General features: G+C 37.1%; 2 protein-coding genes across 9 annotated transcripts; one reads left to right on the forward strand and one right to left on the reverse strand.

The window, feature by feature from the left end:
* The first annotated feature begins 13,222 nt into the window (after positions 1 to 13,222).
* LOC128206838 (protocadherin gamma-C5-like) lies at positions 13,223 to 98,157 on the forward strand. 8 transcript variants are annotated; one of them, XM_052909523.1, is made up of 17 exons: positions 13,223 to 14,273; positions 71,413 to 71,611; positions 73,306 to 73,499; positions 74,286 to 74,429; positions 75,259 to 75,393; positions 75,992 to 76,177; positions 78,353 to 78,537; positions 79,385 to 79,525; positions 80,312 to 80,437; positions 81,268 to 81,352; positions 81,826 to 81,982; positions 82,554 to 82,744; positions 86,351 to 86,459; positions 88,503 to 88,532; positions 89,848 to 89,959; positions 93,942 to 94,028; positions 95,822 to 98,157. In XM_052909523.1, exons 3-17 carry the CDS (start codon positions 73,307 to 73,309, stop codon positions 95,894 to 95,896), a joined length of 1,956 nt encoding a protein of 651 aa, XP_052765483.1. In that variant the 5' UTR covers positions 13,223 to 14,273; positions 71,413 to 71,611; position 73,306; the 3' UTR covers positions 95,897 to 98,157. The 8 variants fall into 8 exon arrangements, with proteins under 8 accessions (XP_052765483.1, XP_052765481.1, XP_052765485.1 ...); XM_052909521.1 differs by lacking the exon at positions 13,223 to 14,273 and adding an exon at positions 32,565 to 33,646; XM_052909525.1 differs by lacking the exons at positions 13,223 to 14,273; positions 93,942 to 94,028 and adding exons at positions 32,566 to 33,646; positions 92,730 to 92,750.
* A 583-nt stretch (positions 98,158 to 98,740) lies between these two features.
* On the reverse strand, positions 98,741 to 108,734 carry LOC128206543 (protein disulfide-isomerase A6 homolog). Its single transcript, XM_052909092.1, has 10 exons — positions 108,618 to 108,734; positions 105,358 to 105,499; positions 104,866 to 105,050; positions 104,409 to 104,536; positions 103,847 to 104,065; positions 103,114 to 103,263; positions 102,538 to 102,695; positions 102,068 to 102,140; positions 101,185 to 101,367; positions 98,741 to 100,108 (listed from the first exon to the last, which is right to left on the reverse strand). Exons 1-10 carry the CDS (start codon positions 108,631 to 108,633, stop codon positions 100,031 to 100,033), a joined length of 1,332 nt encoding a protein of 443 aa, XP_052765052.1. The 5' UTR covers positions 108,634 to 108,734; the 3' UTR covers positions 98,741 to 100,030.
* Between the last annotated feature and the right edge of the window lie 35,136 nt (positions 108,735 to 143,870).

The following is a 143,870-nucleotide window of genomic DNA, read 5'->3' on the forward strand; positions in this document are numbered from 1 at the left end:
AATTTCTGATATCATATAAGTAAATCTCAAAAAAATATATACGCGTAGCTAAAACAAAATCTTCTTTGACGTAAATCAAAGTAAAATCCTGTGCATTTATAATGACCATGGTCATTTCTAACTTCTCTGTTGCTTGTTACAACAGTCTTTCATTTCATTTAAAACCGATATTAACTTATTGAGAGAAACATTAAGGTAGTTATATCAATAATAATCATTACACTTGTATAAAACAGGCGATGCTATTTCGAAATGTTTTATTTTGAAGTTAAGACATTATTTCTTTTTGCTAGGCGTAGCCTTATCGCTATCGGCGTGGTGTCAATTCCTCCCCCCTCCCCCCCCTCTCTCTCTCTCTCTCTCTCTCTCTCTCTCTCTCTCTCTCTCTCTCTCTCTAGTGGCTTTGATAAAATTTAATATGAAGACTACTCAACATACCTGTTCCAACATTTGTCAACAAAGTGTCTAAGTTCGCAAGAATATAAACGAATAATAACTCCCATGTTAATTCCTCCATCTATCCGCCGTCCATTCTGAAGCGCCATCCGTTCTCGCTCATAAAACACGGATTGGTTGTCCGGTTAGCGCAGTGGTTAGTGCACTCGCTTCTTACCTAGGCGACCCGGGTTCGATTCCCTGCCTGGGCGCATGTGAGTTTGGTGTTTGGTCACCAAGTCGGACAACTGGGCTTCCTCCGGGTACTCCGAGTTTACCCAACAGCACACGACCACACACTCTCGCATCATCTTGCCATCGAGAGTGATTTCAATAAGTTGCAAAAGCTTGTTTCACAATCCTTGTAAAATAAATAAGTTTATACTAAAAACATGGATTTAAAGAAATGAACATCAAAACAAGGTTGAGTTGGAGGGGGGGAGGGAGAGGTGGGAGGGGAAAACTAGTTTATGTGTCTCGATTATAATCTTATTTATAAAACTATTTCAATGGCTATTGGTACTTGATGACAAATTTACATTGACATAAAGGAAAACGGTTTGAAACGTTCTTTCAAATTACCTCAATTGAAAAGATCTACAGACCGCTATTTCAGTGTATTTAACCTGTTTATATAGACCCAGTATTAAACGTCAGTGGCTACATTGATACACAAGTTAGTATTCATCATATTCTATGCAATAGATTTGCTCCATTGTATGAGCATAAAAACTTACACTGTTCCATTATAATTGAAACTTTCACAATATCATTTCTTGCTTTAAACTCTGATTATAACATAATCATGATAAGAATAAACATTAAATAGAATTTTCAGCACGTGGAATGTATCGATGATTAACAAATTAATATGTAAATACTGGACCGGGGGCCGAATGAGAGAAGAGTATTAAGAAAATTTTAAAATGTTTTACCTTAAGTGTAGAGTTTTATTTTCGAAAAAAATCGTTTTTTCGTTGTCAAATCGCGTTCATAAGTTAATTGTAGATTAACATTAAGTATAACACGTTTTGCCAGAAGAGTTAACAATTAAAGGGACCCTCATATTTCAAATCAATACATACACATGTATAACAAACATGAATTTTGAGTGATAAACCTTTAACTTTTAACTAAATAATGCGGACCGGTGGGGGGGGGGGGGTGGTACCATTGACTAGTGCATAATGCTTACGATCATTTGCAACTTATCTCCAACCAGTCATTACTAATCGAGAAACAGGTGTCGATCGGTTGTCGATGACAGGACAATATTCGTACCCGACTTGGCATTCGTTGATACAATTTATCGACATTGAACTGGCTACTGAATAACTTGTGTTGGTTTGAAAGCCACCAATCGGACGAAAAGTTATCGACGCTTTGCGAAGAACTGAATTTGTCAAACGAAATACATCATCCCTTTTCAAATCAGCATTTCTGTAAACTCTGCCGTCGTTTATTTATTTTACTTTTTTTTATCCGCCCAGCTGATATACCTATAATTTGTTCCCTTTGATGTAATGTTTGTATATTTCTTTCAAACTCCAAAACAAATAATGTATGTAAGTTCATAATTCTATAGCCGCGTTGTAAACTACAATGCAACAGGATAACTTGACAAACAAAGTACGACATTTATGTCAAAGTCATGGGTACTTCTGATGCTTGTGTCCATTTAAAAAAACTCATTTTTAATAAGTACTTATACATACCAAACGTGTTTATTTAAAGTACCATGCCATCCAATGTTGTTCATAGGAAAAACCTTATTGCAAACGTAAGTGTGCTTTTCGTGTAAGTGTACTTGTCGTGTTAGTGTACTTGTCGTGTAAGTGTACTTGTCGTGTAAGTGTACTTGTCGTGTTAGTGTACTTGTCGTGTAAGTGTACTTGTCGTGTTAGTGTACTTGTCGTGTTAGTGTACTTGCCGTGTTTGTGTACTTGTCGTGTAAGTGTACTTGTCGTGTTAGTGTAATTGTCGTGTTAGTGTACTTGTCGTGTAAGTGTACTTTTCGTGTAAGTGTACTTGCCGTGTAAGTGTACTTGCCGTGTTAGTGTACTTGCCGTGTTAGTGTACTTGCCGTGTTAGTGTACTTGTCGTGTTAGTGTACTTGTCGTGTTAGTGTACTTGTCGTGTTAGTGTACTTGCCGTGTTAGTGTACTTGTCGTGTTAGTGTACTTGTCGTGTTAGTGTACTTGCCGTGTTAGTGTACTTGTCGTGTAAGTGTACTTGTCGTAATAGTGTAATTGTCGTGTTAGTGTGCTTGTCGTGTAAGTGTACTTTTCGTGTAAGTGTACTTGCCGTGTAAGTGTACTTGCCGTGTTAGTGTACTTGCCGTGTTTGTGCACTTGCCGTGTTAGTGTACTTGTCGTGTTAGTGTACTTGTCGTGTGAGTGTACTTGTCGTGTTAGTGTACTTGTCGTGTAAGTGTACTTGCCGTGCCTGTGTACTTGTTGTGTTAGTGTACTTGCCGTGTTAGTGTACTTGCCGTGTAAATGTACTTGTCGTGTTAGTGTACTTGTCGTGTTTGTGTACTTGTCGTGTAAGTGTACATGTCGTGTTAGTGTACTTGTCGTGTAAGTGTACTTGTCGTGTTAGTGTACTTGTCGTGTGAGTGTACTTGTCGTGTCAGTGTACTTGTCGTGTTTGTGTACTTGTCGTGTAAGTGTACTTGTCGTGTTAGTTTACTTGTCGTGTAAGTGTACTTGTCGTGTTAGTGTACTTGTCGTGTTAGTGTACTTGTCGTGTAAGTGTACTTGTCGTGTAAGTGTACTTGTCGTGTTAGTGTACTTGTCGTGTAAGTGTACTTGTCGTGTAAGTGTACTTGTCGTGGTAGTGTACTTGTCGTGTTAGTGTACTTGCCGTGTTTGTGTACTTGTCGTGTGAGTGTACTTGTCGTGTTAGTGTAATTGTTGTGTTAGTGTACTTGTCGTGTAAGTGTACTTGTCGTGTAAGTGTACTTGCCGTGTAAGTGTACTTGCCGTGTTAGTGTACTTGCCGTGTTAGTGTACTTGCCGTGTTAGTGTACTTGTCGTGTTAGTGTACTTGTCGTGTTAGTGTACTTGTCGTGTGAGTGTACTTGCCGTGTTAGTGTACTTGTTGTGTTAGTGTACTTGTCGTGTTAGTGTACTTGCCGTGTTTGTGTACTTGTCGTGTAAGTGTACTTGTCGTGTTAGTGTAATTGTCGTGTTAGTGTACTTGTCGTGTACGTGTACTTTTCGTGTAAGTGTACTTGCCGTGTAAGTGTACTTGCCGTGTTAGTGTACTTGCCGTGTTTGTGCACTTGCCGTGTTAGTGTACTTGTCGTGTTAGTGTACTTGTCGTGTAAGTGTACTTGCCGTGTTTGTGTACTTGTTGTGTTAGTGTACTTGCCGTGTTAGTGTACTTGCCGTGTAAGTGTACTTGTCGTGTTAGTGTACTTGTCGTGTTTGTGTACTTGTCGTGTAAGTGTACATGTCGTGTTAGTGTACTTGTCGTGTTAGTGTACTTGTCGTGTTAGTGTACTTGTCGTGTTAGTGTACTTGTCGTGTCAGTGTACTTGTCGTGTTTGTGTACTTGTCGTGTAAGTGTACTTGTCGTGTTAGTTTACTTGTCGTGTAAGTGTACTTGTCGTACTAGTGTACTTGTCGTGTAAGTGTACTTGTCGTGTAAGTGTATTTGTCGTGTAAGTGTACTTGTCGTGTTAGTGTACTTGTCGTGTAAGTGTACTTGTCGTGTAAGTGTGCTTGTCGTGTTAGTGTACTTGTCGTGTAAGTGTACTTTTCGTGTAAGTGTACTTGTCGTGTTAGTGTACTTGTCGTGTAAATGAACTTGCCGTGTTAGTTTACTTGCCGTGTAAGTGTACTTGTCGTGTAAGTGTACTTGTTATAAAAGTGTACTTGTCGTGTTAGTGTACTTTTCGTGTAAGTGTACTTGTCGTGAAGTGTGCTTGTCGTGTAAATGTACTTGCCGTGTTAGTGTACTTGCCGTGTTTGTGTACTTGCCGTGTAAATGTACTTGCAGTGTTAGTGTACTTGCCGTGTTAGTGTACTTGCCGTGTTAGTGTACTTGTCGTGTTAGTGTACTTGTCGTGTAAATGCACTTGCCGTGTTAGTGTACTTGTCGTGTAAGTGTACTTGTCGTGTAAATATACTTGCCGTGTTAGTGTACTTGTCGTGTAAGTGTACTTGTCGTGTTAGTGTACTTGTCGTGTAAATGTACTTGCCGTGTTAGTGTGCTTGTCGTGTTAGTGTACTTGCAGTGTTAGTGTACTTGCCGTGTTAGTGTACTTGCCGTGTTTGTGTACTTGCCGTGTTAGTGTACTTGTCGTGTTAGTGTACTTGTCGTGTTAGTGTACTTGTGGTGTAAATGTACTTGTCGTGTTAGTGTACTTGTTGTGTAAGTGTACTTGTCGTGTAAGTGTACTTGCCGTGTTTGTGTTCTTGCCGTGTAAGTGTACTTGCCGTGTTATTGTTCTTGTCGTGTAAGTGTACTTGTCGTGTTAGTGTACTTGTCGTGTTTGTGTACTTGTCGTGTAAGTGTACTTGTCGTGTTAGTGTACTTGTCGTGTTAGTGTACTTGTCGTGTTAGTGTACTTGCCGTGTTAGTGTACTTGTCGTGTAAGTGTGCTTGCCGTGTTAGTGTAATTGTCGTGTTAGTGTACTTGCCGTGTTAGTGTACTTGTCGTGTAAGTGTACTTGTCGTGTAAGTGTACTTGCCGTGTTAGTGTACTTGTCGTGTTAGTGTACTTGTCGTGTTAGTGTACTTGTCGTGTTAGTGTACTTGTCGTGTTAGTGTACTTGTCGTGTAAGTGTACTTGTCGTGTTAGTGTACTTGTCGTGTTAGTGTACTTGTCGTGTTAGTGTACTTGTCGTGTAAGTGTACTTGTCGTGTTAGTGTAATTGTCGTGTTAGTGTACTTGTCGTGTAAGTGTACTTGTCGTGTTAGTGTACTTGTCGTGTTAGTGTACTTGTCGTGTTAGTGTAATTGTCGTGTTAGTGTACTTGCCGTGTTAGTGTACTTGTCGTGTAAGTGTACTTGTCGTGTAAGTGTTCTTGCCGTGTTAGTGTACTTTTCGTGTTAGTGTACTTGCCTTGTTAGTGTACTTGTCGTGTAAGTGTACTTGTCGTGTTAGTGTACTTGTCGTGTAAATGTACTTGCCGTGTTAGTGTACTTGCCGTGTAAGTGTACTTGTCGTGTTAGTGTACTTGTCGTTTTATTGCTCTTGCCTTGTTAGTGTACTTGCCGTGTTAGTGTACTTGCCGTGTTAGTGTACTTGTCGTGTAAGTGTACTTGTCGTGTAAGTGTACTTGCCGTGTTTGTGTACTTGCCGTGTTAGTGTACTTGCCGTGTTTGTGTACTTGCCGTCTTAGTGTACTTGTCGTGTAAGTGTACTTGTCGTGTAAGTGTGTTAGTGTACTTGTCGTGTAAGTGTACTTGCCGTGTTAGTGTACTTGCCGTGTTTGTGTACTTGCCGTGTTAGTGTACTTGCCGTGTTTGTGTACTTGCCGTCTTAGTGTACTTGTCGTGTAAGTGTACTTGTCGTGTAAGTGTGTTAGTGTACTTGTCGTGTAAGTGTACTTGTCGTGTAAGTGTACTTGTCGTGTAAGTGTACTTGTCGTGTAAGTGTACTTGTCGTGTTAGTGTACTTGTCGTGTTAGTGTACTTGTTGTGTTTGTGTACTTGTCGTGATAGTGTACTTGTCGTGTTAGTGTACTTGTCGTGTAAGTGTACTTGTTGTGTTTGTGTACTTGTCGTGATAGTGTACTTGTCGTGTTAGTGTACTTGTCGTGTAAGTGTGCTTGCCGTGTTAGTGTACTTGTCGTGTTAGTGTACTTGTCGTGTTAGTGTACTTGTCGTGTTTGTGTACTTGTCGTGTTAGTGTACTTGTCGTGTAAATGTACTTGTCGTGTTAGTGTACTTGTCGTGTTAGTGTACTTGCTGTGTTAGTGTACTTGTCGTGTAAGTGTACTTGCCGTGTTTGTGTACGTGCCGTGTTAGTGTACTTGTCGTGTTAGTGTACTTGTCGTATTAGTGTACTTGTCGTGTTAGTGTACTTGTCATGTTAGTGTACTTGTCGTGTAATATGCTTGTCGTGCTAGTGCACTTGTCGTGTTAGTGTACTTGCCGAGTTAGTGTACTTGCCTAGTTTGTGTACTTGCTGTGTTTGTGTACTTGTCGTGTTAGTGTACTTGTCGTGTTAGTGTACTTGTCGTGTTAGTGTACGTGCCGTGTTAGTGTACTTGTCGTGTTAGTGTACTTGCAGTGTTAGTGTACTTGTCATGTTAGTGTACTTGTCGTGTAAGTATGCTTGTCGTGTAAGTATGCTTGTCGTGTTAGTGTACTTGTCGTGTAAGTGTACTTTTCGTGTGAGTGTACTTGTCGTGTTAGTGTACTTGTCGTGTAAATGAACTTGCCGTGTTAGTTTACTTGCCGTGTAAGTATACTTATCGTGTAAGTGTACTTGTTATGAAAGTGTACTTGTCGTGTTAGTGTACTTGTCGTGTAAGTGTACGTGTCGTGTTAGTGTACTTGTCGTGTAAGTGTACTTGTCGTGTCAGTGTCCTTGTCGTGTTTGTGTACTTGTCGTGTAAGTGTACTTGTCGTGTTAGTGTACTTGTTGTGTAAGTGTACTTGCCGTGTTAGTGTATTTGCCGTGTTAGTGTACTTGTCGTGTAAGTGTACTTGCCGTGTTTGTGTAATTGTCGTGTTAGTGTACTTGTGGTGTAAGTGTACTTGTCGTGTTAGTGTACTTGTCGTGTTAGTGTACTTGTCGTGTTAGTGTATTTGCCGTGTTAGTGTACTTGCCGTATTAGTGTACTTGTCGTGTAAGTGTACTTGCCGTGTTAGTGTAGTTGTCGTGTTAGTGTACTTGTCGTGTTAGTGTACTTGTTGTGTTAGTGTACTTGTCGTGTAAGTGTACTTTTCGTGTTAGTGTACTTGCCGTGTTAGTGTACTTGTCGTGTAAGTGTACTTGTCGTGTTAGTGTACTTGCCGTGTTAGTGTACTTGTTGTGTTAGTGTACTTGTCGTGTAAGTGTACTTGTCGTGTTAGTGTACTTGCCGTGTTAGTGTACTTGCAGTGTTAGTGTACTTGTCGTGTAAGTGTACTTGCCGTGTTAGTGTACTTGTCGTGATAGTGTACTTGTCGTGTAAGTGTACTTGTCGTGTTAGTGTACTTGTCGTGTTAGTGTACTTGCCATGTTAGTGTACTTGTCGTGTAAGTGTACTTGCCGTGTTAGTGTACTTGTCGTGTTAGTGTAGTTGTCGTGTTAGTGTACTTGTCGTGTTAGTGTACTTGTCGTGTTAGTGTACTTGTCGTGTTAGTGTACTTGCCGTGTTAGTGTACTTGTCGTGTAAGTGTACTTGCCGTGTTAGTGTACTTGTCGTGTTAGTGTACTTGCCGTGTAAGTGTACTTGCCGTGTTAGTGTACTTGCCGTGTTTGTGTACTTGCCGTGTTAGTGTACTTGTCGTGTAAGTGTACTTGTCGTGTTAGTGTACTTGTCGTGTTAGTGTACTTGTCGTGTTAGTGTACTTGTCGTGTAAGTGTGCTTGTCGTGTAAATGTACTTGCCGTGTTAGTGTACTTGTCGTGTAAGTGTGCTTGTCGTGTAAATGTACTTGCCGTGTTAGTGTACTTGCCGTGTTAGTGTACTTGCCGTGTTAGTGTAGTTGTCGTGTAAGTGTACTTGTCGTGTAAATGTACTTGTCGTGTTAGTGTACTTGTCGTGTTAGTGTACTTGCCGTGTTAGTGTAGTTGTCGTGTTAGTTTACTTGTCGTGTTAGTGTACTTGTTGTGTTAGTGTACTTGTCGTGTAAGTGTACTTGTCGTGTTAGTGTACTTGTTGTGTTAGTGTACTTGTCGTGTAAATGTACTTGTCGTGTTAGTGTACTTGTCGTGTTAGTGTACTTGCCGTGTTAGTGTACTTGCCGTATTAGTGTACTTGTCGTGTAAGTGTACTTGCCGTGTTAGTGTAGTTGCCGTGTTAGTGTACTTGTCGTGTTAGTGTACTTGTCGTGTTAGTGTACTTGTCGTGTAAGTGTACTTGTCGTGTTAGTGTACTTGCCGTGTTAGTGTACTTGTCGTGTAAGTGTACTTGTCGTGTTAGTCTACTTGCCGTGTTAGTGTGCTTGCCGTGTTAGTGTACTTGTCGTGTAAGTGTACTTGCCGTGTTAGTGTACTTGTCGTGATAGTGTACTTGATGTGTAAGTGTACTTGTCGTGTTAGTGTACTTGTCGTGTTAGTGTACTTGCCATGTTAGTGTACTTGTTGTGTAAGTGTACTTGCCGTGTTAGTGTATTTGCCGTGTTAGTGTACTTGTCGTGTAAGTGTACTTGCCGTGTTTGTGTAATTGTCGTGTTAGTGTACTTGTGGTGTAAGTGTACTTGTCGTGTTAGTGTACTTGTCGTGTTAGTGTACTTGTCGTGTTAGTGTATTTGCCGTGTTAGTGTACTTGCCGTATTAGTGTACTTGTCGTGTAAGTGTACTTGCCGTGTTAGTGTAGTTGTCGTGTTAGTGTACTTGTCGTGTTAGTGTACTTGTCGTGTTAGTGTACTTGTCGTGTAAGTGTACTTGTCGTGTTAGTGTACTTGCCGTGTTAGTGTACTTGTCGTGTAAATGTACTTGCCGTGTTAGTGTACTTGTCGTGATAGTGTACTTGTCGTGTAAGTGTACTTGTCGTGTTAGTGTACTTGTCGTGTTAGTGTACTTGCCATGTTAGTGTACTTGTCGTGTAAGTGTACTTGCCGTGTTAGTGTACTTGTCGTGTTAGTGTACTTGTCGTGTTAGTGTACTTGTCGTGTTAGTGTACTTGTCGTGTTAGTGTACTTGTCGTGTTAGTGTACTTGTCGTGTTAGTGTACTTGCCGTGTTAGTGTACTTGCCGTGTTAGTGTACTTGTCGTGTTAGTGTACTTGTCGTGTAAGTGTACTTGCCGTGTTTGTGTACTTGCCGTGTTAGTGTACTTGCCGTGTTAGTGTACTTGTCGTGTAAGTGTACTTGCCGTGTTTGTGTACTTGTCGTGTTAGTGTACTTGTGGTGTAAGTGTACTTGTCGTGTTAGTGTACTTGTCGTGTTAGTGTACCTGTCGTGTTAGTGTACTTGCCGTGTTAGTGTACTTGCCGTATTAGTGTACTTGTCGTGTAAGTGCACTTGCCGTGTTAGTGTAGTTGTCGTGTTAGTGTACTTGTCGTGTTAGTGTACTTGTTGTGTTAGTGTACTTGTCGTGTTAGTGTACTTGTCGTGTTAGTGTACTTGCCGTGTAAGTGTACTTGCCGTGTTAGTGTACTTGTCGTGTTAGTGTACTTGCCGTGTTTGTGTACTTGTCGTGTTAGTGTACTTGTCGTGTTAGTGTACTTGTCGTGTTAGTGTACTTGCCGTGTAAGTGAACTTGCCGTGTAAGTGTACTTGCCGTGTTAGTGTACTTGTCGTGTTAGTGTACTTGCTGTGTAAGTGTACTTGCCGTGTAAGTGTACTTGCCGTGTTAGTGTACTTGCCGTGTTAGTGTACTTGCCGTGTAAGTGTACTTGCCGTGTAAGTGTACTTGTCGTGTTAGTGTACTTGCCGTGTTAGTGTACTTGTCGTGTTAGTGTACTTGTCGTGTTAGTGTACTTGTCGTGTAAGTGTGCTTGTCGTGTAAATGTACTTGCCGTGTTAGTGTACTTGTCGTGTAAGTGTGCTTGTCGTGTAAATGTACTTGTCGTGTTAGTGTACTTGCCGTGTTAGTGTACTTGCCGTGTTAGTGTAGTTGTCGTGTAAGTGTACTTGTCGTGTAAATGTGCTTGTCGTGTTTGTGTACTTGCCGTGTAAGTGTTCTTGCAGTGTTTGTGTACTTGCCGTGTTAGTGTACTTGCCGTGTTAGTGTACTTGCCGTGTTAGTGTACTTGCCGTGTTAGTGTACGTGTCGTGTAAGTGTACTTGTCGTGTTAGTGTACTTGTCGTGTTAGTGTAGTTGTCGTGTTAGTGTACTTGTCGTGTGAGTGTACTTGCCGTGTTAGTGTACTTGCCGTGTTAGTGTACTTGTCGTGTTAGTGTACTTGCCATGTTAGTGTACTTGCCGTGTTAGTGTACTTGCCGTGTTAGTGTACTTGCCGTGTTAGTGTACGTGTCGTGTAAGTGTACTTGTCGTGTTTTTGTACTTGTCGTGTTAGTGTACTTGTCGTGTTAGTGTACTTGTCGTGTGAGTGTACTTGTCGTGTGAGTGTACTTGCCGTGTTAGTGTACTTGTCTTGTTAGTGTACTTGTCGTGTTAGTGTACTTGTCGTGTTAGTGTACTTGTCGTGTTAGTGTACTTGTCGTGTAAGTGTGCTTGTCGTGTAAATGTACTTGCCGTGTTAGTGTACTTGTCGTGTAAGTGTGCTTGTCGTGTAAATGTACTTGTCGTGTTAGTGTACTTGCCGTGTTAGTGTACTTGCCGTGTTAGTGTAGTTGTCGTGTAAGTGTACTTGTCGTGTAAATGTGCTTGTCGTGTTTGTGTACTTGCCGTGTAAGTGTTCTTGCAGTGTTTGTGTACTTGCCGTGTTAGTGTACTTGCCGTGTTTGTGTACTTGCCGTGTTTGTGTACTTGCCGTGTAAGTGTACTTGCCGTGTTAGTGTACTTGCCGTGTTAGTGTACTTGCCGTGTTAGTGTACGTGTCGTGTAAGTGTACTTGTCGTGTTAGTGTACTTGTCGTGTTAGTGTAGTTGTCGTGTTAGTGTACTTGTCGTGTGAGTGTACTTGCCGTGTTAGTGTACTTGCCGTGTTAGTGTACTTGTCGTGTTAGTGTACTTGCCATGTTAGTGTACTTGCCGTGTTAGTGTACTTGCCGTGTTAGTGTACTTGCCGTGTTAGTGTACGTGTCGTGTAAGTGTACTTGTCGTGTTTTTGTACTTGTCGTGTTAGTGTACTTGTCGTGTTAGTGTACTTGTCGTGTGAGTGTACTTGTCGTGTGAGTGTACTTGCCGTGTTAGTGTACTTGTCTTGTTAGTGTACTTGTCGTGTTAGTGTACTTGTCGTGTTAGTGTACTTGTCGTGTGAGTGTACTTGCCGTGTTTGTGTACTTCTCGTGTTAGTGTACTTGTCGTGTTAGTGTACTTGTCGTGTAAATGTACTTGTCGTGTTAGTGTACTTGTCGTGTAAGTGTACTTGTCGTGTTAGTGTACTTGTCGTGTTTGTGTACTTGTCGTGTTAGTGTACTTGTCGTGTAAATGTACTTGTCGTGTTAGTGTACTTGTCGTGTAAGTGTACTTGTCGTGTTAGTGTACTTGTCGTGTGAGTGTACTTGCCGTGTTAGTGTACTTGCCGTGTTTGTGTACTTGTTTTGTTAGTGTACGCGTCGTGTAAGTGTACTTGTCGTGTTAGTGTACTTTTCGTGTGAGTGTACTTGCCGTGTTAGTGTACTTGCCGTGTTAGTGTACTTGTCGTGTAAATGTACTTGTCGTGTTAGTGTACTTGCCGTGTAAGTGTACTTGCCGTGTTTGTGTACTTGTCGTGTAAGTATGCTTGTCGTGTAAGTGTACTTGTCGTGTTAGTGTACTTGCCGTGTTAGTGTACTTGTCGTGTTAGTGTACTTGCCGTGTTTGTGTACTTCTCGTGTTAGTGTACTTGTCGTGTTAGTGTACTTGTCGTGTAAATGTACTTGTCGTGTTAGTGTACTTGTCGTGTAAGTGTACTTGTCGTGTTAGTGTACTTGTCGTGTTTGTGTACTTGTCGTGTTAGTGTACTTGTCGTGTAAATGTACTTGTCGTGTTAGTGTACTTGTCGTGTAAGTGTACTTGTCGTGTTAGTGTACTTGTCGTGTGAGTGTACTTGCCGTGTTAGTGTACTTGCCGTGTTTGTGTACTTGTTTTGTTAGTGTACGCGTCGTGTAAGTGTACTTGTCGTGTTAGTGTACTTTTCGTGTGAGTGTACTTGCCGTGTTAGTGTACTTGCCGTGTTAGTGTACTTGTCGTGTAAGTGTACTTGTCGTGTAAATGTACTTGTCGTGTTAGTGTACTTGCCGTGTAAGTGTACTTGCCGTGTTTGTGTACTTGCCGTGTAAGTATGCTTGTCGTGTAAGTGTACTTGTCGTGTTAGTGTACTTGCCGTGTTAGTGTACTTGTCGTGTTAGTGTACTTGCCGTGTTAGTGTACTTGCCGTGTTAGTGTACTTGCCGTGTTTGTGTACTTGTCGTGTAAGTATGCTTGTCGTGTAAGTGTACTTGTCGTGTTAGTGTACTTGCCGTGTTAGTGTACTTGTCGTGTTAGTGTACTTGCCGTGTTAGTGTACTTGCCGTGTTAGTGTACTTGTCGTGTAAGTATGCTTGCCGTGTAAGTATGCTTGTCGTGTTAATGCACCTGTCGTATAAGTTTCCTTGTCGTATTTGTCGTGTACATGTCATGCCCGCACAACGTAGTGCACAGAACGTAGTACACTTCCGCTTATTCGTACAGCTTTCGCAACTTCTTTAATAATGTTAATTTTGATGTGGCGGAAATATAAGCTTATATCTTTAACTGAATGATAAAGCAATGTACCTTTAAAGTATCGCTATAGCCGCAGTTACGGATGATATTGGTATTAAATATTTGTATGCTGATTGACGAAAATATCGTCAATAATGATACTTCTAAAGTACAGCACCTTTATATGTACTTCAATGAGAGGATCAGGGCACTTTATCAACAGTCGTGATAAAATCTCAAAACAACCATTGAAAGCGGACATTATCTGTGAACACTAGATTAATTTTAATGAATTAAATTGAAAAGAAGATGAATACTCATCATAGAATTATTAATTCCCAAAAGTGAAGAGAACATTCATTAAAGAGAACGTCAGTCGCCGAAGATATAATCGATTACCGATAGATAATTTGAATAAAATTGAAATTAATTTATGATGATACGCAAAGCATTTTAACTTTATTAAGTCAACTTAAAAGAACTGATTTTGATAAAGAAGGATCTAAATAGTATCAGGAAGATACATTAAAAATTAAATTCTTTGATTAAAAATGTGATGTGAATTCTGTCTGTGTGTGTGTGTCAAGAAAAAAAGTTGATTTTGTCGTGAACTTGATTTTCGCATATGATTTTCGCTGGAATAACGCTGCGGCTCTTAGTAATGGACTTGAATATTGCTTGATTAAAACGTTGACGCGCTGAGTAGAAAACTTGTTGTTTTTTTCACTGGAATAACGTTGAAGCGCTGAGTATTGAACTGTTTTTTTTTTCACTGGAATAACGTTGACGCGCTACGTGGTAAGCTTTTTTTCACTGGAATAACGTTGACGCGCTACGTGGTAAACTTTTTTTCACTGGAATAACGTTGCGGCGCTAAGTAGTGAACTTGTGTTTTACTGGAATAACGTTGACGCGCCACGTTGTCTTGATTTTTACTGGAATAACGTTGCAGCGCTAAGTCGAGAACTTGATTTTCGCTGGAATTACGTTGACGCGCTAAGTATTGAACCTGTTTTCACTGGAACAGCGTTGTGGCGTTACGTGGTGAACTTGATTTCGTTGGAATAACGTTTCGGCGCTATGTGGTGAACTTTTTTTCCTACTGGAATAACGTTGACGCGCTTAGTAGTGAACTTGTTTTTCACTGGAATATCGTAGCTGATCGTTTGTGGTGAATTTGTGTTTTACTAGAATAACGTTGACGCGCTACGTGGTGAACTTGTTCTTTTTACTAGAATAACGCTGCAGTGTTACGTGGTGAACTTGTTTTTTTACTGAATATCTTGATTTTGCTGGAATATCGTTGCAGATTGTTTGCGGTGAATTTGTTTTTCGCTGATATATAACTTTGCGGCGTGAAGTCCTAAAATGGAATTGGCAATTTGTTGGTTTACAGCTATCGTACTGTCTAGTCAATTACGGGTCACTCAGGCAGCGGTAAGAATATATCATATCATTTAATTATTTATATATATAACAATTTATATTTTGTTTTTAGCATTTAAAAATGTTTATATAAGGAAGTTTCACTAATGAATTGATGATATCTTTAATTGCCAGTAGTTAGATCAATATATATAAATGCACTTTTATGCGTTATTTGAATCCTACCGAAATGCAAAGAAAGAAAAAATGGTATTTCACAGATATAATATTTTATTATTTGCTTTTAATTATGTTCGAAGCTGCATTCCAGTGTTACTATAGTTCTTATGTAAGTGCATCCAATAAATAGAATAAATCCTTTATATTTTCGGAAAAAAAAAAGATCCAATGATTTTTTGGGGAAATCTTAAGCTTTCAAAACGTTTATTTTGAGTACACTGCCCTTATGTTATTGTGTGGGGTTTTTTCCTTCAAAACTCGGTCTTCATTTTATGTTTGGATTTTTCTTAAGCACCTACAAAAAACTGTAGTGTTTGCACATATTAGTGGACCAACGATATTTAAATATCAATCCATTTTTCACCGTTTTTGCATTACATTGAAAGCTTGGTCGCTGATTATATTTTGTAGGAATGATTTGACGGACAAAGTTTTTCTAAGTAGAGGTAATAAAGGATTTGGTGCGATTCGAACGCGAACACCAAACGTTTTACAAACCATTTCAATATCGAACAAAGCCACCGTCTCTGGCTCGGCTAAGAGACTTCTTCTGCGGAATCCACTAAATCTCTCTTTCCGTTCTATTCCTTCGGCTCCTTTCTATTTCCCGCTCTACACAATGCCCCACTATTTTTAATGTTTAGAGAGAGAGAGAGACAAAGAGAGAGAGAGAGAGAGAGAGAGAGAGAGATTACTTCTGTATTACCGTCTGCTTCTGCGTATTTGTCGGAGGGCTCTTACTAATGAGTCTCGTGAAACTGTAGGCGTAGAAAAATACATCCCGAAAAAAAATCATCCTATGCAGAATATAGACACCAGAGCCCCCTGACCATTTTTAGACCATTCTCAATTTTATATATATATTTCCACTGCAAAATGAGTTCAAATAAAACTTGTATTTATGTGTTGATAAAGGGAATCACACAGAATACATCATTTTCTTATATCAAATGCCGACAATACTATTACACAGAATGAAGCATGTTGTTTACACTTGTGTTCTGAAGTCGGGATTGTGGTAAAAGCAAGTTTAAAATATTCGCTAAGAATGATGATCATATAAAAAATGTTTTTTTTGGTTGTTTTTTTACGATCGGGAAGCAAAAAACCTATCCGGAACGTAGAAACGATTTAAGGCCTTTTACTAAATCCGATTTTAGATTTTCCTTATTTAGGTCATAGTTGTGTTGAAAATTAATCACGTGACATCAAAATATTCGGAAAACACCAACGTGACCTACATTTGACTTCACAAATATAAAGTTTATTTTGCTGTAATTTTTTTTTCTAATTTGAATGATAAGAAATCTAACGGATAATTAATGTGGGATATTAATTTTTTTTTTAATTTATTACAATTAATTTCAACCTATCTACATTGTGTTTGAGCTAAATTAACAACGCATATGCTAAAATTAGAATCAATCGTCATGATTGCCGAGTCTCGTGCAGGTAGTAGAATGAAATGTTGACTTTAAGCTACTACCTTTTAAAAGAAAAATCACTTATTAATGCTAATGTGTTGATTGTGTTGTTATTCCTTTCTTTAAATGCCTCATTTTATTAAATCATCGTAGTCAGTTGACAGTGTATGATTTTGGTATGGGGGTTACTCAATAACTTTAATGAATTAATAAACATTAATAAAATAATTTTATCTCCATTAAAGTTATGGAAGCCATAACTTAACGTCTGTATTTGCTTTGTTGTTATACAGTCTAACCCCGTTGGTTCGAACTCGCTTGGCTCGAATACCTCGTTGGCTCGAGCTAAATGTAAAGAACCGATATCTTTCTTCTGAGAAGCATTCCCGCTTCCCGCTTCCCAACGGGGTTCGACTGTAACTTTATTTTAGTCCAATTTTGTTTTGATTTTTTTTCTTTCATGCCTTTATTTAGAACCTTAAGATGTTGTTTTTTGGTGAAATGTTTACAATTGATCGCATCAGACCTCTAAAGTAGATATGGTTTCTATAAAATCACATCATTTATCGTCTCCACTTTGTCCTTCAATGCGAATCGGTGACGCAGGACATTTCTTTTGAAGTGTTATGAAGTAAATAATAAATAAATGCTTTACAAATTCTAACGAACCAATGTGCATCTGTATACAAATAAATAAATACATAAATGTATTCATACTATAGCGAAATGTTTATTTGAAGTATATAAATCAACTTTTTACTTTTATTTTCAAGTGAATGGTCTTTCTAATAGATGTTAAACTACCAATTTAAACTGAACAATACACACTTTTACACCGACTTGAGCATTCCATTTTGATAATATGATCTTCTATTCATTCTGTTTTTGCAATTAAATATGTCGATTCGATTGAAACGTACTCTTGTAACAAGATAAAGCGCAATGATGCCATTGATGTCATCATTTTTTCATGACATTATCATTATATGAAAGGGGAAAAAAACATTAACTAAACTGAATTCGAAAAAATAATCACTTTTTTCAAATTTCAAAATATTTGAATGACACCATTTAATAATTATCTTCTTTTTCTTCGGTAGAAATCGTAGAATTTTTTGTCTGCATTTATTCAGTGATCAGAAAATGATGGGTTGCTTTCATGATGTGATGTATTGTGATATAGTATATACCAACGCTGATATTTTCTTGTTATGAGAAATGGACCCCTTAGTGCTTAGTTTGAAAATGGTATATCATTTTAACATACGTTGATAAGATTTAGAATACAACCTTCATGGAATTGTAGATAGGCATTCATTAAGTAGTAGGCTCAATCATTTTAATTTCAGCTTTCGCGGTCATTTTAAGGTCCGCCCACTGCCACTCATCCGCTACACACCCACTGCGCCAGATTTTGCGTTGTCAATGTATCAGCCAATGACATGTATTATAAGTCAATTAAGTGACCTGAAGTAATATCTCAATGATTTCGAAGGGTCCGTTCGCTATGCTTACTCTGTCCATTCTTAATCATTTAGAATTTACTTCATGTCATCTAACGTTATTATATTAAAGTGGTAACATTAGAAACAATGAGTTAATGAAACTTTGAAATCAAAGCACTGTAACCCACGTGACTAATGGAACCGCGTTACCAGGATTTTCACCAAAACAACACTTAAAACCAAATAAATTTCGGTTCTGAATGAGGGGCAAATATCAAAAGGATACGCCCCTAAGTTACGCCCCCTCTAACACCAAGTCCTTGAACCGCCCTTGATACCAGGAGCCGTAGCGTACAAAAAGAAATCCGTACGAACACGTACCCGTACAAGCAGCGTTTCCGACTTCTTTAATAATGCAGTGAATGAAATTTGACACTGGAGGTACACTCATTTTATATTTGCAAAGAACTTTATTAAAACACTTAAGTGGTCTCAGTCCGTCTTTATAATCACGACGTCCATTCATCGGTTACACCGTTAAACAGGTGTGATTATTTCTTCTTTACAATTTACACCATTGATTAATTCTAAACTAATTTAAACAGTTGCTTTGCAGTTAAAGATGAGAATATACTCAACCCACTTATTTACAATACCTTCTTTGGAAAGATCACAAATTGTTTTGGGTCCGCATACTTGGCCCAAACGCGTGTTATTGTTTAAACGGTATGTCAATATAATATACTCTCTATATAAATCTTTAACTGTGTTGATTTAATTATACACTTATTACATTACATGAATACATAATATTCGGGTTGACGGAGCTCTAGATTCCGCAGATACAGTAATGAAATAGAAACTTGTTAGTACAAAAGGCCTCTCAATCTCTCTCTCTCTCTCTCTCTCTCTCTCTCTCTCTCTCTCTCTCTCTCTATTTCCTCAGCAATTTGTCACTAGTATTAACAGGTTCTGAGATTCATTTTGTAGAATGTCTTACAAGAAATTTGAAAACGCTCAAAGTAACATTTGTTTTCACTATGTGAGATCATTTTCATTTCCGAAATGACATAGAAAGATAGAAAATAGTCCATTAAACCCAGCCTTTAATTTAACGGATAAACAGTTAATTGATAGCAATGTAAACACTGTGTGTGTTTCAAGTGTTTTGTCTTTTATACGTTGAACATTCCGCAATTGCCAATAAATTATATAGTGAAAAACCACATATACCATATAATAAAAATCGTTTCAGTGTACGATCGCAAAATATTTCACCTCGTGAATACCAAAAGTAAATATTTCACGCGTGAAATATAGCTTTAAATGCTCACTCGGTAAAATATATTACGATCTTACGCTGAACCATTAAGTATCATCTATATCGATACCCAAGTATGTAGAAATAGATAGAGCTGTTGTCATCCATACACTTACAACATGTACTGGAGTAGGCAATAAAAATTGACATTGACGTTAATGCAATATGAAAATAAATGCCTCAAGACAATCATTTGACAAAGAAAAGTCTCCATTCAAGAAGCAAGATTTCATGATTTAAATCTGAATGATATGAAATGTGATTGCTGCTTTTTACGAAACTGAAACGTAAGAAAGAGGATGATTAAGTAAATGTATTTAACCAGTTTAACCTGTTTACAAAACCATGCTCAAGTTGATAATGTAAAGAATATAAAAGTGAATGAACGACAAAGGCTATATACTAATCGATCGACATATATGGGAAATCATATTTCTAATCAATACAAAAACTCTTAAAATTCTTAATCAAATTTTGACAGTTATTATACTGTTCATTGTTAACTATCATTAACAGAAGAATATGTTTTTGAAACTGATATATGAATTAAGTTCTAAATTACGATTAGTCTTATCATGTTCGTTGTTTATATGTAGTTTGTTACTGGCTTCAACAATTCATGTCAGGGGACGTTAAAACTGTTTTGATGACTTTATATGGTATAGAGGATAGCTTTAAAGCTGCACTTTCACAGATATACCATTTTTACAACTTTTTTTTATTTTTTGTTTTGGAAAGAGCAATTTTTTGGGTAAACATCTTCAAACTAATAATAAAAGATTGCTGACAAAAAATCAGATCGTTGTTTTTCATTTTTCCGTTCGAAAATTAATGTTTTATGGCTTAAATCGTTATTAACGGTTTAAGAATAATGCATAAAACATCAATTTTTGAGCTTAAATATAAAAATCTGCGATCTATTTTTTGTCAGCAGTCTTATATAACTGGTTTTCATGGATTTTCGCAAAAATTGGCTCGTTCCAAGACAAAAAAAAGTCAAAATGTTCCATCTGTGTGAGTGCAGCTTTATAAAGTAACTCGCCCTGGTTTGTAAAATGCACTTTTTTAATTACAAAATAAAGTGTGGTAAATCATAAGAAGTGTTAAAACAAAAAAGCCAGAAGCTGGAACCCTTCAGCAAATATTGATATTTGCTTAAATATCGTCTTTGACGACCACAATTTTCATAAGCGTTTATAACGCGATTGAACATACATTACGGCTGTGGTGTTGCGTGATTGGTTGATTGGCATGATCACGTGATGTTATCAATGTATCGTTAACAGGTCAACATATCTCCCGTTTTTGTAAAACCCCGGTGGCCGTGTGGACTAGCAGGATGTATACTAATTTTACTTGACTTTACCGGCATGGGTTCGAACCCCACTACAACCAAAATACTTGTTCATGCAACAACTGTATTTTTTTCGGCAATTTTGATATCATAGAGTAAAATAATGATTAAATAAGTGTTTTCAGATGCATTACCGAGAAAACTAATTTTTGGTAAAATAAAAAAAAACATGAGCGAGTCACTTTAATACATTATGGCGTATATTTATTAAGGTTTAATTGCGCAAAAAAACTTCTAATTGAGCGGATGACAATGGTAAGATAACGTTAGACATCGACAGTTGATATACAGCGCTTTGTAAAATAATACTAGAATACACTTTGGAAAATGATATATTATGTAAGTTTGAATTATCGACGAACTCCTAGATTTTCAATAAACGATCTCAGCTGGTGATTGGCGCTCACAATGCACGTCAGCGAAGGTTGAAAGTTTATATGATAGCTTAATTTATTATTATGTTTTTATTAAGGAATATAAAGTTGCACAAGGAACTTTTTAAAGCGCGGATGAAAATGGTTCGGTATCATTTGTAACTCCGGTCATTGACGCCGCACTTCAGTCCGGCAACTCTTTAAAAGGAGTTTTCGTTCTGTGTATACTTGGGAGGATACGCAATAATAAACTTCAGATTTATATTCATGTTTTATATTTTATTTAAAGATTAATCTAACCTGCCACGAATACGTTAAATGTTGAATGTTCAATGTATAAATGGTTTTATTGATTCATTCGTTTAAACTTAAATAGTTTTTGCATCCTCTTGACGTATGTTAGTATGATTATGTATTCTGTGTTTGTATTGTCATATAGAAAAGTTATCAATGATATAAATAGACCGAAGAAAACAGCGGAAGTCAGAAAATATAACTAAATAGCTAAATTATGACAATATAATTATTATTCCTAAATAAAGCCTTAAAAATACGAGGTGATACTATGTTGGTTTTCTGTGTTCCACTGTGTGCATTTATACCAATGATATTTCCACGGAAAGCGTAATATAAATCTGCCATTTAAACCTCCAAATATTGTAGAATTACAAACTATCTCACAAGGTTTTAAATCTTGAACGAATTTGAACGGGAACTAGCGGTGCTGGTTTTTGAAGCCGGCTCTCAGAGACACCGCTCGTACGTGTGGTCGTGCATGGTACGAGATCTGTCTTCCCTTTTGTCTTTCCCACTGGCTCCAAAAGCCGACATCGTATATGCGTTTGTGGTCGCGCACGTTAAGAGAATTATCTTACCGACATTCCTTATTACTACTAGAACTTTTTTCCTTTGTCACCCTCTTTCTCGACCCCTCTCCTCTGTCTCTGTTCTTCCACTTTAACCGCCCCTTCTTCCCCTCATATAACCTCTCACTTTATCCTCCCCTTCTTCCCCTCTTCTACCCACTCACTCTATCCTCCGCTTCTTTTCCTCTTCTACCCTCTCACTTAATCTTGCCCTTCTTCCACCCTTCTTCCCCTCTTCTACCCACTCACTCTATCCTCCTCTTCTTCCCCTTTTCTACCCTCTCACTTTATCCTCCCCTTCTTCCAGCCTTCTTCCCTTCTTCTTCCCTCTCACTCTATCCTTCTCTTCCTACACCCTTCTACCTTCTCACTCTATCCTTCCCTTCTTTAACCCATCCTGCCTCTCACTTAATATATCCCCATCTTCAACCCTTCTACCCTCTCACTTTATCCTACCCTTCTTCCACCCTTCTTCCCTCTCACTCTATCCTCCCCTTCCTTCACCCTTCTTCCTTCTTACTTTATCCTCCCTTCTTCCACCCTTCTCCCCCTCTCACTCTAACCTCCCCTGTTTCCACCCTTCTACCCTCTTACTCGATCCTCCTCTTCTTCCACCCTACTACCCTCTCACTTTATCCTCCCCTTCTTCCACCCTTCTTCCCCTCTTTTACCCACTCACTCTATCCTCCTCTTCTTCCCATTTTCTACCCTCTCACTTTATCCTGCCCTTCTTCCACCCTTCTTCCCCTCTTCTACCCTTTCACTCTATCATCCCCTTCTTCCCTCTCACTTTATCCTCCCCTTCCTCCACCCTTCTACCCTCTCACTTTATCCTCCCCTTCTTCCACCCTTCTTCCCTCTCACTCTATCCTCCCCTTCCTCCACCCTTATACCCTCTCACTTTATCCTCCCCTTCTTCCACCCTTCTTAACTTTCACTTTATCCTCCCCTTCCTCCACCCTTCTACCCTCTCACATTATCCTCCCCTTCTTCCACCCTTCTTCCCTCTCACTCTATCCTCCCCTTCCTCCACCCTTATACCCTCTCATTTTATCCTTCCCTTCTTCCAACCTTTTCCCTTTCACTTTATCCTCCCCTTCCTCCACCATTCTCCACCTCTCACTCTTTCATCCCCTTCCTTTCCTCTTCTACCCTTTCACTTTATCCTCCCCTTCTTCCCCTCTTCTACCCTTTACTTTATCCTCCCCTTCTTCCCTCTAACTCTATCCTCCCCTTCTTCCACCCTTCTTCCCTCTCACTTTATCCTCCCCTTCCTCCACCCTTCTACCCTCTCACTTTATCCTCCCCTTCTTCCACCCTTCTTCCCTCTCACTCTATCCTCCCCTTCATCCACCCTTATACCCTCTCATTTAATCCTCCCCTTCTTCCAACCTTCTTCCCTTTCACTTTATCCTCCCCTTCCTCCACCCTTCTCCCCCTCTCACTCTTTCATCCCCTTCCTTTCCTCTTCTACCCTTTCACTTTATCCTCCCTTTCTTCCCCTCTTCTACCCTCTCACTTTATCCTCCCCTTCTTCCACCCTTCTTCCCCTCTTCTACCCACTCACTCTATTCTCTTCTGTTTCCCCTTTTCTACCCTCTCACTTTATCCTCCCCTTCTTCCCTCTAACTCTATCCTCCCCTTCTTCCACCCTTTTACCCTCTCACTCTATCCTGCTCTTCTTCCACATTTCTTCCCTCTCACTCTATCCTGCCCCTTCCTCCACCCTTCTACCCTCTCACTTGATTCTTCCCTTCCTCCACCCATCTACCCTCCCACTTTATCCTCCCCTTCCTCCACCCTTCTCCCCCTCTTACTATCCTCCCCTTCTTCCCCTTTTCTACCCTCTCACTTTATCCTCCCCTTCCTCCACCTTTCTCCTCCTCTCATTATCCTCGCCTTCTTCTACCCTTCTTCCCTCTCACTCTATCCTCCCCTTCTTCCACCCTTCTACCCTCTCACTCGATCCTCCTCTTCTTCCACCCTTCTTCCCTCTCACTTTATCCTCCCCTTCTTCCACCCTTCTTCCCCTCTTCTACCCACTCACTCTATCCTCCTCTTCTTCCCCTTTTCTACCCTCTCACTTTATCCTCCCCTTCTTCCCCTCTTCTACCCTCTCACTTTATCCTCCCCTTCTTCCACCCTTCTTCCCCTCTTCTACCCACTCACTCTATTCTCTTCTGTTTCCCCTTTTCTACCCTCTCACTTTATCCTCCCCTTCTTCCCTCTAACTCTATCCTCCCCTTCTTCCACCCTTTTACCCTCTCACTCTATCCTGCTCTTCTTCCACATTTCTTCCCTCTCACTCTATCCTGCCCCTTCCTCCACCCTTCTACCCTCTCACTTGATTCTTCCCTTCCTCCACCCATCTACCCTCCCACTTTATCCTCCCCTTCCTCCACCCTTCTCCCCCTCTTACTATCCTCCCCTTCTTCCCCTTTTCTACCCTCTCACTTTATCCTCCCCTTCCTCCACCTTTCTCCTCCTCTCATTATCCTCGCCTTCTTCTACCCTTCTTCCCTCTCACTCTATCCTCCCCTTCTTCCACCCTTCTACCCTCTCACTCGATCCTCCTCTTCTTCCACCCTTCTTCCCTCTCACTTTATCCTCCCCTTCTTCCACCCTTCTTCCCCTCTTCTACCCACTCACTCTATCCTCCTCTTCTTCCCCTTTTCTACCCTCTCACTTTATCCTCCCCTTCTTCCCCTCTTCTACCCTCTCACTTTATCCTCCCCTTCTTCCACCCTTCTTCCCCTCTTCTACCCACTCACTCTATCCTCCTCTTCTTCCCCTTTTCTACCCTCTCACTTTATCCTCCCCTTCCTCCACCCTTCTCCCCCTCTTACTATCCTCGCCTTCTTCCACCCTTCTACCCTATCACTCGATCCTCCTCTTCTTCCACCCTTCTACCCTCTCACTTTATCCTCCCCTTCTTCCACCCTTCTTCCCCTCTTCTACCCACTCGCTCGATCCTCCACTTCTTCACCCTTCTTCCCTCTCTCTTTATCCTCCCCTTCTTCCACCCTTCTACCCTATCACTCTATCCTCCCTTTCCTCCACCCTTCTACCCTCTCACTCTATCCTCCCCTACTTCCCCTTTCTACCCCTCTTTTACCCTCTCATTCTATTCTCCCCTTCTTCGCTCATTCTTGCCCTCTTCTACCCTATCATTCTATCCTTCCCTTATTCCACCCTTCTTCCCCTTTTCTACCCACTCACTTGATTCTCCCCTTCTTCCACCCTTCTACCCCTCTTCTACCCTGTCACCCTATCCTCCCCTTCTTCCCTCATTCTTCCCCTCTTCTACCTTCTCACCCTATCCTCCATTTCTTCCACCCTTCTTCCCCTCTTCTACACTCTCACTTTATCCTGCCTTTCTTCCACCCTTCTTCCCCTCTTCTACCCTCTCACTGTATCCTCCCCTTCTTCTCCTCTTCTACCCTCTCACTGTATCCTTCCCTTCTTCCACCCTTCTTCCCCTCTTCTACCCACTCACTTTATCTTCCCTTCCTTCCCCTTTTCTACCCTCTCACTCTATCCCCCTTTTTCACCCTTTTCCACCCTTCTACCCTCTCACTTTATCCTCCCCTTCTTCCAGTCATCTTCCCCTCATATACCCTCTCATTTTATCTTCCACTTCTTCCCCTCATATACCCTCTCACTTTATCCTCCCCTTCCTCCACCCTCTACCCTCTCACTTTATCATCCCCTTCCTCCACCCTCTACCCTCTCACTTTATTCTCTCCTTCCTCCACCCTTCTTCCCCTCTTCTTCATTACTTCTCCTCATCTTTCTTCCATCCTTTATCCTCTCCATCTACACTTCCATGTTCTACCATTTTGGGTCATCTTCCTGTCTTCCCTCTCTCTCCCTTTATCCCCCTTTCTACCTTTCCTCTCTCGCTCTCTCCTTCCGCACTTCTTCTTTCTCCTTTCTCTGCTCCATCTACATGACGCGGTTTGGCAGTCAAACTAGCTGGCTCCAATTTCTCGAAACATCTTCAAGTCCTTTAAAACAGGATCAAGTTCAGCACGCTATTTTAATTTGGTATAAATTGTGTAATATTCTCTTGTTTAAGAGTTTTTAGGCTTTTAAAGGAAATGCATTTGAAGATAAATAAAGCGAGATTAAAAAACAACACGTTTTCTGAGCAATTATATTTACTTATGTTTCCATTTCCTTCATTATTTTCACCATTTTATAACAAATAGTGGTATCGCGAAATTTGTCCTCAATCAGTCAATTTTAAAGATATCAGCTTAAAACTTCAGGACTTTATTTCTGAAACATAGCACATTCAGAAAATGTAAAAACCTGAAAATGTCATTTTTCCTCATTAGGACCCATTTTCGCAGACTTGGTCACATTTAAGTTCAATCTAAATTGCGTATTGAATACGGCCCCTGATCGATACCCGACTGACCAATCAGTGCCAAGATAAGGCGGGGCTTATCAGTTGCCGTTGCTATCCGCCATGATCGCCGACAATCTGCACTTATCAATTGTAGTGTAATGACGCTGTTTTCTATATATTTAACACAATATATGCTTCTCATAACTGAGAGATAGTAAAGACAATTAAAGAAATCCGAAATACTGACATTTTCCCTAAATGCTGCTCAAATTATGCATTTTTGCAATTGTTTGATAACAAAGAACCTTTTAGTAGACTATTTCAACCATGAAACTGTCTTAATGTATCCAAACTTAATATACGTATATTTTTCGTTAGTCTTAAAACAAGAAATATCATTTGAGTATTAGTTTATAATATTTATAATATTGACGATATCTTGCGATTTAGTTCTGTTTGGAAATTTGTCTCCTTTTCAGGTTGTGCAAAAATTCTTAAATCCGAAGCATATACATTTGCTTTTAAGCTTGTTTGGACATACTGGTGAAAAAGACAACTCAGTTAATTTGAGTTACATTGTTATTAAATTTGATTAATTTTCTGATATCATATAAGTAAATCTCAAAAAAAAATATACGCGTAGCTGAAACAAAATCTTCAAATCAAAGTAAAATCCTGTGCATTTTTAATGACTATGATCATGTCTAACTTCTCTGTTGCTTGTTACAACAGTCTTTCATTTCATTTAAAACCGATATTAACTTATTGAGAGAAACATTAAGGTAGTTATATCAATAATAATCATTACACTTGTATAAAACAGGTGATTCTTTATGAAGAAATGAAGAAAAACATGGAGTTTTGACAATGTTTCTAAACAAACGTCGTCTTTTGTTGACTAACGTAAAGGAAATTAATACATGTTTTTTACCCCCTAAATTTGAGTTTTGAAATAGAAACTGTTATTCTACTGTAACAGAATTCTGATGCTTTTTCGAAATGTTTTATTTTGAAGTTAAGACATTATTTCTTTTTGCTAGGCGTAGCCTTATCGCTATCGGCGTGGTGTCAATTCCACCCTTACTCCTCTTCTTCCCATTTTCTACTCACCCTGTCTCGCTCTCTCCTTTCGCATATCTCCTAACCTCCCTCTCTCCCTTTCTTCTCCCTTTCTCTCTCTCTCCCTCCCTCCCTCTCTCCCTTTATCCCTCTCCCCCTTTCTCCCTCTCTGTTACTCTCTCTCCCTCCCTCCCTTCCTCTCTCTCTGTTACTCTCCCTCCCTCCCTCCCTCCCTCTCTCTCTCTCTCTCTCTCTCTCTCTCTCTCTCTCTCTCTCTCTCTCCCTTTCTTCTCCCTTTCTCCCTCCCTCCCTTTATCCCTCTCCCCCTTTCTCCCTCTCTGTTACTCTCTCTCCCTCCCTCGCTCCCTCCCTCCCTTCCTCTCTATCTGTTATTCTCTCTCCCTCCCTCCCTTCCTCCCCTCTCTCTCTCTCTCTCTCTCTCTCTCTCTCTCTCTCTCTCTCTCTCACTCTCTCCCTCCCTCCGTCCCTCCCTCCCTCCCTCCCTCTCTCTCTCTCTCTCTCTCTCTCTCTCTCTCTCTCTCTCTCTCTCTCTCTCTCTCTCTCTCTCTCTCGCAAGAATATAAACGAATAATAACTCCCATGTTAATTCCTCCATCTATCCGCCGTCCATTCTGAAGCGTCATCCGTTCTCGCTCATAAAACACGGATTGGTTGTCCGGTTAGCGCAGTGGTTAGTGCACTCGCTTCTTACCTAGGCGACCCGGGTTCGATTCCCTGCCTGGGCGCATGTGAGTTTGGTGTTTGGTCACCAAGTCGGACAACTGGGCTTCCTCCGGGTACTCCGAGTTTACCCAACAGCACACGACCACACTCTCGCATCATCTTGCCATCGAGAGTGATTTCAATAAGTTGCAAAAGCTTGTTTCACAATCCTTGTAAAATAAATAAGTTTATACTAAAAACATGGATTTAAAGAAATGAACATCAAAACAGGGTTGAGTTGGAGGGGGGAGGGAGGGGTGGGAGGGGAAAACTAGTTTATGTGTCTCGATTATAATCTTATTTATAAAACTATTTCAATGGCTATTGGTACTTGATGACAAATTTACATTGACATAAAGGAAAACGTTTTGAACGTTCTTTCAAATTACCTCAATTGAAAAGATCTACAGACCGCTATTTCAGTATATTTAACCTGTTTATATAGACCCAGTATTAAACGTCAGTGGCTACATTGATACACAAGTTAGTATTCATCATATTCTATGCAATAGATTTGCTCCATTGTATGAGCATAAAAACTTACACTGCTCCATTATAATTGAAACTTTCACAATATCATTTCTTGCTTTAAACTCTGATTATAACATAATCATGATAAGAATAAACATTAAATAGAATTTTCAGCACGTGGAATGTATCGATGATTAACAAATTAATATGTAAATACTGGACCGGGGGCCGAATGAGAGAAGAGTATTAAGAAAATTTTAAAATGTTTTACCTTAAGTGTAGAGCTTTATTTTCGAAAAAAAATCGTTTTTTCGTTGTCAAATCGCGTTCATAAATTAATTGTAGATTAACATTAAGTATAACACGTTTTGCCAGTAGAATTAACAGTTAAAGGGACACTCATATTTCAAATCAATACATACACATGTATAACAAACATGAATTTTGAGTGATAAACCTTTAACTTTTAACTAAATAATGCGGACCGGTGGGGGGGGGGGGTACCATTGACTAGTGCATAATGCTTACGATCATTTGCAACTTATCTCCAACCAGTCATTACTAATCGAGAAACAGGTGTCGATCGGTTGTCGATGACAGGACAATATTCGTACCCGACTTGGCATTCGTTGATACAATTTATCGACATTGAACTGGCTACTGAATAACTTGTGTTGGTTTGAAAGCCGCCAATCGGGCGAAAAGTTATCGACACTTTGTGAAGAACTGAATTTGTCAAACGAAATACATCATCCCTTTTCAAATCAGCATTTCTGTAAACTCTGCCGTCGTTTATCTATTTTACTTTTTTTTTATCCGCCCAGCTGATATACCTATAATTTGTTCCCTTTGATGTAATGTTTGTATATTTCTTTCAAACTCCAAAACAAATAATGTATGTAAGTTCATAATTCTATAGCCGCGCTGTAAACTACAATGCAACAGGATAACTTGACAAACAAAGTACGACATTTATGTCAAAGTCATGGGTACTTCTGTTGCTTGTGTCCATTTAAAAAAACACATATTTAATAAGTACTTATACATACCAAACGTGTTTATTTAAAGTACCATGCCATCTAATGTTGTTCATAGGAAAAACCTTATTGCAAACGTAAGTGGGCTTTTCGTGTAAGTGTACTTGTCGTGTTAGTGTACTTGTCGTGTTAGTGTACTTGTCGTGTTAGTGTACTTGTCGTGTAAGTGTACTTGTTGTGTTAGTGTACTTGTCGTGTTAGTGTACTTGTCGTGTAAGTGTACTTGTCGTGTAAGTGTACTTGTCGTGTTAGTGTGCTTGCCGTGTTAGTGTACTTGTCGTGTTAGTGTGCTTGCCGTGTTAGTGTACTTGTCGTGTAAGTGTACTTGTCGTGTTAGTGTACTTGCCGTGTTAGTGTACTTGCCGTGTTAGTGTACTTTTCGTGTTAGTGTACTTGTCGTGTTAGTGTACTTGTCGTTTTATTGTACTTGCCTTGTTAGTGTACTTGCCGTGTTAGTGTACTTGCCGTGTTAGTGTACTTGCCGTGTTAGTGTACTTGCCGTGTTAGTGTACTTGTCGTGTTAGTGTACTTGTCGTGTTAGTGTACTTGCCGTGTAAGTGTACTTGTCGTGTAAGTGTACTTGCCTTGTTAGTGTACTTGCCGTGTTAGTGTACTTGCCGTGTTAGTGTACTTGTCGTGTTAGTGTACTTGTCGTGTAAGTGTACTTGTCGTGTAAGTGTACTTGCCTTGTTAGTGTACTTGCCGTGTACGTGTACTTGCCGTGTTAGTGTACTTGTCGTGTAAGTGTACTTGTCGTGTAAGTGTACTTGCCGTGTTTGTGTACTTGCCGTGTTTGTGTACTTGCCGTGTTTGTGTACTTGCCGTGTTAGTGTACTTGTCGTGTTAGTGTACTTGTCGTGTAAGTGTACTTGTCGTGTAAGTGTACTTGTCGTGTAAGTGTACTTGTCGTGTTAGTGTACTTGTCGTGTTAGTGTACTTGTCGTGTAAGTGTACTTGTCGTGTAAGTGTACTTGTCGTGTAAGTGTACTTGTCGTGTTAGTGTACTTGTCGTGTTAGTGTACTTGTTGTGTTTGTGTACTTGTCGTGTTAGTGTACTTGTCGTTTTATTGTACTTGCCTTGTTAGTGTACTTGCCGTGTTAGTGTACTTGCCGTGTTAGTGTACTTGTCCTGTTAGTGTACTTGTCGTGTAAGTGTACTTGTCGTGTAAGTGTACTTGTTGTGTAAGTGTACTTGTCGTGTTACTGTACTTGTCGTATTAGTGTACTTGTCGTGTTAGTGTACTTGCCATGTTAGTGTACTTGTCGTGTAAGTATTCTTGTCGTGTAAGTGTACTTGTCGTGTAAGTGTACTTGTCGTGTAAGTGTACTTGTCGTGTTAGTGTACTTGTCGTGTTAGTGTACTTGCCGTGTTAGTGTACTTGCCGTGTTTGTGTACTTGTCGTGTTAGTGTACTTGTCGTGTAAGTGTACTTGCCGTGTTAGTGTACTTGCCGTGTTTGTGTACTTGTCGTGTAAGTGTACTTGTCGTGTAAGTGTACTTGTCGTGTTAGTGTACTTGCCGTGTTTGTGTACTTGCCGTGTTTGTGTACTTGTCGTGTTAGTGTACTTGTCGTGTAAATGTACTTGTCGTGTTAGTGTACTTGTCGTGTAAGTGTACTTGTCGTGTTAGTGTACTTGTCGTGTTAGTGTACTTGTCGTGTAAGTGTACTTGCCGTGTTTGTGTACTTGTCGTGTTAGTGTACTTGTCGTGTTAGTGTACTTGCCGTGTTAGTGTACTTGCCGTGTTAGTGTACTTGTCGTGTTAGTGTACTTGTCGTGTAAGTGTACTTGCCGTGTTTGTGTACTTGTCGTGTTAGTGTACTTGCCGTGTTAGTGTACTTGTCGTGTAAGTGTACTTGTCGTGTTAGTGTACTTGTCGTGTAAATGTACTTGTCGTGTTAGTGTACTTGTCGTGTAAGTGTACTTGTCGTGTTAGTGTACTTGTCGTGTTAGTGTACTTGTCGTGTTAGTGTACTTGCCGTGTTTGTGTACTTGTCGTGTTAGTGTACTTGCCGTGTTAGTGTACTTGCCGTGTTAGTGTACTTGCCGTGTAAGTGTACTTGTCGTGTTAGTGTACTTGTCGTGTAAGTGTACTTGCCGTGTTTGTGTACTTGTCGTGTTAGTGTACTTGCCGTGTTAGTGTACTTGCCGTGTTAGTTTACTTGCCGTGTTAGTGTACTTGTCGTGTTAGTGTACTTGTCGTGTAAGTGTACTTGTCGTGTTAGTGTACTTGTCGTGTTAGTGTACTTGTCGTGTAAGTGTACTTGTCGTGTAAGTGTACTTGTCGTGTTAGTGTACTTGTCGTGTTAGTGTACTTGTCGTGTTAGTGTACTTGTCGTGTTAGTGTACTTGTCGTGTAAGTGTACTTGCCGTGTTTGTGTACTTGTCGTGTTAGTGTACTTGCCGTGTTAGTGTACTTGCCGTGTTAGTGTACTTGCCGTGTAAGTGTACTTGTCGTGTTAGTGTACTTGTCGTGTAAGTGTACTTGCCGTGTTTGTGTACTTGTCGTGTTAGTGTACTTGCCGTGTTAGTGTACTTGCCGTGTTAGTGTACTTGTCGTGTTAGTGTACTTGTCGTGTAAGTGTACTTGTCGTGTTAGTGTACTTGTCGTGTTAGTGTACTTGTCGTGTAAGTGTACTTGTCGTGTAAGTGTACTTGTCGTGTTAGTGTACTTGTCGTGTTAGTGTACTTGTCGTGTAAGTGTACTTGTCGTGTAAGTGTACTTGTCGTGTTAGTGTACTTGTCGTGTTAGTGTACTTGTCGTGTAAGTGTACTTGCCGTGTTAGTGTACTTGCCGTGTTTGTGTACTTGCCGTGTTTGTGTACTTGCCGTGTTAGTGTACTTGCCGTGTTAGTGTACTTGTTGTGTTAGTGTACTTGTCGTGTAAGTGTACTTGTCGTGTTAGTGTACTTGTCGTGTTAGTGTACTTGTCGTGTTAGTGTACTTGTTGTGTTAGTGTACTTGTCGTGCTAGTGTACTTGTCGTGTAAGTGTACTTGCCGTGTTAGTGTACTTGCCGTGTTTGTGTACTTGCCGTGTTTGTGTACTTGCCGTGTTAGTGTACTTGCCGTGTTAGTGTACTTGTTGTGTAAGTGTACTTGTCGTGTTAGTGTACTTGTCGTGTAAGTGTACTTGTCGTGTAAGTGTACTTGCCGTGTTAGTGTACTTGCCGTGTTAGTGTACTTGTCGTGTTAGTGTACTTGCCGTGTAAGTATGCTTGTCGTGTTAGTGCACCTGTCGTATAAGTTTCCTTGTCGTATTTGTCGTGTACAAGTCATGCCCACACAACGTAGTGCACTGAACGTAGTACACTTCCGCTTATTCGTACAGCTTTCGCAACTTCTATAATAATGTCAATTTTGATGTGGCGGAAATATAAGCTTATATCTTTAACTGAATGATAAAGCAATGTACCTTTAAAGTATCGCTATAGGCGCAGTTTCGGATGATATTGGTATTAAATATTTGTATGCTGATTGACGAAAATATCGTCAATAATGATACTTCTAAAGTACAGCACCTTTATATGTACTTCAATGAGAGGATCAGGGCACTTTATAAACAGTCGTGATAAAATCTCAAAACAACCATTGAAAGCGGACATTATCTGTGAACACTAGATTAATTTTAATGAATTAAATTGAAAAGAAGATGAATACTCATCATAGAATTATTAATTCCCAAAAGTGAAGAGAACATTCATTTAAGAGAACGTCAGTCGCCGAAGATATAATCGATAACCGATAGATAATTTGAATAAAATTGAAATTAATCTATGATGATACGCAAAGCATTTTAACTTTATTAAGTCAACTTAAAAGAACTGATTTTGATAAAGAAGCATCTAAATAGTATCAGGAAGATACATTAAAAATTAAATTCTTTGATTAAAAATGTGATGTGAATTCTGTCTGTGTGTGTGTGTCAAGAAAAAAAGTTGATTTTGTCGTGAACTTGATTTTCGCATATGATTTTCGCTGGAATAACGCTGCGGCTCTTAGTAATGGACTTGAATATTGCTTGATTAAAACGTTGACGCGCTGAGTAGAAAACTTGTTGTTTTTTTCACTGGAATAACGTTGACGCGCTGAGTAGTGAACTTGTTTTTTTTTTCACTGGAATAACGTTGACGCGCTACGTGGTAAGCTTTTTTTCACTGGAATAACATTGACGCGCTACGTGGTAAACTTTTTTTCACTGGAATAACGTTGCGGCGCTAAGTAGTGAACTTGTGTTTTACTGGAATAACGTTGACGCGCCACGTTGTCTTGATTTTTACTGGAATAACGTTGCAGCGCTAAGTCGAGAACTTGATTTTCGCTGGAATTACGTTGACGCGCTAAGTATTGAACCTGTTTTCACTGGAACAGCGTTGTGGCGTTACGTGGTGAACTTGATTTCGTTGGAATAACGTTGCGGCGCTATGTGGTGAACTTTTTTCCTACTGGAATAACGTTGACGCGCTTAGTAGTGAACTTGTTTTTCACTGGAATATCGTAGCTGATCGTTTGTGGTGAATTTGTGTTTTACTAGAATAACGTTGACGCGCTACGTGGTGAACTTGTTCTTTTTACTAGAATAACGCTGCAGTGTTACGTGGTGAACTTGTTTTTTTACTGAATATCTTGACTTTGCTGGAATATCGTTGCAGATTGTTTGTGGTGAATTTGTTTTTCGCTGATATATAACTTTGCGGCGTGAAGTCCTAAAATGGAATTGGCAATTTGTTGGTTTACAGCTATCATACTGTCTAGTCAATTACGGGTCACTCAGGCAGCGGTAAGAATATATCATATCATTTAATTATTTATATATAACAATTTATATTTTGTTTTTAGCATTTAAAAAATGTTTATATAAGGAAGTTTCACTAATGAATTGATGATATCTTTAATTGCCAGTAGTTAGATCAATATATATAAAAGCACTTTTATGCGTTATTTGAATCCTACCGAAATGCAAAGAAAGAAAAAATGGTATTTCACAGATATAATATTTTATTATTTGCTTTTAATTATGTTTGAAGCTGCATTCCAGTGTTACTATAGTTCTTATGTAAGTGCATCCAATAAATAGAATAAATCCTTTATATTTTCGGAAAGTAAAACGATCCAATGATTTTTTGGGGAAATCTTAAGCTTTCAAAACGTTTATTTTGAGTACACTGCCCTTATGTTATTGTGTGGGTTTTTTCCTTCAAAACTCGGTCTTCATTTTATGTTTGGATTTTTCTTAAGCACCTACAAAAAACTGTAGTGTTTGCACATATTAGTGGACCAACGATATTTAAATATCAATCCATTTTTCACCGTTTTTGCATTACATTGAAAGCTTGGTCGCTGATTATATTTTGTAGGAATGATTTGACGGACAAAGTTTTTCTAAGTAGAGGTAATAAAGGATTTGGTGCGATTCGAACGCGAACACCAAACGTTTTACAAACCATTTCAATATCGAACAAAGCCACCGTCTCTGGCTCGGCTAAGCGACTTCTTCTGCGGAATCCACTAAATCTCTCTTTCCATTCTATTCCTTCGCTCCTTTCTATTTCCCGCCCTACACAATGCCCCACTATTTTTAATGTTGAGAGAGAGAGAGAGAGAGAGAGAGAGAGAGAGAGAGAGAGAGAGAGAGAGAGAGAGAGATTACTTCTGTATTACCGTCTGCTTCTGCGTATTTGTCGGAGGGCTCTTACTAATGAGTCTCGTGAAACTGTAGGCGTAGAAAAATACACCCCGAAAAAAAATCATCCTATGCAGAATATAGACACCAGAGCCCCCTGACCATTTTTAGACCATTCTCAATTTTATATATATATTTCCACTGCAAAATGAGTTCAAATAAAACTTGTATTTATGTGTTGATAAAGGGAATCACACAGAATGCATCATTTTCTTATATCAAATGCCGACAATACTATTACACAGAATGAAGCATGTTGTTTACACTTGTGTTCTGAAGTCGGGATTGTGGTAAAAGCAAGTTTAAAATTTTCGCTAAGAATGATGATCATATAAAAAATGTTTTTTTGGTTGTTTTTTTTTTACGATCGGGAAGCAAAAAATCTATCCGGAACGTAGAAACGATTTAAGGCCTTTTACTTAATCAGATTTTAGATTTTCCTTATTTAGGTCATAGTTGTGTTGAAAATTAATCACGTGACATCAAAATATTCGGAAAACACCAACGTGACCTACATTTGACCTCACAAATATAAAGTTTATTTTGCTGTATTTTTTTTTCTAATTTGAATGATAAGAAATCTAACGGATAATTAATGTGGGATATTAATTGTTTTTTTTTTAATTTATTACAATTAATTTCAACCTATCTACATTGTGTTTGAGCTAAATTAACAACGCAGTTCCTATGCTAAAATTAGAATCAATCGTCATGATTGCCGAGTCTCGTGCAGGTAGTAGAATGAAATGTTGACTTTAAGCTACTACCTTTTAAAAGAAAAATCACTTATTAATGCTAATGTGTTGATTGTGTTGTTATTCCTTTCTTTAAATGCCTCATTTTATTAAATCATCGTAGTCAGTTGACAGTGTATGATTTTGGTATGGGGGTTACGCAATAACTTTAATGAATTAATAAACATTAATAAAATAATTTTATCTCCATTAAAGTTATGGAAGCCATAACTTAACGTCTGTATTTGCTTTGTTGTTATACAGTCTAACCCCGTTGGTTCGAACTCGCTTGGCTCGAATACCTCGTTGGCTCGAGCTAAATGTAAAGAACCGATATCTTTCTTCTGAGAAGAATTCCCGCTTCCCGCTTCCCAACGGGGTTCGACTGTAACTTTATTTTAGTTCAATTTTGTTTTGATTTTTTTCTTTCATGCCTTTATTTAGAACCTTAAGATGTTGTTTTGTGGTGAAATGTTTACATTTGATCGCATCAGACCTCTAAAGTAGATATGGTTTCTATAAAATCACATCATTTATCGTCTCCAGCTAGTCCCTCAATGCGAATCGGTGACGCAGGACATTTCTTTTGAAGTGTTATGAAGTAAATAATAAATAAATACTTTACAAATTCTAACGAACCAATGTGCATCTGTATACAAATAAATAAATACATAAATGTATTCATACTATAGCGAAATGTTTATTTGAAGTATATAAATAAACTTTTTACTTTTATTTTCAAGTGAATGGTCTTTCTATTAGATGTTAAACTACCAATTTTACACACTTTTACACCGACTTGAGCATTCCATTTTGATAATATGATCTTCTATTCATTCTGTTTTTGCAATTAAATATGTCGATTCGATTAAAACGTACTCTTGTAACAAGATAAAGCGCAATAATGCCATTGACGTCAACATTTTCCATGACATTATCATTATATGAAAGGGGAAAAAACATTAACTAAACTGAATTCGAAAAAATAATCACTTTTTTCAAATTTCAAAATATTTGAATGACACCATTTAATAATTATCTTCTTTTTCTTCAGTAGAAATCGTTGAATTTTTTATCTGCATTTATTCAGTGATCAGAAAATGATGGGTTGCGTTCATGATGTGATGTATTATGAAATAGTATATACCAACGCTGATATTTTCTTTGTTATGAGAAATGGACCCCTTAGTGCTTAGTTTGAAAATGGTATATCATTTTAACATACGTTGATAAGATATAGAATACAACCTTCATGGAATTGCAGATAGGCATTCATTATGTAGTAGGCTCAATCATTTTAATTTCAGCTTTCGCGGTCATTTAAAGGTCCGCCCACTGCCACTCATCCGCTACACACCCACTGCGCCAGATTTTGCGTTGTCAATGTATCAGCCAATGACATGTATTATAAGTCAGTTAAATGACCTGAAGTAATATCTCAATGATTTAGAAGGGTTCGTTTGCTATGCTCACTCTGTCCATTCTTAATCACTTAGAATTTACTTCATGTCATCTAACTATTATATATACGTTATTATATTATAGTAAAGTAGTAACATTAGAAACAATGAGTTATTGAAACTTTGAAATCAAAGCACTGTAACCCACGTGACTAATGGAACCGCGTTACCAGGATTTTCACCAAAACAACACTTAAAACCAAATAAATTTCGGTTCTGAATGAGGGGCAAATGTCAAAAGGATACGCCCCTAGGTTACGCCCCCTCTAACACCAAGTCCTTGAACCGCCCTTGATACCAGGAGCCGTAGCGTACAAAAAGAAATCCGTACGAACACGTACCCATACAAGCAGCGTTTCCGACTTCTTTAATAATGCAGTGAATGAAATTTGACACTGGAGGTACACTCAGTTTATATTTGCAAAGAACTTTATTAAAACACTTAAGTGGTCTCAGTCCGTCTTTATAATCACGACGTCCATTCATCGGTTACACCGGTAAACAGGTGTGATTATTTCTTCTTTACAATTTACACCATTGATTAATTCTAAACTAATTTAAACAGTTGCTTTGCAGTTAAAGATGAGAATATACTCAACCCACTTATTTACAATACCTTCTTTGGAAAGATCATAAATTGTTTTGGGTCCGCATACTTGGCCCAAACGCATGTTATTATTTAAACGGTATGTCAATATAATATACTCTCTATATAAATCTTTAACTGTGTTGATTTAATTATACACTTATTACATTACATGAATACATAATATTCGGGTTAACGGAGCTCTAGATTCCGCAGATACAGTAATGAAATGGGAACTTGTTAGTACAGAAGGCCTCTCTCTCTCTCTCTCTCTCTCTCTCTCTCTCTCTCTTTCTCTCTCTCTCTCTCTCTCTCTCTCTCTCTCTCTCTCTCTCTCTCTCATTTTGTAGAATGACTTACAAGCAATTTGAAAACGCTCAAAGTAACATTTGTTTTCACTATGTGAGATCATTTTCATTTCCGAAATGACATAGAAAGATAGAAAATAGTCCATTAAACCGAGCCTTTAATTTAACGGATAAACAGTTAATTGATAGCAATGTAAACACTGTGTGTTTTTCAAGTGTTTTGTCTTTTATACGTTTAACCACTGCCATTAAACATTCCGCAATTGCCAATAAATTATATGGTGAAAAACCACATATACCATATAATAAAAATCGTTTCAGTGTACGATCGCAAAATATTTCACCTCGTGAATACCAAAAGTAAATATTTCACTCGTGTCGACTCTACTCGTGAAATATAACTTTAAGTGCTCACTCGGTGAAATATATTACGATCTTACACTGAACCATTAAGTATCATCTATATCGATACCCAAGTATGTAGAAATAGATAGAGCTGTTGTCATCCATACACTTACAACATGTACTGGAGTAGGCAATAAAAATTGACATTGACGTTAATGCAATATGTAAATAAATGCCTCAAGTCAATCATTTGACAAAGAAGTCTCCATTCAAGAAGCAAGATTTCAAGATTTAAATCTGAATGATATGAAATGTGATTGCTGCTTTTTACGAAACTGAAACGTAAGAAAGAGGATGATTAAGTAAATGTATTTAACCAGTTTAACCTGTTTACAAAACCATGCTCAAGTTGATAATGTAAAGAATATAAAAGTAAATGAACGACAAAGGCTATATACTAATCGATCGACATATATTGGAAATCATATTTCTAATCAATACAAAAGCTCTTAAAATTCTTAATCAAATTTTGACAGTTATTATACTGTTCATTGTTAACTATCATTAACAGAAAAATATGTTTTTGAAACTGATATATGAATTAAGTTCTAAATAACGATTAGTCTTATCATGTTCGTTGTTTATATTTAGTTTGTTACTGGCTTCAACAATTCATGTCAGGGGACGTTAAAACTGTTTTGATGACTTTATATGGTATAGAGGATAGCTTTAAAGCTGCACTCTCACAAATTTACCATTTTTACAGCTGTTTTATTTTTTGTTTTGGAAAGAGCAATTTTTGGGGTAAACATCTTCAAACTAATAATAAAAGATTGCTGACAAACAATCAGATCGTTGTTTTTCATTTTTCCGTTCGAAAATTAATGATTGATGGCTTAAATCGTTACTAACGGTTTAAGAATAATGCATAAAACATCAATTTTTGAGCTTAGATATAAAAATCTGCAATCTATTTTTGTCAGCAGTCTTATATAACTGGTTTTCATGGATTTTCGCAAAAATCGGCTCGTTCCAAGACAAAAAAAAATAAAACAAGTTGTCAAAACGTTCAATCTGTGAGAGTGCAGCTTTATTAAGTAACTCGCTCATGGTTTGTAAAATGCACTTTTTGAATTACGAAATTAAGTGTGGCAAATCATAAGGAGTGTTAAAACAAAAATGCCAAACGCTGGAATCCTTCAGCAAATATTGATATTTGCTCAAATATCGTCTGTGACGACCACAATTTTCATTAGCGTTTATAATGCGATTGAACATACATTACGGCTGTGGTGTTGCAAGATTGGTTGATTGGCATGATCACGCGATGTTATCAATGTATCCTTAACAGATCAACATATCTCCCGTTTTTAGTTAAAACCCCGTTGGCCGTGTGGACTAGCAGGATGTATACTAATTATACTTGACTTTACCGGCATGGGTTCGAACCCCACTACAACCAAAATACTTGTTCATGCTACAACTGTATTTTTTTCTGCAATTTTGATATCATGGAATAAAATAATGATTAAAAAAGTGTTTACAGATACACAACCGGGAAAACTAATTTTTGGTAAAAAAAAATCATGAGCGAGTTACTTTAATACATTATGGCGTATATTTATTAAGGTTTAATTGCGCAAAAAAACTTCTAATTGAGCGGATGACAATGGTTAGGTAACATTAGACATTGACAGTTGATATACAGCACTTTGTTAAATAAAAATAGAATACACTTTGGACAATGATATATTATGTAAGTTTGAAATAACGACGAACTCCTAGATTTTCAATAAACGATCACAGCTGGTGATTGGCGCTCACAATACACTCCAGCGAAGGTTAAAATTAAAGTCCATATGATAGCTTAATATATTATGATGTCTTTTTATTAAGGAATATAAATTCGCATAACGAACTTCTTACAGAGCGGATGGTCGGGTATCATGTGGCTGTCAGTAAGTTACTCGGATCATTGGCGACGCACTTTAATCCGACAACTCTTTTAAATGAGTTTTCGTTCTGTGTATTCTTGGGAGGACAAAAGGAATGAAATTCGCCCAAAATGCACCATTTCGGACAAGCAATCGTTAAAATTATCAAGGGGGAGTACCCCCAAAATATACTGCTAACACTTAAAACCATGTAAATTTTGGTTCTGAAGGAGGGGCGCAGATCAAAAGCTTACGCCACTAAGTAACGCCTCCTCCAATCTCAAAACCTTGACCCGCCACTGTAAACGTGAACTACATCAAATGTGTGTATAAGGTTATTGCGAACCTTACTCTTACCATTTTACGGTACTTAGTCTGCCTTACCTTCTCTATACATTCGGAACTCCTCGGCCATTTTTATCGAAAACAACCTCGAATGTATGCCGGTACATCAGTTGAAGTAGTTCATAAACTTTTGAATTATATCATTAATTGAATGTAGTGTTTTAGAGTTGTATTTATTGATCTAAGTTTAAATTGATTGCGTGTAAAGTGAATTATTGCAAACATAATTAAGATTCTCAAGAGTTAAGTCATTAAGTTTAACTGCTAAATAAAATTACTACGCGATCTACTTGCAGCGGACTTAAACGTACCAATTTTTGAGTATGTAAACCGTCCAAATACATCCGAGGTTGTTTTCGATAATAATGGCCGAGGAGTTCCGAATGCCTATCTACATTGAGTTTGAGCTATATAAACAACGCAGTTCCTATGCTAAAATTAGAATCCATCGTCACGTTATTGCCGAGTCTCGTGCAGGAAGTCGAATGAAATGTTGACAAATTGGTAATGTACTCAATATAAAAGTCTGATTAAATTTATGCTATTATATTTTCAAAGAAATATCACTTATTAATGTTAATATGTTGATTAGGTTGTAATTGCTTCCTTTATATGCCTCAAATTTTTTAGATCATCATAGTCAGCTGAAACTGGTTGATTTTGGTATGGGGGTTTCGCAATAACTTTAATGTGTAAACTTATAAACATCTACAATAAAGTTGTGGAAGCCAGGGCTTATTTTCTCGGTTTTCTTTGCTGTAATACAGAAGAAAAATCAAAACAAAATTGGAATAAAATAAAGTTACAGTCGAACCCCGTTGGTTCGAACTCGCTTGGCTCGAAAACCTCGTTGGCTCGAACTAAATGTAAAGAACAGATATCTTCCTTCTGGATGTAAGCATTCTCGCTTGGCTCGAATTAATCGAAGCTCGAGGCATTTCGCCTGTCTCTCGGAGTTCGAGCGAACGGGGTTCGTCTGTAACTTTATTTAAGTTCAATTTCGTATTGATTTTTCTCTTCCATGCCTTTATTTAGAACCTTAAGATGTTGTTTTGTGGTGAAATGTTTACATTTGATCGCATCAGACCTCTAAAGTAGATATGGTTTCTATAAAATCACATCATTTATCGTCTCCAGCTAGTCCCTCAATGCGAATCGGTGACGCAGGACATTTCTTTTGAAGTGTTATGAAGTAAATAGTAAATAAATACTTTACAAATTCTAACGAACCAATGTGCATCTGTATACAAATAAATAAATACATAAATGTATTCATACTATAGCGAAATGTTTATTTGAAGAATATAAATCAACTTTTTACTTTTATTTTCAAGTGAATGGTCTTTCTAATAGATGTTAAACTACCAATTTAAACTGAACAATACACACTTTTACACCGACTTGAGCATTCCATTTTGATAATATGATCTTCTATTCATTCTGTTTTTGCAATTAAATATGTCGATTCGATTAAAACGTACTCTTGTAACAAGATAAAGTGCAATAGTGCCATTGGCGTCAACATTTTTCATGACATTATCATTATATGAAAGGGGAAAAAACATTAACTAAACTGAATTCGAAAAAATAATCACTTTTTTCAAATTTCAAAATATTTGAATGACACCATTTAATAATTATCTTCTTTTTCTTCAGTAGAAATCGTTGAATTTTTTATCTGCATTTATTCAGTGATCAGAAAATGATGGGTTGCTTTCATAATGTGATGTATTATGAAATAGTATATACCAACGCTGATATTTTCTTTGTTATGAGAAATGGACCCCTCAGTGCTTAGTTTGAAAATGGTATATCATTTCAACATACGTTGATAAGATTTAGAATACAACCTTCATGGAATTGCAGATAGGCATTCATTAAGTAGTAGGCTCAATCATTTTAATTTCAGCTTTCGCGGTCATTTAAAGGTCCGTCCACTGCCACTCATCCGCTACACACCCACTGCGCCAGATTTTGCGTTGTCAATGTATCAGCCAATGACATGTATTATAAGTCAGTTAAGTGACCTGAAGTAATATCTCAATGATTTCGAAGGGTTCGTTCGCTATGCTCACTCTGTCCATTCTTAATCATTTAGAATTTACTTCATGTCATCTAACGTTATTATATTAAAGTGGTAACATTAGAAACAATGAGTTATTGAAACTTTGAAATCAAAGCACTGTAACCCACGTGACTAATGGAACCGCGTTACCAGGATTTTCACCAAACGACACTTAAAACCAAATAAATTTCGGTTCTGAATGAGGGGCAAATGTCAAAAGGATACGCCCCTAAGTTACGCCCCCTCTAACACCAAGTCCTTGAACCGCCCTTGATACCAGGAGCCGTAGCGTACAAAAAGAAATCCGTACGAACACGTACCCATACAAGCAGCGTTTCCGACTTCTTTAATAATGCAGTGAATGAAATTTTACACTGGAGGTACACTCATTTTATATTTGCAAAGAACTTTATTAAAACACTTAAGTGGTCTCAGTCCGTCTTTATAATCACGACGTCCATTCATCGGTTACACCGTTAAACAGGTGTGATTATTTCTTCTTTACAATTTACACCATTGATTAATTCTAAACTAATTTAAACAGTTGCTTTGCAGTTAAAGATGAGAATATACTCAACCCACTTATTTACAATACCTTCTTTGGAAAGATCACAAATTGTTTTGGGTCCGCATACTTGGCCCAAACGCATGTTATTATTTAAACGGTATGTCAATATAATATACTCTCTATATAAATCTTTAACTGTGTTGATTTAATTATACACTTATTACATTACATGAATACATAATATTCGGGTTAACGGAGCTCTAGATTCCGCAGATACGGTAATGAAATGGGAACTTGTTAGTACAAACGGCCTCTCTCTCTCTCTCTCTCTCTCTCTCTCTCTCTCTCTTCATTTTGTAGAATGACTTACAAGAAATTTGAAAACGCTCAAAGTAACATTTGTTTTCACTATGTGAGATCATTTTCATTTCCGAAATGACATAAAAAGATAGAAAATAGTCCATTAAACCCAGCCTTTAATTTAACGGATAAACAGTTAATTGATAGCAATGTAAACACTGTGTGTGTTTCAAGTGTTTTGTCTTTTATACGTTTAACCACTGCCATTAAACATTCCGCAATTGCCAATAAATTATATAGTGAAAAACCTCATGTACCATATAATAAAAATCGTTTCAGTGTACGATCGCAAAATATTTCACCTCGTGAATACCAAAAGTAAATATTTCACTCGTGTCGACTCTACTCGTGAAATATAGCTTTAAGTGCTCACTCGGTAAAATATATTACGATCTTACACTGAACCATTAAGTATCATCTATATCGATACCCAAGTATGTAGAAATAGATAGAGCTGTTGTCATCCATACACTTACAACATGTACTGGAGTAGGCAATAGAAATTGACATTGACGTTAATGCAATATGAAAATAAATGCCCCAAGTCAATCATTTGACAAAGAAAAGTCTCCATTCAAGAAGCGAGATTTCAAGATTTAAATCTGAATGATATGAAATGTGATTGCTGCTTTTTACGAAACTGAAACGTAAGAAAGAGGATGATTAAGTAAATGTATTTAACCAGTTTAACCTGTTTACAAAACCATGCTCAAGTTGATAATGTAAAGAATATAAAAGTAAATGAACGACAAAGGCTATATACTAATCGATCGACATATATTGGAAATCATATTTCTAATCAATACAAAAACTCTTAAAATTCTTAATCAAATTTTGACAGTTATTATACTGTTCATTGTTAACTATCATTAACAGAAGAATATGTTTTTAAAAATGATATATGAATTAAGTTCTAAATTACGATTAGTCTTATCATGTTCGTTGTTTAAATGTAGTTTGTTACTGGCTTCAACAATTCATGTCAGGGGACGTTAAAACTGTTTTGATGACTTAATATGGTATAGAGGATAGCTTTAAAGCTGCACTCTCACAGATTTACCATTTGTACAGCTGTTTTATTTTTTTGTTTTGGAAAGAGCAATTTTTTGGGTAAACATCTTCAAACTAATAATAAAAGATTGCTGACAAAAAATCAAATCGTTGTTTTTCATTTTTCCGTTCGAAAATTAATGTTTTATGGCTTAAATCGTTACTAACGGTTTAAGAATAATGCATAAAACATCAATTTTTGAGCTTAAATATAAAAATCTGCGATCTATTTTTGTCAGCAGTCTTATATAACTGGTTTTCATGGATTTTCGCAAAAATTGGCTCGTTCCAAGACAAAAAAAAAAGTCAAAATGTTCCATCTGTGTGAGTGCAGCTTTATAAAGTAACTCGCCCATGGTTTGTAAAATGCACTTTTTTAATTACAAAATAAAGTGTGGTAAATCATAAGGAGTGTTAAAACAAAAATGCCAGAAGCTGGAACCCTTCAGCAAATATTGATATTTGCTTAAATATCGTCTTTGACGACCACAATTTTCATTAGCGTTTATAACGCGATTGAACATACATTACGGCTGTGGTGTTGCGTGATTGGTTGATTGGCATGATCACGTGATGTTATCAATGTATCGTTAACAGGTCAACATATCTCCCGTTTTTGTAAAACCCCGGTGGCCGTGTGGACTAGCAGGATGTATACTAATTTTACTTGACTTTACCGGCATGGGTTCGAACCCCACTACAACCAAAATACTTGTTCATGCTACAACTGTATTTTTTTCGGCAATTTTGATATCATAGAGTAAAATAATGATTAAATAAGTGTTTTCAGGTGCATTACCGAGAAAACTAATTTTTGGTAAAATAAAAAAAAAACATGAGCGAGTCACTTTAATACATTATGGCGTATATTTATTAAGGTTTAATTGCGCAAAAAAACTTCTAATTGAGCGGATGACAATGGTAAGATAACGTTAGACATCGACAGTTGATATACAGCGCTTTGTAAAATAATACTAGAATACACTTTGGAAAATGATATATTATGTAAGTTTAAATTATCGACGAACTCCTAGATTTTCAATAAACTATTACAGCTGGTGATTGGCGCTCACAATGCACGTCAGCGAAGGTTGAAAGTTTATATGATAGCTTAATTTATTATTATGTTTTTATTAAGGAATATAAAGTTGCACAAGGAACTTTTTAAAGCGCGGATGAAAATGGTTCGGTATCATTTGTAACTCCGGTCATTGACGCCGCACTTCAGTCCGGCAACTCTTTAAAAGGAGTTTTCGTTCTGTGTATACTTGGGAGGATACGCAATAATAAACTTCAGATTTATATTCATGTTTTATATTTTATTTAAAGATTAATCTAACCTGCCACGAATACGTTAAATGTTGAATGTTCAATGTATAAATGGTTTTATTGATTCATTCGTTTAAACTTAAATAGTTTTTGCATCCTCTTGACGTATGTTAGTATGATTATGTATTCTGTGTTTGTATTGTCATATAGAAAAGTTATCAATGATATAAATAGACCGAAGAAAACAGCGGAAGTCAGAAAATATAACTAAATAGCTAAATTATGACAATATACTCAATTTTGAAGAATTATTATTCCTAAATAAAGCCTTAAAAATACGAGGTGATACTATGTTGGTTTTCTGTGTTCCACTGTGTGCATTTATACCAAGGATATTTCCACGGAAAGCGTAATATAAATCTGCCATTTAAACCTCCAAATATTGTAGAATTACAAACTATCTCACAAGGTTTCAAATCTTGAACGAATTTGAACGGGAACTAGCGGTGCTGGTTTTCGAAGCCGGCTCTCAGAGACACCGCTCGTACGTGTGGTCGTGCATGGTACGAGATCTGTCTTCCCTTTTGTCTTTCCCACTAGCTCCAATAGCCGACATCGTATATGCGTTTGTGGTCGCGCACGTTAAGAGAATTATCTTACCGACTTTCCTTATTACTACTAGAACTTTTTCCTTTGTCACCCTCTTTCTCGACCCCTCTCCTCTGCCTCTGTTCTTCCACTTTAACCGCCCCTTCTTCCCCTCATATAACCTCTCACTTTATCCCCCTTCTTCCCCTCTTCTATCCTCTCACTCTATCCTCCGCTTCTTCACCTCTTCTACCCTCTCACTTTATCCTCCCCTTCTTCCACCCTTCTTCCCCTCTTCTACCCACTCACTCTATCCTCCTCTTCTTCCCCTTTTCTACCCTCTCACTTTATCCTCCCCTTCTTCCACCCTTCTTTCCTTCTTCTTCCCTCTCACTCTATCCTTCTCTTCCTACACCCTTCTACCTTCTCACTCTATCCTTCCCTTCTTTAACCCATCCTGCCTCTCACTTAATATATCCCCATCTTCAACCCTTCTACCCTCTCACTTTATCCTACCCTTCCTCCACCCTTCTTCCCTCTCACTCTATCCTACCCTTCCTTCACCCTTCTTCCTTCTTACTTTATCCTCCCTTCTTCCACCCTTCTCCCCCTCTCACTCTAACCTCCCCTGTTTCCACCCTTCTACCCTCTCACTCGATCCTCCTCTTCTTACACCCTACTACCCTCTCACTTTATCCTCACCTTCTTCCACCCTTCTTCCCCTCTTTTACCCACTCACTCTATCCTCCTCTTCTTCCCATTTTCTACCCTCTCACTTTATCCTGCCTTTCTTCCACCCTTCTTCCCCTCTTCTACCCTTTCACTCTATCATCCCCTTCTTCCCTCTCACTTTATCCTCCCCTTCCTCCACCCTTCTACCCTCTCACTTTCTCATCCCCTTCTTCCACCCTTCTTCCCTCTCACTCTATCCTCCCCTTCCTCCACCCTTATACCCTCTCACTTTATCCTCCCCTTCTTCCACCCTTCTTAACTTTCACTTTATCCTCCCCTTCCTCCACCCTTCTACCCTCTCACTTTATCCTCCTCTTCTTCCACCCTTCTTCCCTCTCACTCTATCCTCCCCTTCCTCCACCCTTATACCCTCTCATTTTATCCTTCCCTTCTTCCAACCTTCTTCCCTTTCACTTTATCCTCCCCTTCCTCCACCCTTCTCCACCTCTCACTCTTTCATCCCCTTCCTTTCCTCTTCTACCCTTTCACTTTATCCTCCCCTTCTTCCCCTCTTCTACCCTTTTACTTTATCCTCCCCTTCTTCCCTCTAACTCTATCCTCCCCTTCTTTCACCCTTTACCCTCTCACTCTATCCTGCTCTTCTTCCACATTTCTTCCCTCTCACTCTATCCTCCCCTTCGTCCACCCTTCTACCCTCTCACTCTATCCTTCCCCTTCTTCCACCCTTCTACCCTCTCACTTGATTCTCCCCTTCCTCCACCCTTCTACCCTCCCACTTTTCCTCCCCTTCCTCCACCCTTCTACCCCTCTTACTATCCTCCCCTTCTTCCCCTTTTCTACCCTCTCACTTTATCCTCCCCTTCCTCCACCTTTCTCCTCCTCTCATTATCCTCGCCTTCTTCTACCCTTTTACCCTATCACTCGATCCTCCACTTCTTCCACCCTTCTACCCTCTCACCCGATCCTCCTCTTCTTCCACCCTTCTTCCCTCTCACTTTATCCTCCCCTTCTTCCACCCTTCTTACCCTCTTCTACCCACTCACTCTATCCTCCTCTTCTTCCCCTTTTCTACCCTCTCACTTTATCCTCCCCTTCTTCCCCTCTTCTACCCTCTCACTTTATCCTCCCCTTCTTCCACCCTTCTTCCCCTCTTCTACACACTCACTCTATCCTCCTCTTCTTCCCCTTTTCTACCCTCTCACTTTATCCTCCCCTTCTTCCACCCTTCTCCCCCTCTTACTATCCTCGCCTTCTTCCACCCTTCTACCCTATCACTCGATCCTCCTCTTCTTCCACCCTTCTACCCTCTCACTTTATCCTCCCCTTCTTCCACCCTTCTTCCCCTCTTCTACCCACTCGCTCGATCCTCCACTTCTTCACCCTTCTTCCCTCTCTCTTTATCCTCCCCTTCTTCCACCCTTCTACCCTATCACTCTATCCTCCCTTTCTTCCACCCTTCTACCCTCTCACTCTATCCTCCCCTGCTTCCCCTTTCTACCCCTCTTTTACCCTCTCATTCTATTCTCCCCTTCTTCGCTCATTCTTGCCCTCTTCTACCCTATCATTCTATCCTTCCCTTATTCCACCCTTCTTCCCCTTTTCTACCCACTCACTTGATTCTCCCCTTCTTCCACCCTTCTACCCCTCTTCTACCCTGTCACCCTATCCTCCCCTTCTTCCCTCATTCTTCCCCTCTTCTACCTTCTCACCCTATCCTCCATTTCTTCCACCCTTCTTCCCCTCTTCTACCCTCTCACTTTATCCTGCCTTTCTTCCACCCTTCTTCCCCTCTTCTACCCTCTCACTGTATCCTCCCCTTCTTCTCCTCTTCTACCCTCTCACTGTATCCTCCCCTTCTTCCACCCTTCTTCCCCTCTTCTACCCACTCACTTTATCTTCCCTTCCTTCCCCTTTTCTACCCTCTCACTCTATCCCCCTTTTCACCCTTTTCCACCCTTCTACCCTCTCACTTTATCCTCCCCTTCTTCCAGTCATCTTCCCCTCATATACCCTCTCATTTTATCTTCCACTTCTTCCCCTCATATACCCTCTCACTTTATCCTCCCCTTCCTCCACCCTCTACCCTCTCACTTTATCATCCCCTTCCTCCACCCTCTACCCTCTCACTTTATTCTCTCCTTCCTCCACCCTTCTTCTCCTCTTCTTCATTACTTCTCCTCATCTTTCTTCCATCCTTTATCCTCTCCATCTACACTTCCATGTTCTACCATTTTGGGTTATCTTCCTGTCTTCCCTCTCTCTCCCTTTATCCCCCTTTCTACCTTTCCTCTCTCGCTCTCTCCTTCCGCACTTCTTCTTTCTCCTTTCTCTGCTCCATCTACATGACGCGGTTTGTCAGTCAAACTAGGCTGGCTCCAATTTCTCGAAACATCTTCAAGTCCTTTAAAACAGGATCAAGTTCAGCACGCTATTTTAATTTGGTATAAATTGTGTAATATTCTCTTGTTTAAGAGTTTTTATGCTTTTAAAGGAAATGCATTTGAAGATAAATAAAGCGAGATTAAAAAACAACACGTTTTCTGAGCAATTATATTTACTTATGTTTCCATTTCCTTCATTGTTTTCACCATTTTATAACAAATAGTGGTATCGCGAAATTTGTCAATTTTAAAGATATCAGCTTAAAACTTCAGGACTTTATTTCTGAAACATAGCACATTCAGAAAATGTAAAAACCTGAAAATGTCATTTTTCCTCATTAGGACCCATTTTCGCAGACTTGGTCACATTTAAGTTCAATCTAAATTGCGTATTGAATACGGCCCCTGATCGATACCCGACTGACCAATCAGTGCCAAGATAAGGCGGGGCTTATCAGTTGCCGTTGCTATCCGCCATGATCGCCGACAATCTGCACTTATCAACAGTAGTGTAATGACGCTGTTTTCTATATATTTAACACAATATATGCTTCTCATAACTGAGAGATAGTAAAGACAATTAAAGAAATCCGAAATACTGACATTTTCCCTAAATGCTGCTCAAATTATGCATTTTTGCAATTGTTTGATAACAAAGAACCTTTTAGTAGACTATTTCAACCATGAAACTGTCTTAATGTATCCATACTAAATATACGTATATTTTTCGTTAGTCTTAAAACAAGAAATATCATTTGAGTATTAGTTTATAATATTTATAATATTGACGATATCTTGCGATTTAGTTCTGTTTGGAAATTTGTCTCCTTTTCAGGTTGTGCAAAAAGTCTTAAATCCGAAGCATATACATTTGCTTTTAAGCTTGTTTGGACATACTGGTGAAAAAGACAACTCAGTTAATTTGAGTTACATTTTTATTAAATTTGATTAAATTTCCGATATCATATAAGTAAATCTCAAAAAAATATATACGCGTAGCTAAAACAAAATCTTCTTTGACGTAAATCAAAGTAAAATCCTGTGCATTTATAATGACTATGATCATGTCTAACTTCTCTGTTGCTTGTTACAACAGTCTTTTATTTCATTTAAAACCGATATTAACTTATTGAGAGAAACATTAAGGTACTTGTATCAATAATAATCATTCACCTGTTCTTTATGAAGAAATGAAGAAAAACATGGAGTTTTGACAATGTTTCTAAACAAACGTCGTCTTTTGTTGACTAACGTAAAGGAAATTAATACATGTTTTTTACCCCCTAAATTTGAGTTTTGAAATAGAAACTGTTATTCTACTGTAACAGAATTCTGATGCTATTTCGAAATGTTTTATTTTGAAGTTAAGACATTATTTCTTTTTGCTAGGCGTAGCCTTATCGCTATCGGCGTGGTGTCAATTCCACCCTTACTCCTCTTCTTCCCATTTTCTACTCACCCTGTCGCGCTCTCTCCTTTCGCATGTCTCCTAACCTCCCTCTCTCCCTTTCTTCTCCCTTTCTCTCTCTCTCCCTCCCTCCCTCACTCTCTCCCGTTATCCCTCTCCCCCTTTCTCCCTCTCTGTTACTCTCTCTCCCTCCCTCCCTTCCTCTCTCTCTGTTACTCTCCCTCCCTCCCTCCCTCCCTCCCTCCCTCCCTCCCTCCCTCCCTCTCTCTCTCTCTCTCTCTCTCTCTCTCTCTCTCTCTCTCTCTCTCTCTCTCCCTTTCTTCTCCCTTTCTCCCTCCCTCCCTTTATCCCTCTCCCCCTTTCTCCCTCTCTGTTACTCTCTCTCCCTACCCCCCCTCTCTCCCTCCCTTCCTCCCTTCCTCTCTATCTGTTATTCTCTCTCCCTCCCTCCCTTCCTCCCCTCTCTCTCTCTCTCTCTCTCTCTCTCTCTCTCTCTCCCTCCCTCCCTCCCTCCCTCCCCCCTCCTCTCTCTCTCTCTCTCTCTCTCTCTCTCTCTCTCTCTCTCTCTCTCTCTCTCTCTCTCTCTCTCTCGCAAGAATATAAACGAATAATAACTCCCATGTTAATTCCTCCATCTATCCGCCGTCCATTCTGAAGCGCCATCCGTTCTCGCTCATAAAACACGGATTGGTTGTCCGGTTAGCGCAGTGGTTAGTGCACTCGCTTCTTACCTAGGCGACCCGGGTTCGATTCCCGGCCTGGGCGCATGTGAGTTTGGTGTTTGGTCACCAAGTCGGACAACTGGGCTTCCTCCGGGTACTCCGAGTTTACCCAACAGCACACGACCACACTCTCGCATCATCTTGCCATCGAGAGTGATTTCAATAAGTTGCAAAAGCTTGTTTCACAATCCTTGTAAAATAAATAAGTTTATACTAAAAACATGGATTTAAAGAAATGAACATCATAACAGGGTTGAGTTGGAGGGGGAGGGAGTTGATGGGAGGGGTAAACTAGTTTATGGGTCACAATCAATCTCTTAATTCTAATATTCATTGAATGGTTATTGGTACTTGGTGACAAATTTACATTATCATAAAGGAAAACGTTTTGAACGTTCTTTCAAATTACTTCAATTGAAAAGATATACAGACCGGTATTTCAGTATATTTAACCTGTTTATATAGACCCAGTATTAAACTTCAGTGGATACATTGATACACAAGTTGGTATTCATCATATTCTACGCAGTAGATTCTCTCCATTGTATGAGCATCAACCCCTACACTGTTCCATTATAATGGAAACTTTCACAATATCATTACTTGCTTTAAACTTTGATTATAACATAATCATGATAATAATAAACATTAAATAGAACTTTCAGCACGTGGAATGTATCGATGATTAGTAAATTAATATGTAATTACTGGACCGGGGGCCGAATGACAGAGGAGTATTAAGAAAATTTTAAAATGTTTTAACTTAAGTGTAGAATTTTGATTTGTTTTATTTTTCGGAAAAAAATGGGTTTTTCGTTTTTAAACTCTTTCCATTAATTAATTGCAGGATAAACATTACGTAAACGCGTTATGTCAATAGAATTAAACAGTTAAGGAAATTGTTGAATTTACGGAAATGACATTAAGGACCAAGGCCCCATTTGCTGGATAAATCTTTACTACCATAGCACGGGATAAAGCTAAGCACGTTTTCAATAATATGTGTATTATTCTCATTTCATAAAGTTCTAAAAGTTATAAAGAAAATCGTCTGGCCACTTACCATAAAAACCGAAACACCTCGGCCATTATCCAACAGATATGACCTGCATTCCCCGCTATTTTCTGCGCGAAAACAAAACCACTGCATTCACTCGGCATTGCGGGGTCACCTAAAAACACGGTCCATTTCCCCCGCTATCTCTGTTATGCCCCCCGGACCGGGGGCGTGGTTTCAATTGACTGGTGCATTATGCTTACGATCATTTGCAACGAATCTCCAACTAGTTGTTACCAATCAAGAAACAGGTGTCGAACGGTTGTCGATGAGAGGACAATATTCGTCCCAGACTTGGCATTCGTTCATACAATTTATAGGCAACTAGCTAATGAATAACTTGTAACGGCTAGTGTTAGTTTGTGAGCTGATCGGACGAAAAGCCGAAATTGTCGACGCTTTGTGAAGAACTGAATTTGTCAAACAAAATACATCATTCCTTCTCCAATCAACATTTCTGAAAACTCTGCAGCCATTTATTTATTTTACTTTGTCCTGCATCCGCCCAGCTGATATACCTATAATTTGTTCCCTTTGATGTAATGTTTGTATACTTCTTTCAAACTCCAAAACAAATAATTTATGTAACTTCGCAATTCTATAGTCGCGCTGAAAAATACAATGCGGCACGATAACTTGACAAACATAGTACGACATTTAAGTCAAAGTCATGGGTACTTTTGTTGCTTGTGACCATTTTAACATAAAAAAAACAACATATTTTAAAAGTACTTATACATACCAAACGTATTTATTTAAAGTACCATACCATCAAATGGTCTTCATAGGAAAAACCTTATTTGAAACGTAATTGTGCGTTTCGTGTAGGTGTAGTTGTCATGTAAGTGTAGTTGCCATGTAAGTGTACTTATCGTGTAAGTGTACTTGTCGTGTAAATGTATTTGTCATGTACGTGTACTTGTCGAGTGAGTGTATTTGTCGTGTAAGTGTACTTGTCGTGTACGTGTACTTGTCGAGTGAGTGTATTTGTCGTGTAAGTGTATTTGTCATGTACGTGTACTTGTCGAGTGAGTGTATTTGTCGTGTAAGTGTACTTGTCATGTACGTGTACTTGTCGTGTAAGTGTACTTGTCGTGTTAGTGTACTTGTCGTGTAAGTGTACTTGTCGTGTAAGTGTACTTGTCGTGTAAGTGTACTTGTCGTGTAAGTGTACTTGTCGTGTAAGTGTACTTGTCCAGTAAGTGAAATTGTCGTGTAATTGTATTTGTCATGTACGTGTACTTGTCGTGTTAGAGTACTTGTCGTGTAAGTGTACTTGTCGTGTAAGTTTACTTGTCGTGTAAGTGTATATGTCGTGTAAATGAACTTGTCGTGTAAGTGTAAGTGTACTTGTCGTGTAATTGTACTTGTCGTGTAATTGTACTTGTCGTGTAAGGGTACTTGTCGTGTGAGTGTATTTGTCATGTACGTGTACTTGTCGTATAATTGTACTTGTCGTGTAATTGTACTTGTCGTGTAAGGGTACTTGTCGTGTGAGTGTATTTGTCATGTACGTGTACTTGTCGTGTTAGAGTACTTGTCGTGTAAGTGTACTTGTCGTGTAAGTGTACTTGTCGTGTAAGTGAACTTGGCATATACGTGTACTTGTCGTGTAAGTGTACTTGTCGTGTGAATGTACTTGTCGTGTAAGTGTACTTGTCGTGTGAGTGTACTTGTCATGTACGTGTACTTGTCGTGTAAGTGTACTTGTCGTGTGAGTGTACTTGTCGTGTGAGTGTACTTGTCGTGTAATTGTACTTGTCGCGTGAGTGTACTTGTCGTGTAAGTGTACTTGTCGCGTGAGTGTACTTGTCGTGTGAGTGTACTTGTCGTGTAAGTGTACTTGTCATGTACTTGTACTTGTCGTGTAAGTGTACTTGTCGTGTGAGTGTACTTGTCGTGTAATTGTACTTGTCGTGTAAGTGTACTTGTCGTATAAGTGTACTTGTCGTGTAATTGTACTTGTCGTGTAAGTGTACTTGTCATGTACCTGTACTTGTCGTGTAAGTGTACTTGTCGTGTAAGTGTACTTGTCGTGTAAGTGTACTTGTCGTGTACCTGTACTTGTCGTGTACCTGTACTTGTCGTGTAAGTGTACTTGTCGTGTACCTGTACTTGTCGTGTAAGTGTACTTGTCGTGTAAGTGTACTTGTCGTGTAAGTGTACTTGTCATGTACCTGTACTTGTCGTGTAAGTGTACTTGTCGTGTAAGTGTACTTGTCGTGTTCGTGTACTTGTCGTGTACCTGTACTTGTCGTGTAAGTGTACTTGTCGTGTGAGTGTACTTGTCATGTGAGTGTATTTGTCGCGTGAGTGTACTTGTCGTGTGAGTGTACTTGTCGTGTAAGTGTACTTGTCATGTACCTGTACTTGTCGTGTAAGTGTACTTGTCGTGTAAGTGTACTTGTCGTGTAAGTGTACTTGTCGTGTACCTGTACTTGTCGTGTAAGTGTACTTGTCGTGTAAGTGTACTTGTCGTGTAAGTGTACTTGTCGTGTACCTGTACTTGTCGTGTACCTGTACTTGTCGTGTACCTGTACTTGTCGTGTAAGTGTACTTCTCGTGTAAGTGTACTTGTCGTGTAAGTGTACTTGTCGTGTACCTGTACTTGTCGTGTAAGTGTACTTGTCGTGTAATTGTACTTGTCGTGTAATTGTACTTGTCGTGTACCTGTACTTGTCGTGTAAGTGTAGTTGTCGTGTAAGTGTACTTGTCGTGTAATTGTACTTGTCGTGTAAGTGTACTTGTCGTATAAGTGTACTTGTCGTGTAATTGTACTTGTCGTGTAAGTGTACTTGTCATGTACCTGTACTTGTCGTGTAAGTGTACTTGTCGTGTAAGTGTACTTGTCGTGTAAGTGTACTTGTCGTGTAAGTGTACTTGTCGTGTACCTGTACTTGTCGTGTAAGTGTACTTGTCGTGTAAGTGTACTTGTCGTGTAAGTGTACTTGTCGTGTAAGTGTACTTGTCATGTAAGTGTACTTGTCGTGTAAGTGTACTTGTCGTGTACCTGTACTTGTCGTGTGAGTGTACTTGTCGTGTAAGTGTACTTGTCGTGTAAGTGTACTTGTCGCGTGAGTGTACTTGTCGTGTGAGTGTACTTGTCATGTAAGTGTACTTGTCGCGTGAGTGTACTTGTCATGTACCTGTACTTGTCGTGTAAGTGTACTTGTCGTAAAAGTGTACTTGTCGTGTAAGTGTACTTGTCGTGTACCTGTACTTGTCGTGTAAGTGTACTTGTCGTGTAAGTGTACTTGTCGTGTACCTGTACTTGTCGTGTAAGTGTACTTGTCGCGTGAGTGTACTTGTCGTGTAAGTGTACTTGTCGTGTAAGTGTACTTGTCGTGTAAGTGTACTTGTCGTGTAAGTGTACTTGTCGTGTAAGTGTACTTGTCGTGTACCTGTACTTGTCGTGTAAGTGTACTTGTCGTGTAAGTGTACTTGTCGTGTAAGTGTACTTGTCGTGTACCTGTACTTGTCGTGTGAGTGTACTTGTCGTGTAAGTGTACTTGTCGTGTAAGTGTACTTGTCGCGTGAGTGTACTTGTCGTGTGAGTGTACTTGTCATGTAAGTGTACTTGTCGCGTGAGTGTACTTGTCATGTACCTGTACTTGTCGCGTGAGTGTACTTGTCGTGTGAGTGTACTTGTCATGTAAGTGTACTTGTCGCGTGAGTGTACTTGTCGTGTACCTGTACTTGTCGTGTAAGTGTACTTGTCGTGTGAGTGTACTTGTCGTGTAAGTGTACTTGTCGTGTAAGTGTACTTGTCGTGTAAGTGTACTTGTCGCGTGAGTGTACTTGTCGTGTGAGTGTACTTGTCATGTACCTGTACTTGTCGTGTAAGTGTACTTGTCGTGTACCTGTACTTGTCGTGTGAGTGTACTTGTCGTGTACCTGTACTTGTCGTGTGAGTGTACTTGTCGTGTAAGTGTACTTGTCGTGTAAGTGTACTTGTCGTGTACCTGTACTTGTCGTGTGAGTGTACTTGTCGTGTAAGTGTACTTGTCGTGTACCTGTACTTGTCGTGTGAGTGTACTTGTCGTGTAAGTGTACTTGTCGTGTGAGTGTACTTGTCGTGTACCTGTACTTGTCGTGTGAGTGTACTTGTCGTGTAAGTGTACTTGTCGTGTTAGTGTACTTGTCGTGTACCTGTACTTGTCGTGTGAGTGTACTTGTCGTGAAAGTGTACTTGTCGTGTACCTGTACTTGTCGTGTAAGTGTACTTGTCGTGTACCTGTACTTGTCGTGTGAGTGTACTTGTCGTGTGAGTGTACTTGCCGTGTTAGTGTACTTGTCGTGTTCGTGTACTTGTCGTGTAAGTGTACTTGTCGTGTAATTGTACTTGTCATGTACCTGTACTTGTCGTGTAAGTGTACTTGTCGTGTGAGTGTACTTGCCGTGTTAGTGTACTTGTCGTGTTCGTGTACTTGTCGTGTAAGTGTACTTGTCGTGTAATTGTACTTGTCATGTACCTGTACTGGTCGTGTAATTGTACTTGTCATGTACCTGTACTTGTCATGTACCTGTACTTGTCGTGTGAGTGTACTTGTCGTGTACCTGTACTTGTCGTGTAAGTGTACTTGTCGTGTGAGTGTACTTGTCGTGTGAGTGTACTTGTCGTGTACCTGTACTTGTCGTGTGAGTGTACTTGTCGTGTAAGTGTACTTGTCGCGTGAGTGTACTTGTCATGTAAGTGTACTTGTCGTGTGAGTGTACTTGTCATGTACCTGTACTTGTCGTGTAAGTGTACTTGTCGCGTGAGTGTACTTGTCGCGTGAGTGTACTTGTCATGTACGTGTACTTGTCGTGTAAGTGTACTTGTCGTGTACCTGTACTTGTCGTGTAAGTGTACTTGTCGTGTGAGTGTACTTGTCGTGTAATTGTACTTGTCATGTACCTGTACTTGTCGTGTAAGTGTACTTGTCATGTACCTGTACTTGTCGTGTGAGTGTACTTGTCGTGTACCTGTACTTGTCGTGTAAGTGTACTTGTCGTGTGAGTGTACTTGTCGTGTGAGTGTACTTGTCGTGTACCTGTACTTGTCGTGTGAGTGTACTTGTCGTGTAAGTGTACTTGTCGTGTACCTGTACTTGTCGTGTGAGTGTACTTGTCGTGTAAGTGTACTTGTCGTGTAAGTGTACTTGTCGTGTGAGTGTACTTGTCGTGTAAGTGTACTTGTCATGTACCTGTACTTGTCGTGTGAGTGTACTTGTCGTGTACCTGTACTTGTCGTGTAAGTGTACTTGTCGTGTGAGTGTACTTGTCGTGTGAGTGTACTTGTCGTGTACCTGTACTTGTCGTGTGAGTGTATTTGTCGTGTGAGTGTACTTGTCCTGTACCTGTACTTGTCGTGTGAGTGTACTTGTCGTGTAAGTGTACTTGTCGTGTGAGTGTACTTGTCGTGTGAGTGTACTTGTCGTGTGAGTGTACTTGTCGTGTACCTGTACTTGTCGTGTGAATGTACTTGTCGTGTAAGTGTACTTGTCGTGTAAGTGTACTTGTCGTGTACCTGTACTTGTCGTGTACCTGTACTTGTCGTGTGAATGTACTTGTCGTGTAAGTGTACTTGTCGTGTACCTGTACTTGTCGTGTAAGTGTACTTGTCGTGTACCTGTACTTGTCGTGTAAGTGTACTTGTCGTGTAAGTGTACTTGTCATGTACGTGTACTTGTCGTGTAAGTGTACTTGTCATGTACCTGTACTTGTCGTGTGAGTGTACTTGTCGTGTAAGTGTACTTGTCATGTACCTGTACTTGTCGTGTAAGTGTACTTGTCATGTACCTGTACTTGTCGTGTGAGTGTACTTGTCGTGTACCTGTACTTGTCGTGTGAATGTACTTGTCGTGTGAGTGTACTTGTCGTGTAAGTGTACTTGTCATGTACCTGTACTTGTCGTGTAAGTGTACTTGTCGTGTACGTGTACTTGTCGTGTAAGTGTACTTGTCGCGTGAGTGTACTTGTCGTGTGAGTGTACTTGTCGCGTGAGTGTACTTGTCGTGTACCTGTACTTGTCGTGTAAGTGTACTTGTCGTGTGAGTGTACTTGTCATGTACGTGTACTTGTCGTGTAAGTGTACTTGTCGTGTGAGTGTACTTGTCGTGTGAGTGTACTTGTCGTGTAATTGTACTTGTCGCGTGAGTGTACTTGTCGTGTAAGTGTACTTGTCGCGTGAGTGTACTTGTCGTGTGAGTGTACTTGTCGTGTAAGTGTACTTGTCATGTACTTGTACTTGTCGTGTAAGTGTACTTGTCGTGTGAGTGTACTTGTCATGTACGTGTACTTGTCGTGTAAGTGTACTTGTCGTGTGAGTGTACTTGTCGTGTGAGTGTACTTGTCGTGTAAGTGTACTTGTCGCGTGAGTGTACTTGTCGTGTAAGTGTACTTGTCGCGTGAGTGTACTTGTCGTGTGAGTGTACTTGTCGTGTAAGTGTACTTGTCATGTACTTGTACTTGTCGTGTAAGTGTACTTGTCGTGTGAGTGTACTTGTCGTGTAATTGTACTTGTCGTGTAAGTGTACTTGTCGTATAAGTGTACTTGTCGTGTAATTGTACTTGTCGTGTAAGTGTACTTGTCATGTACCTGTACTTGTCGTGTAAGTGTACTTGTCGTGTAAGTGTACTTGTCGTGTAAGTGTACTTGTCGTGTAAGTGTACTTGTCGTGTAAGTGTACTTGTCATGTACCTGTACTTGTCGTGTAAGTGTACTTGTCGTGTTCGTGTACTTGTCGTGTGAGTGTACTTGTCGTGTAAATGTACTTGTCGCGTGAGTGTACTTGTCGTGTGAGTGTACTTGTCGTGTAAGTGTACTTGTCATGTACTTGTACTTGTCATGTTCGTGTACTTGTCGTGTAAGTGTACTTGTCGGGTGAGTGTATTTGTCGTGTAAGTGTACTTGTCGTGTGAGTGTACTTGTCGTGTAAGTGTACTTGTCATGTACTTGTACTTGTACTTGTCGTGTACTTGTCGTGTAAGTGTACTTGTCGTGTGAGTGTATTTGTCGCGTGAGTGTACTTGTCGTGTGAGTGTACTTGTCGTGTAAGTGTACTTGTCATGTACTTGTACTTGTCATGTTCGTGTACTTGTCGTGTGAGTGTACTTGTCGTGTGAGTGTACTTGTCGTGTAAGTGTACTTGTCGTGTGAGTGTACTTGTCGTGTAAATGTACTTGTCGCGTGAGTGTACTTGTCGTGTGAGTGTACTTATCGTGTAAGTGTACTTGTCATGTACTTGTACTTGTCATGTTCGTGTACTTGTCGTGTAAGTGTACTTGTCGTATGAGTGTACTTGTCGTCGAGTGCACTTGTCGTGTAAGTGTACTTGTCATGTACTTGTACTTGTCATGTACGTGTACTTGTCGTGTAAGTGTACTTGTCGTATGAGTGTACTTGTCGTGTGAACGTACATGTCGTGTAAGTGTACTTGTCATGTACGTGTTCTTGTCATGTACGTGTGCTTGTCATATACGTGTATTTGTCGTATAAGTGAACTTGCAATGTACATGTATTTGCCATGCACGTGTACTTGTCGTGTAAGTGTACTTGTCGTATGAGTGTACTTGTCGTATGAGTGTATTTGTCGTGTATGTGAACTTGTCGTGTAAGTATACGTGTCGTGGTAGTGTACTTGTCATGTTAGTGTAGTTGTCATGTAATTGTACATGTCGTGTAAGTTTACTTGTTGTGTAAGTTTACCTGTCATGTACGTGTACTTATCATGTAAGTGTATTTGTCGTGTAAGTGTACTTGTCGTGTGAGTGTACTTGTCGTGTAAGTGTACTTGTCGTGTAAGTGTACTTGTCGTGTATTTGTCGTGTACAAGTCATGCATGCACAACGTAGTACACAGAACGTAGTACACACGTACACATACCCGGATGACGTAGTACACAAAACGTAATACACACTTCCGCCTATGCCTACAGGCAACGCCTTAATAATATCAATTTTGAGGTGGCGGAAATAAAAGCTTATATCTTTAACTGAATGATAAAGCAATGTACCTTTAATGTCGCTATAGCCGCTGTTACGGATGATATTGGCATTAAATATTTGAATGCTGGTTGACGAAAACGCTGTCAATGTGATACTTCTAAAGTACAGCACCTTTATATGTACTTCAATGAGAGGATCAGGGCACTTTATAAACAGTCGTGATAAAAATCTCAAAACAACCATTGAACACGGACATTAAGTGTAAACACTAGATTGATTTTAATGAATTAAATTGAAAAGAAGATGAATACTCATCATAGAATTAAAATTTCCCAAAAGTGAAGAGAACACTCATTACAGAGAACGTCAGTCGCCGAAGATATAATCGATAACCGATAGATAATTTAAATAAAATTGAAATTAATTTATGATGATAGGAAAAGCATTTCAACTTTATTAAGTCAACTTAAATTAACTTTAACTGTTTTGGTAAAGATTCATCTAAATATTTCCCGGAAGATACGTTAAAAATTAAATTATTTGATTTAAAAATGTGATGTTAATTCTGTCTGTGTGTGTGTGTGAAGATAAATTGTTGAGTTTGTTGTGAACTTGATTTCTTCTGATAAAACGTTACGGCGCTACGTGGTGAACTTGATTTCACTGGAATAACGTTGACGCGCTACGTGGTGAACTTGCTTTCACTGGAATAACGTTGACGCGCTACGTGGTGAAATTGATTTCACTGGAATAACGTTGACTCGCTACGTGGTGAAAAAACGTGGTGAACTTGATTTCACTGGAATAACGTTGACTCGCTACGTGGTGAACTTGATTTCACTGGAATAACGTTGACGCGCTACGTGGTGAACTTGATTTCACTGGAATAACGTTGACTCGCTACGTGGTGAACTTGATTTCACTGGAATAACGTTGACGCGCTACGTGGTGAACTTATTTTTCTACTGGATTAACTTATTATTGAACTCTTTTTCACTGGAATATCGTAGCAGATCGTTTGTGGTGAAATTGTGTTTTACTGGTATAACGTTGACGCGCTACGTGCTGAACTTGCGTTTTTACTAGTATAACGATTCAGTGTTACGTGGTGAACTGTTCGCTGATATTTAACTTTGCGGCGTGATGTCCTAAGATGGAATTGACATTTTGTTGGTTTTCAGCTATCATACTGTCTAGTCAACTACGTTTTACTCAGGCTGCGGTAAGACTTTATTGTATCATTTAACATTTAAATATACATATATAAATATACATTCTGTTTGTAGCATTTAAAAATGTTTATAAAAGGAAGTTTCACTAATGAATTGATGATATCTCTAATTGCCAGTAGTTCGATCAATATATATATATATATATATGTACTTTTATTATGCGTTATTTGAATCTTACCGAAATGCAAAGAAAAAAAAACATGGTATGGACTGAGAATAATTTATGATTTGCTTTTAATTAGTTCATTTCGAGTACGCCGCTCTTATGTTTTTGTGTGGGGTTTTTCTTCAAAACTTGGTCTTCATTTCATGTTCAATTTTGAAATGGATTTTTCTAAAGCACCTATAAAACTGAAGTGTAGGCACATATTTGTGGACCAACGAGATTTGAATATAATTTTTTCACCGATTTTCATCACATTGAAAGCTTGATCGCTGATTATATTTTGTAGAAATGATTTGACGGACATTGTTTCGTTTTTCTAAGAAGATGTAATTGAGGATTTGGTCAGATTTGAACCTCAGATGAAAGTTCCTTGTGATCAGTATTGCACCAGTCAATTGTAACCACTGCCCCTCCAGGTCCGGGGAATAGCGGGGACTTTGACTTTCGGTCTATCCAAGCCCGGGTAAAACCCAGCCCTGCAGGGACGAACTGATGGTCAAATCCCTGCCAAATGCCCCCGCAACCAAGGGACCCTAGGTAAGGCCCATTCGCCGCTATATTTGGCGTGAATACAAAACTACCGCAATCACCCGGCACTGCGGGGCCCCCGGGATGGTAAAAACACGGCCCATTTCCCCGGCTATCCCCGGCATACCCCCGGACTTTGGGGGCCGTGGTTACAATTTACTGGTGCATAATCCGGAGCGATTCTGACTTAGCTATCGATGATTAAACATTTACATGCATTTATCGCGAACACCAAACGTTTTTTACAAACAAATTTCAATATCGAACAAACCCACCGTCTCTTCCTCGGCTAAGCGACTACTTCAAAATTTCTGTACCCATTCTATTGCTTCGCTCCTTTGTATTCCCCACTGTACACAATGCCTCACTGCCAGAGAGAGAGAGAGAGAGAGAGAGAGAGAGAGAGAGATATCATGCGATTTATAAAAGAAATAAAGTTTGTCTCCTATTGTGCGTTAAATTTTAAAACCGAAGCATATACATATGCTTTTAAGTTTGTTTGGACAAACGTTTAGGGAAAAGACAACTCAGCTGATTTGAGTTACATATTTTTAATAAGATAAAAGATATTAATATATCAGCATATATCATATAACTAACGGTCACATAAAGTTTAAAATGCGATTAGATAAAACAAATCATTTTTGTAAATGACGCAAATCGAAGAAATAAAATTTGTGATAAGCATAACTAATTCCAAGTTAAGTTTCAAAACAATATACATGTATGGTCGTTTCTAACTTTTTGATGCTTGTTAGAACAGTTTAGATTCAATATGGATAATTGTGAAATTTGATGTTAATTTTGGCAAAAAGCATGTATTTGCTGATATTGTCATTAAACTGAAACTGAAACTGAAACTGATATTAATACCTTCAGATAAACATTAAGGTAGTGATATCAATACTAATAATTCATTTAACTTGTATAAAACATTCTTAATGGAGAATGGAATAAAAAAGCAAAATACATTTGAGTTTTGACATTTGAAATAAACAAAAGTCGTATTTTGTTGCGTTCGTAAAGGAAAATGATACACGTTTTGTTTCCCTAAATTTGAATTTATTGCTGTAACAAAATTCCGTGGTCATTTAGAAGTTTTGACATTGACTCATTTCTACCTGAATAATAAATTGCATTCAAATAATATTGATGAATTAATTTAATGTTAAAATTGTTTTTATTCCTATGTTTTACCAAATTCAATGTTGTTGTTTTTCTGATTGTCAAGTACATTCTCATTCATCAGAGGTTTGATAATGATAAATATAACTGTTTGTACGCATAGCATCATCACTCTTGCGTTCGAGAATGGCCAAATAGTGCTTCTGTATTATCGTCTGCTTTTGCGCATTTGTCGGAGGGCCCTTACTAAAGAGTCACGTGACACTGTAAGCGTAGTCTTATCGCTATACAAAGGCCATACACAATTGTCTTTATGTTAAGCGTCAACCCTTAGTGCGAACTTTAATTTAGATATCCTGAAAAATGAACCCCCAAAAAAAATCGATTACTAAGTGAGAGACATCCTATGTAGAATATAGACACCAGAGCCCCCTAAAGACCATTCTCAATTGATATATAGATTTTCGCTTCAAAATGAATGCAAGTAAAACTTTTATTTATGTGTCAATCATGGGAATCACGCATAATGCATCATTTTTTGACATCAAATACCGACAATACAAGTACACAGAATGAAGCATGTTGTTTACTCTTGTGTTCTGAAGTCGTGATTATGGTAAAAGCAAATTGCAAAAATATATTCGCTAAGAATGATGATCATATAAAAAATGGTATTGTATTTTTTTTACGATCGCGTAGCCAAAAACCCACCGGAACATAGAAACGATTTGCTATGGCCTTATGCAAAATCCGATTCTTGATCTTTCTCATTTAGGTTATAGCTGTGTTGAAAACAAATCACGTGACATCAAAATATTGGAAAAACACCAATATATTTGACGTCAAAAATATAAAGTTTGTTTTGCTGTATTTTTTTCTAATTTGAATGATTAGAAATCTAGCAGATATTAAAAGTGGAGTACATTAATTGTTTGTTGTTGTTTTTTTCATTTATTACAATTAATTTCAACCTATCTACACATTCGGAGCTCCATTTTTATCGAAAAAAAAAACCTCGAATGTATGCCGGTATATCAGTTGAAGTAGTTCGTATTTTTTTTTATTATATCATTAATTAAATGTAGTGTTTTAGAGTTGCATTAATTGATCTTAGTTTAAATTGATCGCCAGTGAAGTGAATTATTGCAAACATCATTAAGATTCCAAAGAGTTAAGTCATACAGTTCAACTGCTAAATAAAATTACTACGCGATCTACTTGCAGCGGACTAAAACGTACCACTTTTTGAGTATGTAAACCGTCCAAATACATCCGAGGTTGTTTTCGATAAAAATGGCCGAGGAGTTCCGAATGCCTATCTACATTGGGTTTGAGCTATATAAACAACGCAGTTCCTATGCTAAAATTAGAATCCATCGTCATGTTATTGCCGAGTCTCGTGCAGGAAGTCGAATGAAATGTTGACAAATTGGTAATGTACTCAATATAAAAGTCTGATTAAATTTATGCTATTATATTTTCAAAGAAATATCACTTATTAATGTTAATATGTTGATTAGGCTGTAATTGCTTCCTTTATATGCCTCAATTTTTTTAGATAATCGTAGTCAGCTGAAACTGGTTGATTTTGGTATGGGGGTTTCGCAATAACTTTAATGTGTAAACTTATAAACATCTACAATAAAGTTGTGGAAGCCAGGGCTTATTTTCTCGGTTTTCTTTGTTGTAATACAGAAGAAAAATCAAAACAAAATTGGAATAAAATAAAGTTACAGTCGAACCCCGTTGGTTCGAACTCGCTTGGCTCGAAAACCTCGTTGGCTCGAACTAAATGTAAAGAACAGATATCTTCCTTCTGAATGTAAGCATTCTCGCTTGGCTCGAATAATTCGAAGCTCGAGGCATTTCGCCTGTCCCTCGGAGTTCGAGCGAACGGGGTTCGTCTGTAACTTTATTTAAGTCCAATTTCGTATTGATTTTTCTCTTCCATGCCTTTATTTAGAACCTTAAGATGTTGTTTTGTGGTGAAATGTTTACATTTGATCGCATCAGACCTCTAAAGTAGATATGGTTTCTATAAAATCACATCATTTATCGTCTCCAGCTAGTCCCTCAATGCGAATCGGTGACGCAGGACATTTCTTTTGAAGTGTTATGAAGTAAATAGTAAATAAATACTTTACAAATTCTAACGAACCAATGTGCATCTGTATACAAATAAATAAATACATAAATGTATTCATACTATAGCGAAATGTTTATTTGAAGTATATAAATCAATTTTTAATTTTATTTTCAAGTGAATGGTCTTTCTAATAGATGTTAAACTACCAATTTAAACTGAACAATACACACTTTTACACCGACTTGAGCATTCCATTTTGATAATATGATCTTCTATTCATTCTGTTTTTGCAATTAAATATGTCGATTCGATTAAAACGTACTCTTGTAACAAGATAAAGTGCAATAGTGCCATTGGCGTCAACATTTTTCATGACATTATCATTATATGAAAGGGGAAAAAAAACATTAACTAAACTGAATTCGAAAAAATAATCACTTTTTTCAAATTTCAAAATATTTGAATGACACCATTTAATAATTATCTTCTTTTTCTTCAGTAGAAATCGTTGAATTTTTTATCTGCATTTATTCAGTGATCAGAAAATGATGGGTTGCTTTCATGATGTGACGTATTATGAAATAGTATATACCAACGCTGATATTTTCTTTGTTATGAGAAATGGACCCCTTAGTGCTTAGTTTGAAAATGGTATATCATTTTAACATACGTTGATAAGATTTAGAATACAACCTTCATGGAATTGCAGATAGGCATTCATTAAGTAGTAGGCTCAATCATTTTAATTTCAGCTTTCGCGGTCATTTAAAGGTCCGCCCACTGCCACTCATCCGCTACACACCCACTGCGCCAGATTTTGCGTTGTCAATGTATCAGCCAATGACATGTATTATAAGTCAGTTAAATGACCTGAAGTAATATCTCAATGATTTAGAAGGGTTCGTTCGCTATGCTCACTCTGTCCATTCTTAATCATTTAGAATTTACTTCATGTCATCTAACTATTATATATAGGTTATTATATTAGAGTAAAGTAGTAACATTAGAAACAATGAGTTATTGAATCTTTGAAATCAAAGCACTGTAACCCACGTGACTAATGGAACCGCGTTACCAGGATTTTCACCAAAACAACACTTAAAACCAAATAAATTTCGGTTCTGAATGAGGGGCAAATGTCAAAAGGATACGCCCCTAAGTTACGCCCCCTCTAACACCAAGTCCTTGATCCGCCCTTGATACCAGGAGCCGTAGCGTACAAAAAGAAATCCGTACGAACACGTACCCGTACAAGCAGCGTTTCCGACTTCTTTAATAATGCAGTGAATGAAATTTGACACTGCAGGTACACTCAGTTTATATTTGCAAAGAACTTTATTAAAACACTTAAGTGGTCTCAGTCCGTCTTTATAATCACGATGTCCATTCATCGGTTACACCGGTAAACAGGTGTGATTATTTCTTCTTTACAATTTACACCATTGATTAATTCTAAAGTAATTTAAACAGTTGCTTTGCAGTTAAAGATGAGAATATACTCAACCCACTTATTTACAATACCTTCTTTGGAAAGATCACAAATTGTTTTGGGTCCGCATACTTGGCCCAAACGCATGTTATTATTTAAACGGTATGTCAATATAATATACTCTCTATATAAATCCAAAACTGTGTTGATTTAATTATACACTTATTACATTTACATGAATACATAATATTCGGGTTAACGGAGCTCTAGATTCCGCAGATACAGTAATGAAATAGGAACTTGTTAGTACAGAAGGCCTCTCTCTCTCTCTCTCTCTCTCTCTCTCTCTCTCTCTCTCTCTCTCTCTCTCTCTCTCTCTCTCTCTCTCTCTCAGCAATTTGTCACTAGTATTAACAGGTTCTGAGATTCATTTTGTAGAATGACTTTCAAGAAATTTGTAAACGCTCAAAGTAACATTTGTTTTCACTATGTGAGATCATTTTCATTTCCGAAATGACATAGAAAGATAGAAAATAGTCCATTAAACCGAGCCTTTAATTTAACGGATAAACAGTTAATTGATAGCAATGTAAACACTGTGTGTTTTTCAAGTGTTTTGTCTTTTATACGTTTAACCACTGCCATTAAACATTCCGCAATTGCCAATAAATTATATGGTGAAAAACCACATATACCATATAATAAAAATCGTTTCAGTGTACGATCGCAAAATATTTCACCTCGTGAATACCAAAAGTAAATATTTCACTCGTGTCGACTCTACTCGTGAAATATAACTTCAAGTGCTCACTCGGTGAAATATATTACGATCTTACACTGAACCATTAAGTATCATCTATATCGATACCCAAGTATGTAGAAATAGATAGAGCTGTTGTCATCCATACACTTACAACATGTACTGGAGTAGGCAATAAAAATTGACATTGACGTTAATTCAATATGTAAATAAATGCCTCAAGTCAATCATTTGACAAAGAAAAGTCTCCATTCAAGAAGCAAGATTTCAAGATTTAAATCTGAATGATATGAAATGTGATTGCTGCTTTTTACGAAACTGAAACGTAAGAAAGAGGATGATTAAGTAAATGTATTTAACCAGTTTAACCTGTTTACAAAACCGTGCTCAAGTTGATAATGTAAAGAATATAAAAGTAAATGAACGACAAAGGCTATATACTAATCGATCGACATATATGGGAAATCATATTTCTAATCAATACAAAGACTCTTAAAATTCTTAATCAAATTTTGACAGTTATTATACTGTTCATTGTTAACTATCATTAACAGAAGAATATGTTTTTAAAAATGATATATGAATTAAGTTCTAAATTACAATTAGTCTTATCGTGTTCGTTGTTTGAATGTAGTTTGTTACCGGCTTCAACAATTCATGTCAGGGAACGTTAAAACTGTTTTGATGACTTTATATGGTATAGAGGATAGCGTTAAAGCTGCACTCTCACAGATTTACCATTTTTACAACTTTTTTATTTTTTTGTTTTGGAAAGAGCAATTTTTTGGGCAACATCTTCAAACTAATAATATAAGATTGCTGACAAACAATCAGATCGTTGTTTTTCATTTTTCCGTTCGAAAATTAATGATTTATGGCTTAAATCGTTACTAACGGTTTAAGAATAATGCATAAAACATCAATTTTTGAGCTTAAATATTAAAATCTGCGATCTATTTTTGTCAGCAGTCTTATATAACTGGTTTTCATGGATTTTCGCAAAAATTGGCTCGTTCCAAGACAAAAAATAAAACAAGTTGTCAAAACGTTCAATCTGTGAGAGTGCAGCTTTATTAAGTCACTCGCTCATGGTTTGTAAAATGCACTTTTTGAATTACGAAATAAAGTGTGGCAAATCATAAGGAGTGTTAAAACAAAAATGCCAAACGCTGGAACCCTTCAGCAAATATTGATATTTGCTCAAATATCGTCTTTGACGCCCACAATTTTCATTAGCGTTTATAACGCGATTGAACATACATTACGGCTGTGGTGTTGCGTGATTGGTTGATTGGCATGATCACGCGATGTTATCAATGTATCCTTAACAGATCAACATATCTCCCGTTTTTAGTTAAAACCCTGGTGGCCGTGTGGACAAGCAGGATGTATACTTATTATACTTGACTTTACCGGCATGGGTTCGAACCCCACTACAACCAAAATACTTTTTCATGCTACAACTGTATGTTTTTTCTGCAATTTTGATATCATGGAATAAAATAATGATTAAAAAAGTGTTTACAGATACACAACCGGGAAAACTAATTTTTGGTAAAAAAAAATCATGAGCGAGTTACTTTAATACATTATGGCGTATATTTATTAAGGTTTAATTGCGCAAAAAAGCTTGAGCGGATGACAATGGTTAGGTAACATTAGACATTGACAGTTGATATACAGCACATTGTTAAATAAAAATAGAATACACTTTGGACAATGATATATTATGTAAGTTTGAAATAACGACGAACTCCTAGATTTTCAATAAACGATCACAGCTGGTGATTGGCGCTCACAATACACTCCAGCGAAGGTTAAAATTAAAGTCCATATGATAGCTTAATATATTATGATGTCTTTTTATTAAGGAATATAAATTCGCATAACGAACTTCTTACAGAGCGGATGGTCGGGTATCATGTGGCTGTCAGTAAGTTACTCGGATCATTGGCGCCGCACTTTAATCCGACAACTCTTTTAAATGAGTTTTCGTTCTGTGTATTCTTGGGAGGACAAAAGGAATGGAATTCGCCCAAAATGCACCAATTCGGACAAGCAATCGTTAAAATTATCAAGGGGGAGTACCCCCAAAATATACTGCTAACACTTAAAACCATGTAAATTTTGGTTCTGAAGGAGGGGCGCAGATCAAAAGCTTACGCCACTAACTAACGCCCCCCTTAATCTCAAAACCTTGACCCGCCACTGTAAACGTAAACTTCATCAAATGCGTGTATGCGGTTATTGCTTACCCTTACTCTTACCATTTTACGGTACTTAGTCTGCCTTACCTTCTCTATACATTCGGAACTCCTCGGCCATTTTTATCGAAAACAACCTCAAATGTATGCCGGTACACCAGTTGAAGTAGTTCATTACATGTATATCATTAATCGAATGTAGTGTTTTAGAGTTGTATTTATTGTAGTTTAAATTGATTGCCAGTGAAGTTTTATTGCAAACATAATTAAGATTCCCCAGAGTTAAGTCATAGAGTTTATCTACTAAATAAAATTACTACGCGATCTACTTGCAGCGGACTTAAACGTACCACTTTTTGAGTATGTAAACCGTCCAAATACACCCGAGGTTTTTTTCGATAAAAATGGCCGAGGAGTTCCGAATGCTTCTCTATACTGGCGCTCTACCGGGACGGGAACGCTTTTTCTACACCTATGCCGTTTTCTTTTTCCTCTAAGTCCTATAAGGTGATTAGCCTACCTACGCTCCGGTATACTGACGTAACATTAGAACATCGCGGGCATGAACGTTGTTTGCACTATATACAGTCAGTTTTACACAATTTATATAGAGCTTGTAGTTTGTCTTGTTTCTCTGAGCCCCGACAACAAGCGTTCTACTTAGTTCTCTCGTAGATCTAGAAAATGTTAATGACGGTGTTTTCTTTCATTTACACTCGAATTAATACTTTGGTCGTCCGTTCAACAGGCGCATCCTCGGCACCCCAGCGTATCATAACCTATATGATACCCCTGGGCAAATCAGGGGTACCGAGGATGAAACGGCGCTGCCGGTGAGCAGCCTACGGCCCCCTCCTGTATAACTGCGAACCATCGACAATATTTGTACAGTTATACCTCTACGTTTTCTGTCTTCTTTCGATCTCAAATAATGAGTATCCTTCCTAGGGCTTTGTTTAATTGCAAACTTGAAAAAAAACTTAAATACCGCTGTTGCTAGCTTTCTCATCTCAGCCACCAACTCAGACACCAACGTTAGCGGCCTCCCAACCACTCTGTGTGTCGATGAACAAGAGAACGCCACGGGGCTCTACACTTAAAAACTGACATCGTTTTCCTGTTTTCTCAGCCACCAACGATTAGTGGCCTACCAAGGGCTCTGTATGTCGGCGAAGTAGAGAACCCCGCGCCGCTCTGCACTTAGAAACCGTAATTTTCTTTATTTTCTCAGCTACCAACGATAAGTGGCCTCCTAACCACTATGTATGTCGTCGAACAAGAGAACTCCGCGGCGCTCTGCACTTAAATACCATCATTGCTTTCTGTATTTTCTCAGCCGACAACAATATGTGGCCTACAAACCACTCTGTTCAGCGCTCAGCACTTAAATACCGTCTTTGTTTACTTTATTTTCTCAGCCACCAACGATCAGTGGCCTACCAACCACTCTATAGAACGCTCCGGCGCTCTGCACTTAAATACCTTCTTTGTTTACTTTATTTTCTCAGCCACCAACGATAAGTGGCCTACCAACCACGCTGTTCATCGCTCTGCACTTAAATAACGTTTTTTTTTTCCTTTATTTTCCCAGCCACCAACAATTACTGGCCTACCAACCACTCTGTATGTCGGTGAACTAGAGAACATCGCGGGGCAGGAACGTTTCCTGTACACGTATACCATCAGTGACCAAGATAAGGACGCGTTTACTTGCGTCAACACCATTACCGGAAGTCCTAATACTGCAGCTGGCGATGAGTTTAACATCAGAAAGGATTCTTCTACCGGTGGTAAGTCACTGCTTTTCCAAGTTATCGGTTTTATGTAATATGTTTATTATGCACCCCCCCCCCCCTTCGAAGAAGAAGGGGTATATTGCTTTGCGCATGTCGGTCGGTCGGACGGTCGGTCCGTCGGTAGACCAAAGCTTGTCCGAGTGATAACTCGACAATTTCTGGACCTATGGCCATCCAACTTGACATTGAGACTGTAGATTGTAGATGACTCGTGTTGATTTTAGGGTTCATCGGGTCAAAGGTCAAAGTCACAGTGACCTTTAATTGGAAAAAAAATGATAAAGCTTGTCTGAGTGATTACTCAACAATGCTTGGACCTATGGCCATCAAACTTGACATTGAAGCTGGGCCTGACCAGTAGATAACCCATATTTATGTCAGGGGTCATCAAGTCAAAGGTCAAGGTCACAGTGACCTTAAACAAAACTCAACAATTCCTGCACAAATGGTCATCAAACTGGACTTGGATGTTGGGCCTGATTAGTAGATGACCCCTTTTGATTTAAGGGGTCATTGGGTCAGAGGTCAAGGTCACAGTGACATTGAACGCAAAAATCTTTTCTGTGTGATAGCTCGACAATGCCTGCCCCCATGGCCCTCAAACTTGACATTTAAATTGGGCGTGACCAGTATATGACCGTTATAGATTTTGAGGTCATAGAGTCAAAGGTCAAGGTCACAACTCATATTGGCCATTAAAGGTGCCTCAAGGGCATCCAACATCAATGACAATTCAGCTGTAATTTTGGTCCATGCATATTTCATTCAATTGCCTAATTATTCTTGATAACATGGCGCTCATGTGGGGCATAATGCTTGACAAACATCTTCTCATTCTAAAGGTGAATTTATGGTAGCTTCATGTTGATGTCATGTATTTCTCTTTAACTCGTGACATTATTTTCTTCTGTTTTCGTCGACCATCGTTCATTCAGGCATATACATGTTTTCGTCGACCATCGTTCCTTCAGGTATATATATACATGTTTTCGTCGACCATCGTTCTTTCAGGCATATATATACATGTTTTCGTCGACCATCGTTCTTTCAGGCATATACATGTTTTCGTCGACCATCGTTCTTTCAGGCATATACATGTTTTCGTCGACCATCGTTCTTTCAGGCATATACATGTTTTCGTCGACCATCGTTCTTTCAGGCATATACATGTTTTCGTCGACCATCGTTCTTTCAGGCATATAAATGTTTTCGTCGACCATCGTTCTTTCAGGCATATAAATGTTTTCGTCGACCATCGTTCTTTCAGGCATATACATGTTTTCGTCGACCATCGTTCTTTCAGGCATATAAATGTTTTCGTCGACCATCGTTCTTTCAGGCATATACATGTTTTCGTCGACCATCGTTCTTTCAGGCATATACATGTTTTCGTCGTCATTACATGTAACTACGTTGCAAGTAGATCGCGTAGTGATTTCAATTTAGTTAAGCCTATTAACTTTATTCTTAGGAATCACAATATTCTATTCACTAGACTTCATCCCTTGGAATCAAATTGAACTTAGAAATAAAATCTATATGTTAAAACACTACAATTAATTAATATTGTTATTACGAATTTAACTTACTTTACTAATGCCTGGTGTACAGCCGAGGCCCGTCGTAAGGCAGTGCTGGCCGAGGTGTTCCGGTTGATATTTGATAAGACCCGAACTTTTTTTTTGCAGAATGGAAGCTCTACCTCACAGCAGCAGGAGCAGCCAGCCGCGATACAACTTCCGTTGGGACACTAATTACGTCATACGCAAACGTCATCCAGTGCACGGACGCCGGGGGGGAGCGGTCACTCAATCTTATACCGTTACCGTGAGCGTTGTTCCTGGGGAACTGCTTACGTTACCGAACGTAGAGGGGACCGGAAGTAAGGAAATATGATATAGTGTTACTTGACCATTAGGGGCATATACCTATATATCATACCTCACATAATGCGTTTCTTCTTTGTATATATGAAATCGCTCGGTCCGTATATCACTGAATTTGATAAAAAAAAATCCAGTTTGATGACGTCACCGGTCCATATCATATTGTTGGCCTCGCCAAAAATGTAATATGGACTCCTGACATCATACAACTGGTAAGTGCGGCATGTTATTTTCTCAACGGCGAAGGTTTGTCGCAAGTCAAGATATTATTAGCTTTGTTCAGTGAAACACATCTTGAGAGCTTTAAAAATATTGAATGTTATAAAAGTGTTCGGTATAATATAAGAAATATTTACACACCACATCCGGCCATATGACATTATAAGGACCGGCCGTCTAGCCCCCGAGAAGGTGAATGGACCTCGGCTAACGCCCTGGTCCATATACACTTTCGGTGGCTGACTGGCCGGTCCTTATAACTATTTCTTAAATAATTCCTTACATAAATGTGTCCCTTATATGTACATATAAAGTCTATTGGTCCGTATATCAGTCTAATTAAAAGGTCATCACCAAACGCATGTTTTATTTATAATATTCGTTTTTAGACTCAATCACTCTTGACGCGCTGGCAACAACAAAGACGACAAAGGTCATCACCAAACGCATGTTTTATTTATAATATTCGTTTTTAGACTCAATCACTCTTGACGCGCTGGCAACGACAAAGACGACAAAGGTCATCACCAAACGCATGTTTTATTTGTAATATTCGTTTTTAGACTCAATTACGCTTGACGCGCTGGCAACGACAAAGACGACGTTATTGAAGACGTTAACGGCGAGCAGTCAGGGCGGTAACCTCGTTAATTACACGTTGGTCAGTAACCCATCCTTCTCGCCGGAGTTCTTTAAGATTGACTCAAGTAAGTAAAATACAAGTGTATATTTTAGACTATATATTGTTTGCCTATATATCTTCTTTTTTTTATTTCTGCTGCATGTTGGACTCTTAATTTAGTAAATTTTCTTTTGGATAATCCGACTATAAACGCTTAAAATAACGCTTCCATGACATTTGAACCTAGTACTAATTCAACTGTTCGAACACTGAAACTTCACTTGACCCTTCAGTGCCGTATCTACACTGAGGCACAGCTTCTTTTTTTTGTGGGTGGGGGCATATTACAATTTTTATAGCTCTAAAAATAACTCTTTTCGACTTACTACTGTTGCCTCAATGAACACAAACCATAGACCAAAGATACTCCAGAATGCAGGAAATCGCTTCTTGCCAAAACAAATATTCCGGGGGAGGGGGGGGGGCATGCAAAGATGTCTTTTGGATTATTGTTTTTCATATACATTGACCCTTATTCAAAAACCAATTTAGATCGAACTCAAGTTTAAAAGTAGACTCGGAGTGGTTTGATTGGACAGTAAAAATAATTTAAATATATATATGCAACTAGCTTTTCGTGCCTACAGTTTTCGACGCTTTCAGCGCTTTCATTCTAAACGCCAATAATAATGGACATGTAAATTACAAGCAAAGAGGAATAACTCTTGTTACTAATTGCAGGCACGGGGCGGATAACCGCAAACAGGGACTTGAAGTACCTAGACTCTAGCACTCTCACTGTGTATCTGACAGTAAAAGCCTTTCGACGCTTTCAGCGCTTTCATTCTAAACGCCAATAATAATGGACATGTAAATTACAAGCAAAGAGGAATAACTCTTGTTACTTATTGCAGGCACAGGGCAGATAACCGCAAACAGGGACTTGAAGTACCTAGACTCGAGCACTCCCACTGTGTATCTGACAGTAAAGGCACATGACACGGTGGACCTTATAGATGTCTACAAGACCCAGATAGTCAACCTGAACAGTGCGTATAGAACAGGGGGTTGTCCAACAAAATGTCTATACGATTTGATTTAAAGTATTCATTTGTGGGAATTTGACTTTAGCTAGAATTGAAAAAAAAATCAATGTAAATCATATACAAAAAATCAACTTGGTGATAATTGTGACATGTCCACAGAGATTATTAAAGTTAAAGTAATTGGCATCCGCGGCACTCCAGCGTATCATAACCTATATGATACCCTGGGCAAATGGCTAGGGAAAGTTCGTAAATCTTGAATATTCATAAGCATTTTCCGACCAATGTATCAGCCGATAACAAAAAGAAAATAATCTGCTTTGTGAAGAGCTATCGGCATATTTAACAATATCCTGCCTAAACGTGTAAGCCGTGATCTCATTGAATTATTTCGAACCGATATTACATCCGGCCATTTCCGCACCGCATGAGGTGTGTCTCATGCGACCAATCAAGCGGCTTCATTTCATCTTATTAATTATGCCTGAGAACGAGATTTTTTACAGCAGGTTTGCCCAGGGTATCATATAGATTATGATATGCAGGGGTGCCGAGGATGGTAATTGGCGTTCATTAATAATGTATTCTTTCTCGATTACAGACCAAAACACGGTACCGCGTATAGTGAACTTGGACCCGACGGTGAGCGATGCTCAACTGGAGTCCCTGGCCGTCGGCACCGTGCTCTTCACCTTGACGATCGAGGACCCCGACACCACAAATACTCACTCCTACCGCGTGTCCTGTACCCCACCCGACGGCGACAACTCGTTCACTATTGATGCAAGTAAGTACGAGATAGTATTTCCGACCACTGGTGAGTTCACATATGCTAATCCCAACAGCACGGCGCGCGCACACACACTCACACACGCACGCGCACGCGCACATACGTACTAAAACACGCACACACGCACGCACACATGCACACACGCACACACGCACGCACACATGCACGCACACATGCACACACGATATGATTTTGAATAAGAGTGTCACTTTAATGTAAAAATCTACTTATCACGATGCATAATTAATAATCTGGTTTATACATTCATTAATAAAGTATATCGAGTCTTAAATGCTTCCGATATATATTTACCTTACATAAATACTTATACAGATTTATTTTGTGTATTGAACAAGCTAAACAAGTTTAAACAAACTAGGTCCAACAAAATAAACAAACTTGTTCAATCGGTCGATTTATAACTATTACTATCAGGAAGTTGAACATATGAATGAGCATTTCTTGACAGATGTTAACGTTTAAAACAAAGACGTCCTCGAATTAACAAAATAATATGTTCTTTAATTCCATTCGACCATGCTATGATATATGAAATTATTATTATATGATTACAAATGATCATACAATATAAATATGAGCATATAACACATTATTATAGTGAGAAGAATAAAACCCTAGGTGTGTGTGGTTCCACTCAAAATATGATAACATTTGTTATCACAATTATTGTTCTTTTTAACAACAACAACAACAACAACAACAACAACCACTACTACAACAACAACAACAACATTAAATGCATTGGCATTCATCGCAACAGCATAAAGCACGCAAATAAGTAAACATATGAGGATATTGTATATAATTATCGGTTTATATGTTAAACTTTTATAAAATTGAAAACCTAGGCGGGGACAATGTTATTACATTTACATGGCATTATACAGATTCAAATTAAAAAAAAAGTCAATAAAAAGGAAATGTCATGAAGAGAAAGAAAACATAAAATAATTAATGGTTTAAATTTAAGTCTTATTATTATAGAAAACCCCCAAATTGCAAACCAATATTTACATTACATCAGCTGTATTTGATATATTTACACCTGACTTCCTTGTTTGTCGGATTTTTCATCGAAACAAATACTGGTTATTGAATAGCGAAAACCTTCGGGCATGAATAATTCTGCATTAAAGATTTTATTTCATGTCATGAAGTCAATCATTTTTATCGAACTATTATGAAACTTTGTCGGAATACTTGTTTATATGTTGTCTTGAACATTTGTGAATATGGGTCACCTCAGGCCTCAAACAAGGTCACTAGGTCAAATCTAAGGAAATATTTTCCCCATGTCATAAATTCATTTTTTTTCATAAAGTCCAACGTTTTTTTTTTTATCAAAATGGTATGAAACACTGTCAGAACTTTTGTAAATAGGTAGTTTCATAATTTTTTTAGAGTTTCGTCTATGCACATACATACAATACATATATGTATACATACATGAATAAGTTTATACATGTACATGACAATTCTTGAAAAATTATAAGAGACTAAGATAATTATCGCAAAACAAATCTATGCTTATTTCTAAAATATACACATAATAATTTAATGAATGTTCGTCAATCGTAACACGATCATGTAATGACTGTGCTTAAATTAGAAAATGAAACGTATATCAATACAACCGTAATTTAGCAACACATGTTGCACTAGAAGTCCTCAACTAAAACATGGTCTAAAATCAAGTATCAGCACCAATGAGATCGGTAGTGAACAAATACATATTATCATTATTTAAAATCTTGAATATAAACATAAAAAATAAATATTAAAAAATATGGACTATTACGTTATGACGATACTGGTGACCCGTATCACGTTTCGCTCGGTGAGGAAAACACGTACACGTATAGTTATCGACAGCGGTCATGATATATACGTGCTTACACACCGAACTCGACGTGATACAGGTTACCAGGAAAAAACGTCATATTATAATGTCCCCTATTTATCTATATACAAATAATCTCTCATTTAGGGAGTATAAGATAAAAAACAACAATAACACTTAATAACGCCGTATGCTAACGTCAATCTATCGATTACACGTTTCAGACGGTAACGTCACTCTATCGTGTTTCTTTTGTTTTCGTTCTTTTTTTACGTCACTCATTCGTGTGTGTTTTTTTTTTTTCATTTCAGACGGTAACGTCATTCTATCCCAGGCGCTGGACTACGAATCGATAACGTTTTACACGTGTGATTTCTACGTCGATGACTCAATCTCAGAAGGCGGTCCGTTTACGTACGAACTGACTGTACAAGACGCAAACGAGTCGCCGACTTTCGCAGATAACATGTACTATGCGTCAACGTCCGAGGCTTCGGTATGTTTATTTACATGATCAGACGTTGTTCTGTCAGGTTACCATGTTTTCAGCGTTGCATCGTTCGACAAAATTCCGTCAAAGTAAATTATTGGCATAATAACGCCAAAAACAATTCAGTTTGTAGACTGATATCTATATTCTTTGCCCAAGATTTGATTGGTTAACACACGGAATATGGTACACGCGGTGTGCACTAGTGGATTCAGGGCAGGGGGGACACACCCGCCCCCGCCCCCTTTAATCATCCAAGTTTTCTTTTTATTTTAAAATAGGAGAAGAAAAGTAATAACATACGCCCAAAATGCACTATTTCGGACTATAAAGTGTTAAAAAAATTTGGGGGAGAAACCCCCTGCCAACACTTTAAACCAAATAAATTTCGTTTCTGAAGGAGGGGCGCAAGTAAAAGGGTATGCCCCTCTAACGTCGAATCCTGGACCCGACCCTGGTGTGTGTTTAACCTTCAACATTTTTATCGCCATATTCTAGTATCTTTTGATCCGGCACAAATATAAGTCATCAATATGATATTATTTTTCTGCGATAACCTCTAACACCAGAAAAAGATCCAAGCCCGTTCCAGGCAGACACGGCGACATTTGACCTGGTTTCTCATGGTAAAATCATGGCACAGATAATGCGGCGTTTAACTCACCAACAAAACAAATCACATTCATTATTTATCTTTGCCAAAAAATATGTACGATTATTAAACTATTTATTATCAAATAACTCGACCTTTCCGATGCAAATCCAAACCGGAGTTTCATACAGAACGCCTTGTTTCAACGCGGCGCATATAAGTGTGAAATTTACTGTTACAGTACAATATGTATCTTAACAGGCGGGATCTGTGTCGTTCGACCCAGGTTTTTCTTGCACGGATCAGGACGCTGGGGACTCCGCCACGTTAACGTACGGTTTTCATCCAGCCAACAACAGTCAGAGATTTGCCATTAACTCCGCAGGCGTCATGACTTTCAAGGTAAGAGTATCGCCGTTGACAGCAAATCCAAACCTAATCTACTGTATAGTATGTCGAGCATTTGCTGTTGTTGTTTGTTGTTATTGCTTTTGTTCTTTTTGCTTTTTTGTTTGTTTGTTGTTTTTTATATAAAAACAACGTGATAGTGCTCTGTGTCAAGAAAGGATAAAGAAACTTCAAGCATCTGTTACAATTTGCAATAAGTTATTTATTTGTGTTTCATTCATTTTTTTAAACAATAATACTGTCCCAAGATAAGATTTATAAATATATAGAAAAATAACCAAGCAAATATGATCCTAAAATAGTTCAACTTCACGACTACGATCTTGATTGATCAGCGTCAATCGGAACTCCTCGGCCATTTTCGATTGAAAACAACGTCGGATGACCTAATCAGAAGATGAAGTTCGTAAAAAAGTGAATTCTAGTAGTTATCAATTGCAGTGTTTTAAAGTGTATGTATACATTTGTTTTACTAAGTTCAAATTGATTGCCAGTGAAGAGTATAATTGCATAAATAGTTATGGTTTAACATATATATTGAAATCACTACGCGATCTACTTGCAGCGTAGTTAAATGTAAAGATTTCTGACATTGTAAACCGTCCACATACATCCGAGGTTATTTTGATGGAAAATTGCCGATGTGTTCCGATTGGATCAGCCTACAAAGAGGTGAAAAAAATAGCAATTAAAATGAAATAACTCTCTTATCAACTAGAGTATTACGAAAGACGACCTTAATGGTATGTTGTTGTTTGTATTTCATATGGTGCTACTTAGGAGGATTATGACGTCGACAACAGTAACATGCCGTCGCCAGTGATTCTGACGGTCTACTGTATAGATGATGGCGGGACGACGGGCGTTATGAAAACGGGGTCAAGTCAAGTGACCGTCACAATCTCGGTAAGCGGATAAGAGGGTGAGGGGGGGGGGGGGGGGGGGGGGGGTAGCTAATCCGGCACTCGCCGCTCATAAAGCTGTACTCCCACATATTGACCGTTTTGGCATTTTTGTTTTGGAATTAGTATTTTTTGCGGAACTCAGTGATAAAAGATCGCTGACAAAAGTTCAGATCGCTGTTATCATGTTTACGTTTAAAAAACGATGTTTTATGCCCAAAACCTCATTTGTCTTAAAGCTTTAGTAACACCTTTAGCAATAAAAATTATTGACTTTCAAACGTAAAAATGAAAAATGAAAATTTCGATCTGATTTTTGTCAAAATCACTGGTTTCCAGACATTACGCCAAAAAAATGGCTCCTTCCAAGACAATATTTATAAAAAAGTTATCAAAACGTTCAATCTGTGAGAGTGCAGCTCAAAAAGTCTCAAAGATCAATTTTACGTCAATATCGGAGAAACAATTCAATTCATTCCATCAAAATGGACCATTTCAGACAAAAGTTGCTATTTTTTATCTCGGGAGAGGACAACCATATATAATCCTTTTTTTTTAAATATACTACATTTCTTTCGTTCCGGCTAGTTTGGAGGTGGGAACACTTCAAATTTTCAGAAATCTGTATCGGAGCATATCGTCACTACTCCTTCAAGAAGAGGATTTAAAAAAAAAAAAATTAAATATAAAAAAAAATCTAGACATTTGAAATAGTTTTAAAGACTAACGTAATGCATTCCGTTTAAACATAGTTAACCCCCCTATCTTATCCTGTAAAGTTGTTGTCTTTCCAACCCATTGTTGCTATATCGTTGTGCTATGTTCTTTATTAAGGACACAAACGACAACACGCCGACGTTTGCCTCCACCGCTTACACGATAGGTGTGTCTTCTTCCCAAACAGCAGGATCACAAATAGGTGGGTATGGAGGTATGGAAGCGTATATCGTGGATACTGATGATCACAAATAAGTGGGTATGGAAGCGTATATCGTAGATACTGATGATCACAAATATGTGCGTATGGAAGCGTATGTTTAAGATACTGGTGATCACAAATAGGTGCGTATGGAAAATGTATATCGTGGAAACTGGTAATCGGAAATGGGAATGTATGAAAGCGTTTATCGTAGATTCGGGTGATGTGTTCATGTATTATTGTCGCCGACATGTTTTATGTCTAATTGATGGGTAATATTCCGACGTGTGGTCAAATTTATTTGTGTCGACGAAATTAAATTAACTCGCTTGTCGACTGAACACAAACGAGGTTAGCATAACGTTGTGTATATGATGTGTCGACAAAAAAGTCAGCATAGTCAGTAAATAAGTGTACAGGTCGACATGTCAACACATGACATAATTATGCATCGTGTACTAATAACCTTTCAGGAGCGGTGACGGCCACGGACGCGGACAGCGGGACAAACGCGGACTTGTCATGTTCGGGAACCTCAAGCTCCGCCTACTCGGCCTACTACACTGTGGGCGCCGACTGCAAAATCTACCTGTCCAAGACGCCTGATTTCGCTTCCGGTACAACCGTTACGTGAGTAAAACACCACACTTAAAAAATAATGTCTGTTCGTTCTGTTCCCCATATTCGTTCTCAGTGTGTGTACACCACGTGATAAAGTGATACTCTTATTCAAAATCAATATATAACACCTATATAACAAATACAAATTCTTAGTAAACAACTTACTAAATTATGCACTTATAGAAATATTTATTACTGATTACAAGATTGTAACCATGTATTTAATAGCTAAAAACGCAAAAATAGTAAATGATTGGTGAGTGCTAAAAGATTTACTGTGATCTACTATCGTCTCATAATGTCGAAATACCGTGTTTTCTGCACTTTTTTTCAAATTAAACTCGATAACCTTCAAAAGAACCATTGTTTTCGATATTTATTCATCATTTTTAGTATATGCGAACACTTGTTTAAATTGTGGTAAATCTTATTTCGGAGTAAGAGTGCATCTTAACTTACGTCATAAATGCTACGTCGGAAGACTACAAAATCATCGATAGCTCACAAGCAGATACCCCAAAATATCTTGGGTGAAAGATGGACAGCTATAATCATCACACTGTCATACTTGTATTTGCAGATACGTAACAAGAGCGGTTGACAAGGGTAATCCTGCCAAGACAGGCACGACCACTGTAGATATCATCTACCAGGATGACACGACGACAACCACTACTACTGCAGCAACAACCACAGCATACAACTTCTTTGACCACGGTGAAAATATCGCCATGTTCGTTCTAACTTTACTGATGGGGTTGGCATTGTTAGGTAAATTATGGGCCGATTCCTTTGTTTATCACATTGTTGTAAACTTTTAAAGCTGCACTCTCACAGATATACCGTTTTTACAACTCTTTTTTTGTCTTGGAACGAGTCGATTTTTGCGAAAATCCATGGAAACAAGTGATATAAGACTGCTGACAAAAAATTAGATCGCAGAATTTCTTATTTAAGTTCAAAAATTCATGTTTTATGCATTTTTATTAAACCATTAGTAACGGTTTAAACCATAAAACATTAATTTTCGAACGGGTTTATGCAAATTTTCGCTCTGGGGCCGTATTCAATAAGCATCTTAGTAATAATTTTCAACTAAGTGAAAAATTGCCATTTTTCTAATTTGAATTTTAAGAAAACGAACGATGTTTGTACACCAAAAATATGAAAATAAGCAAGATAATGGTCTAAACAATATATGCATATAAATAAATCTGATAAAAAGTAGCGGGTATCTAAAATAATCGTTGTCAAAAATTACTAAATTCTCACTAAGTTTAAAATATTCACTAAGATGCTTATTGAATACGGTCCCTGATCTTTTGTCAGCAATCTTTAATCATTAGTTTGCAGATATTTACGCAAAAATTTCCTCTTTCCAAGACAAAATAAAAAAGTTGTAAAACGGTAAATCTGTGAGAGTGCAGCTTTAAACATCAAACAGTTGATGGGATGTTCATATATTTTAAATAAAGCAAGTACATCTGAAACGGTTGTCTCAAACTAAAAACAATAAATACATTTATTCAAATTTCAGAGAGGTATGGATTTGATTAAAGATTTTTGAAAGTTAACAATGATGACCTTTTTTTAACAACGTTTTGAACAATCGGCTCAATATCAAAATAGTGCAATTTTTTTTGGAGCTTTTGTCATGAAGGTTTTTACAAAAATGATGGCTAACTAAGTGTTTTTGTGCAAATATTCTATGAAAGAAATCAACGAATAAAATATGTATGCCCTAACGAAAGTGTGCTATGTTAAGCTCCAAAAAGAGCGTTCTGTTATAAATAACTTTCAGAAAAAATACTTACCGCAGAGTGACCTCACTGTTATGCACCAGTCAATTGTAACGACGCCCCCAGGTCCGCGGAATAGCGGGGACTTTGACTTTCGGTCCAGCCAACCCCGGCTAAAATCCCCGCCCTGCGGGGACGAACATATGGTAATTCCCGACAAATGCCCCCGCACCCTAGGGTCCCTAGGTAAGGCCCATGCCCCGCTATATTTAAAGCGAAAGCAAAACCACCGCATTCACCCGGCACTGCGGGAACACCTAAAAGGTAAAAACACGGCCCATTTCCCCGGCTATCCCCGGTATACCCCCGGACCTGGGGGGGGGGGCGTGGTTACAATTGACTTGTGCATTAACACATCATAATCAATTGTTTTCGAACGCTTTTTCTTAATAAATATGTATTTATATTAGTACTAAACTTCGTTGCACAATCCGATTAATAACTTTAAGCACCTCTTATTTATATTGATACTTAGATCTAAGTTGCACAATCCGATTCATAACTTTAAGCACCTCTTATTAATATTAATACTTAAATCTAAGTTGCACAATCCGATTTATAAATTTAAGCACCTCTTATTAATGTTGATACTTAGATCTAAGTTGCACAATCCGATTTATAAATTTAAGCACCTCTTATTAATGTTGATACTTAGATCTAAGTTTCACAATCCGATTTATAACTTTAAGCACCTCTTATTAATATTAATACTTAAATCTAAGTTGCACAATCCGATTCATAACTTTAAGCACCTCTTATTAATATTAATACTTAAATCTAAGTTGCACAATCCGACTTATAAATTTAAGCACCTCTTATTAATGTTGATACTTAGATCTAAGTTGCACAATCCGATTTATAAATTTAAGCACCTCTTATTAATGTTGATACTTAGATCTAAGTTGCACAATCCGATTTATAACTTTGAGCACCTCTTATTTACATCGATACTTAGTTCTGAGTTGCACAATTCGATTAATAACTTTGAGCACCTCTTATTTATATTGATACTGAGATCTAAGTTGCACAATCCGATTAATAACTTTGAGCACCTCTTATTTATATTGATACTGAGATCTAAGTTGCGCAATCCGATTAATAACTTTAAGCACCTCTTATTTATATTGATACTTAGACCTAAGCTGCACAATCCGATTAATAACTTTAAGCACCTCTTATTTAAATTGATACTTAGAACTAAGCTGCACAATCCGATTAATATCTTTAAGCACCTCTTATTTACATTGATACTTAGACCTAAGCTGCACAATCCGATTAATAACTTTAAGCACCTCTTACTTATATTGATACTTAGATCTAAGTTGCACAATCCGATTAATAACTTTAAGCACCTCTTATTTACATTGATACTTAGACCTAAGCTGCACAATCCGATTAATAACTTTAAGCACCTCTTATTTATATTGATACTTAGACCTAAGCTGCACAATCCGATTAATAACTTTAAGCACCTCTTATTTATATTGATACTTAGACCTAAGCTGCACAATCCGATTGATAACTTTAAGCACCTCTTATTTACATTGATACTTAGACCTAAGCTGCGCAATCCGATTAATAACTTTAAGCACCTCTTATTTATATTGACACTTAGAACTAAGCTGCACAATCCGATTAATAACTTTAAGCACCTCTTATTTATATTAATACTTAAATCTAAGTTGCACAATCCGATTGATAACTTTAAGCACCTCTTATTTACATTGATACTTAGAACTAAGCTGCACAATCCGATTAATAACTTTAAGCACCTCTTATTAATATTAATACTTAAATCTAAGTTGCACAATCCGATTAATAACTTTAAGCACCTCTTATTTATATTGACACTTAGAACTAAGCTGCGCAATCCGATTAATAACTTTAAGCACCTCTTATTTATATTGACACTTAGAACTAAGCTGCACAATCCGATTAATAACTTTAAGCACCTCTTATTTATATTGATACTTAGACCTAAGCTGCACAATCCGATTGATAACTTTAAGCACCTCTTATTTACATTGATACTTAGACCTAAGCTGCGCAATCCGATTAATAACTTTAAGCACCTCTTACTTATATTGATACTTAGACCTAAGCTGCACAATCCGATTAATAACTTAAACCACCTCTTATTTATATTGATACTTAGATTAAAGTTTTCTCAATCCAATTTATAACTTTCAGCACGTCTTTTTTATATTGATACTTAGAACTAAGTTGCACAATCCGATTAATAACTTTAAGCACCTCTGATTTATATTGATACTAAAATATGGTTGCACCGTCCATTTGATAGTATTTAGCACCTTTAAATATTAACCTCCACCAAGTGAGGAAGACACGCGTTAAGTTAACAATTTAATTCAAAAATTTAAGAACTACTTCAACTGATGTACCGGCATACATCCAAGGTTGTTTTCGATAAAAATGGCCGAGGAATTCCAAATGAAATTAACTTGTGCATCTTACTTCTGCACGAATGTTGGGATTCTTTCTCTCCACGTTCACTGTCCTCATCTTGTGAATTCGTTATAATTACTGTATTGCATATTATTATTTGTATCCGTTGTAGGGGCGTTGCTATACTGTTGTTTGCGGATGTGCTGTGGTGGAGGGGGTATGGGAGGAATGTGCAGTAACATGTGCGACTGCAGACAACAGAACCGAGCTAGGAGGGGCAGGTAACCAATATTTAAACGTATACATGTTGTGGTTATGCTTATAATTTATATTCATGAAGCATTGTGGCAATAATGTTTTTGTAAGGAGGTGAGTTGGGGGAGGGTGTAACTCCGATGTATACATATAATTTATGTGATTATGTTTATAATTTCATGTAGAGTGAAAACATTTGGTTTGGTTATGAGGGGGGTTTTAACCAAAGGGTAAGGTTTTTGTCTACTGTGATTAACCAATGAGCTAGCTTCTCTTCTGTGATATACCAATGAGCTAGCTTCTCTACTGTGATTAACCAATGAGATAGCTTCTCTACTGTGATTAACCAATGAGCTAGCTTATCTACTGTGATTAACCAATGAGATAGCTTCTCTACTGTAGTTAACCAATAAGATAGCTTCTCTACTGTGGTTAACCAATGAGCTAGCTTCGCTACTGTGATTAACTAATGAGCTAGCTTCTCTACTGTTGATTTACTAATGAGCTAGCTTCTCTACTGTGGTTAACCAATGAGTTACTTGTCTACTGTGATTAACCAATAAGGTAGCTTCTCTACTGCGATTAACCAATGAGATAGCTTCTCTACTGTGATTAACCAATGATATAGCTTCTCTACTGTGGTTAACTAATGATCTAGCTACTCTACTGTGGTTAACCAATGAGCCATTCTACTGTGGTTAACCAATGAGCTAGCTTCTCTACTGTGGTAAACCAATGAGCTAGCTTCTCTTCTGTTACAAACCAATGAGCTAGCTTCTCTACTGTGATAAACCAATGAGATAGCTTCTCTACTGTTATAAACCAATGAGCTAGTTTCTCTTATGAGATATACCAATGATCTACCTTCTCTTCTATGATATACCAATAAGCTAGCTTCTCTACTGTAGTTAACCAATGAGATAGCTTCTCTAATGTAACTAACCAATGAGCTAGCTTATCTACTGTGATTAACCAATGAGATAGCTTCTCTTCTGTGATATACCAATGAGTTAGCTTCTCTACTGTGATTAACCAATGATCTAGCTTCTCTACTGTGATTAACCAATGAGATAGCTTCTCTACTGTGATTAACCAATGAGATAGCTTGTCTACTGTAGTTAACCAATAAGCTAGCTTCTCTAATGCGGTTGACCAATGAGATAGCTTCTCTACTGTGATTAACCAATGAGATAGCTTTTCTACTGCGATTAACCAATGGGATAGCTTCTCTACTGCGATTAACCAATAAGCTAGCTTCTCTTCTGTGATATACCAATATGCTAACTTGTCTACTGTGATAAACCAATGATATAGCTTCTCTACTGTGATTAACAAATGAGATAGCTTCTCTAATCTGATTAAACAAGGAGCTAGCTTCTCTACCGTAACCAATGAGCTAGCTTCTTGTCTACGGTGGTTTAACAATCAGCTAGCTTCTCTACTGCAGTTAACCGAGGAGCTAGATTCTTTTCTACTGGTATATACTAATATGCTAGCTTCTCTTCTGTGATATACGAATGAGCTAGCTTTTTGTCTACTATGCTTGACCATTGAGCTAGCTTCTTGTTTGCTGTGATTTATCAATTGGCTAGATTTCTTTTCTTTGATTTGCCACTTAGCTAGCTTCTTGTCTACAGTAATAAACCAGTGAGCTAGCTTCTTGTCAACAGTGATAAACTATTGAGCTAGCTTCTTGTACACTTTAATTAACCGTTGAGCTACCTTCTTATCTACTGTCATTAATCAATGAAGTAATTGTATTTCCTTCTGTGATAAACCAATGAGCTAGCTTCTTGTCTACTGTGATTAACCAATGAGCTAGCTTCTTTTATACTGTGTATGACCATTGAGCTAGCTTCTTGTCTACAGTGATAAACCAATGAGCTAGCTTCTTGTCTACAGTGATAAACCAATGAGCTATCTTCTTGTCTACTGATTTAACCAATGAGCTAGCTTCTTGTATACTGTGTTTGACCATTGAGCTAGCTTCTTGTCTACAGTGATAAACCAATGAGCTAGCTTCTTGTCTACGTTGATTGACCATTGAGCTAGCTTATTTTGGTTTTCAGATATCCCCCAAGACAAGTCACGCCAGATTCGTGAGCAATTCTATTTTATCTCTATTGTTTAAACAGAAGTGTATCACTAACATTTTAATTTTTCAAAATAACAGGCTTTACTGTTAACTTTTAAGAAGTATTCGTTAAAAAACAAGCTGTGCTTTATATATTTAATTTGCTTGCTGTATTAATTTGTCGTTTTTGTTTCTGTTTGATTTTTTATTAGTTTTTTTTTTTTAAATTGAATTTATGTATTTGATTTTTTCTATTTCAGACCCCCTCCAAGTAAGTACTAAATTTTAATGTATTTTATCAAGAAAACAATAATCTGCGTCTGACAGACAGACATTTAGACAGACACAAATTTAGACAGACAGACAGACAGACAGAGACAGACAGACAGGGGGTTCGATCCCCACCAGGGTGAGAGTGGTCTAGTGGTATAGGTGCCCGCCTCTCACCCAAGAGGTCGTGGTTTTGATCCCCGTCAGGCCTTTCAAAAAAGGACACCAGGACCCATATTCAATATAAGTATTATCCTTATCCTTTAACATGCAGTATCGATTACATTAAGTCTATTGGTCTATTTTTACGGTCAAATCGAAGAACATTTACTTGGATTATAATCTTCAAGATCATTTAATTTTAAGGATGCACACGAATGGTAAAATTGGTATTCGAATATTCGGTAATTCTTTCGATCGAATATTCGATTACCAATACAAACTATTATTATTCGCTATATAAATAGCAATAGTCAGGGCCTCTTTACCCATCTTCGTAAACGGTTCCCGGCTACATTGTTCTTCCCCAGGCCACAGACCCTGTTTTTTTCCAAAAAATATTCTCTGAAATTCCCCATTTTCAGAAAAAAAAAAATCAAAAAAGCAATGCATTTTTATAAAAACAAAACTCCAAAATAAAATAATTTCACATAATTCTAAGATTGGTATTGGATATTGCCACAGTACTAGTCTCTACCAAGAAAATGGGCTCGACAGTGATTATTTAAAGTGACACTCTTATTCAAGACTAATACATATTTATAACAAACATCAATTTTGATTGATAAACCTTTAAATACTTTCTAAATAATGCATTTATGGAAAATGTTAATTACATATAACATTATTGTAACTGTATATTTGATAGCAGAAAGCGCAATTTGTTGGCTTAAAACACATGTTATTAGCCCTCATTTAAACTCTTAATACTATTTACCACCGTCCTGGATAGTCTATCTACGTTTTAGCAGTATATTTTGTTTTTGTAAAAGCCCAATAAATACATGTAGAACACTATTTGATAACAATCAAGTATATAAACCTACTAACGCAAAATACTTGATGTCCAGGAAAGTACCGGCCACCGTCCCCGGTCCGACAGCCCACTCCTCCGCCGAAGATTATAGAGCGACAACCCCAGCTTATACGGACTATTGGACGGCCAATGCAATATGGAGGCTTGTACGTATAGATTGTTGCGATTGTTGTTGCCTATGTTTTTTTTGGTTTAACCAGGTTTTCAACGAAAGCTTGGTTATAAGAATAAGGATGTCGTTCAGCTTCCATGTGGGTGTCTTGGCTGGAGGTGGTTTCCGATCAATAACTTGAGTTTATTGACGTTTAGTAATTAAACTTGGTATGCAGGAAATCATTTGAAAACGTATCTTGGTTTTGCTGGCGTCAGACTGGTGGTATCCGCTTCATATATTCAGTAAAATAAAGTAATGAAACTTGGTATGTAGAGGTCATTTGGAAACGTATACTGGGATTGCTTTGTTGGATGTGGGTCACGGTCAAGGTCACGGTAACTAAAAGTAGAAAAATAGTTTCCGCTCAAAAACTTTAGTCAAGAGTCACATAATTATGGTGGTGCAACTTTTTATAAAGCATGTTTATGTGGAGATGTATCTTGGGATTGCATTTTGAGTATGTGGGGTCAATGGCACTATAACTACAAATAGAAACAGCTTTCAGATCAATAGTTTGTGATAGAAGTGACGTATAGAGATAAAGCTTAGTATGTAGCAAGCCCACGTAGAGACTTCGTTGAGGTGCATTTCGGGTATGTGGGGTCAAGGTCAAGGTCACTATTACTAAAACTAGGTTTTCCGACTAGAGCTTGTGTTATGAGTGACACATAGTGCCGAAACTTGGTATGTAGCAAGAACGCGTGCAGCCGTACCTTGAAATTGCATTTTGGGTTTGAAGGGTCAAGAGCACTTTTGTTAAAAATAGAAAGAAATGGTTTCCGCTTATTAACTTTACTAAGGATTGACATATAGTGAAGACCCTTGATGTGTAGCCGGCTTCACTGGAGATGCCTTGGACTTGGGATCATAAAAAATAAAATCTGCTTTCGTCGCATTGCGGCGTTTCTGGTTTATGTCGTGTTTTGTTATCTCGTTGCCGTTAAAGGTTTATCGTAGTTATATTTTCTCCTTTCTCTGTTCATCAAAATTACTGCACTTATCAAATTAATTTTCCTATAGTATCTGCTTTTCATTTGTATCTGCTTTAATGCTTTTCAGTTGTAATTGCTTCAACAAGTTGCATTATATCTGTGCAAGTGTGGCTATTTGTATGCTTATGTCCGTTTTATTTGTACTTATTTAAACGCGGGTAATTTGCATATATTTTAACGTGGCATTTGCATATACCGTATCGTGTTTCATTTGCATATATTTTAACGCGTGGCATTTGCATTTACCTTATCGTGTTTCATTTGCATATATTTTAATGCGTGGCATCTGCATATACCGTATCGTGTTTCATTTGCATATATTTTAACGCATGGCATCTGCATATACCGTATCGTGTTTCATTTGCATATATTTTAACGCGTGTCATTTGCATTAACCGTATCGTGTCATTTGCATATATTTTAACACGTTTTATTTGCATATACCTTATCGTGTTTCATTTGCATTTATTTTACTGCGTGGCATCTGCATAACCGTATCGTGTTTCATTTGCATATATTTTAACGCGTGGCATCTGCATATACCGTATCGTGTTTCATTTGCATATATTTTAACGCGTGTCATTTGCATATACCGTATCGTGTTTCATTTGCATATATTTTAACGCGTGGCATCTGCATATACCGTATCGTGTTTCATTTGCATATATTTTAACGCGTGGCATCTGCATATACCGTATCGTGTTTCATTTGCATATATTTTAACGCGTGTCATTTGCATATTCCGTATCGTGTTTCATTTGCAAATATTTTAACGCGTTTTATTTGCATATACCGTATCGTGTTTCATTTGCATATATTTTAACGCGTGTCATTTGCATATACCGTATCGTGTTTCATTTGCATATATTTTAACGCGTTTTATTTGCATATACCTTATCGTGTTTCATTTGCATATATTTTAACGCGTGGCATTTGCATATACCTTATCGTGTTTCATTTGCATATATTTTAACGCGTGGCATTTGCATATACCTTATCGTGTTTCATTTGCATATATTTTAACGCGTGGCATTTGCATATACCTTATCGTGTTTCATTTGCATATATTTTAACGCGTGGCATTTGCATTTACCGTATCGTGTTTCATTTGCATATATTTTAACGCGTGTCATTTGCATATACCTTATCGTGTTTCATTTGCATATATTTTAACGCGTGTCATTTGCATATACCGTATCGTGTTTCATTTGCATATATTTTAACGCGTGGCATCTGCATATACCGTATCGTGTTTCATTTGCATATCGCGTGACATTTGCATTTACCTTTACGCGTTTCGTTTGCATAAACCATTACGCGTTTCATTTGTATTTACCTTCACAAGCGTGTCATTTGCATATACCTTATCGCGTTTCAAGTGCATCTTCCTTAACACGCTTTATTTATATTTGCTTTTACGCTTTTCAAATATAATCACACAAAAAGACCAGATACTATATTTTAAGATAGTATATCACACGTGCTCATAGATATCTTCTATAACCAGACACGTGAAAAATACGATCACACACTGAACTTGATAAATATTCGCGTTACATATAAAAATTCGTATATATACAAATCTCTCAATATCGCCTTTCTACGTTACCTAGCTGATTATAGAGGAACAATTAAGCTTTATACCCCACAAAATTAACCTATTTTTTTTTTAATTGAGCAATAACTTGGATAGCATGAATAGCTACTTCAAAAATATATGCATTCCATACAGACTATAATGATAGTGTTTGCTTTCATATAAAATAATAGCCAGCGTTTCGGACCATACGGGTAACGTATCTTACTTCATTTCAGTATATAATGGCTTGATAGGGCATGTGTAGTCATTTGACATCATGAAATTTGACTGTTGATTTAATTCATAAAGTTTTACTGCTAATTTCATGTACGAACGCTGTTTGTACTAATGAATAATTATAGACACCTCACACAATAAATTAGATTAACATCATCACAAGCAGCCGCTCACACTTAACAAAACTTATAACTAGACATGGGGTGGTATTCAATATAAGTTTCTTGCATACCCGACGTGGGTTTCCGGTCATGTTACCAGTGCTGGGAAAACTCGTCTTACAAACCCCATGTAAGATGAGTCACGCGCAACAACGCACAACTTCTTATTTCTTTAATTGCATGGTTTATGAAAACTACATTTTGATCAAGTTTTTTTTTTCTTGTCCGAATCATTGCCTGTGGGCAAGAAAGGGTTTTCCAGCATAGACTCCAAATATGTCGATCTCTTTATCCTATGTAGTGGGAGAATATTGGATCTAAGATCGATGTAGCTAATCGGATTGTGTGTTTGTGGATAACGAACATGAATGAAGTCAATCGTGTTAGATCATAACATTGACTTTGCATATTGAATACCACCCCTTCATGGCTATAGAATGACGTTATTGCTAAAGACTGAATTAGGGAGTAACTATAGATTAGGGTGTTTTGACTTCTGATGTACTGTTGGCCACTAGATAATTGCTCTTGCTTAGTTTTGCTTTATTAACGCTCTAAATCGACATTTGAGGAGCCCGGCTGCAGATTCAATTGCTCACTAAGTATATTAGTGCTAGTCGTATCAACAAAAAAGTGACTACGTGTGTACAAATAATAATGATGCTAAATAAGTGTATCTCGTGTAGCGTTTCACTAGCGGATCCGGGGGGCGCACCCGGCGCGTTCCTTCACTTTAATCGTCCAAGTTGACTTTTTGTTTAGATATAGGAGAAAGGAAGTAATAAAATGTGTACAAAATGCACCATTTCGGGCTATAAATTGTAAAACATTTCTTGGGGGAGTACCCAAAACCTTACTGCCATCCAAATAAATTCCGGTCCATCGGGAGGGGCACGAACCAAAAGGTTACGCCCCCAAGTTACGCCACTCTAACGTCAACTCCTGGTTCCGCCCCTGCATTCAATGCTCACCCTCTAATCACCCTGTCCTATATGTGTTTTACAGGCAACCTTCCACCGTGCGACTGATTCGCTCACCCGCCGTCCTTCCGCCGGGATATTTCCCTTGACACTCTTTATATGTATATTAAATGTGCGTTCAGTTATATAGTAGTAATATATCAGTAGATCTATGGTGCGTAGTACTATCGTTGTATTGCTTTATATAAATTTACTAAAACTAATAATTCCATCTAATTACCTTGAAAGTTCACTGTTATTGCAAGGATGGACTATTTAACATAGAATATACACCTTTTAAAGTTGTAATGCACACTTGAATTGACTACTGTATTGTTTTAGTTCTGTATCTTTTCTATTTATTGCCTTTGTTGAAAAGGCAAATATGTTGTTGTCTCAGGTTAAAGAAACAGCAGCTCATAAAACAGCTTCTAGTTCTATCTGGTTATGTAATCAATATATATTGCTGTTTGGCTCAAGCGCCATAATAATTATTATGTCATTGGTTGCCATCAAAATGAAACCACGCAGAGTTTACTTTAGCGTAATAAACTAAATGCTTCTGTTTCAAAGGGACTCGCTCATGTTTTGGACTAAAAATTAATTTTCCATGTAATGCATCTGAAAAACCCTATTTTATCATTATTTTACTTTAAGATATCGAAAAAGTAAAAAAAATATAATTATGGTATATAAAGAGTATTTTGGTTTAAGTGGGTCGCGAACCCACGCCGGTACACTAGTCAAGAAACAAAAAAAAAGGAAAAATAACCAGAATACGTGTGAAGATAAAACATATTCATATGGCACTGCATTCCCGATTTCTCAAATAGGCCCTCAAAATCGTGGTATTGGGTAAAGTAACGTGTTATACTTGCTTCAATAATGTCCGCTCTTTTGCTCTAGTTCAGAAGTGCCATTGTCTCTTTTTTGCACAGCTCCTAAAAGAGGTTGTGCCAGTGTTTCGCATTCGTGGTTTTAAAACTCCTGATGATTTGCCACACTTTATTTCGTAAAAAGGTGCATTTTGCAAGAACATGAGGGAGTCCCTTTAAGGAATATGTTAGGACTGACGTTGGATTTTAGAAATATCATTTAATTGTTCCTGCCACTCATGGGTTGACAAAACAGCAACAATGCATACAATGCTATTGGGTTAATGAAACAATATGCTATACTCTTGGAAAACGCTTTGTGAAACGCAGCTTCTATTTTAGTCTGGTTATGTAAACAACATGCATTTCTGTTCTCTTGGTGATGCACCAGTCATTGTAACCACGCCCCTAAGGTCCGGGGAATACGGGGACTTAGACTTTGGGTCCAGCCAACCCCAGCTAAAATCCCCGCCTTGCGGGGACAAACTGCTGGTAAAATCCCCGCCAAATGCCCCCCGCACCCCAGGGACCCTAAGTAAGGCCCATTCCCGGCCATTTTTTTGCGCAAAGACAAAACCACCGCATTCACCCGGCACTGCGAGGCCACCTGAAAGGTAAAACACGGCCCATTTCCCCGGCTATCCCCGGTATACCCTCGGACCTGGGGCCCGTGGTTACAATTAACTGGTGCATAATAAAATGATAATATGACGCCGATGGAGAGTAACCCTACTAAGTTGACAACAATAAAAGCTCATTTTAAAAGTTCCTTTAATAGACAAAAATCTTGAGTTATACCCAGCTATATATTATATAGTCTAAAAAATAACAAAGCAGTGCAGAGTCACGATCTATATATGTTCTAGATAGCAACGTACTTAAATGTATAGAGTTCTGATACTTTACCATATTCGTTTGTTTGTACGATATTGATGGCAATGTTTTTATGTATTGTCGATAATTTAAACATGACATTAATTGTCAAAAATGTATTTATGTAAAAAAAATGTATCATAAACGAACATTCAGTTATTACATTTATATATTTCAGTCGACCAGCTGGAGGATACATGCGTCCGCCACCATCTCTTCCTGGATATTACCCTTGACCTTGACCTCCCCGTGACCTTTAAACGTTTGACCTTCACATTGTATACCACAAATGATGGTCACAAAGCTTGAACACTATAAATAACATTATGCCCTTCAGTCCTTTGATATTGTTTGCGAAGTAATAATTTGACATTTCAATAAATTCTAGGAGCAAAAAAAAATAATGTCATTATATATATGTAAAATAAATACATTTTTCAAGTCAAACTCTTAGAATTTTATTGATATGTCAAATCATTACTTTTTTACTCTTTGAGTAGTTGTTGTTACGAGTAAAGGATTAATGATGAATGTTAACGTGGTTATTTTTATTATTATACATTGTGTATTATAATTTTCTTTCATGCTTTACGATGAAATATGGGGGTTTAACAGTGAAATAACAACAGTGAAAATATCAATTTGATATTTTCACTGCAAAATAAAGAGTAAAAATATCAATTTTCAGAACTACTTTTAAAATCCTTTGTTGTTACATGTACTTGCCTTGGTCAAAACAGAACACTGGACTTCAGTAAATTATGTAAAAGAATGTTAAAAAAAAATAAAGAAATATTTTATAAATTTAAATAAATATATAATTGGAAATTAACAACTTACCGTTTATTACCGGTTATCCCGTTTATCAAACATTTTACTGATCTTTGAAGCTGAATGTTCGAACATTTGCTTTCATTCCAAACAAATTACAGACAAAAACAACTGTTCGAACAAAAATAAAATTCTATAGCATCGTTCAAATGTATTTTGAACTGTTAACCGTTGTAGTACGTAAAATGAGCTTCCTGGAGAATTCCAACAACAATTTACAGATAGATCCGATATTTTTTACCCCACCCACATCTCAAAATGTGTCAACAAACTAGCGTGGCATTTACTCTTCTGGAAAACAAACATTTTAAAGCGAAACAGACTGGTCTCTGACAGTAAGATGACTGAATATTAACTTACTATAAAAACACGCGTATATGCAGTCTTAAACTAAGAAGAATGGTTAAAATCCAATGAGTATCCACATTTGTTTTGCTAACACATTTGACCTTCCAAATTTTCATTCTATAAATAGCGGCGTAGTAATTTGGTTAAAATAAAAAGTGTTTTCATTATTTTTTTGGAACATTTATGCACTAATAATACTTCATTTTTTACTGTTCATAAAGCTTTGCAATAAAAAAACGAGCTAATATTAAGCTACAAGAATAAATAGCAGAGAACTATTTCTCAGCAAACCGAAAGTAGAAAAGTTGACAGCTATAATTATGCATGAGGGGCGCCCCACGGGTAGCGGCGTAAAGCCCACCCTTTTCAAAAAAGGGGGTAATTCAGAAATAAATAAAAAACAAATAAAACTCCGAAAATAAGCATAAAAGAAACAGAAAATTTGTTTATTTCAGTGTAAGATCGTATTTAATTTCACTCGTGTTCATAAAAAAACTACATTTTCACTCGTGGCTTCGCCACTCGTGAAAATATGTTTTTCTATGACACTCGTGAAATAAAATACGATCTTACACTGAAATAAACAAATATCCTCTATATTTTTGTAAATTTACAAGAGTCTGTTAATTCTGTTTTGATCCTTAACATGTGTATTTATAATATTTTATTATATAGTTGAATAAGAATGAAACGTATTTGCTCATGTTTATGAAGTTCTACTGTGTAATAGCAAGCTTTTTTTTAAATAATTCATTCAGTTTCACACATGCACTGTGCACCGCCATCTATATGAGCCGCTTAGTTATGGAACGCCAAATCTACATATAAAACTTAAATATTTGAAGGGCTATTCAAACAATAATAGACTTTTTAAAATCAGTTATTAAAGAGATCTCCAATCGGATTAATGATATCACCGATTAAATGAGAGGTATATTAAAATCATTTAGAATTTATTAATCATTAAGAGATTTTTATTGAAGAAAAAAATGGAGGCAGCGATTTTTTTGCGTTTTTAACCTACTTTCATATATAAATACCTAACAGCAACTGGCAGTTATTTTTTCGAACATAATTTTGTAAATCCAATGCTAAAATGAGAGTTACTAATGCTTTGGAACAATAAAAGCATCTTTTGCTTCATTTAAGATAATTATAAACAAAAGAGCTCTAATAGGAAATTTTGATAATATTTTGTTTCATTTTAACAAGCAAAATTGTTTTCTCAATGTTTATCCTAAAAAACGTGAACAAATCCCTATGCTTAATTTTGCCAATTATTTATTTTTCCCCATTATTAAAATGTTAACGTCATTGTTTTAAATAAACCTGTTTAAAAAATGTCTCTCTTAAGTTGTATTTTTAAGGTAAAAGAAACCAACTACAGTACACTGGATACAAGTTGTTTCCTTTACACTGTAAATTTTTACTCCGCAACAATAGCAATTTTCATCATTTTAAGTGCCATGATCCAGTCATGCATGGGCGGATTTGGCTGTTTTAAGAAAGGAACTGAGCTCTCAAGGGTAACTACTTACTGTAAAAGGTTGATTAGGATACAAGCAAAACATAAAACTCTCATGTTCACAAGCAATTGTTTATGGACGCTCAGGCCGTGTGTACACCATGTTATGACCCAAAGCTTAAATAAGATCTTTGCAGAGTAAACGGTAGACATTTTTTTAAACCTAAACAAGTCAATAAATATAAAAGCCAGAGTTATTGGTCTTGCTTAACTTGTGTGTATTATCACTGGCAGTATGTATAGCAAGTTCCATGTGAATAGCTTGAATGTGACCATCTTGAACGGTTCTTCAGCAATGACCAAGGCTAATGTTTCTTTCATACTCGTAGATAATGACACCAAAGTTAGGACAACAACACCAAGTCCATCACAACAACTCCATACTTTTTTCTTAAATAAACAGACTAGATTTTTTTTTCCGATTTAATTTTATCTCTCAACACCATAATACAACTTCAACTCTAACTTTTGAAACCTATCATTACAAAAATAAAACACATCATTTTAACAACATACAGTAAAATATTATGTCATATCGTTCTGTCATGCACTGTAAGTTTGTTATTGACATGTATCTTTCATTTATACCAGTTCTGCTTCATTATAGTTCCATTAATCATATCCATTTTACAGGCATAATATACACAGCAATGCCAATAATACAGTGTTCATATAATTGAACATTCTCATTTTGAAAACACATAAAAACATGGCACACACTACCAATCAAACGAACTAGAAATGAAATATCACAAATGCACTGTTAATTTACAGACCAATTACAACACCGTCTTAAAATCCCCTAGCTTATTAAGGGAACACAGTCATTTCCCTGAACATAATGAGCCCAATATGAGTTGACATAACTTGTTGAACTTTAGTCTTTAGATGATAACAACATAATTCTACCCCTTCAGCAATTCACTATGCTTCTCATCCTATTAAAGTAAAATTCATGATTTCAGGTTTTAAAAAACATGTGCATCAATTGAAAGCATTTTTTTTACATAATTTCTGCACATACTATGCTTTTGACCCTGTTAGATTTTAACTCTGGTGTCATGGTTTAAGTTATCGGGCAAAAAATTGGAACATGTTTTTTGGGCCAAAAAATGCCAGAAGGGAAGCAGACATTTCACTGCGTTTTTAACACTCAACCTTTTGTATTACCAATTTCATGATAAAAAGAGATACAGAAAATATTTTATTTTTTTTAAAATCTAAATAAACCCAACCCTCTCAACCATACGAATATTATTACAATAAAATAAATGGAATGAAAATATACCATGACTGTGCGTTTAAAATTGTTGATAAATTTAAGATCATGTACAATTATGCAAGAATAGACAGTCCTTAACATAAGATAAGCATTCAAGTTAATGCATGAATTACTAAATCAATTATTTATGAGTTTGCGTATGGAATAGTCGTTAATATAACATTCTATCACTTACACGTAGCACTATGAAGTACATTCTTCGATGATTTTATGATCATGAGTTGGAAATATTCGTTGACAATAATTCTCTATCTTAACTAGCACTGAAAAGTTCATTCGACAATGACCAATGAGATTGCAGCATAGATGTAAGTATTGTCCAATCACAATGTGGCTAGTATGAGAATGAAAAGCTAAGTGATGATATCCAATGAAAATTGCAATCTATAAATATCAGCCAATCACAACTCGTCTTTCGATGGTTCATCAAGATCATCTAACTCAACATCACTCAGATCAATGTCTTCTTCTTGGGGCAGCTGAAATGAAAATTTCATGTTTTAAACCAAGTATAAATTTTTATCATGTACTTTATATCAAATTATTCAGATGAATTGAGAAGTGGATATAATCACTAGTACATTTCCTGGGAAGAAACCAGTACTTGTGTCCTTTCTGATGGGCCATGAAAAGGTAACCCAAGTTGAGCTCTAACACATCAGCTTTTCGGTGATTGCCATACACCTAGACCTGTATATATATATATATATATTGCATCACAATGAAACAGTAGATGACATAGAGCTTCCATGACCTATTGGATAGTATTATGATCAAATAGGCAATGGTTTTGAATGTTCTTCAAGGCGGCTTATTCCATGACTATTTCCAAGTTTATAAACATATCCAAGTTGACTTTTTCCCTGACACTTTCAAAGTTTTAAACAAGTGCAATAACTGCATATAGAAATAGAAGCAAATATTGAGTTCTTGCACTAAGGTTATTTTGTTAACTATCATGCAGATATTGAGTTCTTGCACTAAGGTTATTTTGTTAACTATCATGCAGATATTGAGTTCTTGCACTAAGGTTATTTTGTTAACTATCATGCAGATATTGAGTTCTTGTACTAAGGTTATTCTGTTAACTATCATGCAGATATTGAGTTCTTGCACTATTGTTAACTATCATGCAGATATTGAGTTCTTGCACTAAGGTTATTTTGTTAACTATCATGCAGATATTGAGTTCTTGTACTAAGGTTATTTTGTTAACTATCATGCAGATATTGAGTTCTTGCACTAAGGTTATTTTGTTAACTATCATGCAGATAGTTCTTGCACTAAGGTTATTTTGTTAACTATCATGCAGATATTGAGTTCTTGCACTATTGTTAACTATCATGCAGATATTGAGTTCTTGCACTAAGGTTATTTTGTTAACTATCATGCAGATATTGAGTTCTTGCACTATTGTTAACTATCATGCAGATATTGAGTTCTTGCACTAAGGTTATTTTGTTAACTATCATGCAGATATTGAGTTCTTGCACTAAGGTTATTTTGATAACTATCATATAAACTATACAATATTAAGAAGTAGTGTTTTTCATACCTCTCCATCTTTTCCGTCCCAAGGGTCACGGGCCTCAATTGAGGGCAGTTTATCGCCCGTGATTGGGTTGGTTGAGCCTCGTCCGTACGACAAGTCCCGCAGGAAGTCTTTAATGCCCTGTTCTGCAAACGATCCCCTCAGAAGGGCATATTTCATCTTTCTGGAGTTGATAGCTGCCATGGCCTAGGGTAAAATAAAACAGTGTTTTATTTCATCTATTGAATGTATCACTGGATCTAACAAAGTATAAGATTGACTTTATTATAGCTACTCGAGAACCTGATACACATTCTTATAATCTTTTCGAATATATCACTGATTTTGCCCCAGGTCATTATTATTTCAACTGTTAAATGTTATACATGCTCAAATTCACCAATACATTTGCAATGTTACATTTAAGACTTGTGAAAAAATATTAACAATAGTATTACCTGTACCACTTGCTGTCATAAATAGTACGAATTCAAGTGTTTCATATTCCACGATAATTATTGAATTTGCTGATGTAATTTTAAGTTGAATTTCTTATTTTCAACATCCCTTCCCAAGATTTTTCAACATAACCTTTCAGAACAATATTTGATACCCTTATATGTTTATTTAAGTGTGTGCCTTGTCTTTCTGATGCCATGTAATATCACCAATACATTAAAGGTTGTTATTACTGTTAGAGTGTCCCTCAGCATAACTAGAGGAAATGGGTTCGATTCCCAGTGAAACACACTTTTTTGTGCTGTATATTGCATGTGACGTTTTACAAACTACAGATATGTCTATATGTGGCAAATATGAGAGACTTTTCCATGTCAACTTATCTTCATTTTTTCAAATTAACTCTTAACTATTTAATTCTAGTTCTGTTACTCAAGTATATACCTACCGGGTATCCGAATCCCCCAATGCCAAGTCCCTCCTCCAGTGCTGGCTGAGCTCCGGCCTCTGCCCACACCCACCTGCATAACACACAATTATGTCCAATTAAATACACCTTAACTAAATGTACAAAAACAACTAGCTTGTTATCAATGGCATATTGGGGACATGTCTCTAAACTTTATAATTCTACATTTTGCTTGGAAATGGGAGGGAGCTCTATTTTGCTTTAGTAAATGGAAGTTTGAATTATACTTCTGCCCTCATGGAGACAAGCAAGGGCGCCCTTCTGCCTTCATAGCATTAAATGCTTTTGAATGTCAAAACAAAAGTTTGCTTTGAATTATAGATTAAGACTTACAATTATAAATACATGGATACAAACATAACATATACGGCAATTGAAACTTTACAATACTTTATTTAAACTAATTTCCTAACATATTTTGAAATTATGTATGTAATGTATTAACATACCCCCACATCTTTGCCTTGAAGTGCTCTCCGACAGCCTTAAGGGCCTTGATGTACTTGTTTCTGCATTGAGATTGACAGTCGAGGATGTGGGGCAGGATGGACACGATACATAGTTGCCTATCATCACAGTTATCACTCAACACTTTCTGGGATGTTATCTGGGAGAAAAAATATATTTATACTAAGAAAATGACTTTACAATAGATAACAATGAAAACAACGAAGACTTTGAATGAAAACTCAAGAGCTTATACATGTAAATCAACAGTCATACTGTATGTCAAAAAATGTCAGATATGGTATTCAATCCTTGTATCAGGTCATAAATTAACTTCAGTCAAAATGATACATTTCAATGTCTATGAAATGAAAGATGTTGAACATGGTCACAGTTTATGCATCATCATCATATGTAAGGTTATTGAAATCTTCTTAAGAAAAAGGTTTTATTGAATTCCTAGTGTTTGGTTACATATTAATACCTTAAATGTGTGTTCGCTAAGGGTCAAGTACCTCAACATTTTTCATTGCAAAACAAGCAACATATAATTCATTTCACGACATTGCACTACATACCTCATACACATCTGGAGGGGGAACATTCTCTGCCGCTTTCTGATTGGCCCAGCTGACAATGTCCGATGCTGTACGACCACCATCATACTCCTGGGCCTCTCCGTCCTTCTTGCCTCCAGGGAAATACTTGATGGTTGGGTAGCCCCGGATCTGAAATATGGGGGGTTTATAAATAATAAACACAGCTGACATTGAAAGAAAACCTAAGGCCCAATTAATGAAGATTTGTGTAAAGCAGGTTAACCCGGATCTGAAATATGGTAGGATAATTATATCATGTAATTATCCCAGGTAATAATGAAAGTGCATAAGCCATAATATTTATTCATGATTGCTTAAACCAGGGTCTGCACTATTGTGTGTGTGGGAGGGAAGAGGGGTAAATCAATACAATTATATTAAAGGTGTTCATTAGGCCAAAAAATTTGAGATCACATGCATATATACCAATCGAATAGACCAGATTCATATCTTTTACCATTACCATCATAAACCTGCAAGACCCTGAACTTGTTAAATATTTTCTAGCATGTTAAACTCTTTATTATCAAGTTGTTAAGTAAGCTTTCAGACTAGTTGATTAGAAATGAGAATAGCAGAAAGCAAAAGTCAATGAATTTTTGTTTCTGTGTTTGAGGTTCTGGGTAGTGTTTGTAGGTATGGGTTGATTCGAGTGTCTACACGTACTTTGTTGGCTACCACACTACCATTGCAACCCTACAAATAAACCTACCCCATATCTGCTGGATATCACTGTATGAACTGTCGAATCAACAGCTCCCAGTTTGACCTTGCCCTTCAAGTCTGTGGCTGCCTGAGCCCACTGGGGTGCGAGATTCTTGCAGTGGCCACACCAGGGGGCAAAAAACTCTACCAGCCAGATGTCTTCACTGTTGATGACGAGTTCTTGGAAGTTTGAGTCAGTCAACTCGATAACGTCAGCTGGGTCAGCCTGCAGAATAAAGGATGATCAAATGTCAGAAGGCAAGATATTTGAATTGCATTCAAAATGGTGCAAGGATGACAACCATGTCGTTAATCTCAATACAGGACAAAATCTACTTTTTTATAATTCTTTCTCCAAGGACAGAAAAGGTCGGTACTGAAATAATTGTAAGGTATTTTAATTTATACACTTAAAATAAAGGATTTATTCTAATGACCACTCATCATCACCACCACCACCACTATCAGAGTCTTTCTTCCCTAACTCTCTCTATTTGTTCTGGCAGTAATACATATTTAATAAAGAATTAAACTAAAATAGCTAACTCATATTACTAACAAAGAATTACCTTCTTGCCACTACCACCACCACCACCGCTGCTTCCTCCAGAGCCCCTCTTGCCTGACAGTCTCTGCTTAGCCATAGAGGAGGCTGCGTTCAAGGCCGCATCAACAATTCCTGACGCCTGGCGAGGTCCTGAAAATTTTAAGATGAAGATGTTACAATATGAGGACCAAACAAAAGATCTGACTTTATACCTGATGCCTGACAGGCTCCTGAAGATTTAGATTAATTGTTGGTTTTTTGCCATTACACTGATTGAACGATAAATTACATTTTAGCAACTATTCAACATTTGCCAATAAGAAAGGTAATCACATAATCTTATTTAATTTTTAGGAAATTGCACTTGCTTGTGAGCTTTTGCAAGTCACATTTTGCGAATATTATATGCCAGTCTAAAATTAACTTATTATTTGGTAGGGTCAGTTTGTTTCTGTATTAATAAGTTAATAAAGGCGTACCTTGATAGTCAGTGGGGCTCTTCTTATCAAGCCCAAACACCTTGATGGTGGGGAATCCCTTTACGCCATATTGTCCCCCCAGGCTCTGGTGATCATCGGCATTCACCGCCCCAACCTTGACCACACCCTTCAAAGCTGTGGCGGCTTTCTTCCAGTCTCCTGCCAATGACTGACAGTGACCACACCTAAGAAAGGATATAACATGTTTACATTGTTAAACCTTAATGTCCTCTATTCAGAATTCTAATACAGTATTAATTCCAATTCTACAGTCAAAATTTCACTCAAGTAGCAATTGGTTTAAAGGCTCTTATTAAAGTGCAAATGCTTCTAAAAACCTAATAAAATAGATAGTAGTGATTCACTTCTTGTACTGTAGTATACATATGATGACATGATGACATAATCAGTGTTAAAGTTGAAAGAAAATTGCAAAGAATGTTTCACTCACAACCCACCTCAAAGGAGGCAAGGTTAAAGCAAGAGATTTACCATGGTGCATAAAATTCTACCAGCCAGACTTCGTCACTGTTCAACACCAGGTTGTTAAAGTTGCTGGGTGTGAGCTCTACCACATCATCAGAGCTCGAGTACATGCATGATCCATGTGTCGCCAAGGCAACCAACACTCCCACTGGAAATAGACAGACAGTAATGTAATCATAGATTAGTTATGTTTCCTACAAATTTGATCTAAAGGGCATGTATTCTTTTTTCCAAAAAGGGCACGTTTTCAAACCAGTACAGCATGTGGCCCCTTATAAGCTTCATTTGTTCTATATACAGTATAGCATTTGGTAGCTAAGAAGGCTGCAATTGACCTGCTAAAAAAAATATCCAAAATTAAGATTGCATTTTTTAATGAGGTTTTAAATTAATTTTGGTAGATTTTATAGCCAAAACAGGATTTAAAAGCTGCTTGATCAGTCTGTACGAAAGTAATACAGTCTACATTGCAGGACCGGACCAGTTTTTGCAGGACCAAACATTTTATGTACATTTTTGTGAAAGTCAGGGCTTTCAACAGGGTCTAAACCCAATGGTCAATGACTCTTAAAATCTGATTTTCAAGAGTCAAAATCAGATCTTCAAGAGGGATTGTCCATGTTTTTTTTAAAAACATGGTCTTACTTCTTAATTATAGTTTTCATCTGTCGTATGATGGCATTGCAAGGTACATGATTATCTATTAAAAACTAATACATATATACATTTTTTAAACTGATATAGACATGGTTTAAAAAACTAATACAAAATATATTTAAGCATTGTTGTTTTTTAAACCATCGTACTAAGTGAAAAAGCAGAAGGTATCCGTTAATTTGCATAATGGGCGGAGTTATCACGTCATTGAGTTTGAGTGCTGCTAATTAACATGGAAACCGATTAGATTCCAGATCGATAATCAGTTGTCATTGTGGGTGTTAATTGCTCTTGACTTTAATTGATAAAAAGACATTTAGATCATGTCTTGCAAATGATTAATATTACAAATATATGATGCTTCATTTTCGGGTCATTTACGATTTTGAATGCGTCAAAACCCGGGGAGCTCGGGTCGATAAACGCCCTTATTAAGTTGGTTTGATAAAGTAAACATAGGTTAGTTAATAAAATTAACAAGATACTCGTTTGACACATATTTATTAAATCATTTTGCCCCACAAATTATTGCCGGACAAGCGGGCCTACAATATAGCTGTGATTGTCGGATCTCGCCATTTATTACCGGCGGGAATCAAGGTCCGACAAACTTTCGTACAGACTGCTTGATTAACACTAATTTCTTCCAGTTATAGAGGGCTTATTTGCCTCAAAGCCCAAGTCGCCATGCCTTCAAACACTTCCCTCACTTGCTCATAACTGAAATTTTGAAACATGCCTTATGCAAGTTGTATTGATAAACAAGAGATGTTTGTCAAACATTATGCCCCCCTGAGCGCCATGTTGTCAAGAATATTTGAACATTTTTTAAAAAGCATTAGTAACGCTTTTAGCCATCAAACATACATTTTCAAACATAAATATGAAAAACTATGATCTGATCTTTTGTCCTCAGTGATTAATTCAAACGAAAAATCAAACAAGTAAAAACATTTCGTATACATTTATCATGATCATATACACTTAAGATGAGGACATCATTCTGTTAAACATACCTTTAAAAGTATTGTCTACACTTCAGCATAGGTGCACATAGATCAACGTATAACTGTACACTATTTTCCAAGGAATTTCTGTCCTATTGTCATGGTATATAATGTGTTTGTGTCTGGTAACAGTTCACTGAATGAATAACAGGGGATGGCACTGACCTTGACCTTTGACCCACTGACCTCAAAATCAATAGGGTTCATCTGCTGGCCATGAACAATACACCTACCAAGTATGAGGTCCCTAGGTCAAAGCGCTCTCAAGTTATTGATCGGAAACCATTTGGTATTCGATAGGGTTCATCTTCGGAAACCGTTTTTCATGTAAAGGTCATGTAAAGGTCACACTGACCTTGACCTTTGACCTCAAAATCGATAGGGTTCATCTGCTGGTCATGACCAATACACCTACCAAGTATGAGGTTCCTGGGTCAAAGCGTTCTCAAGTTATTGATCGGAAACCGTTTTTCATGTAAAGGTCACACTGACCTTGACCTTTGACCCACTGACCTCAAAATCAATAGGGTTCATCTGCTGGTCATGACCAATAAGCCTACCTAGTATGAGGTCCCTGGGTCAAAGCGTTCTCAAGTTATTGATCGGAAACCGTTTTTCATGTTAAGGTCACACTGACCTTGACCTTTGACCCACTGACCTCAAAATCAATAGGGTTCATCTGCTGGTCATGACCAATACACCTACCAAGTATGAGGTTCCTGGGTCAAAGCGTTCTCAAGTTATTGATCGGAAACCGTTTTTCATGTAAAGGTCACACTGACCTTGACCTTTGACCCACTGACCTCAAAATCAATAGGGTTCATCTGCTGGTGATGACCAATACACATACCAAGTATGAGGTCCCTCGGTCAAAGCGTTCTCAAGTTATTGATCGGAAACCATTTGGTATTCCGACCGACCGACCGACAGACAGACAGACCGACCGACCGACCGACCGACCGACCGACCGACCGACATGTGCAAAACAATATACCCCACTTTTTTCAAAAGGGGGCATAATAAACAATGATGTTGATGTCTGCCTTCTAAAAGTGGATGCAAAAATAAACTGCTGAGTTCTTCTTGCAGTCATTGGTTCATGTCCCATATAAGCCAAACATTTCTCCCAGGTACTTAAATCAAATATCGTAATTAGACTTCTGGATTGTTTAAACACGTTACAGCCCAAATTTCTTAAAATTAAGATTATGCTTTCACCAACACTATTTAAAGTTTGTATTTTTGTTAATTAATGAAGGATAGCACTCAAATTGCCACATCATTTCAACGATTACTTTTACATATAAAATATCTATGCAAAACATTGTTTGATGTAATGAGTTAACCAGTAATGTATGCCATCAACTTATTATTTAACAATAATAATAACTGATTCATAAAATCAAGAACTTGAGCAACCACGGAATGCATTTTACCGGTGCAAGTAAACTTATTAACAAAACCTAAAATGTTTGACAGATCCAATCAGAGTCAGACGCGAAATAAGGTGACAAACATGTTTTTTACTTTGAAAATAAAATTAATGTAAGATAACAGTTAATTCCTGTCATGCCGCAAAAGAAATAAAACAATTTATATTACCAAATAAAATATCCATGTTTAACTTCTCTGTTGACGCTTTCTTTGTAGCAAAAGACGTTGACACTGGTAATGGGGAATCCTCTAGCCGGGTCGTGGCTTTATTTGATTGGATAAAAATTATTGGTAACGTGTCTTCACGGGAAACACCTCACGAGGTTACATAACACTATTTTATTATTGCCATTTCTGTCCAGAAGGGATTGCTTCCCTTGGACAGATTCAACACAAAATGTAATTGTGGAATTCGAAAAGAAATGTTCCAATTTAAATGGAGTTTAAGAAGGAAAATGTATCAATGCACATATAATTGAAATTGAAATAATTGAAACCATTGCTTCCCTTATCTTAGTTTGATGGTGTCCCAATAGAGTCATTTTTTCATGACACAATATTATTAAAAACCTGGGACAAATAACAATCCTACTCCCAGTTAAAAACAAGTTACGATCTGGGATATGAGCACACTAGGAATACAACCCTTTGCCATATTTAAAAGCAACAATTAGACCAATTGCAGATGAAAACCACGATCAACTTCACACATCTAATCAATGTGTGTTCTACAGAGTCACCACCTGGTTGACCTTTCAAACTAAAACACCAACTTCGCTACTTTTAAATGACGACATTTATCTAGCAATCGAAATATATTTTATGGCTCGGCGTTTATGAGAGAATCATGAAGAAAGGTTCATATAAAATGTGTTATGTTTTAGTTTATTGGAAAAACAAACATTTCTTAGTATTACTCGTTGGACCCGTGACCCAGTGGTAACATACTTAATTGTCAACCAATTACTGAAAAAGTCATAGGCTTGGCACATAGCCCTTCATTTAAAATGATGTTTCCATTTGTCGGGGAGGGATATCAAACGGGGCGTCAGTTAAATACAATGGGCAAGGTAAAAAACCGGGGTTAGCTCTTATTAGCGTTATATTTTGCTCTATGTGCAATATTTATTTATTTGGCCTTCCCAGCGAGTACAAATGACCTTTCCCTGGGTCCTGGATGGTTCGTTGGCGTCTAAAAAGAAGCTGACGCTGTCAATCGTCAATCTGATAATCCACCTCCAGTACCGGTACCGAATATTTAATTTTATTTTCTAACCGAATCATGCTTAGCAAATAATATTGAACCATTTAAAGAGTCTGTTAACGGATGATGCAACTTTTTTAGTTTCTGTGTACCGCAAACCCTTGCCGGAGTCCCACTACTTCCTGGAATACCGCCCCAATAGCTGTGTGGTACGATACGGAATGTCCTGGGTAAATCCCGGACGGAGCAAAACGGAAAAACGTGAATAATTGTTACCAGTTTGTCCATTGACTTTCGCTCGCCATTACAGGATAGTACTGGAAATTTTGGAAATTCTGGTTAAACCAGGAAAGTTTTCTCCCGTGTATTCTCCATACTATGCACACTGAATTACCAAGAGGTCTTTTTCGAAAAGAGTTAAGATACCGCAACAGAATCACCCTGTACCTAACTTTGTTTCTTCAACTCTTCAACTGTTAATATCTAGATTTGATTGGATGGTTGCGCCAATTCTATGACATTTAAAAATACGTTTAGCCATGATCGCGTTACGGTGGGGTCAAGCCACATAATTCAGCCTATTGGCAAGGGCAGATTATCATGAACTATAAGAAACATAACAAATACCATGACCGACATACGGAGATTTCAGTTACCTATCACACACAGGGTAGTCTAAACGAGATGCTTAGGACTTTACAGGGGTTCTCACATCTCATCCTGAAAAAAAAAATGTTTAGGGTCTGTTTGAGTATAAGCGAATCATGCCCAGCGAAGGGTAAAATGGCTTAGATCCCTTTTGAAATTGTTTCCATAATTATTTACATTAAATTCAAGGTACTTCCTTATACTGAAGTTAAAAAGCTCCCAGTCCTAATTTCCAGATAAATACTGAATTTTAGAACCCCTGTTTAAAATACGCGTACTAACCCAAGTACCTGTTGATTGGCCGTTTGTGTATACATCGATAAAGTTTTATGCGCAGGTAATCTAGATTGCACTGTTCAAACTAATTTTATAGTTGTATATAGCCATTTTGCGTCTTTTACGTAGATTTATATTGTTGTCAGACGACATAAACTCCACGTGCAGATTCATTTTAGAATCAAAATTAAATGTTTAACAGCAAGTGATAACATGATATTTAAAGAAACAAAGCTTCACATTTGTTTTGGTAAGTGCTCTCAGTTTATACGCACAGCAAAGCCCATTCATGAAAGTCAGCACACTAGCGCATCCGGTAAGAGGGATCACACCCGGCGCGCACCCCTATAAAATCGTCCCAAGTTTTCTTTTTAGATCAATATAGGTGAAAAAAAGTAATAGAACGTGCCCAAGATTCACCATTTCATACTAGAAATTGTTAAAATTTTCTTCTTCCCCCAAACCCCCTTGTCAACAATCTCGTTTTTTTGGGTGGGGCACAAGTCATAAGCTTAAGCCCGAAACTGATGCCCCTGAAACATAAAATCCTGGATCCGCTTCTGCAGCCCTGCACCCTCCCTCCTTGAATCCAGAATACTGCTTAATTAATGCACCAGTCAATTGTAACCATGGCGCTCCCAAGGCCTTGATCCTGCCATTCCAAGGTAAAATCCTCGTCGGGACAAACTGCTGGTAAAATCCCCACCAAATGCCCCCGCATCCCGGGGACATTCTTTGTAAGACCTATTATAAAGTACATACTTTAAAGCATACATTGGGGGTAGTCTAAAATAATAGACGTGTTATACGGGATTCTTCCAATCCCTAACGTCTAAACGGGAATGTGCAAAAAACGGGGGTGTTTTAAAAATATTGAAATTGTTTTAAGTGAAGTATTTTATGGTTGAAATTGATCATAAAGAGTTATATTCATATTTTACTATGTAAGTGAAATGTTATTTTGCACTAAACAAGCATTTAATGCATTAAAACAAGTTGTTTACCTTTCCAATAAAACGAAAGTTGACTGACACAGACAACAATTATGCGAAGGGGAACAACTCGATACAATCGTAATAGCTCGGCCTCCTCCGACAAAGCTTCGAGATAGACCTCGTTATGCAATCGTAACAACTCGGCCATGGCCGAAATGTTCCGAGCGATTTAAAACTGTGCCCTGAAGCCTTGCAGGTGCCCTTCATGTATATATCGTTATGTTTTGACAGAATGAAATGAAAAAAAGCCGTCAAACTCATAATTATAAGTTGGATATTTATTTTTTTGTGTACGGAACTAATATAAAATAACATTATCTGGTAATATTTCTTGTTTTTATGATATTTTATAGACGCTATATGCTTTAACCCGGAATCCTGATCGGAACAACTACCCACTTTTGATACTAAACAATTTGTACGTGAAGGATTTGCCATATCAAAAATCTAAAAAAAAATCCGTCAACGTACAATTATTTGGACTAACATTGGGGGGGGGGGGTGCTAAAACGCGAACAATTCCAGTTGAAAGGACAATCTTTTCCTGGCACAAATCCATGGCCCATTCCCCACTTTTTTTTTTTGGTACGAAATGAAAACCAGCCCTTTCACTTGGCCCTGCGGGGCCATCTGGAAGATAAAGACACGGCCCATTTCCCCCGCTTTCCTGGAATACCCCCCGGACCTGGAGGGTACGTGGTTATAATTATGGTGCATGACTTTGGACTGAATTTATTAAATATTTATACTTATTATCAATATCAATATGAAATTTCATGTCTCAATACTGCTTGATTTTAGTATTTATATCTTATGTGGGTTTTTTTAATCTTGAATTTTATGGTCATTTTTACATTAAACATTGTTAAACACATGCATCAAATATTCACATCTTTCACATTCCCTAAACTTTTAATGACTTCTAATGATATGGCATTATAACTTTTGTTAAATACAGAAGAGTTTTTAAGTAACTGCTATTCCCTCATGCGTTGAATTTTGAAGTGTCTACAAATATTGGACTGAATAAAAAGTTACCGGTAACTGTTTCTATGGTGTTTTAGGAATGACGTCACCATTACGTCATATGTACTTCCGTTGTGTGGAAAATTCTCAATAAAATAAAATGTTCTTATGATTGTTTTCACAATCATGCTCAATACACTGTAAATCAAAACTATCATTATTCCTGAAACGTTTATACCTTAAGTATCTATTCTTGCTTGATTTATCATTTAGAGTAGAGATTAAAGCATAAACCGCTGCCCTATAGTTGAAAGGTCATTTTGGAAGATCTGTCATGGTGAACGGTGCAATTTTTAGAGTTTGTTTTTCAAGTGGAGTGATTTTTCTTAGGAATAACTTGACCCCCCTTTTTTATTGGCTTAAAAGGTAATTTAAAGCTTGTACTTTAAGAATATATGTGGTTATCATAGCCTGCATTCGCTCGAAATGCCTTTAAGGCCTAAAAAAAAAAATTGTCTGTTTCCTGTAACATGCTGAAAAAAAGATGGGTCGGTAGGTAGGGATTTTTTTTTTTTTTTTTTTTTTTTTTTTTTTTTTTTTTTTAATTTAAAATATCAGATTGATTCAATATTCATGTTTATTTCAGGTGAATTATTTTAAAAAGAATTCAGTGTGATATATAGATTCAAACTTTCTGCCATAAATAAGCTAAAACTGCTAGCTTGACAGCCGTTGTACATACATGTATTTCAGTTGTATAATGCATCCTTTTGAAGGGCAAGCCATGGGTTTGACTCCCAGCGGTGGTAACATTATGTGCAATTTTGAGCATTGTCAGTATGTTCACCAGGGAAGCAGTTCATCTTTACACTTTGCAAATATAATCCAGTGAAAAAGTGAATCAAAAAACATTTAGACAATTTTTTTGGCAAATGTTTTAAACAAAACTTTCAAAATGCATACTTTTTGTAGTGATAAAACATGATATTATTGCACAAACTATTTTAAAACAGACTGTGTAATAATATCAAGTTGTATTATAATTAAATGTACATGACAACTATTATAAAATAAAATGCTGTTACAACAAGAACTGGCACGAATCTCCACAAAACATATATAAATCAATACTTTGAATGATAAATGACTCGAATCAATGACTAAACCAGTTAACTCTTAGAGCGCTATCAGAATTGTACAGGTCTTTGGGACCAGTGTAGACCCATGTAGTCCAAATAATTGTACGTTGACGGATTTTTTTTAGATTTTTGATATGGCAAATCCTTCAGGGATTGGAAGAATCCCGTATAACACATCTATTATTTTAGACTAAGACCCATGGTACAGTAACTTCATTAAATAGTTCCCACAACTTAATTTTTTTTAACAATTTCCAGTGTTTTAAAAAGATCTGCTGTATTAGATCCACTGTTCATTCTGTAAAAATCTCAAGCACGATGAAAAATAATCAACATACTTTTTAATAGAATACCTTGTCTTATTTCCTTTTCTGGACTTGACTGGACTACGGTGGTTAAAAACTTCCCAGAGTCAAAATATGTTCTGACTCTGACGAACATATTATTAAGTTAATGCATCTTCGTTATGTAACCCAATGCATCCTTGTCAAATTCCAATATGCACCAGCGATTGTTTAGTTGCAACGACATCTTTCTTACTTTAACTTTCAGTTTCACTTTCACGTTTATCTTTTTTCCGGAAGTAAACAAAAATCATTCAACGTTCGTATTGCCAATATTGCAACATAGTATTTTTCATGAATGGCATAACCATAACCATACAATACTGTTTTGTTATAGAACTTAACTATAACACTGACAACGATATACGCAGCTCTCCTTTCACTTTCATTAAAATTGACAGGAAGTTAGCGTGCACCTGTTTCCCGCGCTTTTTAGACCATGTGGTACGACAAATGTTTATTTTTCTGTTAACTCATTAAAACATATAAGATTTTTTTTTAATTAACCGGAGATATAATAAAACAACTTAAAATAAATGAACAAAATACATCTTAGCATTGTTGTTTTTCAAAACCATCGCTCTTCGTGAAAAAGCGGAAGGTATCCGTTAATTTGCATAATGGGCGAAGTTAATATTACGTCATTGAGTTTGAGTGCTGCTAATTAACATGGTTACCGATCAGATTCCAGATCGATAATCACTTGTCACTTCGGGTGTTAATTGCTCTTGTGGGTTAAACAAACATTCAGATCATGCATTGAGGCTCCTTTCAGATGATACCGACTCTCACACCGTAATATCCCGGGTCAAAACTGACGCATACTAATGTATGATGCGTAAACTTCGGGTCATTTACGATTTCTGTGCGTCAAAACCCGGGAGCTCGGGTCAATTGAAAGCCCTGCAGTCTAGTGTTACAGCCATTACGCTTTTTGCCATTGTTTTAACTTGTCAAACCAGAAACGTTTGTAACTATGCGACGAGTTCGGACACCACTAAATTATTTAAATTATCGTTGTCATAGATCGCTAACAATCTGACTTTTTGAATATTGGGGCATAAAAAAATTGCGGTCGGCGGTAAAAATTACGGTCGGTCGGGTTACAGGAAACAGACATATTTTTTTTTTAGGCCTAAATGTTGTCTGAAAATTATAATTTTACATTGAATTATATAGGGAATAACAATGGTGGTGTGTAACCTTTACAATAAGTTTTACCAAGCGCATACGCGGCCGCCTGTATGCAAGTACGTGGCTGAATCCACATGATTCTGAAAAAAAAAAATCAGCCAAAGTTGCAGTATGCATATATTTGACTACATGATCCTAAAACTGTCCTTTTTCTGTTACTAAATAAAGCACAATAGAATGCCCAGATGCACCAGATTGCGCTATTGTTTTCAATAAAATTATTATTTCCGAGGGAAGCTCCTGGACCCCCTTAGCGCCAATCATTGTCACATATCCTTTCACAACACCAGTGGACGGGCCGACTAGCAAATGTGTCGCCAGTGTAACCTTGAGGAAACATACCAGTGTATTATGCATTAATTAGCTATTTATAGACTGCGTGAAAATTTTAAACAGATAAAACAGATAGTCATGTATACTGAATTCATTGAATATGGTGAGTAAACACAATTAACCAAACAAAAAGACCATGTAATGGAAATTCAATTAATGTTTGTGCTTATTATTTACTCAATGTTTCTATTTTTATTGTGCATTGTACATGTTGTTTCTTAATATTATATACCCATTGACTTAAGTCAAGTATGTCAAGAGCCAAATCAACTTAAAAACTTTTAAATTTCAATGTTTGTTTTAAAATAAGAACCCAGAGCAGAGATCATTTCAGGCCAAAAAAAAAGCAACCGTCTTCCAACTACTGACACTTTGTCATTCTCCGTAGCATTCGTTGCCTGGCCAGGCAGGGACTTGTACTTTGGGGTCACAATGATGAACTAGTCAACTTCTGAAAGCTTCTGCGGATCCATGGGCAGGTGAACTCCTCTATCTTGTCCTGGCTTGTGAAAAATAGCAAGTTGATGCCAACCTTGGAGTATGTGAGGACTTCATTGGATTGTAATTGGTCCTGTCAATAGATGCAGCAACTCTAACATCCATGATAGAAGTGATTTGAACGGATTTTGCCCTACATAACTGGAGGGGCCAATAATATGACGGGCATGCAACATGTCCGGGCCATCTACATCCCCTGTTGATAGAGGAAAAAGGGATACCCCGCCCCCTTCCAACCATCCTACGGCTCCAATAATCTTAATCAAAAACACAACAATTAACAAGACCCTGAAACTTGATGTGTTTTAGACATATTTTCAGAAATCTGAAAATAGTAAAAACCATAGTGTTTGTTAACAATTTTAATTTTACTTAAAACGCTAATGATTTAGAAATTCTACCACTTTTGAACCCAATCTACCAGCTTGGGGACCCAAATTTACCTCTCTGGCATTGTAATCAGATCACATGTCTGAGTAAATATAATGCTGTTATGATTAAGTATACTGTATACATAACAAACCTGCAAGATGCTACAAAGAATGAAGTTACAAGTAAGATTTGTGTTTACAAATAAAATATATTACTTAAGAGGCCTATTCTATAATCGGGGCACATCAGTACGGAGAGTATACTACTCATTCTAGCATCAGCTTCACACCTCAGTTAAGTTTTTGCATGTAAAAGTCAATATTAAGGCAACTACTTGATGTATTGCATTGAAACTTTTCACCAGGGCTCTCAACCAACCAACCTACATAATCAAGTCAGAAAATTACCTCCCATGTATTGCAAATGATTGCACTTTATTATTCAATCCTGGCTAAAAGCTGTGAAATAGTTAAGTTTAGTTTTTACATATTTAATTTAGAATTATCAAGTTATTACATTATATAAATCTCTCAAATTTGCATGAGTTTACTCGAAAGTGTGGTATTGTGTTGCGGGGGAAACCAAAGTACCCGGAGGAAACCTGCCTGTCCGGCTTGGTGACCACAATATAAACTCACAAGTGCCCAGGCCCGGAATTGAACGTGAGAAGCCAGTGCGCTATCCACTGAGCTAACAAGACAACCAAATAACTGTCAAATAGTCAGGCGCGCTTCTTTGATGTTGACAGCTCTTTTTTTAAATGAAGTGTATACTCAAATATACTTATATACATTGTTCAAAACTATTATTTAATTAAATTTACTATATTCAAATATCAGATTTGAAGTTAGGGATCGAAAGATTGGAGTACTAGGAACATGCAAAACAAGATCCAACCAAACACGAGTCAAGCAATTCTATAGATCTAACTGTTGTACAGGGGCTGGAAGGTAGGGAGGGTGGGGCTTTCTGCCGAGTAAAACATTGTTATATTTTAAGAATTTGTAACATTAGTAGCAATTTGTAGAAGATAGTCCTTACTGTCATTTATACTCACTTGTTTCACTGTTGTAGTGTACCATTCAGAATTCTGTCAGACATGGACCAAAATCTTCGAAAAATAGGGAATGAAACCCTCCTGTGTGTTGCAAACATGGATAGATCTTCCATTTTGACTCAATCAAAACTTTTTATGACAAACTCTGAGGTATTGAAGTAAGTTTCACTAAGATTAGTCTCCCTTTATCCATGTGTTTTTATGTTGTGATAGTTGTATTGAGCAGTATAAAAATGATCTTAATAATAGTACAATAAATAACAGCAATACGTATAATTTATGCAACATGCTGAGTTTGAATCAATAACAAACTGAGGGATTAGAAACTTTCTGCAGGTGAGAGTGGTGTATTGGTTTAGGTGTCCATCTTTCGCCCAAGAGGTTTTTGTTTTAATCCCCACCAGAGGCCTCTGAATGGACACCTGGAGTACCACTTTCTGCACAGGAAACAAACTTGAGCGTGATTCTTTAAGCGTTCGGCACATTCGAGATAAAAGAAATAGTGTAAACTTGCAAGACTTTCATTTACACTTAATGTTCTAATTATTTATTGTTTTCAAATAATGGCTTTATAGTCAGGATAGACATAGCGCAGGCTTCAGGTTTAGTTATTATAAATTACATTTATGATGCTTTTCAAGCAATCTTTTCTGAACTTTTTCATGCATACTCTGTTTGTGCTAATAACATATCTGTTTTTTAATCAAACTGATTTAAATTGAGTATAAAGGATCTTCCAAAGAGAAATAAATGATAGTTGTCACATGTTACACTCAAAGCAGCTATTTGTTTTGTAACTGGTCAAGAGCTGAAATCAAAATTATAATGTATAATGTCCAGCAATCATTGCCTGTCATCAAAGCATTTAAAGATCCAGCCCCTTGGAAAGTTTTCACAGCAGGTTTCCCTACAGGAAGTCTCTTCATAAAACACCAGCTGTCTATTCGGTACCCTAAAATAATTGCCCTTTTACTAGCGTCCAAACCAGGGACCCCCACTGACACAGTGCGAGTCCCTTTCAACCCCTTTCCCTTTTCCCAGGATTCTGTAATGATTGTACAACTCCAGTATCTTTTTTGCCCGCCCCACTGGTCATATGCGGTCATCTGGGGTCACTGGTCACTTGGGATCATCTCGGGTAACCAGATTACAGCCTTGGCCCCTTTTTAGGGGTCAGTGTTTGATGTCTGTGATTACGGGGCAACAGGGGTCAGTTCTTGTCTGTAGCTATGTCCCTTGGGAGAAAGTTCATTTCAGGTGAAGGTTTCAATGTGAAAATTATGAAAGGGCATTTGAGGTAACATGTCCAGAAACAAGCCAATACTTCTAAAAAAAATCTGCATTTTGTTGTGTAATCATGTTTATTTATTCTGTTTTCAATTTTACAAAGCATACACATTTAGAGTCTGTGATTTATTTTAAATTCCATGACTTTGCTGAGGTATTTAAAATTTGCACATTAAAAGAAAATCTTTTAATATCAATAAAAAAGGTATTTATAAAAAATATTGAATGTTGCAAAAATAAACACTTATTTTGCCACAAATATGACATTTATTATATATTTTTCAAAAGGTATATATATGCATAAAAGGGTTTTCCGATTTTTATTTGAAAATATATTTTCCATCATTAATTTGAGCACTTTTTTTTTAATTAAAATGGCCTTCATTTGTCCAAAATAAATAAGAACTTTTCCAGCAATTGTCATTATTTTTTTAGGGTATTTAGCCATTTTTATGCCCCCACAAAGTGGCGGCATATAGGGTTGCCCTTGTCCGTACGTACGTCTGTCTGTACGTACGTACGTCCCGAAGATTGTTTCCGATCTAATTCTTGAAAACCGTTTGTCCAATCCTAACCAAACTTTAAACACATGTTTGTGACCATAATATCTTGATCAAGTTCGATAGTCATGGAAATCGCTTTAGTCATTTAGGAGTTACGGCCCTTTTTTGCCAAAAATACTTCAAAAATATATGTTTCCAATCTAATTCTTGAAAACTGTTTGTCCAATCCTCACCAAACTTTAAACACATGTTTGTGACCATAATATCTTGATCAAGTTCGATAGTCATGGAAATCGCTTTAGTCATTTAGGAGTTACGGCCCTTTTTTGCCAAAAATACTTCAAAAATATATGTTTCCAATCTAATTCTTGAAAAGTATGTGTCCAATGTGGATCCAACAAGTTTTTTCCTGCCTGAATGGCGCCATATAACCTATACAGTCTTGCGATGCCGTAAAACCCAACTCAACTCAACTTATCCTATATGTGCAGATTATCCTGAATAATCATTATGGCTTATTTTCTGTGACAAAAAATCGAAGTGGGGGCATCCGTGTCCTATGGACACATTTCTAGTTTAGAACTGAAATGGCCTCATTTGCCGAAAAGAAATTAGCACTTTGATTATTATATATACAATTTAAACTTCATTGGCCGAAATTAATTAGCACTTTTTAATATATTATTATTTTTGTTTCATTTTTTCAAGCCTTTCATCTGCTGATACAGGTCATTCAAGGATAATTTATTGCAGATTCATTTTGATAAAAAAAATATGAAAAAAAATTCACAGTCCTACTTACTTGTGCATGGCACGATTTAATTTGTTCATAACTGAGTGATTTTTAGGTAATTTCTATGTACATCATGTATAATTATATAGATCATGCGTATAAAATGGCTTTCAAGAAAATCATTAATCGAGGACTCAATGCAGAATGACTTATCACTTTGTATTTTTATATTGCATTAGGTCCTTATTGTTCTCAGAGCCCTCAATTTTCAAAAGCATTTGATGTATATGCGTTGTCCATGTAGAAAAAACTGATCAAGATCACTGTTTCCGTTTAACATCACTGTTGAGGGCACTCTAATGTAACATTAATGCAAATAAAAGAATAGCTCTACAGCAGTTATTTGGGTATTCAACGTTGTTGGACATTGTACATAAATTAAACCGGTTCTGTTTGATTAAAACCAAGCTACGTAAGGACGTGTAATTTCTCATGTCTTAGAAGAAGAAAGATTAAAGGGCATGTAATTCAACACCTTTCCATTTATTTTGGTCAGCAGTATAGTGGACCCCTTATGAACCCTTTATTGTGACCGTTTATTGTAAAAGCTATGAATATAGCTGTCTTAACATTATGCAAATGATTAAAATAGTACAATCAATTTTTCAGGTCCACTGTTGACCGTAGAGGCGTGGGTTGCGTTAATTAGAAAACTGTCGTTTCTGGCAAGAAGTGGACGCCAAACCGCCCCTGGGCTACAAGTGAAAGCCCCGTTGTACAGAAATAAAGGGCTGCTGAGTCGCTGACATGCCAACAAAGACACATCCATCGAGGACAACATCGTGATTAAATCATTTCACTTTCATTGTAAGGTAATAGGTGCCTTATGTAAATTGTCCCCACCCACTGCTGGTCTTTAATGTTGGTTTTTATTACAGAAAATTGAATGATCAGTGATTTTCGCTGTTTTGAACCCTTGTTATATACCTCTACCCAAACATGGATGTTTTTAATGACCATTGTTAACTGGACAAGATAAATTGAATCATGTAACGATGATTTAATGATACTGACTCTGTCCTCAAACTTTCCCTCTTATTATCGGAATGTAATTGAAATTTAATACAACCTGTAGACTAGAACTGATATTCTAAAATATTGACCCTTCTTTGATGAAAGAAAGGCACTCAATTCAGTTTTATTTTAAGATAATCTGAACTAATAAACATGCCTAGGGTATTTCTATAGATTTAAAATAAAAATAAATTCATAATAATATGTTTCGGAAGACCCAATCACATGTTTTGGGTGACATCTGGTTTAGATGGGTTTATGCAATGACTCGTCTCATGGTAAGTCATTAATATGGTAGCTTGAAGTTGATATAAATCATGAAAATAGCTTTCATTTTTCCATTCAATAGATGTACAGTATTTAAAGATGCACTCTTACTCCAAACAAAGAAGTTTACCACAATTAATCAAATTGTTTCAATATTCCAAAAGGGATGAATCAATGTAGAAAACAATGGTTCTTAAAAAGGATACCAAGTTTGATTTGAAAGCAATTTACATAAAAAATGTTATTTCTACCTTGTGAGACTATAGTAGATCACAGTAAATCTTTTAGCATTCACCAATCATTTAATATTTTTGCAAAATGCACGGTTACAATCTTGTTATCAGTAATTAATATTTGCATAACTGCATTATTTAGTAAGCAGTCAAAATTGATGTTTTTTATATGTATTTATTTTGAATAAGAGTGTCGCTTTAATATGGTAGTTTGATATAAATCATGCAAATGGCCTTGGTGAATGATTTTATGGTTCCATTCAATAGACATGTACAGTATTTGATAATATTACCATAATTATAAAGTTTTATGTGTCATTGACTACTGAGTCACCTATGCACATAGGATACTGAATGTCTAAAATTTACAGCAGTTAAAAAGAAGTCAACAATAAGAAATCATGCGTCAACTAGCTGTTCATTTTAATATCAAATTAATTTGTGAAATTTTTGGGACTCGTTAACAAGACTGATAAAAACGATAGATTATTCTGATACTGTCACTATTCATATGAAATATATATATAAAAAAATATTGACAAGGTTGGTGAAGAATAGTGGCATTTTTTATCATCAGAACAGTCAGTGACATTTGTGGGTTTTTTTTCTCTCGTGTCCATGACTTACTTTTTCATAAATTTCCACAACTTAGGTATCTTGTGGCCATGACTTTAAGTTATGTATGTAATGACATACTTAGTTGTGGAACAAGTTCAAGTAGTAAACAATGGAAACGAGATAAAAAAAAATCGCACATCATCAGCTCTTTGCCATCATAAAACAGTTATATTGAAAAAGTTGAAAACATAATTTGGCATACCAGCCACCTGACGGTACTACATGTTAATTTGCATTCTGTGGCCAGATTATTAATTACCAAGTGGCCTTTCATTCATTGAGTTATCAATATTACGATACTGGATCAAATTTGACGTCAACTTGAAAATGCGGCCATGACACCTCAATGACTTTGTTGCAATTAGTTGCATGAAAATGGCGAATACTTCCATAACGGAATAATTTTCTCATAATTAATTACGGCTATACAATTTTTGACCGTTGAGATGATAAATTTCATTGTATCGAATCGGTGCAGTGCGGGAATTTGATGGACATCAGATAACAGGGGCGTTATTATCGTATCAATCTAGTTTATTTACACAGTCTCTGCAGGCTGTGAACAAAAGCTGTCAAGCCTACAAAAAATTGTGATGCTGAGGTATTGTCCGATGTTTCAACACTGTCCATCAAATTTTCCGCCACCTTCAATAAAGGGTCAATTCACCGGACATTGCAAAATACAGGGCATTAGTCTTCGCTGTTGTAATCTAATTGTTGGTTTTACCAGCTGAAACGACAGTTGTACCATAATGTACCGCTGTACCGAAATGACAAGCAGAGTTTGGACTCCCGCGAAATCGCCATGTTGCATGCGAGACGCACATTCCACATACCGATGTCCAGCTAATTACTCCCTTGTCTGCGCGCTTGCCAAATGTTTGCTGGTAGAATGCAGGGGATTTAATTGACATTGATAGGTAAATACTTGATGGTCATTTCGTAGACTGGACAGCGGTCATTTGTGGTTATGGATGGTCACGGCTTGGTCCCATTGTTGCAATTTGATAGGAGAATGAAACTTAGTATGTAGTTTAAGTGTAAATGTTAACTTTACATGCAGTTTTACCACCAGGCCCATTATTTTTTAAACTTGTTAAGCTAAATATTAAATAGCTTATTTTAATCAGCCCAATTACATCGTAACTTGAATTACATTTTGATTAATACAAAATGTTTTATAAAACAAAAGTTTCATATTTAAGGTCTTTATAAGAAGTTGATATTCTGCAAATTGAAGAAAAAACAAAAATAGTGAGTTCAGCTTCATGATTAAATAAGGGAAATTTTGAGAAATTGAGGCCAGATTAAACAGTTTGGTTTTAAAATAATAAATTCATTCTTTGCAAAAATGTTTTAATAATTTACAACAAAAATTAAGAATGTTTTATGCATTTTAAGACCAGAGTTAACAATGATAATGAAATTAAACTCTATAAAGTTTTGAAAATAACTTGTATTATGGAAAGAAATACAAATCTTCTATAGTATTAATACTACTTATTAATTTTGCACTTATAACATTAAATTGCAAGATATCAGGCAGGTGTTCACCGGTTCGTTGAAATACCTACATTTATAAATGCTATTAAAAGTAATTTTTGCATTTTATGTGCAGGAATATTTACTTAATAAAACAAGATTACTTTCGCAAAATAGATGATGGCTTAAACATCTCGAATCTTTGCTTATATTTAATAAGTATTTTTAATTTAAGCTTCACACTGGTAATATGACAAAACTACTTGATAAGTTTTTAAAAACACTTTATTTTATAGTGCACAGATTTATTTAAAAAAACAACAAAAAAACTTGCATTTTATTTTGACAATATTTTTTTTAAAAAGGTGACTAAAGTTAGAAAATGAATTCTGGCCAAACTGAAGTTGTGCAAATTATTCACAGCTTGATTTCCAAGTTTGATTGATCATAGTTAATAGGGAAGGAGCAATTTTCTCATGCACTTTAATTTTAAATTAAATCATTTGATTTTACTGTAAACGGAAACAGACTGTTTAAAAATCATCTCCAATTTATAATGCATATCAACAACTGAAATCTAAATCAGCACTTCTCAGGTGGTGGGCAGAAATTTTAAACTTTGGTGTTGAAATTAAAGATGTCTTTTCTGTTTGCACAGGCAACCTGAATGCACTGATGTCCACTAACCATCCATCAGTCTGACACAACGTTATACAGGTATCATGTAAAATGATCGAACCATTGTCCCTGCCAAGGACGGGCGATTAACAAGCCTGTGTGAACTATGGCCCTCGATGGTCAACGGCATTACACTTGACTGCATTGCATTGACCGAGAGCTTTTCTGCGTCTATTTGTATAGTATTACCATCTCTTGTGTCATTTTTCGTCATTGTGCGCTGACCTTGAACAATTTGATTCCCACCTGATCAGGCCTTGTTAAAATGTTAAAATTGCCTCCAAAAATTGAATTGCCCAATCATTTTAAAGATGCTGGACATCTTGTTATTTGCTTGGTTGGTCAAGGTAGAAGATTTGCGGAAAAAAATAAAACAATTCGGTCCTGAGGGTCAATATTTGCACTGCGTCTATTGACGTCCATTTAATCAATCGACTTTCCCACGTTTTTTTCTCCATTTTTTCGGCAATTGTTGTCCATCCAGGTGTATTGGGAGTCGTGTTACGAGGAATTACAGCACATTGATTGACCATTGTCCACTCGTGCCATAGCTCACGTAATAAATGTGACAACACTATATCACCCGCCTCTGCAGGATTCAAATAGGGGTCATCTTTAGGGGACCGGGGAAAAATATGGCCTGAAAAAGAGGGAAGGAAATAGTTTGTGACAATATCTTTTAACTATTTAAACAAAAATCACCACTTAGGCCCCATTATCACGAAAATACTTAAGTCAAATCTCAATCTCTATCTCAACTCATTTTACCACATAAAAGCATAGTATTATTCAAAATCTTGCATGTTTTTATACTTTTTGAAAACATACTTTTTAATGGTACATGTTGCTAAAAAAATTGTAATCTTTTCAAAGAAAAAATAAATGTAGAGCAAAAAATGTATTTGAGTAAATTGTTATAAAATATTTAATTGTACTCAAATACTTTGGCTATTAAATTTTTTCCATTGGAATCTTGACAAAAATTTTATTCAACATTCTGATAGAATGTTCTCTTATATATTGTAAAAACATATATGAGTTTTAGTAACTTTTGATGTTATATGGTAAATGGAGTTGAAATAGAGATTTGACTTTTGAAGTATTTTTGTGATATTTGGGCCTGTAGGATTATTATAATGGTACGTGTGAACAGTTACAGATGATGAGCATTTTTTCTTTTGACATCTTTCGCAATTGTGGAATTTTGAATATTTACCTTGTCTTAATATTAATTGCTCATTTGGGAATGTCATGATAATTAAAAACTAGTTTTTAGCAATGTTTGTTAGTAGCATGCCCTATTTTTCCCTATATATTTATCTCTGCAAATCATAATGAAAATGTAATTAAAAGACTTGGATATAAGACAAATATTAATACAATAATATTGAAAAAAAAAAATGGTTTAGATTATTTATCATGATTCTTTTGAATTATATTTTTTACTTTGTACTTTGAATTTAACATCTTATCATTTGTTTATGCATCTATTAACTGTTATAATTATATGACATATTATTGCCTTATTTATGAAAATAAGTATGTTGCATTTTGTTTTATTTTTTTAGGAAAATATGTTTTTTTCACAGGGTTATAAATGCTTATAGGGTTGGCACTGAGTTTCATGCTAAGTAAGTCAAAATAATTTGCACAATTTCACTAGGAATTTCATAATTTTTAATAATTGATTAATAGATTTTCTTATTGCTGTTGTTGATATTATTTTTGGGTAGTGCGTATCTTTAATGTAAGGGCCACCTGGCCGCGGAGTTTATTTTATGCCTGTTCATTATCCAGGTTATATGCAATATCTCCATACTCATCATCATAAATTACTAAAACTCTCCATTTTAGAATTTCCAATTTTCTTTTATGCCAAGATAAAAAGATTAAGGATCTTATATTTCACGCAATATTACAAAAGGGTCAGTTTGGGGCAAAAGGAGCCTCTGACTTCTTCATTATAAAGATTTCAAGTGGATAGAGATAGCCGTTTATAATTATACTGGATAGCTGACGCTTTTTCTTTTGTTACGCACCCTTGTGCATTTGTGAAATTAAAAAAAATCATCGAAAGGTCACCATTTTTCGTCCAGGTCTTTTGTACAGCTTTTCTCTGTGGACAGTCTTGCCATGCTAAGAGTGTGTTAAAGATTCAAGACTTCTTTTGTGTGACTTTCAATGAAAAGTTGAATGTATTTTGCTGTAATATCGAATTCAACCTTGGCCAAGCGTCAATGAAAATGGCGATAAAATATAATTTACTTTCTTTAACAACTGGCCAGTTTTTGTTTGAGAGTTTTATGGGCATTGAAAATTGCTTTTTAATATTCAAGAAAATTGCCTGACAAATGTCATGGAAATTAAAAAGTTTTTTAAAGAATATTGAAAACTTGTAATTTTGAAGTGAATAATGTTTTACATAAACAGGCAATCTGTGAGGGTGTTGTTCATGCGATTGCTTTTAACCGTCTTTAATGGCAGTAGATTTATGGTTACGATAAAAATTTACTTTAATGAATTCATTTTAAATTGCAACATTCTATTGCTGGTAATCTACAGTTACAAACCATTTTTATGCTTCCTGGTAGGAAAGCATATTATAATTGCAGCTTTTTCAATCTTTCTGTCATTATTTTTAACTGACCCCAATTTCTCAGAAATTTCAAATAGCCGACTAACCTACTTCAACCTGATTTTCCACAAAAAAAGCAACTTAACCATAAATATCATAGAAATAATTTTCTTTAAAAGTCTTCAATCTGTTCAGTATATCACGAAGCTTATAATGACTGTATCTTTGTTTAATTAGTTAAATTGCTTACTAAAACCTGATGTTACAAAATAAACTACTTTTTCATGAATATTATAAAGTTATTTTTTTTTAAATATCTCTGATCTGTTCAATATGTGAATATTATACGAATTATACCAAAACAAAAAATAGGGTGGTAAGCTTAAATTGAGGCTGGGAGAAAAACTGTAAAACTACTGTTTGGATTTCAATACTCATAGATGAGAGCAATATTTACAAGTGCAGTGCATAAGTATTTACTGAATGATCACTTTCCATTTTTACAATAAAAAGTATTTTTTACTGAATTTGAACGCTTTCCTGGAAAACTCATTTACACAAAATATTTGCCTGTCGAAACAAACATGACACCGAAGCTGAAGCATATTGAGTGCTAACGATTTTGATTCAAAACAGTTGTCAAAAAATGCTGTTACAGACTGATGCATCATCTTAAAGGGACTGTAAACCAGATTGGCACCAAAAAAACAGACTTCCCGAAAGTTGAAAAAAAGTGGCAGACATTCGGTCTGACAAGACATACAAATCTGTCAGACCGAAAGGAAATCTGTCAGACCGAAACAAAAGGAACAAAAAACGAAGTAATAACATTGCTTTATTCATCAATAGCAGCTTATTTCTTTATAAAGGCTGTATAGTATGTCTCTTATGAAAATCCTCACTCTGTTAAAATTCAAAAGTTCATCTTGATATTCAAAACACTCCTAATTATAATCAGGGTTTAAGTCCTGTTTGTCACAGAGAGTGTTAAATCTCCATTTCAAGAGCCTGATGTAAGGACTTTTTCAGTGTTGGACAGGGTGACAACCTCCTGTGATGCCAATGGTTCTGGTGTAGTATGTTCGATTATATGCAGGCACATCTAGACTCTGCCTAAAAGTACAAAATATATCATGGACAGTGGATGTACAAATAAACTTTTATCAATAAAATAATGTTTTTTTTCACAAATAAAATGCCTTTCACAACATGCCAAATATTATATTACAGTGGTGAATTTAGATAACACTTTTATACCTTATTATTGATTTAGTTTCTTTTGTACAGAATAAATTATTTTTTAAATTTATAAAGATAGAGCTATTTTTTAAGATAGAAGTAATAATTGCCTACCAGCAAAGTGTCCATAACTTTCTGTATCTGAAGGTTTGAGTTTCACCATCATCATCGCAGGTTATTACTTGCTTTTCTTTGTCAATAACGAGTAATTTCCTATTTCTTTGCCATTTCACAAAATAATTCTTTCATGACATTTCGTTTCATATTCATTTCCCTTTCAGAGCATTCATCGATTGAAAATTTTCTCTTTATTTAACTAGCATTCGTAAAATGTTCTAGAGAAGCCATGTTTGATGCGCAAATGACTGACATTATGTAACATGCGCACCGATTGGTTCTTCTACGGGCACTGTGCCGAAAGCGACCAATGAACCCTTGTGTAACGTTTATCTAAGGCCCTCATGCTAAAACCCGGTTACCGGAATTTTATGCTAAAACCCGGTCAACGGGAATAAAAAAAATAGCCGGACAGTCGGACCGATTTTTGTTCAGAAATCATCGGACCGGATCAAAATTTGCCGGTCATGTCCGGCGGACCGACGACTTTCGGGAAGTCTGAAAAAAGTTTTTTTTCTGTAACGAACCTCAAGACAATTATCTAAGAGAATGTGTTACGCTTTGATATCATAATTGTAAAAAAGGTACCAAAATGTAAAAAATAAATTGTGTCGGAGACTTGGTTCGAACCCATGTTGCCAAAATTGCAGTCCAGCGTCGTATCTACTGAGCTACGAAGGCTTACTCTAATTGGGTCACATGATTAAGCTATACGTCTACCTCGGTAATATCACATGATAACACTGCCTAGCCAATCACGCATAAGGAATTAATTCTACCTGGTAGGCATACCCAGTAATCTTTTTTAATGGAAAAATACGAAATAACTGCTAAACTTATATAAATTGTAAACTATGTGGTACTTCAGTTAGTAAGTTCCAATGCATTGTACACATCGATGCCAAGTTTATGTCAGTTTTCGACAATTTTCTTTTTTTTTCCGCTATTTTATTACACGGAGTACAGCCCTTTTAACTCGTTTATCTCTGGCAATCAACATCATGATTCCATATCAGAAATACCCGACTTTTGTCAATGTTATGTGATGCCAAATATCAATGTGGGATCGACAAAAGTTTTTGCTTCTTTATCGCTTTTAGGTACTTTTTCGCTAATTAGTCGTCTCAAAAGATGTTGGTCATCCGGATAATCATTTAAAAGGAGCTTTGGGACGCATACAAAATTTTCTGGACATGTCCGGTGGATCGGCGCATTTCTTGAAGAGCTAGCTGTTTCCAAGCATAGCCTGATTTTAGAAAAGAAGCAGTTTGGAGGTTGTATTCATAAACTGTCAATTATGTTTAACATTGATAAGGATATACCAAATTTATTTGAACTTTTAACTTGTGTTGACTGTTAAGAAGCATCATTCAAAAAGATGATATGTTTTTTATAATGTTTTATTTCTAAATACAAAAATATATTGAAAATTCATTAGGTCCAATGTATTTTTTACTAAGTAAAATTTACAAGAACATTTACTTAAGACTAAAAGAAACTATACAGACCAGTTTTAAGTCTTTCAGAGCTGAACAATTTATAACACATTAAAACCATAATAGTTTTAATCTTTCACATCATAGATTTATGAATCATATTACATCTAATTCATATTTTCAGGATCTACGCTTGAGCTATTTTATGACCTCTATGCACTTAAGATTTGGACATTTACAACTGATATGATGTTAACATCAAGCTAAAAAATATGTTGTTTTTTTGTGTGTTTTTTCATCCATAGTAGAGTATAACATTATATCAGCAAAAGTTGGGAAGTTTTTTTAAAGGCGCAAAAAAATGGTTGATGCAAAAAAAGCCCCTTTTTTTTAAAATGTTAATGCATTGCATTAATCATTTGTCATACATGCCATATTTCTGAGAGGCTTTCCAGGGGATTTTAGTCTGAATTCCAGGGGATTTTGATATTACGCCAGGGGATTTTAACACGGTGAAATTTTGCGCAATATCAACATTTATAATATAAGAATAAATACAGAAATACACTCTTTTACAATAATTTTTAGATGCTTTCCACTGTCAATCTTAAGCAAGTTTAAAAAACAAAAACGGCAGGGGACCCGGGGGTTGGGTTGGAAATACGGGGGATTTTACCCCCTGCCGGGGGATATGGCATGTACATATGTTTGTTATTGTTTTGATCATTCAATGCATCAACCTATATTGTGGGCCTTTAAAGCTGCTCTGTTCTTGTTTAAAGGAGAAAGGTAAAGACATGGTGTGGTCATTCTATTTGAGTTGTGAATTTTAATCTTTTAGATGTTTGAACAGTGGTTAAATGTGACACTATGCACATGTGAAAAAAGGCATATATTCTGGCTTTATCCTTAACATGTGATTATTTAGATGCTTAAGATAAAATTACATTAATACATGAAACATAGTACATAAGTCATGGTATACTAATGTCACAGTTTCGTTACTTATATATTCAGGTGTTGTTGAGGTGTGTAAGGGGTTTTGTAGCTCAGTGGGTAGATCACTCGCCCTGTTAGCAAGGGGTCCTGGGTTCCAGCCCCGGTCTGGCTGAACATTTTTCTGACACTAGTGGGAATATGAATGGGTAACTAGGAACCAGAACTTCAGTGATGGATTGTGTCCCTTGATTGAATTCGCTGGCATTTTCTTGTGATGTTCCCTTTTTTATAAGCTTTAGAAGTTTAATTTTTATAATAAAATAAAGTTGAGGTATTGACATAGTGTTGGTATCGTTGTAGTCAGCAACGTCATCATGGTGCTAAAACTCTTTATGTTGTCCATGGCGGTTCGAATTTTTTTAATATATTCAGATGAAAATTGCAAGAAACAGAAGGGACTTGCATATAGCCAAGTCCATACATTTAAATTTTAATAATTGTTGAGTTATGTGTATTTGACTGTGCAAATTGCTATGTGTATCTGGTGGGTTCAAACATACCAACCTTCGATCTGCATGCTCCCACTTGATCTGCATGCTCCCACTTGATGTCGCTATTAAAGCATGTATAGCATAACAGTACTGATGCAGTTATATATGCCTAGCAAATATCCAGTAATTTGACATGTTTCATCAATTTTTGGAGACTAAGGTTAATTTGCAATGAACATGAGGTTTAATTTGTAATCACATTATTAACACTGTGCATCAAATGTAACAGACTGCAGAAAGCGTTATGTGAATCTGGCTGCAACGCAAGAATCCACACTCTGCAAATAAACACCATAATGCATCATTATCAACATTAGTAAAATTCATAGTGAAAAAGTTTTAAGAGTCGCTGTATGCATATTTAGTATCTGGTCCCAATATCAAGTCTAATCTCAAACTCGACCTCAACTCATTTTACCATATAACATCGACATTTATTGAAAAAAATATCTGTTTTTTGCAAGTTTTTTTAAACCGCATTCTTTCATTGAATATGTTGGTTGAAACCTTTGGTCTAGATTCCAATGGAAAAATATTCTACAGCCAAAATGTACTTGAGTACAATTCATTGCCTTTAAACAATTACTCAAGTATATTTTTTGCTCTAGAATAAGTTTTCTTTGAAATATTGTCAAAATCCTTCAATAACAATTCTATGAGAAAATACGTTTTCAAAAAGTATGAAAACATGCAAGATTTTGACCACTAAGCTTTTATGTGGTAAAATGAGATTAAGATTGAGATTTGACTTAAGTATTTTCGTGATATAGGGGCCAGGTTACCTGACACTTACTGCACGTTTGGTCTACGTTGCTTCTGACCTCACAGAAACCACAAGGGGCTTGAGTCGTAGTAGTTGTAGGCGGTGGAGGCGGCGGCGTCGTACCCGTCGGAGGGGCACCTGTCGTAGGGCTACCTGTTGGAGGACCATCTGTCGGAGGACCATCTGTCGGAGGACCATCTGTCGTTTGATTGAGATTTGACTTAAAGTGACACTCTTATTAAAAATCATTACATACATGCATGCACAACAAACATAAATTTTGAGTGACAAACCTTTATGTAACTACTTACAAAATAATGCATTTATGGAAAATATTAATGACTGATGACAATATTGTAACCATGTATTTAATAGCTGAAAACGCAACAATTTTAATTGATTTGTGAATGCTAAAAGATTTACAGTGATCTACCATCATGCCATAAGGTAGAAATACCGTGTTTTCTGCACCTTTCTTTCAAATTAAACTCTGTATCCTTTATATGAACCATTGTTTTCGACATTTATTCATCCTTTTTGGTATATTAAAACAACTGTTCTAATTGCGGTAAATCTTATTTGGGAATAGGAGTGCATCTTTAAGTATTTTCGTGATATTAGGGCCTAAGTAACTGTTGCACTGAGGGAAACGTCAACAAGGAGCGTTGGCGTTTGCTCAGTTTGGTCGCTCAAAGTATTCTGCACGTTGTTTAAACTGATACATGGTACGAAATTGATGACATCTTGCAAAAGTCAGGGATTCTTATTTGGATCTCAGGCATCAAACTGTGAAAAACAGACGACCTCAAGGATATGTGGTAATAGTTTTGTTTGATATGCAATGCAGATTAAAGTGCAGGGGATATGTGGCATATTGGCAGCATTGAAATACAACAACTATCAGAAAATAAATTCATAAATGGCATGGCAAAGCTGATGCATTTAAACGTATTAAATTAGCCTTTTAAAAATCTTTAATTAGTATCTTAGTTTAATTTTATTCATTTACAATAGTACAGCTGATATACGATAGCAATGCCACCGTGGCGACCAGGGTTGACGATTTCTGGCCTGGGCGCATGTGAGTCAGGTATATATGGTCCCAAAGTCAGACATGTGGGTTTTCTGCGGGTACTCTGGTTTACCCACAACACAAGACCACACTCTCGTGCAACATTGTGTCAATGAGAGTGATTTACAATCGTTGTAAAAAATAAATAAGTTTGAACTAAACTCATGTCACTATGCTTTTGTCTTGGCCTGTTAGTTGGTTTTTTACTGTGCTCACAAATACACTGAACCAAAGTTCTAATGCATCACCTAGGAACTTATTGAATTTTAATAGATCCATGAGGGATTTGCTTTACTGCGAAATGTATAATTAAAATATTTATAGGAAAAAAATATGTTTTAAAGACAAGGAAATTCTACTAGTAAAAATAGTTTACACTTCTCATAGTCCTCATGTTTGAATGCTAAAAGTAACAAAAATAGTACTCTTGTCTGCTAAATCCATTATGTGATATCTGGTTGCAGGATGTGGACGTTTTTGGTTCCACACTCTGGCCCCCATTTCTCGAAATGTCTTAAGTCCCTTATAACAGGATTAAGCTAAGCTCACTATTTCTGGTTATCATTAAATTGCGTAATGTTAACTTCTTTAAGATGTTTTATACTTTAGATAGGAATTATAATCATGATTATCAAGTATACAATTCTTCATTTAACAAAATTCTATTTAAGTATGTATTTTGGCTAATTGAAATAAGCTACTTAAGCCTGTTAAGCTTAAGGAGTTTCGAGAAATTGGGGCCAGGGTATAAAAATTAAAAACTTGATCCATGTGGAACAATGTAAGAAATAAATTACCTGAGATCGGAACAGAAGTTAGACCTACAGGAAATGCCATCTAAGCCACATTTATCAATAAACATACCATTTTCCTTCAATTTTCATGGCAAATTTATTTAGCTGTTTCTATTTAGACCAGTTCTTGAAGACATTACATTTTTTTAACAAAAGTAATGCGATACCATATTTAAAATAATTATAAAAAAGAAATATTGCAAGTAAAAGTAGCATGTCAAAAATTTTCAATATTTTTTTTATCAGCATTGCTAATTTATCAATTAATTGTTTAAGGATTTCGTGACAGGTTTTTAAAGAAATAATATTATAAGACAAATTATCTGAATGTTTATGGTTTTAAGTGAAGAAGTATGAAAAATATATGAATTCAAAAATAAACGTGTAAGAACTTAGGGTGAGTGAACCTTTTACAGGAACTGATCTTTTGTTATTTTAATGTTGAATGTTTCCTGATTGCCAGAAATTTGTTTTAATCTTGTCTTTTTTCAAAGACAAAAAATGAGGCACTTTCTCAGCCTCATCATTGGAAATGTCGCTTAAAGGAAGCAAAAACTACTGATCTAAAAGTATGAAAGAGATTTTATTAATAATACTAAATTTTGTACACTTGTTCACTGACAGTGACTTATAATGCTGCTAAATATTTGTTAAATAACGCCCATCTATTCATTTTGAGAAGGAAGGAAAAGAGGGTGGCAACCTTCGATCTGTCCCTAAACCAGATAATATTTTGTGCCCCACTTTCAGGCTTGTAAACAGTGGGTAACAATACATAGTACCATTGACAATTCAATTTTAATTGATGATATTGAAGTCGTAGAAGTGGAACTTTTTTCTCAAACAATACCTTATATTCTATTCATAAGCAGTTTATTGATTTATAAAAAAAACATAAATGATTTGCAAATTGTAATAAAATGGATAAAATCGTAAAGACTAATTGCTTCTGTGAATAGTGGAATGAATTGAAAATATTTTTAATGTTTATGCTCTTGGATCGGCCATTGGTGACCAGAACAAAGCAAACAATTAAAAGATTGACAAGTGCTTTTGTGTCCGATGAACTGCATGAACAGATGACAGGCTGTAAAGAGTACATGTATCAATATTTAATGCATACACTTAGGTATTGGCAATTGTGGACATTGGCCGATATTCTTTTCTTTCGAAAAATATTGCCATTCATTGAAATGTTCTGTTTTTCACAGACTGACACGTTTGTTTACGTTTGTTTACTGGAACAAAGCTTTACTTGTGTGTCACAGACTTGTAACTCTGACCACGCAATAACTGTAACTAAAAAGTCAAATGTTCCCTTTCTGTTACTTATAATTGTCCCTTGGATTTTTAGCTACCCTTGTGACCCTCCTTGCCCCAATTTCTCAAAACTTCTTAAGTCTCATATAACAGGATTAAGCTAAGCTCACTATTTCAAATTTCTTTATATTGCATGTTTTTTACACATTTAAGTGTTTTTAGACTTTAAGAAGGAAATATCTTTATGATTATCATGATAATTATGTTTCATTTATCAAAATTCAATTTAAGTATGTATTTTGGCATATTGAAATAAGCTACTTAAGCATATTAAGCTTAAGAAGTTTTGAGAAACCTGGTGATTTTTTTGGGGGATCTATGGTAATTTATTGGTCCAAACTTAACAGTCTCAGTTATTTACAATAATGTTTTATTTTGGGGTCCATGGATGCATGTACAATAGGTTGGAAATGGTGGTCCTGGCCTGGAAATGACATCAGCGACTCAGGGTTTGGCATTGAGGAAAATCCCTGTGGTAGATGCTTTCAAAAATTTTGGTTATTATATGCCGGCAGGCTATCAAAAGGTCTAGGTTACTCCTAGAGGTTAAATTTAAGTATATTTACTCATTATTACTCTCTGGGGAATCATTGGGGACACAACATTTTTGGGTGTTGAAAATGGTGCAAAGCATCTTCCATTGTCAGGTGTCATTGTTACTTGAAAATGTGAGTAAATGGTGAGTATGGTCTGTTTTTCTTTTTAAGAGATGAATTAATCAAAATGTGATAGAATTTGTATAACATGCTAAAGCTTAATTGTGAGCTGGAGCATTTCCAGTGCAACAAAAATATTGTGGTTTCAATGATTCCCAGGTGTGAAATAATTATATTAGTTCTTATATACTTGCATTTTGTATTTGGACTGCAACTCTGCTTTAATTCAATGTTTTCAGGGTTGAAGATGGGTCCCGATGACACTAGATGAGGTTCATCAAGCTTAGGCCAGAGTTTTTATATCTTTAGATTTACGGGAGCGCCGTACCTAAATATTGCAAAACCCATATAAAAATAAAATTCATTTTCGTAGTTTTATTTTTATTTTTTCCGACGAACGTTGTTCCAATGTTAAGAAGAAAATAAAATTAGTGTTCTATAACTCATATCTCAGAACCAACTGGTGTATTAATTGTTATTCATTATCGGTCTTTTTACTGCACAAACCACGTAAACCAGTCGGAAATACGCGTGGAAACAGAACAGGTACCTGTTACCATAACAACGTCCTGTCAAAAGTGAAAGTAGTTAATGTCATACCCCTTATTTCTCGCAATTTCTGCAGCTATATTGAAAGGTTTTACTACAAAGACGTTCCGATGTTTATGTTTCTTTATTTAAATCAAACCGGGGAGAACTTAAAGCGTGTTTATTGTGATTTTTTTGTAGATTCAGTATGTTGTTCGCGATTCGTGGAATGATTGCTCAACTTCCGGGCAAAATAAGGAGACAGAAATTCGTGGGTTGTATTGTCCATTAAAAGTCATTGGCGCACGTCGTATATAAACAAGAATGAATTGGATTACAGCGCAAAAATGTATAGCTTCTGACAAACATAAACTGCAAAATGATATCGTGTTCATCATAGTCAAAATGGATATTTTTTTCTAAATTTGACTCTGAGGAGCATTGAACACACTGCTTCACGATCACATATTTGAAGAGAAAAACACAAGGTATCGTGATAAGTTTGTAGTTGTTAATTAGTTTAATAATGATCTAGAATTTAAATCGTTAAAGAATACTGAAAATGATGTAATAATAACATAGTGTGTGTTTCCGATAAGACAGAAAAAAATCTGAACATAAGATATTTGGCAGTCAGTGCAAGAAGTTATACTGATCGGTTGCTCATTACCAACGGGCATAGCTGGAATAGGAAGGATATTGTTCAGGCCTGATTCTAAAATCAGTTCTTAGACCCGGTTTTTTGAAACATATATCACTTGTCAAATTTATCTTAATGCTCCTGAATTTTCTTTGGTGAAGTACATAAATGTAGATTTTGAATGTCTGTGTATCCGTAAGCCCTGTCAAACTTTGAAGTGAAGAGGAATTTCCATCAGGGCATGGACTTTATTTGGTAATATTTTCTATATAAAAACCACATCACGGTAAATTGTCACGGTGCTAATTCGTTAAAGACAGAAAAACACATTTGACCTCCTTTAATACCGTGTCTGAAACTTTGTTCAATGTTTGAATACTTCACAATGGAAAGGTGCTTATATTGTGGGCAAAAGGTTAGAAATGGCCATTTTAATTTCTTGATAACTCTGACATGTTTCATAAAATCTATGGGTTGATAATATATGCACCACATATGCATAGATGCATTCGAACAAATATATACAACTAATTTCAATAAGCGTTTGAACTGACAGTGTTGAGGTCAATATTTTCAGTCTTTAAAAGGACCTTTTAATTATGCTTTTGAAACTTTATGGTGATCTTTCACCCTATGTTCAGCCGATGAAATAGCTGACACAAGTTAGGTGTGTTTTGTCTTCATGATATAAGAAGGTTTAAAAAATAAAAAAAATCGGAGAAAAATCTATTTTATTTTTATTTATTTCTCCTTCGGGACATTTTATGCATTTTATTTTTATTTTTATTTCCTCCTCCTTACCCAACTTTTTGAAAAATCTCCCGTAAATCTAAAGATAAAAAAACTCTGGCCTTAGGAGCAATTGTGTACCTGGATGGTCCCTGTAAGGATTTAAAGCAGTGCCTGCATATTACTGACGAACATCTCTCCTATTTAGTATAAAATCTCTGCTAGGATTCTTGATAAAATGGTCCCCTGTTGTAAGGGAATTATTTTGTTAATCTAGGAAAGAAATCATGTATTTGTTTCCTAAGAAATAAACGATAAATATTTTCAAAGCCTTTGGTGTCATTATGTCTCCTTCCATTCATGGGGAGACACATTGATTTTGCCATGTCCGTCAGTCTGTATGTGACACTTTGTTTCTGCTCAAAAACTCCAGGACTCACAGTTTTCATCTTTAGCTCATCTGTTTATGGGCTCATTATTGTACTTATCAGAAACCAGTCTAAAACAGGCTAATATGACGGTACTTATCAGAAACCAGTCTAAAACAGGCTAATATGACAGTACTTATCAGAAACCAGTCTAAAACAGGCTAATATGACAGTACTTTTCAGAAACCAGTCTAAAACAGGCTAATATGACAGTACTTCTCAGAAACCAGTCTAAAACAGGCTAATATGACAGTACTTATCAGAAACCAGTCTAAAACAGGCTAATATGACAAACCCTATGTTGGCAGTGTTTAGACTTTATTAAAACATTTGTGTGCAGTCTTACTTTATATAAACTTCTATAACGGGCATTTTAGCAGAAGTCAGATACTATCTGCTTTTATGAAAACATTTGTGTGCATTTATTTATGCAATGATTGGTTAATTGAATACCAGTACAAACCTGGTCTGACTTTAAGCTATGAACTTTTCTTTAATTTTTTAGCTCAACTGAGCACAAATTTGAGCTATTGTACATGCGTGAGCTCTCTATGGCCATCAGTGACCTTCTTGTTTATATGTTATATTCAAAGTGTCTTATAATCTTTCAGCACTGGCCCGTATCTCAAAAACTTAGTGCTGTGTAACTATCTTAAGTATCTTATTTCATTTAACCAGATTAATTATTTAAACTTGATTCCGTGAAATAAATGTATGTTATTGTGATAATCATAAGATAATTTCCTTTAAATGTCGGAGAAAAAGACAATTTCACAAATTGTAGCTAATAAAAATGTAGTCTAACCTGTATTAAGTGGCCACCTTTGGGAAAAGGTCAAATTGGCTGCTTAAGACAGGTGGCCACTTAATCCAGGTTAGAAATTTCTGCCACCTCTTAAGCTTTGTTTAAACAGAGCTCTATTATATATCTTTTGAATGAAAATTGGCCATCTTAACCACTTCCACACACCCACACCATCATTATGCTTAAGCAAGAATTTGACTTGTGTCCTGTCACAGTTCAATTCCTTGGCAAAACTTCTTGCACTTCGACCGTTTTCTAATAATTTAATATACTCAACATGTTCTTTCGGAGTCAAACGTTTGCAATTTGTCTTACTTTCGCCCAAAAGAAAAAGAAAATTATGCACAGTGCAATGTAAATATATCTGTTTAAAAATAGAAATCCATGCAATTTGAAAATTAAAATCGAAACAATATATATACAAATTGTTACTCATTTCATCCCTTCAAGTGGCAATGCAAACTGTGAATTCATACTAAACTGTTGTTCTTTGTCTGTAGTTGATCATTAGCTTTGTAATTAATAATGCTTATTCAAGTATTTATTCATTAATTGTGTCAAAACATTCACCAATGTATTATAAATATGATTTCTCAATGAGTTTACACGTAGGAAAATATTGTGATGTTGTATGCAATTTGGCTGCCATATTTTTCTGTAAACTTCAATATGATATTACAGCGGTTTCTTTGAAAAATTTATTGGCGAAAGTGTCAGTGGCATGGGATAAGTGGCTGCTTTAATTAGTTTTATATGGCTTCATGGGGTCAAAAAATAATGACCACGTCCACGTTTTAACAACATATTTTTTTAATGGATGCTTAATTCACATACTTTATATAATAAAAACATAGGGTGGAATTTGGAGTGGTCTGATAGGCCAGGTGGCCTTTTAAAGCAGGTGGCCCTTCAGACCAAGTTTGACTTTGTTTGAGCTTAGCTTAATCCTGTTAGAAGGGACTTCAGATTATTCTAGAAGGTGGGCATGTTAAGAGAACATAAATGACTACCGAAATGTAAACTTTATATTCCACTCCGAATTCAATTATTATATTACAAAACCATCATAACTCATGTTATAAAATATCAGTATTCAAAATAGCTGCCTTCCTAATGTATTCTTTTTAAAATGGTACTTAAAATGATAATACTGTGAAGCCTGATTGTTTCTTGTAAATGTTGCAATAAATCAAAACTATTTTTCCATTTACTTTCTAGGATGGGTTATTAGTGCCATGCATTAGACAGAGGAAACAGTTTCGATAATTAAAAAGTAATATTGTTTACATGGAACTGCCTGAATAGATCAAAATGGTTCAATCAAGCTATAAATTGTATATGCATCAATATTTAATGCATTCACTAAGTGAAGAGTCATTCATAAAAACTGTCAAGGTGTGTTTATTCCTAGGATGGGGATAGGTTCAGGAAAATATTGTCATACATTGAACATTCCTGTTTTTCATGGAACTGATGACATGACAGAAGGTTGCAAAGGCGTCCTGTGATTGACGATGACAGGTACCTTAATTAGAACTATTATAATTATTCTTTTACAATATAAAAAAAGAAAAATCATGATAACTTAAACAAAGCTTTTGATACCCCAACAAAGGAAAGCTTGGTGGGGTAGCGCTATATAGGTCAGTCAGTTGGTTGGGAAGCATGTTTTTATTTGCCATGGCCTGTTTGTCTTACATTTATGTGCCTTTGAACTGAAATATACAGTTATTGTTACATAGTTTTTTTGAATGCTCCTAGTCTTTTTGATGAAGCGGCCCCAGCACTCCTAAGTGCTACATCCCTTCTATTACTCTTGATAAAGCAGCCCCATCACTCCTAGGTTCTATATCCATCCTAGTATTCTTGATGGAGCGGCCCCAGCACTCCTAAGTGCTACATCCCTTCTATTACTCTTGATAAAGCAGCCCCATCACTCCTAGGTGCTATATCCATCCTAGTATTCTTGATGGAGCAGCCCCAGCACTCCTAGGTGCTATATCCCTCCTAGTATTCTTCATAAAGCGGCCCCAGCACTCCTAAGTGCTACATCCCTTCTATTACTCTTGATAAAGCAGCCCCATCACTCCTAGGTGCTATATCCATCCTAGTATTCTTGATGAAGCAGCCCCAGCACTCCTAGGTGCTATATCCCTCCTAGTATTCTTCATAAAGCGGCCCCAGCACTCATAGATGCTACATCCCTTCTATTACTCTTGATAAAGCAGCCCCATCACTCCTAGGTGCTATATCCATCCTAGTATTCTTGATGGAGCGGCCCCATCACTCCTAGGTGCTATATCCCTCCTAGTATTCTTGATGAAGCGGCCCCAGCACTCCTAAGTGCTACATCCCTTCTATTACTCTTGATAAAGCAGCCCAATCACTCCTAGGTTCTATATCCCTCCTAGTATTCTTGATGGAGCGGCCCCAGCACTCATAGATGCTATATCCCTCCTAGTATTCTTGATGAAGCGGCCCCAGCACTCATAGATGCTACATCCCTTCTATTACTCTTGATGAAGCAGCCCCAGCACTCCTAGGTGCTATTTCCCTCCTAGTATTCTTGATGAAGCGGCCCCAGCACTCCTAAGTGCTACATACCTTCTATTACTCTTGATAAAGCAGCCCCATCACTCCTAGGTTCTATATCCCTCCTAGTATTCTTGATGAAGCGGCCCAAGCACTCATAGATGCTATATATCCCTCCTAGTATTCTTCATAAAGCGGCCTCAGCACTCCTAAGTCTATATCCCTCCTAGTATTCCTGATGAAGCGGCCCCAGCACTCATAGATGCTATATCCCTCCTAGTATTCTTGATGGAGCGGCCCCAGCACTCATAGATGCTATATCCCTCCTAGTATTCTTGATGAAGCGGTCCTAGCACTCCTAGGTGCTATTTCCCTCCTAGTATTCTTGATGAAGCGGCCCCAGCACTCATAGATGCTATATCCCTCCTAGTATTCTTGATGGAGCGGCCCCAGCACTCATAGATGCTATATCCCTCCTAGTATTCTTGATGAAGCGGTCCTAGCACTCCTAGGTGCTATTTCCCTCCTAGTATTCTTGATGAAGCGGCCCCAGCACTCCTAGGTGCTATATCCCTCCTAGTATTCTTGATGAAGCGGCCCTAGCACTCCTAGATGCTATATCCCTCCTAGTATTCTTGATGGAGCGGCCCCAGCACTCATAGATGCTATATCCCTCCTAGTATTCTTGATGAAGCGGTCCTAGCACTCCTAGGTGCTATTTCCCTCCTAGTATTCTTGATGAAGCGGCCCCAGCACTCATAGATGCTATATCCCTCCTAGTATTCTTGATGAAGCGGTCCTAGCACTCCTAGGTGCTATATCCCTCCTAGTATTCTTGATGGAGCGGCCCCAGCACTCATAGATGCTATATCCCTCCTAGTATTCTTGATGAAGCGGCACTAGCACTCCTAGATGCTATATCCCTCCTAGTATTCTTGATGAAGCGGCCCAAACACTCCTAGGTGCTATTTCCCTCCTAGTATTATTGATGAAGCCACCCCAGCACTCTGATGCTACATCCATCCTAGTATTCTTGATGAAGCAGCCTCAGCACTCCTAGGTGCTATATCCCTCCTATTACCCTTGATGAAGTGGCCCAAGCACTCCTAGGTGCTATATCCCTCCTTGTATTCTTGATGAAGCGGCCCAAACACTCCTAGGTGCTATATCCCTCCTTGTATTCTTGATGAAGCGGCCCTAGCACTCCTAGGTGCTATATCCCTCCTTGTATTCTTGATGAAGCGGCCCTAGCACTCCTAGGTGCTATATCCCTCCTAGTATTCTTGATGAAGCGGCCCTAGCACTCCTAGGTGCTATATCCCTCCTTGTATTCTTGATGAAGCGGCCCAAGCACTCCTAGGTGCTATATCCCTCCTTGTATTCTTGATGAAGCGGCCCCAGCACTCCTAGGTGCTATATCCCTCCTTGTATTCTTGATGAAGCGGCCCCAGCACTCCTAGGTGCTATATCCCTCCTTGTATTCTTGATGAAGCGGCCCCAGCACTCCTAGGTGCTATTTCCCTCCAGGATTCTTGATGGAGCGGCCCCAGCACTCCTAGGTGCTATATCCCTCCTAGTTTTCTTGATGAAGCAGCCCCAGCACTCATAAATGCTATATCCCTCCTAGGTTTCTTGATGGAGCGGCCCCAGTTCTCATAAATGCTATATCCCTCCTAGTATTCTTGATGGAGCTGCCCCAGCACTCCTAGGTGCTATATCCCTCCTAGTATTCTTGATGGAGCTGCCCCAGCACTCATAGATGCTATATCCCTCCTAGTGTTCTTGATGAAGCGGCCCCAGCACTCATAGATGCTATATATCCCTCCTAGTATTCTTGATGGACCGGCCCCAGCACTCCTAGGTGCTATATCCCTCCTAGTATTCTTGATGAAGCGGCCCCAGCACTCCTAGGTGCTATATCCCTCCTAGTATTCTTGATGAAGCGGCCCCAGCACTCCTAGGTGCTATATCCGTCCTAGTATTCTTGATGGAGCTGCCCCAGCACTCATAGATGCTATATCCCTCCTAGTATTCTTGATGAAGCGGCCCCAGCACTCATAGATGCTATATCCCTCCTAGTATTCTTGATGAAGCGGCCCCAGCACTCATAGATGCTATATCCCTCCTAGTATTCTTGATGGAGCGGCCCCAGCACTCATAGATGCTATATATCCCTCCTAGTATTCTTGATGGAGCGGCCCCAGCACTCCTAGGTGATATATCCCTCCTAGTATTCTTGATGAAGCGGCCTCAGCACTCCTAGGTGCTATATCCCTCCTAGTATTCTTCATAAAGCGGCCTCAGCACTCCTAAGTCTATATCCCTCCTTGTATTCTTGATGAAGCGGCACTAGCACTCCTAGGTGCTATATCCCTCCTAGTATTCTTGATGAAGCA

This window comes from Mya arenaria, chromosome 10 (genome assembly GCF_026914265.1).
Source record: "Mya arenaria isolate MELC-2E11 chromosome 10, ASM2691426v1".
Classification (NCBI taxonomy): Eukaryota; Metazoa; Mollusca; class Bivalvia; order Myida; family Myidae; genus Mya; species Mya arenaria.

What these genes read in the sequence shown, in the direction of transcription:
- LOC128206838 (XM_052909523.1), top strand. Translation starts at nt 73,307, where the DNA reads ATGGAAGCTCTACCTCACAGCAGCAGGAGCAGCCAGCCGCGATACAAC. An exon ending in AAGTGACCGTCACAATCTCG is followed by an intron (nt 80,438 to 81,267) that starts GTAAGCGGATAA and finishes TTCTTTATTAAG; the next exon opens with GACACAAACGACAACACGCC. An exon ending in TCTTTATATGTATATTAAAT is followed by an intron (nt 94,029 to 95,821) that starts GTGCGTTCAGTT and finishes TATATATTTCAG; the next exon opens with TCGACCAGCTGGAGGATACA.
- LOC128206543 (XM_052909092.1), bottom strand. An exon ending in TTCAAGGCAAAGATGTGGGG is followed by an intron (nt 102,141 to 102,537) that starts GTATGTTAATAC and finishes TGTGTTATGCAG; the next exon opens with GTGGGTGTGGGCAGAGGCCG. An exon ending in TTGGGGGATTCGGATACCCG is followed by an intron (nt 101,368 to 102,067) that starts GTAGGTATATAC and finishes ATTTTACCCTAG; the next exon opens with GCCATGGCAGCTATCAACTC.